The following is a 118,915-nucleotide window of genomic DNA, read 5'->3' on the forward strand; positions in this document are numbered from 1 at the left end:
TATAGACACACCACATCCACTCAACATATGTTGTGTTTTACAGTACTGCCCTGTTATGCTTGCACTTTGTATGGATATGGGCGGGAGATAAATCGATCTGTTGCTATTTCATGGTTTAAGTGCATTTAGCTAGAAGAAAAAAATGTGATTAATTAAGTTGAAAAGGACATCTTCCATATTTAAATTTACTTTATTTTAAAGTTGTGAATTGCAGAAGTTGCTTTCCTCATTATCTCAAGCATAATGCATAGACTTCAAGTATTCTTTACGGAAGATAATCTTTTGAGTCAGGTCGGACCATTATAAGCAATAAAGTTTTCCATATAAGAATTTAAAACAACTGCATACAAAAAAATTGAACTCGAAATTTTTTATTAAACTGAAACAACCTTATATCAATTAATTTACATGCTTGTTAGTAGCAATGCATATCTGATAGAGCATGCCATGGATTGATATCACCTATTTATCATGGACCCATATTAATTGGTGATATAACTAAAATAATGTATATAAGCATGAAGTAGTTTTCAAACTTATGAGTTAATTTTTGGGATTGAAATAAATGTTAATCTAAATTTTAAGATGATATATTAGAGTTTATTTTAAGGATTCTTGTTCAGCCTATTAAGTCAACCCTTATATTCACGATAGTTTTTCGCTTTATGTAAAACCTACCTCTTTCTCTAAGCCATGTTCAGTGCTTTGGAAAGTGAAAAAATGTCTTAGAAAGTGTAAAATGAAAAACGCTATGCATTCTCAAACACACATTTATAAGTTATGCAAATTTGACACTCAAAATGTTCATTCCTTAACTTGAGAAGATTTGTTAGAAATCTTACATTGACTAATAATATAATTAAAAATTAAAATAATATATATAAGTATAACATACGGTCTTATATATCTAATTAAAACAAAATATATAATCTCCACTAGCCAAAATAATATATATAGAGAGAGAGAAAATAATCTCATTTCATAAACTAGTTTTTGAAAATAAGTTAAACTCGTACTCAAATTCTAAGAAATGACCATATCTTTTAACACAAAAATGACACACTAATCAGCCTAAAGTTTTCTAATTAAAATTCATATATAACTAATTTTAAAGTAATTATTATAAAAATTAACCATCATATTATACATGACAATTCATGATTGGATGATAATATAAGAGTCTTTTGTTAGCATTGTCCATCCATTCAAAGTAAATTCATAAGATAAACTATGGTAAGTAACTAATTTAACTGCAGTCATGAAAATCTACAAATTTCACTACAGCTGATAGATTTATTATTTGGATGTGTACTCTTCGTAGCTATTAAGGAGGCAGCTGAGCAAGTGAGCAGGTGGTAATAATCACAATCCTCTCTATATTCAAGCCAGTTACATACACTTAATTAGTACATGTGACAACGGGTATAGTCGGAGAGGTACAATAATAATGCAAAAAATTGATGCAGCACACTGCCACATCCCTCACATGTAGTGTTGGAGATCAGTTTAAGTGTTTGTCCTAGCTGGTGACCGGCTGCTGCAACAAGCATGTGCATTCTAAGCTGCCCAAAACAAATGAAGATTTTGGTTGGTTATGTCTCCACAATTGGTGCAGTACATAGTTTTACTCACAGCTCCAGCTTTAGGAGGTTAATTAAAGGTGGACCAGTTTAATTTATAAGGGAAGGAACACACAAAATTATATGTAGGTGATATGTACTGTGTGACTGTGTCCACTGTCCATCTAAAACTGAGTAACAATATGCAATTAATATACAAATAACTGAAGCATGTAATGAAAGAAAACATGTCAAGATTGATGAAGATTTTAAGGGAAGACAAAAAATTATATGTAAGTGGTATAGGTACTGCATGTGTGTGTGACTATGTCTATCTTTTTTTGGTCTAGATAACAGGTATTCTTCATTGAAAGCAATTTTGTTTGAACTAAGTAAGATTACTATAGATAACAAAATTCTCTTTCTAAATATTTAACACAGCTGCATATCCAGACTTGAATCAAAGACCTCTGATTAAACTTGAACAATCTCACGTCAGTTAATGTACATGTTTGATGGTTTACTATGTCCATCTAAAACTGAGTAATATTACATACAATTAATATACAAATAACTGAAGAGCGTGTAATGAAAGAAAACATGTCAAGATTGAAGCTTTGATGATGAAGCTCTTCCATGCAAGGGGCCTCACAGTCACAGGGTCAGTAATATATATGCTGTTTTCTTAAGCATTAAACTCTATTCCCATTTACCCTTTTGTCTGTGGTTGTATATTAATATGAAATTAAACAAGTCAACGTCTGATATGTTCCCTGCTGCTGCTGAAGACCCATATCATTGAATATGATTTGGTTTTGGCCTGATAGCTGCTCTCAGTGCCAATAATTGTTTCTCATCACAGTAGTAAACTGCTCCAACAGCCTAAGAATGATACATACGAATAAAACAATGAAAATGATAGCGTTATGGACAACATTATTTTTTTACATGTGAAGTCTTTCGGATTTAAATAATTTAGGTGTATTAAATTGTTTTTGCTTGGGACAAACTAATCACAACATCACACCATAGGGGCATAATAGGGCAATGTGCAATGATCATTGGAAATAGGCTGGAAGTACCTGTGTTGTAAATACTTCGACATTCGAGAATAATTAAGAAATTAAGAATGTGGGTAAAGAAAAATAAACATGTTTGAGGTAAAAAAATTTACTAATAGAGTTAGGGTCTTCTAAAGTTGTAGGTTAGGTTTATGTTAATGGACTTGTGTTAATTCCTGCTTGTGAAAATTTGTTTCAAGTATAAACATGGACAGTTAATTACCACCAATAAACTGCGGATCTTCATGTTTTAAGGTAATCTTTCAGAATAGCATTTTGTTGACAAAATGAAAGACTAATCACTTGATAAGAAAAGAGATTGCCAGAATTACGGGAAAAGTAACGAGAATGCAAACTGATTGGACGTAAACTAATTAGAAAAAACATGTGTTCTAGAAAAAACATCTGAGAGGGTGGATTGTGGCATAATCTATGCATTGTGACTATCAATCATAATAATTAGTTTTCAATTTCTTTAATTATTTAGCCGTGTAAATCTGTTATTTCCAATTCTGATTTGTTGATAATTATTAGGAGATTGGTAGCTTGATTCACTATATATTAGGGCTGTTCACTTGTATATATATCACTGTAAATTAATATCAAATTCATCAATAAAAGTTACAAACTTATTCCTCTATATGGTATCAGCCTAAACGATCCACCCATTCCCTATTTCTTCAATTAAGGACGTCGTTCCCCACCCTTGCCTCCCATGGCCGACAACAACTCCTTCATTCCCAACCCCCATGAGCCATCCAAACCCCTTGCTTGCATCACTTTCACCAATGTCACCAAACTTCTTCCCAACAATTATCCTAATTGGAAACAACAAGTTGAAGCTCTCCTTGATGGCTATGATCTCCTCCAATATCCAGATGGATCTTTTCCTGCGCCGTCGGAAATGACCCCCACCACTGCATCACTTCCGGTAACAACTCAGAATCCTGCTTACCAAACCTGGCGTCGACAGGACCGCCTTATATATGGTGCTCTCCTCACCATTCTCTCTAATGAAGTGGCCTCCCTGGTGTCTCACACCAAGACCTCGCATGATCTTTGGATCCTTCTCAAAAACACCTATGCCAAAGCATCTCACAAACCTTTTCTTGGCCGCTGTCAGTGGTGCAACATCAAAGGTCATGTTCTCTCTCAGTGCAAAACCTTCCAACAGCAGCATCCTAGTGTCCCACCGCCACCTCGTAACTCTCCGGCTCACACTGGACAAGTTTAGGTCAATACTGCAACTGCCGGCCCATCGCAACATGATTTTCTGTTTGACAGTGGAGCGACACATCATGTAACCAATGATCTCGATAATCTGGTGCTTCATCATCCGTACACTGGTCCTGACTCACTGTTTATGGGTAATGGTTCAGGTTTAAACATCACTCATTCTGGAACACTTTTACTTAATGATTTATCCTTGTCTAATGCTCTGTGTGTTCCTTCCATGAAACAAAAAATAATCTCTGTCTCTAAACTTACCCAACAAACCAACTCTGCTGTTGTTTTCCTGCCAAACTCTTTTTATGTGAAGGACTTGCAGACGGGTCACACAACCCATAAAGGCTCATGTGTGGATGGACTCTATCTCTGGCCCGCCACCTCACCCTCCATCCACACGGTTCGAACAGAATCCTCTGCATCATGGCATCATAGGCTTGGGCACCCTTCATCTTCTATTTTCAAATTTGTTCAGAAACATATTTCCTTAGGCTCAAATAAATTTCCGCAATCCGATTGTCACTCGTGTCAAATTAACAAAAGTCATAAACTTTCATTCCATGAATCCACTCTTCAATCTTGTTATCCATTAGAAATAATTTTCTCTAATGTCTGGACTTCTCCTATTTTATCAATTGATGGTCTTCGCTATTATTGCATGTTTGTTGATCATTTTACTCGTTATATTTGGCTATATCCAATGAAACGAAAATCTGATGTGCAAACTATATTTCCCAAATTTAAATCGTTAGTTGAAAATTTCTATCATCACAAAATAAAAATTCTTTACACAGACAATGGTGGCGAATATATTGGTCTTCGCCCTTTTTTACTAAATCATGGTATAAGTCATCATACAACGCCACCTCATACACCTGAACATAATGAAATTTCAGAACGCCGGAATCGTCACATTGCTGAAACCGGTCTCTCTCTTCTCCATCACTCGGGCTTGCCCCTCACCTATTGGCCTCACGCCATGACCACCGCCGCTTATCTCATAAATCGCCTCCCAACTCCAATTCTTGGGTACCAATCACCCTATTCTAAATTGCTTAACATTAGTCCGGATTATCATAAGTTAAAGTGTTTTGGATGTTTGTGTTTTCCCTGGACTAAACCATATGCTAACCATAAACTTGCACCAAAGTCTGCTATGTGTGTTTTTGTAGGTTACTCGGCTGATCAACATGCATATTTGTGTCTCGATCCCACAACAGGAAGGATCTACACCTCTCGGCATGTGAAGTTCGTTGAATCTGAATTCCCGTTCAACTCCCTAGTAACTCATGCTAGTCCAAGTCCGGAGCAACAAACAGGCCCACTTCAACTCTCCATCTTACAACCCATGAACCCACCAGAAGATTCATCTCCTGCCCCTTCCTCCCCATCCATCACCAACTCCCCATATATGGCCCAGTCCTCCACCGAACCCACAAACCCCACTCAATCTCCTCCTCCAACCTCACAATCATCCTCGCAACTCTCTGCTCCACCACCCCAAACCATTGTCCACCCAAATGGAGGTGGGATCATCACTCGGTCTAAAAACAACATTATCGAACCCATCCAAAAGCTTAATCTCCATGTCCAAGCCTCCTCTCCCATTGAACCCAACACCATCACCCAGGCCCTTCGCGACCCTGATTGGCGCTCAGCCATGCAAGCCGAATTTGATGCCTTACACCACAACAACACTTGGGATCTTGTCAGTCGGTCCTCTGATCAAAATTTGGTTGGCTGTAAATGGGTATTTCGAATCAAACGAAATCCAGACGGATCAATTGATCGTTACAAGGCTCGGTTAGTCGCCAAAGGGTTTCACCAACGCTCTGGTTGGGACTATACAGAAACTTTTAGCCCCGTTGTTAAACCGGTGACCATTCGCATTGTCCTAACTCTTGCAGTTCGTCAAGGGTGGCCCATACGTCAGCTTGATGTCAACAATGCATTTCTTCAAGGGACACTTAAGGAGGAAGTCTTCATGATACAACCACCTGGTTTTGTCAACAAAAACTTTCCTGATCATGTTTGTCGCCTCAAAAAGGCACTCTATGGGCTGAAGCAAGCACCCCGCGCTTGGTATACGGAGCTTCGCGTATTTCTGCTCTCCCTTGGTTTTGTCAATTCCACTGCAGATGCATCTCTTTTCATCTACCAAAAACCAGAGGTTACACTTTACTTATTAGTATATGTTGATGATATAATTATCACTGGAAATTCATCTGCAGAGTTGTCCAAACTCATTGCCACACTTGCTGCTCGGTTTTCGTTAAAAGATCTTGGATGTCTCAGTTATTTCTTGGGTGTCGAAGTAATTCCTTCCGCTGCAGGAATGTTTCTTTCACAAAGGAAATATGTCATTGATTTGCTACATAAATCAGGCATGACAAATACAAAACCAGCATCCACTCCTTTGTCAGCGAGTGTTCAATTACTTAAAGATTGTGGTGATCTCCTACCCTCTCCAAAGGAGTACCGCACACTGGTTGGAAGCCTTCAATACTTGAGTCTTACACGTCCAGATATCGCCTTCAGCACTAACAAACTCGCACAGTTCATGCAAAATCCAAGAACGGCGCATTGGTCTGCACTCAAACGAGTGCTCCGATATTTGGCGGGTTCTTGTGACAAAGGAGTCTTCATCTCAGCGACTGCTCCTTTGACCTTTCATGCCTACTCGGATGCTGATTGGGCTGGTGACAAGGATGATTATGTTTCAACCACTGGTTACTTGTTGTATCTCGGTAACACTCCCATCTCCTAGAGCTCCCGCAAACAACGTTCTGTTGCTCGATCATCAACTGAAGCAGAATACAAAGCCTTGGCTGACACGGCTAGTGAACTATTATGGGTTCTTTCCTTGTTCACAGAACTTGGTCACATGCCCACTGCCAATCCAGTCATATACTGTGACAATCTTGGTGCCACAAATCTCAGTGCTAATCCTGTCTTCCACTCTCGGATGAAACATATAGCCTTAGCCTACCACTTTGTCCGAGAACATGTTCAACATGGCAAGTTTCGAGTGTCTTTTGTGTCTACCGATGATCAACTTGCTGATATTCTAACAAAGTCTCTGCTTCGCCCTCGGTTCGAATCGTTACTGTCCAAGTTGCATCTCTCATCCAGATTATACAACTTGCGGGAGGATATCAATCATAATAATTAGTTTTCAATTCCTTTAATTATTTAGCCGTGCAAATCTGTTATTTCCAATTCTGATTTGTTGATAATTATTAGGAGATTGGTAGCTTGATTCACTACATATTAGGGTTGTTCACTTGTATATATATCACTGTAAATTAATATCAAATTCATCAATAAAAGTTACAAACTTATTCCTCTATAGTGACTTCATCTTGTACCACGAGTACAGCCAATCATAGACTTAGGGGTGACGGTCCCCCGATTGCGGCGATCGCAGTAGCAAGCAGTTATTGTGATGCGGATCGTCCGTTGCCATGTGAAAATAAGATATGTTTGTGGCTTAAATATAAGATTGGTGTCCGTAGGTTAACGTTTTTCACTTTTGGTTTTGCTTGTTTTAGTTTTAGGATAAAGAAAACATATAACAGAAAAGTATCAAAGAAGGCAACTTGAGAGTCTATTTGGGAACTGCAGGAGCTTATTTTTTATTGAATTAAACTCATGTTTAAATACATTAAAATAACTGAATAAAAGATAATATTTCTTGATTTTAAGAGTTGCTACTAATAATTAGAAGCTCCTTCAATTGTGCTTTCTTGTCTCATGAGTTTTCTTAATTAGCTCTTGAGCTTGTAAAACACTGAATACTTCTGCCAAGAAATTAGTTATCAAATCTTTCACGAAGAGTAACTAGAATTTCCTGGACAATTCTAGAGTCTTTGAAGTCCTGGCCTAACAATCTAATTCGATTTGCAATGTTGAGAAGTCAATCAGAATATGTACTCCTTCACTATTTCAGACTCCTTCATCTTTTGCATTTCAAATTTTCTAATCAAGTTGAGAGCTTTCATTCCTTTGATCCTCTCATCTTCTTTATATTCTTTATTGAGAAAATCTCAGATCTCTTTAGCTGACTTCATCATCATGATTCTGGTGAAAACTTCGTATGATAAAGCATTGAACAAACACGTTTTGGCCTTTGCTTTTTCGGAATTTTAATTTAAGAAATTGTAGAAATCACATAATTCGCGGTATCTCTCTACCCAGATCTGTAAGTGTAATGGATTAGGCCTCCCTTAAAAAAAAGGATTCATTTTTTGTCCTAAATGTGTAGAGCTGAAAAATTCGACCATGAAAAATAAAATTCAAATTTTAGTCTCTAAAAGTGGAACAAAAATGCGACAAATTCATTCATCCGTTAACTTCCGTCCATTATCGTTAATGAAAGAGTATGTGTGACACAAAGGGATGAAAATGTCACAAAAATTATTGTCAACGCTGCTAAATAGATTGGACTAAAATGTTAATAAGTTACCATTAGACCAAAATGTCAACAATTTTTCATTGGACCAAAATGTTAGTAATTTTTTTAGACCAAAAATCAATACGTTTTCATTGGACCAAAATGTTAGTAAATTACCATTGGACCAAAATGACACTAATTTTTCATTGGACCAAGATGTCAGTATTTTTTTTGATCAAAATATCAATATGTTTCTATTGGACTAATTTGTCATACCTCAAATTTCGTTTCATTTAATGGTATAATATAATTTAATTTTCATCTTTCCCTTTTTTATCGTTACAAGCATAATATTACAATAAACACTTCAAAAAATAAAGAAGTAAACATAAGTTAGAACAAATATAATAATAAGCATAATCTGTTTGTTGTTATGAAATTTCTAATGTGACAATACTTTATCCAAAATATGATACTCAAACAAAAATGCATAACTATTAAGTTAATCCTTTCACAAAAAAATGAGACCCAATTTGATTTTATCACTACCTAATGTTGTCACAATAGAAAATTTTCAAAATAAACATTCTACCAATATACAAAAATAAACATTATAACAGTATACCAATCATTACAAATTTATTCAAATTATAATAATTAGCAAAAATCTACTATAAACAAAAGACAAATATATTTCATATTTCACTTCTTTAAATCTTGGCGGCTAGGCAACCCTGATGTGGGTATGAAGCTCATGTAATTCGATTCGTTCATCCTATAAGATGGTACATCTGAGAATATAATTTGAATTGGTGGTGAAGGCCTAATTGGACATGGTCTAAACATACTTGAATGTGGTATAGGTATGAAACTTGTTTCCTACAACAATTATAAATAGGACTAGTTATGCATAACATAATTTAATAATAACTAATCAGTTATATGTGAAAATCACTCACAACATTAGGAGTTTGACCACTTTGAGTGGTAGTTGGAGTTGGATCAGAGCTCGAACACTTTCAACATTAGGAGCTGGAGTACTTTCAAAATTAGTTGGAGGTTGTTTCACTTGTGAAGCAGATTGAGAACAATTAATCTCATCCTACAACTATGTAACATCTAACATAAATAACTTGTAAACAACAATAAAAATAATTAATTAAATTTTAAGAAATATGTTACCGTTGTTGTTGTAGTTGCATTTGAGTTACAATGTTTGTTAAAATAATTATGCTTATTAATCAATATTATACTTATTATTATATTTGTTTTAACTTATATTTATTTTCCTATTTTTTAAGTATTTGTTGTAATATTATGCTTGTCATGATAAAAAAAGGAAGAAGATGAAAATTAAATTATATTTTATCCATAAATGAAACGAAATTTGAGGTCTGACAACTTAATTCAATGGAAACGTACTAACATTTTGGTCCAATGAAAAAATGATTAACATTTTGATATTATGAATATTTTGGTTCAACGGTAACTTACTGACTCACACTTTGGTCCAATGATAACTTCTTGACATTTCGGTCCAATGATAATTTCCTGACATTTTGGTCCAATCTATTCCGCGGCAATCATTTGTCTCTCTATTACACATAAGCTCTTTCGTTAACAGATAAAAGTTAACGAAGGAATGAATTTGTCTCTTTTTTTTTTTTTACTTTTGGAAACTAAAATTTAAATTTTCATCTTTTAAGATCAAATTTATCGGTGCTCTACATATTTAGTAACAAAAATAACTATTTAACAAAAAAAAAAATTTGCACTCTACCACAATACTCATGCAATTTGTTATCACAAAGCAAAATTCACTAGTAGCACCATTACTTTAACGTCTAGGAGGTAAGAAACAAATAAGACATGTTGGTGTACTCTATATAATCTATTATCATCTCCAATTTGTTTGCTCTATGATTACCAATAATTTTGACAGTATAATCGCTCTGGTATCGATTGACGATGAACAATATTTTCCTATTTGTGGTTGCTTCTTGGTACAGCACGCAATGGCAGAGCCATTCCGGTAGAGCCTTAATTAGCATGCATAGTGAAGCTACTGTTATGCGATGATGGAACAATTATTTTTGAAAATTTTAAACTTGATATATTATATATAATTCGTTGACCTCCTCCAAAAAAAAGTTTAAATGATTAACAACGATCAGACTTAAGAAATTGTATGACGATCAATAGACAATTTGGTTAGTATTTACTAGCGATTACATTGATGAAATGTTCTGGATTTTAAAATCACACTTAATTAGTTTGACAACATATATTTTATGAATTGATATCAACTTTAAAAATCACAAATCTACAAATATCATTTACGAATTGGTATAATTCAAGCTTTGTTATAATTTAAAATAAGAGTGTATGCTTCAGAATTTAGTGAAAATTATTTTAACAATACTTAAAAACTTTCATTCAATACCAAATTTATAATCAAATAAGTTAAGATTATCATTTATTTTCATAACTATTTTTAAATTAATATAAATACCCAAATAAATAACTATTTTTGAATTCAAAAAAAAATTCAAGAACCTATTTACAAAATTCTTTTTTTGGTGTGCGTGTTATAAGGATATCTTTTGATCGATAGTGAAAGATTAATTTTTTTCAAGACATAAAGATTATCAAAATAAATTTTGTCCCACATAACTAGACATCCCGATAATATGCTTAAGAAACACGATTATTTACTGATTGCGGTAAACCTTGTTGGTTTTTACAAAAACCATTAAAACTCTTTGTTAAAGAACATTGTTAGCACAAAAATAATAAGATACATGTAAGAAACGATATATATATATATATATATATATATATATATATATATATATATATATATATATATATATATATATATATATATATATATATATACTTTATAATAAGTTTATATTTAACAATTTATTTCAAACAAGTAAAGTTGTATTTAAATTATTTTAAAATTTTAATTTAAATATATTTTTTGTATGTACTTCTTACCGTGTTTCTTTCATTCTTAATTGATATTGTACAGCTTTTATTTTAGTATGATACAAATATTTATCATTTTAGTTATTTAAATATTATTATATTTTGTTATAAAAAAATTATCTCTATATATCGTAATTGATGTATAGCCTTGTTAATTAAATTTTATAACATTTTTTTTATCAAATCAATTAATATAAACAATTACCTTTTATTTAAATATTAATATCTTTTATATAAATTTTTTCATTCCAAATAAACATAAATATTATTGTTTTTCACTTTTTACTATAAACACTTTGATCCCCATATGTTATGGTTTCTGTATAATTTTTATATTTCTATATTAATAATATTACATATAAATAATAATATTTATAAGAAAATTTAAATGTTTTAAATTAAAAAATATCTCTTATATGTTTATTATCATCTTTAATAGGCTTTTATTTTTTAACCCTAGCAATTTTTTAACTATTTGAAAATAATTAACATACAAAAAATTTAAATCAATTTAAAAATAGATTTAAATTGAAATTATAGTTATAAAAATTTATATTAAAATTAGAATAATAATGATGATGAATTAAAAATCATCAAAAACATGTGGAAAAAAATTAGAGTCCAAATTTATATAAACACGCAAGAATTAATTTTAACATGCGATCCTGTAATTGAATCTATATTAATTAGGTAAAAACAATTTCCAAATTTTACTAAATAAAAAACTTCAATAAATTTGGATAAGCAGACACTTCAATAAAAAAATCAAGTCAATAATCACTTGCTTATATGCATATAATTAAATAGTATTTTATCATTTGCAAAAAAGAGAAAAAAAACTGTTATCAATATAATTATTTGCTTAGAAATTAAATAATATATTTTTTTACTCCAATAATATAATTTTTTTTTTATTTTCCACAAATAGTGAAAAAGAATCTCTTCTTCAAGTAGATGAGCACGGGTGATATAACTCTTTACTTATGAATTATATTTGAAAAGTAAGTGATATCTATTTATACCACACACCATGAGTTATGGACAAAAATTATCTTAAAACATGATATAAAGTAATTTAGTTTATTGTCATGAAAATCCGTATGGTAAGGATGCTTCATCACAATTTGTTTCTTCAAGCATATAAAATAATAAATGAAGCTGTCAAATGACTTGTTCTGAACCCGTATAATTATAAGAATAAGAGAAAATTTTGTTACACTAAATTTTATATAGATATAAAATTGCTTTCTAATTATCAACATTTACCTTTTTATGTTTAAAATTCACTTCAAAATTTTAAAAATATGAACCCTCTTCGATGGTTGATCATTCCCCTTTCAGGCTTTCACTATTAGTTTAGCGAAGAGAAATAACAATATCATTCCATTGCAGCACTGTTTACTCCATTGAGCCTCCTTAAATTTCCCATATCAGCTTTTCATTATTTTTCCAATTTTCCCCTCATGCCACTTGTCTTTGTTATTATTTACAACATCTCTTATTTGCGTGCTTATTGGAAACAAAAATTTATAAAACTATATTGAATTAAGCAAATAATTAAACCGTAAATTTATTGTAACATGTCAGAAACCAACATAAAAAATATTGATAATTAACGATGTTGAAGTTATTTGTTTGGAGGGTCTTTTATTGTTAGTTTGTTTATTTTTATTAAAGGAAGGATTTGAATTTACCACATTTTCTCTCTTTTTTTCTTCTTTTATCATTATGTCAATCTTGCTTGGGGTAATATATGATAGAAGTATCAAACCTAAAATGGACATGCTATCATTTTTTATTTTTTATTTCTGAAAACGGATATGCTATCCAAATTCCAAATATAAGGTTAAAAAAATGGCATAGTTGGGAAACAAAGATAAAAGTGTGGATAGAAAGATGTAATTTATAATAATAATAATTAAAAGATAACTGCAATACACAAAATACAATAAATATGAGTTGAGTTTAAAATAATAAGTGAATAAAGATTCATATATATATATATATATATATATATATATATATATATATATATATATATATATATATATATATAAAATAAAAAGCAAAAATAACAACAATACATTCCAACATTGACTGTAATAGCATGAAGGAGAGACAAAGAAGAGATCAAATACAAAATTAAATCAAAAAGAGAAAAGAAGAATGCTAAGATACTTGGACTAGTCCTTCTGAAAAGGAAAACGGAGTGATGAATCCTTCTGTTTTTTTCTTTTTGTGTGTGTAAAGAGTGGAATTTTAAAAAGAAAAAAACAGAAGGAGACTGAAGGAAAAAAATTAAAAAGGAGAATGAATACGTAAACAAATCCATAAAAAGGAAAGAAGAAAAACTCCGTCATTTTTATTGATTTCCTTGGTATATCAACAAGCAAGCATATGTCCACTACTAAATCGTATGGATCATCTGAGGTAGTGTTATTTCATCTTAATCAAAAATCTCGATTTGAATTTTAATTATACATATTAAATATTTTGAAGGAAAATTTTATCGCCTAATAATTCTATTTGTCTCAGACTGCTCCAACGAACTAAAGGATACATGTGCTCTAATCTAAATAAAAAAAAGTAAACATGTGTTCAGAAAATGATTTTACAAACAAAATTATTGATTAGACATGATTATAAAGTTGTAGCCTATCCTATCTTATTTATTTATATTATTTTAAAAATAAAAATATTTACGAAGAATTGGAGGAAAAAAAAAACTAGTTTGTTGGAGTGATGGAGTCTTATGCCCATGTATCACGTTAGCTAACTATTAGAACTTAGGAATAATGAATCAGCAAAAGGGTGGTGATGACACTGATTTGGTTGGGACTGTACTACTCACTAAGTTAATCTTTGATATTGTTTGCCGTACAAAGTGATGACGGGTAAGACTCTGAACTTGAGCCATTCCAAAACGGTGGTTTTGATCTGGTTCATCTCCGCTTTCTGCTTCTTCACCTTGTTCAAAATGGCCCTCTACAACTCATCACAAACTCCTTCATCAACGTCTTTAGGTAAAATTGTATTAGTTATTATTGTTGGAAATAAGGCTTTTTATGTTTAGGAAAAATGTTTAGGAATATTGGAGACTTTGAATAGAAACTTGATAGGAAGAAGAATTCTTTATGGAGGAGAGAACTTTGTATTTTTGCTTGATACAAATGTGTAGGATTACATCTCTATTTATACTACTCTAAGGAGAACTCTAGACACACTAATTCTAGAGAGTTCTCAACTCTAGAGATCAAAGAGTATTCTAGAGAATATTACAACCATAAGAAATATCTAGACACTCCAAACACTACAAGAATTCTCTAGAAACATGACCCATAATTACTTAAGCCTAAAATAACTAAGTCCAAGGAACCAAATAATTAATTTAGGCCCAAATCAAGTTTATATTTCAACATCCCCCCTTAAACTTGATTTGTGACTCCAAGCATACTCCTTAGCTTCACGAAAGTTTCCAACTTGAGTGGCTTGGTGAAAATGTCAGCAGCTTGATCTTGAGACATCACATACTTCAACTTTACCTCCTTCTTCTCAATGCATTCTCTTATGAAGTGGTAACGGGTGTCGATGTGCTTACTTCTTTCATGAAAGACTGGATTCTTTGCCAAAACGAGTGATGATTTATTGTCAACACATATTTCCATAGGTTCTTCTTGTGGCATTTTTAACTCTTTCAACAAATTCCTAAGCCAAATTGCATGACAAACGCATGATGTGGCAGCGACATACTCGGCTTCACAAGTTGATAGTGTGACTATTGGTTGCTTCTTTGACATCCAAGTGAAAGCAGTATCTCCCATAAAGAACACAAAACCAGTAGTGTTCTTTCTATCATCCAAGTCTCAACTCCAATCGCTATCACTATAGCCAACAATGTTATAATTGTCAGAAGAGTAATAGTACAAGCCAAAGTTTGTTGTACCTTTGATGTATCAAAGGATTCTCTTTGCCGCCTTGAAGTGAGTTGTGGTTGGAGCTTCCATGTAGCAACTTACTACTCCTACAGCATAGAGAATATTCGGCCTTATACATGTCAAGTAACGTAAACTTCCAACCAAACTTTTGTAAAGAGTTGGATCCACATTCTCTCTTTTTTCATGCTTGCTCAACTTGCTGCCACATTCCATCGGGGTGCCAACTGGATTGGCGTCATCCATCTTGAACTTCTTAAGGACTTCTTTGGCATAGTCTTCTTGGGTGATGAAAATTCCTTTGTCTTCTTGTTTTACTTCGATGCCGAGATAATATGCCATGAGCCCCATATCCGTCATCTCAAATTCATTTGACATATCTTTTTTGAACTCTTCGAACATGCTTGGATTGTTCCCTGTAAAGATCAAGTCATCTACATACAAACACACAATCAAAATATCTCCACTTTGCGCTTTGATATAAAGTGCATGCTCATATGGACACTTGATGAAGTTCTTGTCTTGAAAGTACTTGTCGATTCGAACATTCCAAGCTCTCGGTGCTTGCTTGAGACCGTACAACGCCTTCTTCAACTTCAAGACTTTTTCTTCTTTCCCTTTTACTTCATAGCCCAGTGGTTGCTCAATATAAACTTCTTCTTTGAGAAAACCATTCAAGAAGGCTGACTTCACATCCATTTGATAGATCTTCCATTTATTTTGGGCTGCCAAAGAAATGATCAGTCTAATAGTTTCAAGACGAGCAACAGGAGCAAATACCTCATCATAGTCAATTCCTTGTCTTTGACTATAGCCTTTAGCCACTAATCTTGCTTTGTATCTCTCCACATCTCCTTTAGCATTCTTTTTTGCCTTGTACACTCATCTTACTCCGATTGCTTTGTGTCCTCTTGGAAGTGTAGTAAGTTCCCACGTATCATTCTTCGTGATTGACTTGATTTCTTCGTCCATGGCGTCTTTCCACTTTATGTTTTCTGCCGCTTCTTGATAGCTTAGAGGCTCACAATTACCAAAAAGACAAAAGAGGTTAATGTCATTTAGATTTTTGGTTACCTCATAAATCTCTTCAATGCTCCTTAGTGGCGGTGTCCTCTCACTTGAACTTGTTTAATCCAGCCTTGGTGTCGGTGAGGCAGGTGGTGTAATATGTTCCTCTATGATTGGTTGTTCAATTTCATCATCTTCTTCAAAATAAGGAAGAAAATCATACTTATCTTCTTGAACACTCCAATCCTAAAAATCTTCTTCGTCGAACTCCACGTCGCGACTTATGACGATCTTTCTACTATTTGGATTATAGAGCTTGTACCCCTTGGATCTTGAGTCGTAACCCACAAACATGTACTTCTCACTCTTATCATCGAGCTTTGTCCTCTTTTTTTCTGGAACATGGGTATAGGCAATGCTTCCAAACACTTTGAGGTGAGAGATCCTGGGCTTCCTTCCACTCCATGCTTCTTGTGGTGTCTTCTCATGCACGCTTCTTGTTGGGAAATGATTTGTTAGGTAAACTGCACATGCCACTGCTTCAGCCCAAAACTCCTTCGGCATCTTCTTGCTCTTGAGCATGCTTCGCACCATGTTAAGTATGATCCGGTTCTTTCTCTCTGCTACTCCATTTTGTTGTGGCGATATTGACACTATCAGTGGGCGACGAATTCCATGGTCTTCACCATATTTGTTGAACTTATTTGAAGTGAACTCTCCTCCTCGATCAGATCTCATGGCCTTGATGGAAAGACCACTTTCTTTCTCCATGAGGGCTTTGAACTTCTAAAAGTTTTCAAACACTTCTAATTTCTCCTTCAAGAAATAAACCCAGGTTTTTCTGGAATAATCATCAATAAAGAGGAGAAAGTACTTATTCTTACCAAATGAATTAGGTTTGATTGGTCCACAGACAACGGTGTGTATGAGCTCTAGCGGCTTTGTTGCTCTTGTTGTTGATTCCTTTGGAAAACTTTTACGAAATTGCTTCCCAATTAGACATCCTTCGCAAAGTTGGTCTGGGTGGTTGATGCTAGGCAAGCCTCTCACCATCTCCTTCTTCGCTAAACGTTCTAGACCGTCGAAGTTGAGGTGCCCGAATCGTAGATGCCATAGCCACGAAGAGTCGGTATAGCAAGCCTTGAGACACTTTACCACATCATTTTGAATGTTCAAGAGGAACATTCTATTCTTTGACATAGGCACCTTAGCAATCAAGTTATGTCTACAATCTCTTAAGAAAAGACTATGTTCTTTCAAATGGATGTCATAGCCTTTCTCTAATAATTGTCCCAAGCTCAAAATATTATTCTTCATATTAGGCACATGGTAGACATTGGATATGAATTGATGACTCCCATTCTTCAAACGTATGAGAATTTTACCTTTTCCTTTGACTGGTATCTTTGAGTCGTCTCCAAATGAGACATCACCAGTTGCCGCTTCATTGATCTCCATGAACATGCTTTGATCGCCGCACATGTGGTTGCTTGCGCCGGTGTTGAGGTACCACTTATTTCTTTTCTCTTCAAATTTGTTTTGGCACGCGAGTAGCAAAGTTTCTTCTTCTCCGCCTTTTTCTTCTACAAAGTTAGTTTTCTCTTCAACCTTCTTCGAGAATCTACACTCGGATGCGTAGTGACCAATCTTGTTGCAATTGAAGCACTTGATTTGTGATTTGTCATACCTCGACCATGAGTTTCCTCTTCCACGACCTCTTGTTACTTGTGGATTCCAACTTCTTTCTCCATTGTTGAATTTGTTGGAGTGGTTGTTGTAACCACCTCTTCCTTCTCCTCCATGTCCTCGTCCACGTCCACGATCTTGGCCGCGACCTCGTCCTCTTTGGCTCTTGTAATTTGCATAGTTTGCTTCCTTTACGTTGAGTTGTAGTAGTTGCTCCGTAGCCTCCTTTTGTTTAATTTTTCTCTTTTGTTTTTCTTCGTATGCTTGTAAGGAACCCATGAGTTGCTCAATAGTCATGGTCTTTAAATCCTTGTTTTCTTCAATGTTGGTAACAATGAAGTCAAAACTTGGATTTAAAGTTCGAAGTATTTTTTCAATGACCTTCACCTCATCAACATCTTCACCATTTCTTTTAAGTTGATTGACTACGGCCAATACTCGAGAAAAATAATCAGAAATTGACTCGGACTCCTCCATAAACAAACGCTCAAAGTCACCTCTAAGAGTTTGAAGATGAATCTTTTTTACCTGCTCAACTCCTTTGTTGCAAGTTTGAAGCTTATCCCATGCTTCTTTGGCCGTCATTGCGTTGGATATCTTCTCAAATGTATCTTCATCCACCGATTGATAAATGAGAAAGAGAGCTTTCTTGTCTCTCTTTCTTGACTCCTTCAACGTCTCCTTTACACCTTGGCTTAACGAGGCTTCATCTTGCTCCTCAAAGCCATTCTCTATGATATCCCACACATCTTGAGCTCCTAGTAGCGCCTTCATCTTGATACTCCAATTATCATAGTTGTTCTTGTGAGCATCGGCATTTGGAAAGGAAAACCTCCATTCGCCATCTTTTGAGGATCTTGAAGCTCTGATACCACTTTGTTGGAAATAAGGCTTTTTATGTTTAGGAAAAGTGTTTAGAAATATTGGAGACTTTGAATAGAAACTTGATAGGAAGGAGAATTCTTTATGGAGGAGAGAACTTTGTATTTTTGCTTGATACAAATGTGTAGGATTACATCTCTATTTATACTACTCTAAGGAGAACTCTAGACACACTAATTCTAGAGAGTTCTCAACTCTAGAGATCCAAAGAGTATTCTAGAGAATATTAAAACCATAAGAAATATCTAGACACTCCAAACACTACAAGAATTCTCTAGAAACATGACCCATAATTACTTAAGCCCAAAATAATTAAGTCCAAGGAACCAAATAATTAATTTAGGCCCAAATCAAGTTTATATTTCAACAATTATCTCCCTTTTATTACCAATCAATTTTCAAACTTTTGTTTACACCAGGTTCAGTTCGGTTGGTTTGTTATGTTCTGTTTATGCTTGTGTCTGTGTTTCCATTTATGGTAGATTTTACTTTTGTGACAATTGTCTAGAGTGTCTTCAATTTGGGTCATTAAATGTTTGTCAAATTGCCAATTATTTGGCCTTCCCAAGACAAGGTTTAACTTTTAGAGTGTGTTCTTATGCTTAACGTGATAATTCCGTGTAAAGATGGTATCTTGGAAGTGGGTTTTATTCAAAATTTGATTTGAGGGGATATATATGCGAGTTTCTTGCTAAATTTAGAAGGGTCTATCTCAGATTCTCCAAATTCAAACACGGGGCAAAGATCAAAGTTGTATGATAAGATGGGGAGAGATCTGGATGAGCATGGAGCTGCTTTCCTGAAACATGGTGAAACCTCTCAGTCATTGTCTCTTTCCGATATATTCACACTGAAGGATGGATCTGTAACACCTGCTCTGAAGGTGACATGTTAACAACAGTTTAGGCTGTGCTTCATGGAATTGTTTGGGCAGCAACTGATGACTATTTTCCATGTGCAGCCAGCAAATCCTCCTGTGCGGGCTAATGTATTGTATTTGAGCACTGAATTCTCTGTACCTATCGCGTAAGCATTAATAATTTGACTCCTGGATTTTATTGATGATCATTTTATGCACCTATGCTTAGCTGAAGACATAATTCTTCTGAATTTGGCCATGGTTTTGAATTGGATGATAATGCTTAGATAGTCATTTAAAAATTGTTTTTTCTTTACATGATATAGGCTGCATCGTCTAATTGTTGCTGGTAAATTCTTTTATTTTGATGTATTGAAAACTTGCATGTCACAAACAAACCATTCATAGGATTTATAATATAGCACTCTTGGTCATGATGTTGATAAGATTTAGTGTTTCCTGGGAATTTGAAAGTTGTATTGTATCTTAAGCCAAGAAATATCTTTCTGAACCCATACGTGTATGTGTCATCTTACTTTTAAAACGGGGTTATGCCAGAGATTCATGCTCCCAGTTAGCATAAGAGGAAATGGAGATTTGAAATAAGTTTTGTCAAAATTATTGCATAAAATTTCGGGATCAATTCATACCTCATGTATTATCATTGTATGGTATAGGCCTCTTTCGGTAAGCTAATCCAAGAGCAAGGTTTATCTGTTTAACCTTACAATACTGGTTCTTTTCTTTCTAACATTTTTACGGCAAGGTTTTATATGTATTGGTGTACAACTGTAGATTCTCTTACGGATGAATGTGTCTTTTTTAAAATACTTACTAATTTTGCTGGAAGTGACCATTTCTTGTTTAAGGTGCAAATCTCCTAATATGGTTCTATTTAGGGAAAAAATGATCACTTGAGTGGTTGGAAGAATCAAGGAGTGTATCAGTTTGAAACTCAATAAGTAAATTGTTATAGAGATCAATGCTTTAAAATTGATTCAGACTAAAACTTCACCAGGTTAAAGTTTGAGTATATCCAATTTTTTTCTTTTGCTCTCCTGGAAAGTGGAACATTGCATACCACATTTGTTAATTATAATTGTAGAAAGGATGATAATTTATCTTCAGTTTCACGTATCCTTCTTTACTTTTATCTTTATATTCTTTGATTTAATTCTTTTATTACTTCATGTCAAACAATTTGGTATTCATATAACACATGCACGGTTTGTATGACACAGGGAGGCTGTCAAAAATGTTTTTAATCCATACTTTGATAAAGGTAAGGTATTGTTGGATCAACGTCTAGCTTGACAGTGATAACAAAATTCTGATTTGTTCACTGGTCTATATCTTTGCACTTTAAACATGCCTGTGCTGCTTCAACCTTCTCTTCATCTTGTTTTATTTATTGGAATTCTTACATGTGTGTCAATTAGCAATCTGGTTTCAGAACTCTAGTCTGTACCATTTTAGCATGTTCCATGCCTCCCATCATATTGTACCTGTACCTGCCACCAAAGAAGAGGTATACTTCAATTGTGCATGTCTCAGTTTCTTCTTGGCAATTTCCTGACTAAGCTCATTGGAATCTTTTGTGTCAGATAGAAGCTGAAGCATCTTCTGTGGAAGTTGTTGCAGCAACACTCTGCCCTTTGAAAATTGTTTTGGATAGGGTTTTGACTTCAACTGGGGTGCTCCTGGGTTGCTGGCAGGTTGTTTCCCGTAATCTAAAGGATTTGTTTCATTAACCTTGACACATGTATTATAGACTGGATAGTATTAATGAGCATTATCCAATTTCTTGATGCTAGTCCCCTACCCCTACCCCATCTCTCTCTCTCTCATACACCAAAAAAAGGCGGTGCAATATATTGAGTTCTGTTAAGTGAAGTGAAATTTTAGAATGGTAAAGCTTGTCCAACATAGAAAATTGTTAGCTTTTGACCTCAAGTGGTTCAGTCTTCTAAATTTTCTATGTTACAACAAAAGTGAAGATATCTATAACATTCTTAGGTTCATACTTGTATGGTTCATTCAGTGTTTGAAGATATCTATAGCATGGGTCACTTGATTAATCAAATTTCAAAGGTTAATGTTCATGTGAATTTAAAATTCGTGCATACGTATGGGTCACTTGATTAAGGGAACTTCAAAGGTTGATGTTTATGCAAATTTAAAACCTGTGCATACGCTGAATCACTTGATTAAGGAAACTTCAAAGGTTGATGTTCATGTAAACAATTATTTCAAATCATAAAATTAACAAACTATATTAAGATGAATCTCATGAGACTCAAATATAATAAAGAAAATAAATGTTTAAAACTAAAAGGGTTAAAAAGTAAAAAGAAAGTGTAGCTAAATTGAGAATTGAAATTTCAAATAAGTCAAATAGTTTTTTTTATAAACATATGGCAGCATGTCAATTATAATACAAATTACTCCATATTTATATTTGTCAACTCACATAACAATAAGTTGATTGTTAATTTATATTTAAACACTTGAATTTCAAGCACTTCAACAATGACCACAATATTTTCTCTAATTACATGCAATAACAGGGAAAAATTATCAATTTCAAATCCATGTTCATGTTCTATTAGCTGCAATATCTTACCAACTTAAATTTAAAAGACAATGCAAAAGAATAGGACTCATCACCATCCCTATGACATTTTTCTCATTTCCATTCACTTCACCACCAAAAAAATTCAAGCGAAAAATGAGAGGAAAACTAACGTCTTCAAATCCCGTGGTTGACCTGACCTACTCATGGTGGAGAGAAGGGATCACAGAAGCGAACGAAGAAATATGATAATTGCATGTCTGCAATTGTAAAGAAGAAAATGAAACACAAATTAATAAAAATGAAAAAAGAAGACATAAATCCATAGCACAATAGCATGAAATTTGAAGTTGAAGTACCTTGTACCTTCTATCAAAATAATAATAATAATAATAATAATAATAATAAACATGCATAAAACAAAGCACAAAGAAAGAATCTTGCAAGCAAGAAAATCAGAAAGGGGAAAAAACCGAAAAAAAATCAGTAAAAAAGAAAAAATATGAAACAAACATAATAATAATAATAATAATAATAATAATAATAATAATAATAATAATAATAATAATATAAAAATAATAATAACAATAATAATTATAACAATAATAACAATAATAATATAAATGTTTTTTTAGCATAACTTGTTATCTTCTCTTCCAATCTTTTTTTCTTGGCTTTTTATCTCTCTAGGAATTGTCGAAACCTCTTGCAAAACCAAATAATAGAACAAATAACAAAAAATAATTTTAACATTTATAATATAAATGTTTACAACAAACAAAAATCAGACAATTGCAGATAGATCTGGCTTAATAATAATTAGATTCTAATCCAACTAAAGATAAAAGTTAAGAAAGGAAAAAACAAAAATCAATTACCTTCTTCCTAGATTTTACATAGGTATTCAACATTTAACTCAGCCAAATTTTTGTACTCAAGCAAAAAGGTAGCAGAGAATCATGTGTATTTTCTCAGCATTATCACAACCAATTGTAAAGAAAAAATTTCAAATGACCAGGGAATGAAGGGCGGGGAATAAAAAGGGAATAACAATGATTTAAAATTTCAAGTTAGATGTTACAACTTCACACCATCTTGCAATGAAGATGAAATATATGTAATCAAAATTTATATAACTATCAAACAGCCATTAGAGGGATAATCTAATAAAAAAAATTCATGGACCTACAGCGAATATGCAAAATCATGAAAGCATATGTAGATAGCAAGGAATAGTAGATAACCATCAAAGCAGTGATAGTCACCTATTTTATACACGGCAAGTCCATGAACTTAAAATTCAAACCTAAAGTAATTTTGGACAAATAAAAAAATCATATCACAGCCTCTCTTCTAGAATAAATCACATAATCAGAATGTTATTCATATAGCATAAATGTCATATCATAGCACAAACACTCAATTTCCAATCCTTCCATAACATATAGTTGCATTGATTTCAGTTTCATATCCACTATAGCAGCCCAATGATTTAATGAATAATACTTTTAGTCCTTTTAAAATAGACTATCTCCTGGTGGGATAAGACTGTTATTGTTAGATTACCTCAAACAACTTCACTACACTAAGGTTGACTTATATGTGGGTATTTTGGAGGGATACATTAATACGCCTAGGGGATGCGTAAGACATCTAATCTTATTAAAAATATATAGGAAGATTCAAAAGTATAGACAACATGAGTTTTCAAAATCCTCCAGTTGCCGACCAAAGCATTAGGAATATACTATTCATTTGTAAACCATTGAAACAAACTCATTGTCATATAGGTAACTCGATCTTAACTTATGTCTCTTTTATAATTATTTTTAAAATTTAATTTGATTTTTTTATTTTATATTTTAGTTATTTTAATTATTTATCTTATATAGATTTACTTTTGTTGTTTATTTTTCATTCAATTTAATCTTCTGATTCATTCTAATCATTTAAGAATTAATTTTTTTTATAGAAATAAAGTCAAGAGGAAGGGAAAAAATTGAATAATTTTTTTAAAATGGTAGTCCCAATCAATGATACTTGTTAATCACCCACGTTCCATTATAAAAGATTATAAAAGTAAATTTATTGTCAGTAAAGTACATAGCAATATAGCCAAATGCATGATACTGAAGGATGTTTACTGAATTACAATATTCTCTCTCACTGAATTACAGTATTCTTTCTCCACCTGTGGGAACTGCTTTCCTCATCCACAAAAAGTCTTTTATATATACACCTTAAGAATAGGGGTGCGTGAGTCTCAAGGAAATGAGTGAATTCTTGCTCTCTTGGAAATATCAGCCGGGTACCTAGCCGAATGAATGGAACAGGAAGTGTTAAAAGGCAAGCAACAAAAGTGTATGCCAGGACCAAATAAGGGATCGATATCTTGTAAGTTTAGGAATAGAAACATTACTTATCTATGTTTCATCATTTAAATAACCACTATATTAAGATGAATCTCATGGGATGATTCACAATTGCACATATAAAATATAAAAATAACATGATTAGCCAAAGACAAAGAACTTCACAATTGCACAACCCAAGACCCTCTCTGGACATGCAAATATCTTGATTGGACAAAGAAGGATCGCAATTAAATTTGTAAAAAAGGAGAATACTAACTAACCAATGGTCTGCAATGGCTGGAAATGCAGAAGCAAGATATATGAGAATAGCACGACTGAAATCGTAAAGAAGAAAATGAAGTCAAGAAATTCCAAAGGATAAATTCTTTATTTTCTATCGTACGCCTTCTTTGCTGGGCTGGGCCATATAGCTAATAGAATACTTATTCAGCTGTACAAATGAAACAGTGTGAATGATATTAACAAAAAGAAAGATAAAGGAAAGATAATAATGCCCGATAATCTATAGCAGCGGCAATTCAATTAGAATACAATTGAATTGGAATTTCCCTGGACATGTGCTTTGTGTCTCATTTGAACTAAAGAATTGCTATGATTCTATTCCTCCATTCTCTTGTTCTCCAAAAGAGGGACAACGGGCGAGTATGATTCCGAGTCATCATAGACTTCACACTCTTCCTTTGCTTGCTCTTGGCTTTTCCCCCAAATAACAGCATAAAAACCAATAACCGCTATGGCTGCTCCAAGCACACTGTATATAAACAAAACCATACTTACATAATTGTATTCCTTCCAAGATTAAAGTATTTTTAAGTTGCATTCACACACACGCAAACAAAAGGTCCCCCTTTCATAATTGTAGTCCTTAGACTAAAGTATTTTTTAAATTGCATTCATTCACACGAAAACAAAATGCTCCCATTAATAAAATCATAAGTCCATAAGTGGACACACCTCCAATTTTTCTTATGATTGAGACATGAAAGAAACGTATACCTTCCAAGATAGATAGAGTCACCAAGAAAGGCAATTCCCATGATGACCGCAAAGATGATTCCAATTGGCTTAAACATTGCAACATAGAGAGGGCCCTTCTTGCTCATGACCCATATATGAACAATACTTCGAAGGGATACCCAAAAATTGCCTACATTAAGAAGCAGATCAAGTTAATCGAAATTCAGAGCAAGAAATAGAAGACTCATGCTGATATAGGAAATAGTATCACCATTTATTCTTACTTGCAATGCAATAGCTATCAAATTCACATCAAATCCTAATCTCAAAGCTTTTGGATCCGTTACCGAAATCAGTCAAGGTGGGATAGATAGCATAGCAACTAATGTACCGCGAGTGAGCACTATCACAAGCTCTGCAGGGTAATTTCTGATTATCCATGTCTACAAACATCAAAGAAAGTAAAAGTGTTTTTGTTATGGGGGAAACAAAATGGATGGGGCAGTGTTTTTGTTATGGTCTTGGCTGAAATATTTAGAGAAGGATTTTACCACTCACTATAATCAGTGGTATTCAAATCTTAGGTCTAGATTTTGCATTAGTAGCAGATATCACTGTAGGTCAAATATATGTACAGTTTTTTGTGTGGTTACATTCTGCTCTGGATCAACAATTGGCTGATTTGTATGTAGCAGAAATGTAATCTGAAGCTTGTACCTATTAGTACCTCTGGTATATTGCAAATTTAAAAAAAAAACTTGTGGAATGGCTTAAGAAATGACCCGTGCGTCCATGCTTTGCTATCACTTGGCCACCTCGTACCATTTTGCTTCCTTTTGTTTTAAACATAACTGACACAATGTCACTTCCTTCACTAACCTGAAGCCAAGCTAAATTATGGAGAAGGGAGGAAAAATAATCACTCAAAATGTTTCAAAAAAACAATGACCAATATGGAACATTCATGAAATGAATGCTAGTGAAAGAGATGTCATATAACTCAACAATAGAGAAAGTGAAGTTACTAGAAAAGGTGTATAGCATTCCTTTCTTAAGTTGGACCTTCTGAGAGAAACTATCCAATGGATGTGTTCTGTTGTGAGCAACAATGAATCTACTGCTTGCATTCGATATTCGCTCCTTGATTGCTCCTTTTCCAAATACCGTCCAACCCTCTATGTTGTGATCAAATCCTGGATGGTTCTGCCAAACACTGGTTGTTTTCAAAGCAATGGCAACACCAGTAAGCTTGTGTATTAACTGCTGACAGAAACTACCAAATACATATAAACTATCAAAATAACATGAGTAGCCAAAGTCAAAGAACTTCATAATTGCACAACCCAAGACTCTTTCTGTACATTCAAATATCTTGATTCCACAAAGAAAGATTGCAATTAAATTTTTAAAAAGGGAGAATACTAACTAACCAATGGTCTACATTAAATTTCAAACATAAGTAATAATATTTTTTTCAGCCAATTTTGCTAACCGGCAAGTTTGATTTGTGATTTTAACGGGCTGGCCCGCAGAACACTATAATTTGAAAGAAAAATGGGAATTGAGAATTAACTAATGAATAAGCATTTAAAATTTATACTTGAAAGTTAAGACATTATATAAGACTTTCATATTTAGTCACTGTATTTAGTTGAGAATGTTTTTGGTAGTATTTTGGTGAGACTTTTAACATTAAAATCACCAAAATGGCCCCCAAAATAAATCTTAAACAATGCAGTATTGTGGGAGTAAACAGGGGTTTTCAATCACTAATCAAAGTTGTGCCCGCTGATACCACAAAGCAAATAGCCGTGAATGTGGCTGCAATCCACAGCACCCCAGGCAATGGATGGGCTTCAATGGAGGGGCCCACAGCCGCAACACAACAGTGTAGCACCACTATAGACAGCTCTGCTTATAATCCAGGCCACAAACTTGGCAATTAACCTTAACAGACATCAGAAAAATAACAATAGCAAAATTATCAATTTTGTGCACAACTAAGATGCACACTTGAATTTAGACCCTAAATATAGCTTCAAATAAAAGAATTAAGGCAACAAATCAAATATAATGGAAACAAAATTCTGACCTACACAACACTCAATCAATAGATCTTGGGCATCTCTTGCAACACGTACATCCGGGGGTAACATCTCTTTAATAATTTTTGACATTGTTGCTGCCAAAAAATTAGAGATTTTGTAAGCAATAGAACAGTGATGCATTACCAAGAAAGAGAGAACATTGAGATTCACTACCAAGTACAATAAGAATTAAAGTAACCAAACATCGCAATGCATAATTAATTAGGAGCATTATATCAATTAAACCTATTAAAAAAAACATCAACCGGTCTTCTGATGATTAATGTTAAGAAGAGATTGTTTTGATATGACCACAATTCACTTTAAAGCTTTATAAATTGATAACAAAATAAGCACATGCAATTGTCCGTACAGCTAAGGTACGGATCAAACCAAGAAATGTGCATGATTTAGAAGAAAAAAAGGCAAAATAAAGCAAGTCAAAGAAATTTATTTTCGGGCTGTGCCTCATCATGAGTTGTTCCTTTTGGGGCTGTGCCTCGTCATGAGTTGTCTCACTGCTTTCTCTTCTTCCCCATTTTTTGCTAGAAAATCTGCCATACCCAAGAACCAAAATCATATAACAAAAATGATACTGAAATTATATGCATAATAAACTTACGTTTGCGCTTCAGCAGTTTAAGTTTCAATCTCTTCTTCAATTGAATTTTTCCCTGATGATCTACTGGTATCTTTGGTATCCCCTCCTTTATAATAACTGCTTGTTATAGTCTTGAATCGCTCGTGTCCAGCTCCATCCCACTAAACAAAACACAACAAATGACTCCAAGCTTGGCATGCATGTGGCCATAATCATGAATATGATCAAGTGAAATGATGATTTCGCTTCAAAAATATTAATTGAAAATACATTATTTTCATTAAGCAATATTTAAATACATTCTATAATCTAATTATGAAACATAGAAAAATCAAATGCAATTCAATTTCAACACAATAAAGTAATCATAAACAATCAATTACAGACTTATATACCTTGTATTAGATTCATGTATACCATTACCATATCTTGCACTTATTTAGTTATATACTTCCGGTAAAATGTAAAATAAGGCGCTATTTATCGGTTCAATTTGGATGTTCATGACTTCATGGCCAGAAACGACACGAAAATAATTATATAATAGTAAATTACTGGGATTGAATATAATAATAAACCAAATCATCGGAGGGATAACATTTGGAAAGTCCTAACACTGCTATATGATCGTTGACAATGCCACACTACTAGAAAAGAGATTTTCTACGTCACTGTTTTTACGTCGGTTATACGAAAACCGATGTAGTAAATAAAGCGGTGACATTTTTGTAAATAATTATAGCTTTTTAAAGACGGGTACTTTAAAACCGGCTTAAAAAATGCTTTACGAGAGCGGTTTTAAAAAACCGTCTTTGAAAACTTGTGTTTTCCAATTTGTATGCTAACGTGGCACGTTATAACTGGATAAGCTTTGACAACCCTCTATCTTACTTTTTCTTGTATCGTGACTCTTCGTTGCCATCATAGAGAGCGGGGCAGAGAGAAGAAACACTCTCTGGCCTCTCATCTTCAAGCTTCGATGGAGATGAGCGTTGCAAGGCTAAAGAAGGACGAGATCCAGAGGCTGAAGAAGGAGATCAATTAGCTCCGACGTCCGGCGACAGAGCTGCATGACTCAGAGACAAGCGCGACGCTGAAGAACCTCCTCGAAGAGGGAGAAAGAATGGTGACATTCCTAGAGACGAGCGCGCCAGCACCACCATCACCATCGCTGATGTTATTCAAACCCTAACCCTCCTCACCCTCACCCTCAACCCGTTTTGCTCGTCTTTTCCTGTGGGACCGCCTTCAACGACGTCGTCGAGGAGCTCAAGAATTTCACCACCCGCATCGCTCACGTTCTCCCCATTTCTGACGATGGAGGAAGCACTGCTGAGATTGTTCGTGTGTTGTCAGTACTGCGTTATGTTAAATTAATAATTATGATTACTAGTGTTTCTACATTTGGGAATTTTTGTGGAACCAAATTTCGGGGGCGAGGAATTAGGGATTTCGATTGATTGGGTGTGTGCGTGCGTTGCAGGTGGTCCTGCTGTTGGAGACATACATTCCAGGTTTTCGACCGCCACTATGGTGCCTTCCACGCCACCAACCACGTTGCGGTCGAAGAAGTTAAAGTTTTTTTAACTCTCTTCTTCTCTTTTTCTAATCCTTTCACTTCACTCATCTCTTTTTTCCCCTTTTCCCTATTTTCATCATCCTATGCATTTTTCTCCGATTCCGATTCATGCATTTTCCCACTGCTTTAGGACCATCCTTCAATACGACGTCGTATCTTCTTCCTAGGGTTTCTCTGAACCAATTCCTATGGCCATCAGAGGCGTCGATTTCAAGTGGTTAGTTAGTTCTCTTTTTCTATCGTATGAGCTTGATTTCAAGATCGCCTTCTTTTTTTCATTACAGTTTTGATTGAATGTAACTCATTCCTTGCAGGTACGATGACTTTTTCTTGTTAATGCTCGCCACCAGTGTGTATCCTTTCTCAATTCAGCTTCTGAATTTTCCTAATTTTGATGTCATTCTACATTTTCACTTGCCTCATCATTCCTTCCTTCTCTAGCCACTTTCTAATTTAATCTTAGTCAGTTCTATGAGAAACATTGAAAAAATAAATAAGAAATGTGTGTTCTTTAACCTCACTACTCGTAGAGTTATTGTGGCAATCAATTGGAAGCGGTATCATTCTTGAACGTATCCCCTGCATATATGGATTGTGGCGGGGTTTCCTTTCCTTATTTTAATTATTCCATTCAATATCACTATCTATTTCTATTTTTTCATATATGATAAGGTAGCCTCGTAAATGATCCCTCTCCTTTTCTTTCATTTGTGTTTAGGTCAACTACACCATTGTGTTTACTTTCCGGGTATTGATGTTTATTGATAACGGGCTTTCTACAAGAATGGGTTTGTAAGGCCTCCCATCCATGTTTTAATATAAATATTTTGGTTTTCTTCAATTTACATGCACTAATTTAATTGAAATTAGAGTATGATGGATAAGGTTTGGGTTCTCACCATTCTTGTATGTTTCTCGGTATGTTGAATTGAAGTTTAGCCATATTTATGAAGCACGGATACTTCTCCCTGTTCAAAATGTCACTGTGTGTCCGACATTTTTGTGATATGTAGCAGATGAAGTCAAATGATGTTTTAATTCATCAAGTCTCGGTACTAATTCAATTGCGCTTTTATGCCCCCTCCCCCTTTGTATGCTTCTAGAGATTTTGGTTGGCAACAGAGATATGCCTGTTTCTGTGGAAGAGTAGTTGTCCTTTCAATCCTTGTGTTGCTTCTTTATCCATTTCTTTGGGCTTGGACTGTAATTGGTACCCTGTGGTTCAGCAGTGCCAAGAATTGTGTATGTTTTATTCCTGTTTTACCTTTTAGTGTACTCTTGTTAACAAGCTTTTGATGCATAATGCAATTAATTACTTGCAGTTGCCTGAAGTGGTTAAAAAATGGGGCTTTCTCATCTGGTTACTTTTTAGCTATTGTGGACTCTTTTGCATTGCTTGCTTGTCTCTGGGTAAGCACTACTAGAAAAAGCCCAATTTACGACGCGCATTCTACATCGATTGTGCGAGCCCGTAGTAGTTTCTTGCACGGTGGCATTTTTGTAATATTAGCTTCTTCATCAACGACGGTGCTACAAAAGCACGTCGTTGAATAGTCCTTTCCCGTTTTTCCACTGCATTTTTTGGGAAGCACCGTCGTTGACTATCCCATCATTTAGTCACATGAAATTAAGCTTTCCCTCCCTGAACTTGGTGTGCTCACTCAGTTCTGAACTTCGCGCGCGTCACAACCTTCCCTTCTTGAGCTCAAGGTGTTCCTGGTAGCTACCTTCGACGCCGCCTCGCCCCTGACGTCGAACATCTTCGGCCGCCGTCACTTACCGTGATCATGTAGGTAGGTGAGTCTCTGATTTCCCTAATTTTATTGTTACATATATGTTGAAAACCCTCCATTAGGGTACGCTTCCTGAAATGTCAAAGATTTCCTTCAAGGCCTTCATGGTCTTTAGTAGTTCTATGGCAGTTTTCGACCTTTTTGGAACATTAGGGTTTACTGAAATCGCAAACATTATGATATTTCACAGCATCTCTTGTCAAGTATAACTTAGGTTGTTGAGAGCAGTTGTGGTTCTCTGAATCAATTTTGAAATTCAACTTAATTAGCATCTCTTGTCAAGTATAACTTAATTAGCTTCTCTAACTTAACTCACTCCTGGGGAATATATGTGTAGTAGCTTCTGGATTCAAAGCTAAATTATGAAATTTAAGATGTTTGCTAGTAACAACTTTCTTACAGGAGTTTGGGAAGTTTATTGGGCAGTGTCAGTGGGAAGAAAGGTCAAGATGAATGAATGAATGGAGAGAAGAATTTTGAGATTTTGAGACTAAAATTTAAGCAAAACGGAAAGGGGTCCACCTTGGGTAGTTATTGGCAAACACAAGGTTGATGCACTTAAGTTAACAATGGATTTGATCTTTAAAATAGAACATGAACACTTCGAAGGCATGCTATGCTTGCTTTTGTCCCAGAAGTTGAAGAATTGAAAGCTTGTGTGATGAGACAATCGATCAGTACTTGACTATAACCCTTAAATTTTAGCTAATTCAAATTCCTCCCAATGACAGCTTTAAGCATTACGCATCCAAACTAGACATTGTTGATATTTGGGTTTGGATTTGTTGAAATATAAACTTGATTTGGGCCCAAATTAATTATTTGGTTCCTTGGACTTAGTTATTTTGGGCTTAAGTAATTATGGGTCATGTTTCTAGAGAATTCTTGTAGTGTTTGGAGTGTCTAGATATTTCTTATGGTTTTAATATTCTCTAGAATACTCTTTGGATCTCTAGAGTTGAGAACTCTCTAGAATTAGTATGTCTAGAGTTCTCCTTAGAGTAGTATAAATAGAGATGTAATCCTACACATTTGTATCAAGCAAAAATACAAAGTTCTCTCCTCCATAAAGAATTCTCCTTCCTATCAAGTTTCTATTCAAAGTCTCCAATATTCCTAAACACTTTTCCTAAACATAAAAAGCCTTATTTCCAACAAATTGGTATCAGAGCTTCAAGATCCTCAAAAGATGGCGAATGGAGGTTTTCCTCTCCAAATGCCGATGCTCACAAAGAACAATTATGATAATTGGAGTATCAAGATGAAGGCGCAACTAGGAGCTCAAGATGTGTGGGATATCGTAGAGAATAGCTTCGAGGAGCAAGATGAAGCCTCGCTAAGCCAAGGTGTAAAGGAGACGTTGAAGGAGTCAAGAAAGAGAGACAAGAAAGCTCTCTTTCTCATTTATCAATCGGTGGATGAAGATACATTTGAGAAGATATCCAACGCAACGACGACCAAAGAAGCATGGGATAAGCTTCAAACTTGCAACAAAGGAGTTGAGCAGGTAAAAAAGATTCGTCTTCAAACTCTTAGAGGTGACTTTGAGCGTTTGTTTATGGAGGAGTCCGAGTCAATTTCTGATTATTTTTCTCGAGTATTGGCCGTAGTCAATCAACTTAAAAGAAATGGTGAAGATGTTGATGAGGTGAAGGTCATGGAAAAAATACTTCGAACTTTAAATCCAAGTTTTGACTTCATTTTTACCAACATTGAAGAAAACAAGGATTTAAAGACCATGACTATTGAACAACTCATGGGTTCCTTACAAGCATACGAAGAAAAACAAAAGAGAAAAATTAAACAAAAGGAGGCTACGGAGCAACTACTACAACTCAACGTAAAGGAAGCAAACTATGCAAATTACAAGAGCCAAAGAGGACGAGGTCGCGGCCAAGATCGTGGACGTGGATGAGGACATGGAGGAGAAGGAAGAGGTGGTTACAACAACCACTCCAACAAATTCAACAATGGAGAAAGAAGTTGGAATCCACAAGTAACAAGAGGTCGTGGAAGAGGAAATTCATGGTCGAGGTATGACAAATCACAAATCAAGTGTTTCAATTGCAACAAGATTGGTCACTATGCATCCGAGTGTAGATTCTCGAAGAAGGTTGAAGAGAAAGCTAACTTCGTAGAAGAAAAAGGCGGAGAAGAAGAAACTTTGATACTCGCGTGCCAAAACAAATTTGAAGAGAAAAGAAACAAGTGGTACCTCGACACCGGCGCAAGCAACCACATGTGCAGCGATAAAAGCATGTTCGTGGAGATCAATGAAGCGGCAACTGGCGATGTCTCATTTGGAGACGACTCAAAGATACCAGTCAAAGGCAAAGGCTTGCTATACCGACTCTTCGTGGCTATGGCATCTACAGTTCGGGCACCTCAACTTCGACGGTCTAGAACGTTTAACGAAGAAGGAGATGGTGAGAGGCTTGCCTAGCATCAACCACCCAGACCAACTTTGCGAAGGATGTCTAATTGGGAAGCAATTTCGTAAAATTTTTCCAAAGGAATCAACAACAAGAGCAACAAAGCCGCTAGAGCTCATACACACCGATGTCTGTGGACCAATCAAACCCAATTCATTTGGTAAGAATAAGTACTTTCTCCTCTTTATTGATTATTATTCCAGAAAAACCTGGGTTTATTTCTTGAAGGAGAAATCAGAAGTGTTTGAAAACTTTAAGAAGTTCAAAGCCCTCGTGGAGAAAGAAAGTGGTCTTTCCATCAAGGCCATGAGATCTGATCGAGGAGGAGAGTTCACTTCAAATAAGTTCAACAAATATTGTGAAGACCATGGAATCCGTCGCCCACTGACAGTGCCAAGATCACCACAACAAAATGGAGTAGCAGAGAGAAAGAACCGGACCATACTTAACATGGTGCGAAGCATGCTCAAGAGCAAGAAGATGCCGAAGGAGTTTTGGGCTGAAGCAGTGGCATGTGCAGTTTACCTAACAAACCGTTCTCCAACAAGAAGCGTGCATGAGAAGACACCACAAGAAGCATGGAGTGGAAGGAAGCCCGAGATCTCTCACCTCAAAGTGTTTGGAAGCATTGCCTATACCCATGTTCCAGACGAAAAGAGGACAAAGCTTGATGATAAAAGTGAGAAGTACGTGTTTGTGGGTTACGACTCAAGATCCAAGGGGTACAAGCTCTATAATCCAAATAGTAGAAAGATCGTCATAAGTCGCGACGTGGAATTCGACGAAGAAGATTGTTGGGATTGGAATGTTCAAGAAGATAAGTATGATTTTCTTCCTTATTTTGAAGAAGATGATGAAATTGAACAACCAATCATAGAGGAACATATTACACCACCTGCCTCACCGACACCAAGGCTGGATGAAACAAGTTCAAGTGAGAGGACACCGCGACTAAGGAGCATTGAAGAGATTTATGAGGTAACCAAAAACCTAAATGACATTAACCTCTTTTGTCTTTTTGGTGATTGTGAGCCTCTAAGCTATCAAGAAGCGGCGGAAAACATAAAGTGGAAAGACGCCATGGACGAAGAAATCAAGTCAATCACGAAGAATGATACGTGGGAACTTACTACACTTCCACGAGGACACAAAGCAATCGGAGTAAGATGGGTGTACAAGGCAAAGAAGAATGCTAAAGGAGATGTGGAGAGATACAAAGCAAGATTGGTGGCTAAAGGCTATAGTCAAAGACAAGGAATTGACTATGATGAGGTATTTGCTCCTGTTGCTCGTCTTGAAACTATTAGACTGATCATTTCTTTGGCAGCCCAAAATAAATGGAAGATCTATCAAATGGATGTGAAGTCAGCCTTCTTGAATGGTTTTCTCGAAGAAGAAGTCTATATTGAGCAACCACCGGGCTATGAAGTAAAAGGGCAAGAAGAAAAAGTCTTGAAGTTGAAGAAGGCGTTGTACGGTCTCAAGCAAGCACCGAGAGCTTGGAATGTTCGAATCGACAAGTACTTTCTAGACAAGAATTTCATCAAGTGTCCATATGAGCATGCACTCTATATCAAAGCGCAAAGTGGAGATATTTTGATTATGTGTTTGTATGTAGATGACTTGATCTTTACAGGGAACAATCCAAGCATGTTCGAAGAGTTCAAGAAAGATATGTCAAATGAATTTGAGATGACGGATATGGGGCTCATGGCATATTATCTCGGCATCGAAGTAAAACAAGAAGACAAAGGAATTTTCATCACCCAAGAAGGCTATGCCAAAGAAGTCCTTAAGAAGTTCAAGATGGATGACGCCAATCCAGTTGGCACCCCGATGGAATGTGGCAGCAAGTTGAGCAAGCATGAAAAAGGAGAGAATGTGGATCCAACTCTTTACAAAAGTTTGGTTGGAAGTTTACGTTACTTGACATGTACAAGGCCGGATATTCTCTATGTTGTAGGAGTAGTAAGTCGCTACATGGAAGCTCCAACCACAACTCACTTCAAGGCGGCAAAGAGAATCCTTCGATACATCAAAGGTACAACAAACTTTGGCTTGCACTATTACTCTTCTGACAATTATGACATTGTTGGCTATAGTGATAGCGATTGGAGTGGAGACTTGGATGATAGAAAGAGCACTACTGGTTTTGTGTTCTTTATGGGAGATACTGCTTTCACTTGGATGTCAAAGAAGCAACCAATAGTTACACTATCAACTTGTGAAGCCGAGTATGTCGCGGCCACATCATACGTTTGTCATGCAATTTGGCTAAGGAACTTGTTGAAAGAGTTAAAAATGACACAAGAAGAACCTATGGAAATATGTGTTGACAATAAATCAGCACTCGCTTTGGCAAAGAATCCAGTCTTTCATGAAAAAAGTAAGCACATCGACACCCGTTACCACTTCATAAGAGAATGCATTGAGAAGAAGGAGGTAAAGTTGAAGTATGTGATGTCTCAAGATCAAGCTGCCGACATTTTCACAAAGCCACTTAAGTTGGAAACTTTCGTGAAGCTAAGGAGTATGCTTGGAGTCACAAATCAAGTTTAAGGGGGGATGTTGAAATATAAACTTGATTTGGGCCCAAATTAATTATTTGGTTCCTTGGACTTAGTTATTTTGGGCTTAAGTAATTATGGGTCATGTTTCTAGAGAATTCTTGTAGTGTTTGGAGTGTCTAGATATTTCTTATGGTTTTAATATTCTCTAGAATACTCTTTGGATCTCTAGAGTTGAGAACTCTCTAGAATTAGTGTGTCTAGAGTTCTCCTTAGAGTAGTATAAATAGAGATGTAATCCTACACATTTGTATCAAGCAAAAATACAAAGTTCTCTCCTCCATAAAGAATTCTCCTTCCTATCAAGTTTCTATTCAAAGTCTCCAATATTCCTAAACACTTTTCCTAAACATAAAAAGCCTTATTTCCAACAGGATTTCCCTTTTTTCTCTTGCTTCATTAATTCTACAAGCTCCCTAAAAGCTGCATAAAGAACAGATAACGTTAGTTATTAAGTTGACTGAAATAATTAATGAGGCAGTAAGCTTTTATCTCATACTGTAATCAAAATCATGGGGTCCTGGGGATGCCTCTGGGTGGTATTGAAGAGACATTATTCTTTGAGCAGGGAACGCGAGGCCAACACAACTTCCATCATTAAGATTCCTATGAGTAACCTCCACTCCTTCTGGCAGTGTGGCAGGGTCAACCGCATAGTTGTGGTTCTGCCAATGAATATACAAAGCCATGCCAGACAATAACAACAACAACCCAGTCTTATATAATAACTATGTTGCCTTCTACTTCATGCCAAAACAAATTCAGTGACATTGACTTCATGCAATAATAGCAGACTATCTTGGTCAACAGGGACATGAGCTTAGTTAATGCATAAATTGTTTTAACACCAAAACAAGCATTATTCTACTGAATACTTCTTTTATTTTAAGAAAGTGAGGACAAAGTAGCAACCCTTGTTAGCAAAAACATCCATCTAAAACTAATAATGCTCATTTCTCTTCTCTAGCATACCTAAAAGATTCATGGATTTTACACAAGATATGGTGGAGAAGGAACACTACAAAATTTATCAAAGAATTTTGAGATTTTGAGAGTAAAATTTAAGCAAAACGGAAAGGGGTCCACCTTGCATTTACCTCATGTAGCCTTTTTCTGTCATGGCAAGGCTGTTGGAAGTTGTTTAGCAGTATACAGAAAATCCCTTCACACACACTCACAGGGAAAACAGGAGTGGAACTTTTTATGTATTATATATATTTTTTAATTTTTCCATGTTGGGAAAAACTATTTATGCACTAAGTGGAAGCAAGAGCTAATTACTTTTTCAGAGTTTCTTCAGCGGATAAAGTCTGATAGCTGTTCTCCTGGTGGTCCTACATATCTTGCTCAGCATCCATTATTTGATCAGGTATTTACAATTTAGATTTATGTTGTCTCCAAATCAACTTTTTTCATTTTTAGTGTGCAAGTGCAGGACTTGTACTGCTTTCATTTAAGAATAAAAATATTCCTTTGTAGACATGTTTGCAAATAATAATATTGATGAAGTTATTTGGCATTGTTCTTAGTTGTATATGCATTCTTTAGTTTTATCTTGAGCAGTTCAATTAGATGTAGACTTTACATGTCAGGTACTATTATGATATTTGGTTTTTGTTCTATTCAAGGGTGTCTGGAGTTTCACTTGCTAAAATAAAGCTACAAATGGCAAAAAGAACATTTTGATTTCAAATACATTCTTTTATTCTTGGAAATTGCTTCCATTGACAATGTGTGTATGTGTTTCAATTACATGAAAATAATTAAATTTACATTTTTATATATTTCAAATACATGTAAGCATTTTTACACATATTAGGTGTAATTTGAGGACCGGGAAGGAAGGGATTAGCTACTCTAAAAAAGATAAAATATCATTATATTTAATTCCCTCCTCCACTTGATATTTCATATTTGATTGTTTATTATATAAAAATGGTCGTGGATTTGATTGATCCTCCATTGGCAAGTTATTCACTTTTATTTAAGTACTGCTATATGTCCTTGTTGAGGCTTGTGTTGTGGTATGCTTTGACATAGCAAATGGGGTAACCTCCCTTCCGACTTAACTTCTTTGTTCACATTTTTTTTTAAATCTTGTCAGTATAAGGTTTAGTGTTTAAAGAAAGTGGAATTTTAACATTAACTTTTTTAAATGTTTATTTCTTTTTGTTTATTAATCAACCAATCACACACATATATTTCACATTCACTGATGTAGACTTGTAGCCTTTTCTTTTTTAATGTTAATTAATATCCCGGTGAGGCTTGGTTGTTGTTGTAATGTTAATTATTATATTTTTTTTTAACATTTTAAACACTTTGTTTTCTAGTTATTTCAAGTTTTCTCGTATTAGTAGCGATTCTAGCGAATGGTATTGAATACTTAGTATGACTCCTTGTTCACTACTTCACTCCTATGTTATTATGTGATTCCTTCTTACCTGTTTCCTTCATTTCTGCTATTTGATAAAGTTTTGAAATTCATCCTTTTCTATTTAGCCGTGTTTAATTTTACAGGCAATAGATTCCTCAAGTTCACGTAGTTCCACTGTTTTGGTCTAGTTTCCCCCTTTTCCTTGTATAGAATTAAGTGATATCAATTGTGTGCTTTTTATACTTGGGAGTTTCATCCTTGACTAATGAATTGCTTTTATTAATTTATAAAAGAAGGTATAGAGGTTTTCATTATTTTTTTCTTAGCAGCAGAAAATGGTTCTTATAAATTAGTTTGGCCTTTGATCCAATGTGAAAACCATGCTGCTTATCTACCATTGCTCGTGAGTATTTGGCTGTACGAACTATAAGTTGTCTCCCATACAAGGATTTAATATTAAATGCAGTTGGAGAGAATTTTGGCACAGAAGCCGAGGGTTGGAAAATCCCAATCCCTTTGAAGGAATATGTTGAAAGTACTTTCTATCAGTACCAACGTGAGGCCATAACAGTAAGTTTTTACCTCAGAAGTTCAATAAAGCAACAAAAACTTATTCATCAACTGACTTTCAGGTTTATTAATTATCTTTTTGCCTTTTTTTTTGCAATCCAGTGTTCTTTCTGATTGTATCCTTGTTAGATGCTGATATATTGTTTGGAAAGGATAAATATAGGATTCTGGAATTTAATTAAGATGACATATTTTCAAGTTTGGATTTGAAATTTAGTCATAATTAAAATTCAGGATGTAGTACTTAAGTTAAGGATGCTATAATTAAAATTCAGGATGTAGTACTTAAGTTAAAGGCTTAGATTCTACAATTTCAATCTCATCTCAATCAATTATACCAAAAAAATCATTTCTTTTTGTTTTGATATAGGAGTTAAAAAAAATGTAAGAGCAAGTGACCTCTAAAGCCAACAACCTAAAATCAAAATTAAAATGAACAGTAACACAAAAACCTTTAAAAGCTTACCAATCTCTTCCCATCTTCGTGTGTGCTTTCTTTATCATTTTGTTTTATGAAACTCTCGGTGCTTAATTGAAAGAGAAAATACCTTTTTGTTGATGAACCTGTTAGAAAGATCTTTTGAAAAAAAGTAAAAGCTATTTTACATTTGGATGCAATTTTCAAAAAATACTTTTTAATGCTTGAATAGCTTCTCCTTTCTCAATATTAGTTTTTGTAAGGTCTTTCCAGAAGCATAAAAGTTTAGCTATTTTTTGCTTTTTTAGTTTAAAGCTCTTCCAAGCATGCTCAATTATAAGAAAAATCTCCACTGCAACATATGCCATAGTAACTTATTAAGTCAAACAACTAAGGAGAGAAAAAAGGACCAAAAAATCTTTATAAGAAAGTAAAGATCGATCAAAAGTTTTTATTCTTTTACAACACATAAAGCTCATCTAGCATTATTTATTCAACAGTAACATGTTATTTCTGTTGCAGGCTGATCTATCATCAAAAGCTTTTGTCTTGATACAGGTTGGCCTCTATTTCTGGCTTTGCTTCTGCTGTAAAATTTGTTTAATGTTTTACATACTTGCCTTTTCTTTTAGGTAATATTTGATGTTATGTTTATCAGTGTATGCTGAATTATTTTGTACAAAGACTTCTTTTTTATAGTTGGGAATTGGGAGAAATTTATTACAAAGAACTGTCGATTTCAAGCTTTCATTCTGCCAGTTTTTTCTCTGATTTTAGGCAAAATTAGTTGTGATATTCTTTTTTAGCTTCAAAAAGCCTGACCATTATTTTTTTAAAAATTCTGTAAGAAACAGACTAACTAGTTAAACTGGTTGAATTGTGAACTGGTTCAGTTCCTGATTTCTTGTAATGAATATAGTTTATCCTTTGCTATTTTGTGTTTCTTATCATGCAAAGCTTGAAAGCTAGGCAATTGAGTTAGAGTTTGTAATTTTTTACTACACAAAAACAGGTTATAATGTCCATTTATATCATGTCAGTAGGTCCTTTCCAGATTTTTTTGCTGAAGCATTATCCCTTTGCTAGATATCTATGAGACATATATCTGGGTTGTTATCAATGTATAGTAGTTTTTTTAATATATATATATATATATATAATTGTAATTGAGCCTAACCAACTCCCTTTCAGGGGGCCCCAGGGACTGGGAAGACTCAGACCATACTTGGGATTCTAAGTACCATTTTGCATGCTACTCCTACAAGAATGCATTCAAAGTAAGTATAATATTTTTATATATTTTTGTAGTCTTCTATGTCTAAAAACTTCGTACCCCATTGCCCAGAGGCTCTTCGCTATGCGAAGGTATGGGGGAGGGATGTTGTACGCAGCCTTACCCTTGCATATGCAAAGAGGCTGTTTCCGGATTCGAACCCATGACCTACAAGTCACCAAGGCACAACTTTACCGCTGCACCAGGGCTCGCCCTCTTGTAGTCTTCTATGTCTAAAAATTCTATTTTTGGTTTTGATTGTTGTCTTGAGCAAAGCATTATAAGAGTGTGCCTGGTAAAGGTGAGATTTTGAAGCATTTTTTGCTTCTACCAAGCAATTTATGGTCACATTTTTGCCTAATGTTTCTCTTTGCTCATACATATGTTTATTGATATTTGTTTCTTGGGAGCAGGACCTATGAGCTAAGGTAGGGACCACAATTACCTATTGAGGAGAAGTAAGATTTGCTTTGAGAATATCTAGGCTTCACTTATTCTAGACAACCTCATGTCATGGATGTTGGTTATTTCCTGTGATTCTGATATGATATTTCTTAAAAACACATCCAACTATATGCACATATACATAACTGGATAATTGCATATTTCACAGCCTTTTTCTATCTTGTATTCTTGCCAGAGGAAAGATGTAGTTTGCCTATCAACTATGAATTTTAATGTTTTTATTACCATGGCATTTCTTGGATATTATTATTTTCATTTAAGAATAAATATATTCCTTTGTAGACATGTTTGCAAATAATAATATTGATGAAGTTATGTGGCAGTTCTTTGTTGTATATGCATTCTTTAGTTTTATCTTGAGCAGTGCAATTAGATGTAGACTTTACATGTCAGGTACTATTATGATATTTGGTTTTTGGTCTATTCAAGGGTGCCTGGAGTTTCACTTGCTAAAATCAGGCTACAAATGGCAAAAAGAACATATTGATTTCAAATACATTCTTTTATTCTTGGCAGTTGCTTCCATTGACAATGTGTGTATGTGTTTCAATTACATGAAAATAATTAAATTTACATTTTTATATATTTCAAATACATGTAAGCATTTTTACACATATTAGGTGTAATTTGAGGACCGGGAAGGAAGGGATTAGCTACTCTAAAAGAGATAAACTATCATTATATTTAATTCCCTCACAACCACATTGTTCGTAAAACAAAGTTGGATTAATCACTAGCACTCACAACCACATTGTTTGTAAAACATAGTTGGATTAATCACTAGCACTCACAACCACATTGTTTGTAAAACTTTAAATTGAATCTCATATAGCACAGGTGGTGTCAATTTGGATCCTTCAAATTTTTGGATGAATTAATTTATTTTTAATTTGCATACAAGATAAAATAAAACCAAACATCTTCAAACTTCAGACTCCAACTTGTGACAGTATAAGAAGCAGCATTATTGCATTTACCATATTGCTTATTTAGGAATAAAGAAATACTTGAAGTGACCACTACTGTAGCTTTTGATAAGTATGAACTGTATAAAGATCTCAGGGAAGGGTAGTTAAGAGGTCATGTGTAATTGATTGACAGCTGAATGAATATTCTATACTCTGTGTTGATGGGATCTGAAAACAGCAAGTGGTGAATTTCAGGTTTTAGTGTTTTCCTTTTATCAGCTGTACCTCCCTAAATTTCCATCTGCTATATTTCATTGATACTCCATGCACACAATCAAATAGCTTTTTGTGATTTCCATAGACTCAAAATAAATGGGACAGCCTTATATTGTTATCGAACGTCCGTAGCTTACTGCTAATATGTTTGGATCTATGACCATTTGTTTTATGTTTGTAGGTACTAGGATCTGACAAACAGAGGAGTTGAATCTACAGTGTTGTCTTTGCGTTGCCATAACTGTTATCCCAGTCTTAGGTGTTATTTACCATTGTCAAGTGAGGTATGTCTATGTATGACTGTCAACAATGATAATTGAATGCTTCTTTATATATGACATGATGTATTATATAACTAAATTATGAGCATTGTGAGTGAACCTTAGTTTCCCGTTTGCGATTCTGTACATCGATTAATACGGATAGTTTGTATTAATCGATGTATTGAATCTTGAATTGTCCGTTTGGACAGTTTGGGAAGAATCATTTTTTATAGTAGATTATTACATACAGGTTAATTTTCTTTTCTTAAATTTGTCAACATTTCGGTATGCTTCATTTCCCTTTGTTCTCCGAGTGCATACTTGAATGTGGTGGATAACAATAGATCACCGCTTTCATCTCGTGTACTTGGGGACTTAGGCGAAATGTTGCCGAAATTTTGACAAATTTAGAAAAGACAATTAACTTGTAGTATTGAATCTACTATAAAAAAAATTCTTCCTGAATGGGATGAGGCCACACCTTTACTTAGAAAAGTGAGGTTTACATGCATGTTACATAACTTATGAAAGTGGTGCAGTAGACGGAAAACATGGATCGAAGTTGGATGAGAGCATCACGCATCACTGATGAGTATGGGACTGGGGTGGAGCAGTTTCTCCAATTTACCGAAATGCATGCTCCCTCGTTGCATGGCAAATACTTTTGTCATGTGTGAAATGTGCAAATGGTAGACACCAATCATTAAATGAAATAAGAACACATCTAATATGTCACGGCATGATTCCAACTTACACATAGTGGACATGGCATGGGGTGTGACACCCTCTACCCCACACATATATGTACTAATAATAAAAGAAATAATTAAAAAAATTAAACTTAATTCAAGTTTTTAAAACATATTTAAATACAAGCCTTTCAAGAGGGTAGCAAGCTCACATTCACCTTTCAAACATCATCATAAAACTTTTCTAAATAAATAATAAATTCACTTTGGCTTAAACAAGGTTGTCTATAAAACCCTATACCCCAATGCCACATCCTATCAGAGTGTTGTGTCCTAATGTCCTTCAGCACATGGTTCCTTAAAGCAATTCACCTAGTCATCTGCTCCCCCGAACACAAAGTTCAAGATCATCACAGGATCCAAAACACAAACAACACACGAGGAGTAAGTTATCACATTCCTAACTAATAGAGAAACAAGACAACTAGATATACATATCATATAAACCAAATAAAACTTAGTTACACGTAATTCCATCACTTTGTTATTCAAAGTTCACTTTTCAATCATCAATCACATTACACAAGAATCACACGCTCTAATCAAGACATAATAACACATCAATTTCATAATAACCAATTAGCAAGCGCATGAGATAGTTATGCTAAGACTCAAGCCTATATGCAATGTGGTACCATGTCAGTGAAAAACCACCCTGGGGCGCTTAGGAGTACATAACAAGACACACCACACAATGGGTTTGTCAGGTCATTCTCACTAAGTAAGATCATAGGGAGACCAGTCAGGGTCACGATGTTTTGCGAGAATGCTCCAACCATATGGCATCAGCATAGGCTTAAAGGAACACTCAAACCCGGTGACCCCCAAGGCCTACACTCCGAAGAGTCCGTCAAGGCCTCTTCCTCCTGATTCAGGTCCAACCCCTAAAATCATTTTAGCGCACAGACACTGCTCGTGAATTATACAATACCCATGACCTCACACTCGTGTGTTAAACACGTACAACATATTGCGCTACAATTTAACACTGGTTCCTAAATAGGAAACCTAAACTTTCTCTTTAACACTGGTTCCTAAATAGGAAACCTACACTTTCTCTTTAACACTGCGCATTTACACATTTCTCAAGATAACACTGGTCGAGTTATTGTACAATTCACAGCTTACAACACAAATAATGTCACATCAAGAGTTAATCACACACTTATTTACAACCAAAACTCATTCACAATTTCACATCTCATAATGTCACAATCCACCATCACATGTTTTCACGTATCTCACAATTCAACACATGTTCTACTTTACACTTTTACTCAATCTCAATAACAATATTATAATCTCAAGGCAACATATTATTCCATAATTCATCACATATTTTATTTATAAACACTGCTCATGAATTATACAATACCACGACCTCACACTCATGTTTCAAACATGTTTAACACAATTGCGCTACAATTTAACATTGGTTCCTAACTAGGAACCTACACTTTCTTTTTAACATTGCACATAAACACTGGTCGGGTTATTGTATAATTCATAGCTCACAATATAATTAATGTAACATCAAGTGTTAAACACATCCACTTATTCACAATCAAATATCATGTCCACACTTTAACATCACATCAATCATCTCATAACATTCCTAATGATATTCATAAGGTACAACACACACATGTTCATCAAATTTAACCATAATATTCTCAAACTCCAATACTTAATAATTTTTGGAATCATACTATAACACTCTACAATATTATTTACATAAATTATTAATATAAATAACTACCTCTATATATATAAGCTAGCATACATCATATTGAATCACAAATATCAAAGTAAGCTTTCAATGCACAAATTCTAAATAATTATATGAACACTTTGGTCAATTTCAATTATGATATTAATTTTTTAAATTATATATAAAAACCTAAAAAAAACAAGAAAAAGAGAAAATACAAAATCAATATATCTCTCTAAATTTTTCCTTACTTTATTTCATCAATTCATATTAATTAGAAAAATGTTCGATTTGTAGGGTTCACGCTCAACACAATAGCATATCAATTTCACAACAATTGGTCTGTCAAACATATACAATTCATTGTAATAATTATAAGGATAAAATGAAAATTGCAAAAACACCCCAAAACTCATTCCAATTGATATCTCTAAGGATCCCTACACATGTTCTCACTAATCCCCAATTGTGAATAACTCATCCCTTACCTCTGAGCGGACTCACGTGTCTTCATCCAGCAATAGCAGCATCTCTAGCGATTCCCTGAAATCTCTTCAGTTATTCCTCCGACTGCTCCGATAGAATTCCCAAACGTCAGAGAGACGGAGAAAAGATTGAAACCTCCACTTGTACTGTCTTCATGCGATTCCTTTTTCTCCCTTCACGAATATTATCTCGCCAATCCCAACGGTGGAAGTGTGCGCAATTGAATTTCGAACAACATATCCAAATTTAATGAAAATCCAACGGTTAACAAAACCGGGATCATATTTTTACCGAGACTATTCTGGGTTTATGCAGGAAATTAAAAGGCTACAATGCGAAGGGTTTTCCTATAAGCTCAGACATGATATTGAAATTCCCAACGGTGAGATTTCTCGGAATTGGGTTTTGAACCTGGTGTTTAAATTTCACGATGATCCAATGGTGAATGAGTCTGAGATCGTCGTATTTCGGAGACAAGTTTAGTGAGCTGCGGGAAAAAGAAATGGTTTTGAGAGGAGAAGGGGAAAAACGAAAATGAGAGACAGAGGAGGTTGAGGAGCCAGTCTAAAAAACCTAGCATGTTGCTATTTATAGCTAGGGGCATTTACGACCTATTATTTACTCTAATTATTTATTTTTATTATTTTTACTAAAAAAACTTTTTAAATTTATTTATGAAAAAAAATGGGAAGTTAGATGGGGAATTGCCAGACAATCCAACAGTCTCTGACACTGAGGCAGTCAATGTAGATACGGGTTGTCGTATAGAAGAATTGATTCGCGACCTAGGGCAGGATGGTTTTCGGCAAGCACATGCTCCTTTGTATGACAAAATAGAGAATGATTCAAAGACTCCTTTGTATTCTGGGTGCACAACATTCACAAGGTTATCTGCGGTGTTAGCTTTGGTCAACTTGAAGGCACCATTTGGCTGGAGTGACAAGAGCTTTACTGAATTGCTAGTGTTATTGAAAAAATTACTTCCTGAAGATAACACGTTGCCAAAGAGTCAATACGAGGCGAAGAAGATCTTATGTCCAGTTGGAATGGAGTATCAGAAAATTAATGCATGCCCAACATGTGGTGTATCCCGCTACAAGGTCAACAACCATGAAGACAGTGATGTTGCAACCGCAGAGAACAATCGTCCAGCAAAGGTTTGTTGGTATCTTCCAATAATACCAAGGTTTAGGCGATTCTTTGCCAATGGACATGATGCAAAACAGTTGATGTGGCATGTTGAAGGCAGAAAAATTGATGGATTGCTACGACATCCTGCTGATAGTCCGCAATGGAAGGCATTCGATTCTTTGTATCCTGATTTTGGGAATGACGGGAGAAATCTAAGGCTTGGTTTGGCCTCCGATGGAGTGAATCCTTTTGGTAACTTAAGCAGCAGTCACAGTTTATGACTTGTTTTGCTGATGATTTACAACCTTCCTCCTTGGTTGTGCATGAAGCGGAAGTATATAACGCTTTGCATGATGATAGCGGGACCAAGACAACCCGGTAATGATATTGATGTGTATCTAACTCTGTTGATTGAAGACCTGAGAACAATGTGGGAACACGGGGTAGATGTTTGGGACGGCAATTTGTAGGAGACGTTTAGGTTGTGTGCAATGGTGTTTTGTACCATAAATGACTTTCCAGCATATGGAAATTTAAGTGATTACAGTGTGAAGGGCCATCACGCATGTCCTATTTGTGAGAAAAATATAAGTTTTGTCCAACTTAAACATGGAAAGAAAACAATATACACACGGCATCGAAGATTTCTGAACCAATTCCATCCATATCGACGACTGAAGAAAGCTTTCAATGGATCTGTAGAAAATGAAACTGCGCTGAAACCGTTAGATGGAAAAGAAGTCCATGATCGTGACAAGGATATCATAACTATCTTTGGGGAGACTAAAAAAAAGGCACCACTGAGACACACATTTGGAAGAAAAGGTCCATTTTCTTTGAGCTTCCTTACTGGTCTGATCTTGACATTAGACATTGTATAGACGTGATGCATGTGGAGAAAAATGTTTGTGATAGTTTAATTGGCACCCTTCTTAACATTAAAGGCAAGACAAAGGATGGTTTGAAGTGTCGTCAAGACTTGGTTGACATGGGTATATGAGAGCAGTTGCATCCAATACCAAAAGGTTCACGAACGTACCTACCCCCAGCATGTCACACAATGTCAACAAAGGAAAAAAAGAGTTTCTGTCATTGTCTGCGAAATGTCAAAGTCCCATAAGGATACTCTTCAAATATCAAGAGCCTTGTATCCATGGATGATCTTAAATTGGTTGGCTTGAAATCTCATGATTGTCATGTATTAATGCAACAACTATTGCCAGTAGCGATTCGGGGAATCTTGCCTGACAAAGTGCGGGTTGCCATAACTCGTCTATGTTTTCTTTTTAATGCTATATGTAGCAAAGTGATTGACCCTGCAAGATTGGATGAATTGCAGAATGAGGCTGTCATTGTCCTTTTTCAAATAGAGATGTACTTTCCTCCATCATTTTTCGACATAATGGTTCACTTAATTGTTCATCTAGTCAGGGAGATCCAGTTGTGTGGTCCTATATTTTTACGCTGGATGTATCCAATTGAACGGTACATGAAGGTGTTAAAGGGGTATACCAAGAATCAACACCGACCAGAGGCTTCGATTGTTGAAAGGTATGTTGCTGAAGAGTGTATTGAGTTTTGCTCTCAATACATTGAAGCTAAATCTGTCGGGGTACCTGAAACTCGTCATGTTAGGACACCGGGGGGTAAGGGTACACGAGGATACAATGTTGTCACAATGACTCGCCAGGAGGTCTCACAAGCGCATCTATATATATTGAATAATACAGCAGAGGTCATTCCATACATAGAAGCCCACAAAAAAGAAGTGGCCGCACGAAACCCAAAATTAAACATGATGAGGGTTTTGCCGGAGCACAACAAAACTTTCATGAACTGGTTTAGACACACAATATTTGTTGATCAGACTGCTTCCAAAACATTATGATTGTTGGCTCTTGGGTCAAATCTAAATGTTCCAACTTGGAAAGGGTATGACATCAACAATTATTCCTTCTACACCAAGTCCCAAGATGACAGAAGCTCGATGCAAAATAGTGGTGTCACTGTTGATGTCGACTCCGATCACTTTTGCAATGCAGCAGACAAGAATCCGATTCGAGCCTCCATGCATTACTATGGAGTCATTGAACAAATCTGGGAGGTTGATTACACTGAATTTAGAGTGCCAGTGTTTAAGTGTAAGTGGGTCAACGCCAATGTCGGTGTCCGGCATGATGAAATTGGATTTACCTTAGTTGACCTCAACAAGGTGGCATACCTGGACGAACCCTTCATTTTGGCACAACAAGCAAGACAGGTTTTTTATGTGGAAGATCCTTGCGATTCTAGATATTTTGTGGTTCTACAGGGAAGACCAAGTGGTTTAAATGACGCACATGATCCAACGATGCTTGACATTTGTGAGACACCACCTTTTTCGACAGCTATGCCTAATATCAATGATTCGCACTACGTTGACGATGTACACGCCAATCGTAACGATCATGATGAAGGACTATGGGAGAACATTGCAACATGACGAATTTCCATGCATGACATGTAATAACCTTATGCCTTTTGTGTTTTGTTATTTGTTAATGTTCATATTTCCTTTTAATTCAGTTTATAAAATTAGTACGTCGTTGCTTTTAACATAGTTGTTTTTCTTTGATAGGTTCATGGGTACACCACCAACTTCCCCCCCACAATCAAATATTCAGTCTGAAGCAAAGTCTAGGAATACTAGAAAATCAACACGGCTACGGAGGTTGACAGTACGATCATTAGATCATCCAAGACCAACTGTACAGGTGGATGCCGCAACTGGCCGAGGATCGGGCCCACACAAAGAGAAATTCCACAATTATCTTGGGGTGGTGGCCCGAGAGAAAATTCCCATAGTACATAATAGCTGGAAAGATGTTCCGGACAAGCTAAAGGACTGCCCCCATGTACTTTCTCGTGGAGGGTATGATTTACTTGAAAAGAAGTTGATGGATGATAAAATCAAAAAGAGACAACATGAAGCAATGCTGACTGAGTCTACAGTAGACATGGACGAGCCCCCATCTCCAATTAAAAGACATGTGAAGTGGGTGTTGGCACGCACAAAGCAATTTGGGCAGATGACATCTGAGGCGGCACGAGAAATCTCTGATAAAATTGTGAGTTGCCTGTTGAATTTCTGTTACAAATAATTGAATTTTGGAATAATTGTTTGTTATCCCTAAAAGGTCATTGACTTTTTAATTTTTGAATAATTATATGTTTATTTTGTGTTTCATGAAGGCCTCATTGGAAGAACAATCATCACAGGGTACGTTTGTCCCGAATGGTCGTCAAGACATACTTAATACAGCCATTGGGCGACCGGATCATGGAGGGCGTGTTCGTGCAGCGGGTTCTGGGGTGACAATAACTCAATACTTTGGGAAGGCAGCACGTGGCTCTGGTAGCTCATATAGATCCTTCAACCAACAACAGTTGGATGAAATAATAGTAACCATAAAGGAACAAAACGAACGCAGGCTAGAGACATTTAAACATGTGTTGAAGGAACAAATCATACTTGAGATTTCGCAAAGGGGATCGACTGTCGCAGCTCCTATTCAGCCAGATATACAGCTATTAGGTGCAAGAGTTAGCACAAAGGGGAGCAATGCAGAGGCTGTTGTCAACCCATCTCCGCCAGATCATGTTGGTCCTGTCAAGCCGACTATGGGGTTGTATGTCCATAGGGAACTTTGTACAAAGTTGGTGGCATTAGGAAAAACATATGATGGAGGCTCTACCATACACGGTGTGGCTTATGCAGATGATGTCGTCAGGGTTAGTGTTGACTTGGTTATTAATGGTGAAGCTGAAGTCCCATTTCTGACATCAGACATTAAGTATGTCAGCCAGTCGCTAGACACATTCATTGCATGGCCAACATCACTTGTAAAACTAGTCTCAAATGAGGTCATTTTCTTTTCATGTTTTTCAATTCTGTACATAACTACCTATGTAAAAAGTAGTTACTAACCTTACATTAATTATTGGTTTCGTTAAATATTTAGCGTACAAGTTGTACTCCAAATAAAAACAATGATGTTCCTGTAGAGGACCCGTTGCGCGAGTTGATTAAGAGCCTAGTTGACATTTATGAGAAGCCTGTAGAGTTCGTGTGGGATCCTGCTAGATTTGGAATTCCAAATGGAGCTACATCGTTGTTCGTTACATGTGCTGATGTCAACAAAATCATATCAGGCGTACAATGTTTGAACATAACTATACTACAGTTGTGGACCATGTAAGTCAAAATCATGCCATTCACGATTAATTCCATATTTTTGCACTATATACATTATGTTAACTGAGTTTTTCATATGTTCAAAATAGCCATATGGAAGACTGGACTAATACCTTGGGTCTTGGATCAATTTATGGATTCCTTGAGCCGCAATCTATACTGAATGCAAAGGATAAACGACAAGAATGTCAATAATACATTGAAAAATGGGTTGCGGAATCGCAAAAACAATTCTATCTGGGAGCTTATTTGAATTTGTCAGTAAAATATATTTATGCTTTCTTTGTAAATGATGTTTGTGTCATTGGTACATGACTGTTGTGTCAAATGTAGGGGCCATTGGCAGCTCGTTGTTTTGTGTCCAGCAGAGAACCGTGTTGTGTGGTTTTGTTCTTTGCGTAGAAAGCCAGATGTTCATATAAAATCTGCAATTAACAAGTATGGTAACCTTCTGAATGTTTTGTTGTGTAATGTTTCTTATAGAACAAGGGTACAACATTATTATTGCCGATATTACCTTAAGAATTTTATGTTTCTATGCAGTGCATTTAAGACATTAAATTCAACTTCTGAGGGGAAATCTGATCAAACTACACCAAGGTGGCTAGAAATTAAGGTTATTCATACAATTAAAAATTGTTTTGTACTGATTTCCATTTATTAACCCTCTAAATGATGTGTCCCATTCAATGTAGAGTCACGTTCAAAGCGGAGGCTATGAGTGTGGTTATTATGTCATGCAATGGATGTGGAACATAATCGGCGGGGAGGTGAAGACTGATTGGGCGATGGTAAATTTTGTATCCCCAAAAGCATGACACCAAATAAATATTTTTTATTCATATTTTTACCAAATAAATTTGTAATTACTTGTATTTTATAATGTGTAGTGGTTCGGTGATGGCACGGCACACGACATCGAGATTATCACATCATTACGGAAGAAATGGGCTGAATATTTTTAAAAACTTAGAAGCATCCAATGTAAAAAGCTTTAGTTCACATGCAAACAACCACTTTTGTGTTTCTCATGTATTTCTTTAAGTGTTACAAACAATTTAGATGTTGTAGTGACTTTTATGTCTGTATAACACTTAATAGTTGTTTAATGCAATTTCGTATGCACCGAAATAATCAGACAATTTCTTGTTTTGGCATTTGGTTTTTGCATTGGTACGCAAATTATTTGTTGTGCAACCAAGCTGGAAATTATTTGCAGGTGTTTTGACAGGTGTGAATCCATAGCTACAAATGATTGCAACTATACTGTTCTCAACTTTAAGGGCCCCTAAGAAGGTAAATCGTAATCATTTAAGTTTTTCATTGAAATTTGACATGCATGGTGCCTAACTGTGTTTTTTCATTGTTAATCGACTGTGCTATGTGTATAACTCACACGCATTTCAAAAACCTTACAACATTTTAGTCAACACAACGACTCTATCACAAACCTCTATGATGATGTAGTTGATGAGCTTGCAGCTTCCATCCCAGTCGTTGACCTGTCTCTCCTCACTTCACATGACCCTCAAATTCACACCAAAGTTCTGTACCAACTTGGCAAGGCCTGCGCAGAATGGGGTTTCTTCATGGTAAGTAACTTTCTCTTTCAAAATATTTTTGTTCCCTATAGAAAGTACTAATGGGATTCACTTTGGAGGTATAAGGTGGGTTCGATGGTTAAGGGAGAAGGGGAGAGTGGAGAGGTCTTGGGTTCAATGTCTTCTGCTAACAAAAAACAACATTCTAACAAACACTAACATTTGGCGATAAAAAAAAAGTACTAATGCAATTCACTTTCAACTGTCTCTCACTTGCTGGTAAGCTCACAAATCATGAGATTCCGGAGAAGCTGGTGGAGGATGTGAAGAAAAAGTCTCGTGAGTTTCATGATTTTTCGGTGGAGGAAAAGGAGTTTAGTGACAAAGTCCCTTTTACACCCATCAGGTATGCCAATATGGGAACATGGATATTTACTAGCTATATCTTCCGTCTTTGGGGGGTTATGACCGTGAGAGGTTTTCCTTTCTTGTTTTTTTATTAAGAGGTAAGCAGTTAGGTAATTCGATATTTTGACTTTCAATTGTATGAAAATGGACTAGAGGCATCGTTTGCTTAAAATAAAATAAGGACACTTGGCACGTAGTCATGGATAGTGATAGAATAATAGAACACTAGAAGCATGATTCATGATTAGTTGAAGAATATGACAACAACTAGAAGAAATACTATTAGAGATGTGTTAGTTTTTTTCAAAGCGTGAGACATGGATTATAAAATATTATTAGTAAATTCTCAAGGTTCTGTTTGAGTGTGTGAAGCAAAGGAAGTGTGATGAGTTTGGAGGCAGACCTCACTAAATTTTTAAATAGATATTTATAATTTACAAAAAAAGAAAAACCTTCTGTAAAACCTAACAACAGTTAATATGAATAGTTTGATGACATGTTCCTTATATACACAGGTCTTTCAAGAAGTGCCAAATATGGGTTAGCAATAGGAGTGGGAATACCTGGACTCTTGTGTCTAATTGGGATTTCTTGTTGTATCTGCGGCAAGCTAACCAATCGTCCACATAGCGTGGATTCAATAAGATGTTCCTTATATACACAGGTGAAATTGTGCAGATGAAATTGTGCACAGGCCTTTATATACACCTTATATTTTAATTCATCCTTTTTGCCTAATCACCTCTATTTTTCTTTTTCCTTCCTTTTCATTTGTTAACTCATTATGAATCTAACTAATTTTAAAGTGAATGGTTTAATATTACATCTCAAAGTCTCTCTTACATGCAAGAGTATTGTGAAACTGATGGCAGTAAGGGATCAAATTTTAGATGACTTGCTGATCAATTTTGAAACAAAAAGTCAAACTTATAGTTTCAACAACATACAACCTCACTAGAAGGACATTTAAATCAATTAATTTTAATTTTAAAATTAAAAGAAAAATTCTCAATTCTTTTACAAATGGCAGGAAGAAGGTAGTGGTGCAGGCCAACAAAAACTACTTGATAATTCAAGGTCAAGGGTATCTGAATACAACCATAGAATGGAACAACACCGCAAATTCCACCGGCTATACTTCCTATAGCTACTCCTTTTTCATCTTTGCTTCTAAGTTCACTGCTTACAACATCAGCTTTAAGGTGATATTAAGCATGCATGCAATTCAATTGGTTACTTTGTTCAATTTCACGTTCTTGCATACGTTGTGAACATTATTAACATGTATATATATGTTGTAACTTATGATTTTTACGATTTATTTTCTGAAAAGAACATGGCTCCTCCACCGCCACCAAGAGTTGTTGGGGCACAAGCAGTGGCACTGAGGGTTACCATGATCAAGCTGCTTTCTATGGGTGTGGGTTTTATGGTGCGCAGGACACACTCAATGATGATAGTGGAAGACATTATTTTAAAGAATGCTTCATCCAAGGATCCATTGATTTCATATTAGGAAATGCTAAATCACTTTATGAGGTAAAAATAAATAAAATAATATAAATAAATAATTGCCTTCCCTTTAAAGTATGTCTTGTCTACCGCAATTCGTCACCACATACACAAATTAACATATCACTCTTAATTATATGCATCCTCTGCGATATTACGGCTTTAATTAAATTTTAGTTGCCCCATCATAAGTGAAAGATTAGGAGAAACGTTTTTTTTTTTTTGTGAATAAAGATTAGGTGAAACTAGTAATGCTCAGATGAGGGATTTAACTGAATGACAAGTTATTATATGAAGGTATATAAATGGCATTCATTTGACAAAGTGAATTGAAGTAAATGCCATTCTAGCATTACATACTTAAATTAAATTTACTTTATTCATTTTTCCATTCAATTATTATAATTTTGTCATTTTAAACGACTGAAATCCTTAATTTGACTCACATAATTTAAATTATGTAATTAGATCAAAAACATTATTTTTTGTTTGTTTTATACACACACAAACACACTCTTTGCATTTTGCAGTATGCAATTAATATGATATCATTAGGAGAAAACTTGATATATAATTGGAAAACACACAATTTAAGTTGTGACACGTGCAGGATTGTACCATAAAGTGTGTGGCAAAAGAAGAGAAGGATGAGATTAGCGGATCGATCACCGCTCAAGGGAGGCAATCGATGAATGAGGAAAGCGGATTTTCCTTTGTGAATTGTAGAATTGTTGGAAGTGGAAGTGGAAGTGGGAGGGAGTGGCTTGGAAGAGCTTGGGGAGCCTATGCCACTGTGTTCTTCTCAAGAACATACATGTCTGATGTCGTAGCTCCTGATGGATGGAACGATTTGAGAGATCCCTTTAGAGACCAGTTTGTATCCCTTCTCCTCCTTGTCATTTTTATCTTTTAACTGATCAATTTCAACACATTATATTTTTACATCCAATAATCTTATTGAATGAACATGTTACTTCCTCTGAAAGACCTGTGTATATAAGGAACATGTCATCAATTAGACACAATTAGACCTGTGCACAATTTCATCTGCACAATTAGACCTGTGTATATAAGGAACATGTCATCAATTAGACCTGTGCACGGATTCAATAAGATGTTCCTTATATACACATTATATTTTACCTATTTTTATCTTTTAACTGATCTATTTGGATTGCAGATGAAATTATGCTGATATTACTTCCTCTGGTCTTGATTATAAGGCATAGTTTAGAAGGAATTGATAGTCTTTTGTATAAGGCATTTTAGAATTCCTATGAAGCATTGAATCTTTTTTCCATTACTTGTCGTTATTAAATATTCTTAAGTATTTGTACTTTTTATTGATAGTGGCTCATAACACTCACACACTTTAATGTTTTCACATCTAACATAACAAGTTAATGATTATTAAAAAGGGTATAATTGGTACATTAGCAACATTTTATAAAAAAATTGATAAAATCAACTGAATTAATTACTTTATTTGTCTGTGTAATTTATTTCCAAAGTGCCTTATAATAAGGACCATAGGGAGTAACTCTTATGGAAGAATTATAAATTATGTTGTCACCATCTTTTCTCATTTTCTTTCTGCTTTAGAAGCACAGATGTGTGCTATGAGTGTTTAATAACTGTGTCTTGCAAGTTACAGCCCTTGCATGCCTTGATGGTATATTATTGTATTTGATTGCTTGTCAATGTTATAACATTGGGAGTGTGATTTCTAACCCTCTATTTGTTTGGGTAGAAAGGGAGGGGAAGGAAGTAAGGAGGGAGATTGGATAGGATAGAAATATCAAATTTCCAAAAATTTTTTGAGAGGAGAAATAGGAAGGAGGAAATTATTTTTGTGGTGCTCTATCACCACTATGCTGATGGTGGCCAAAATCTTGTGAATACCCTGTCAAAGTTCATAACTATCATACCTCACTTGTCTCCTCTCCTACCTTGCAACTACTACTTGACCCCCCATGCACCCTCATGAGACCATTATGGACCCTCTGGTCTCTCTCTTGCAACCCATTTAAAGATTATTTTTTTTATTCCTCTTCTTATTTTCAGATTTTTTTTATTCAGTTCTGAACTGTTGCTCCCTAGGTAGTCTGGAGTGACCAGGCTGAATGAATTTATGTTGTTGAAGGGAATATCAGATAGTATCATAGTCATATGCCTTTATTCCCAAGTTACATAGAAAAAGGGATGCAAGTGAAAATTACTTGTAAAGAAGGAAATGGAATGAATTAGGCTATGACTTGGGATTTTTTGATAAAAGTACACCTGACTATGTCATATGGATTTTTTTATTTTCCATTATCTTCTGTTAATGTGTATTCTTTTTATTTTTTTTAAGAATTGTTATGTGTATTCTGTATTATTAATGTACTTGCATTTAGCAATTTGATGTTTGTAGCCTCTCTATTTGCTGCTTCTTTTATGAAAAATCAGATTGAGTATTGTTGCTTTACTGTTGAATACTGAGCAGTATTATTTTAGGCTTGAAGATGATTTATGGTTTCTCTATTATTTTGAATTTTGTGAGTTAGACATACCATGCTGGAATTTGTTTCATATGTTTTCTATCATAAGAGGTGCTCAAATTTCTCCATTTTAGTTATTTGTACTTAATTATCAATTTATCATGTAACCATGCACTATTCTCTTATTTTGTCATTAGAATACTTGAACTTCCAAGTGTGCCATCTTATTTGTGATATATTGTATACTATAGGTCTGGACCCTTTTTTATTTTCTGTCATTGGGTATTCAGTATTGTTTGTTACTTTGGTCATCAATCATTGTGATTTGATGCGTTTTATGTGAATCCTATCTGAATCTTATCAATTAGTTATATGTTAGTCTTATGTCATCTGCTTTCATTTATTATGCAGCACCTTTGGCTGTCCATTCGATGAAGGATGCCACTTCCTGCATTATGTTCCTGGTGGCTTCAAAGTTGGTAGCAATCCTGTTAATGATCAATGTTGGTAGCAATCTTGTTAATGACTGGTATGTGTGAAGTAACTTTATTATTAGTAATATATAGTTAATAAATTTCAAATATTCATTAAAAAAATAACTAATTTTTAATTGCAGGTTGACCCCCATTCAACATCGGTGCTGACGTCAGCACCGATGTTGAAATACTAACTTACAAAGACGTTCCTGGAGATCCAACGATGTAGAAAGCGCAGTTTCAACATCGGTGCTGACGTCAGCACCGATGTTGAAATAATAACATACAAAGACATTCCTGGATTTCCAGCGATGTAGAAAGCACGATTTCAACATCGGGGCTGACGTCATCACCGATGTTGAAATACTAACATACAAAGACGTTCTTGGAATTCCACCGATGTAGATTTTTGCGGTTTCAACATCGGGCACGTCCGAACAAACGATGTTGAATGAATGCATTCAACATCGTGCCTGAAAGCACCACCGATTTTGATCCGAAGCTTTCAACATCGGTCATTATGCTGGCACCAATTTAGAATATTATGGATTTTTACATCGGGCAGTTGACGAACGTTGTTGAAACGTTAGCCTATCAACGATTGTACATTCTACATCGTCTATGCACCGTCTTTGAATGTGGGTTTCCACCGATGTAGAATTCGCGCTTTCCACTAGTGAAGGTTAGTAGTGGTCTATTGCTACCTTTTTTTCTTCATATTTTTGGTGATATGCTTTTGTAACTATTCATCAACCACTTTCTTGTCTGGATTAGCACCGCACATAAACGTTATACAGTAACAATGAAATTTTAATTTAGGAACATAAAATGTTATTATTGAAGAACATAAAAATTGTTATGTTTTCTCTTAACCTCATTTTACCGAGATTTTGGATGTCTGTGTAATTCTATTACAAGTTATCAAACATGACAAAACAACACATTTTGGAGGAGCTGAAGCATACCATGTGTGGTTAATAAAAACACGTGTCCTGCCTTTAATATCACTTTAGTTAAGTTTTTTCATAATCAAAACTGTTTTACTGGCCTTATTCATCCAATTACTAAACCAGCAAAACATCACAATTCATCAGTAATCACAGTGCTCTAGTTTTATTTCTTTTATCATGTGAAGTAGATTTTATTTCCATAATTATTACATGAACAAAAGATTTTGTGTTCTATTTTTTTTTCACACAAAAATGTTACAGTATTATGTAAAATAATTTTAAAACTGTTTTTTTTTAAAGAAAAAGAAAAAAATATGTTTGGTGATACTGTTTTTAAATCAGCTTACGTAGTTAAAAAATAAGAATTAGAAATATTAAAAAATTGTCTTTATATAAGATATTTGTCTTTATATAAAAGATGTTGGTACCAAAGCACTATAATTTAGCAATGGAAATGAGATTTAGAGAAAGGGACTAACCTCTATTCTCTATGATGTGAGAAAGTATATTTTTATTTTTTTATTAGGAAAACACAAATATTTAACATCCAAATATATCTTCAATAAGTCCAAATTAATTATAGAATTAATTTTGGGGAAAATTAATTTTGGAGAAAGATTTCCTCCTATGAAAGATATGTGTGGGGAAAATTAATTATAGAATTTCACAATACTTTAATATAAGTCCAAATTAGGTGAGATATATTCACTTTCTATTAAATTAAAATATACTTCTTTAACAAAAAATTTTTTGCATATTTTCTAAAATATCATATATTTTAATTTGAAATCCTATTTTATATGTAATATAATATGGAAGGCTAGTCCAGCTTGTTTTTATTACGCATACTATTTGTTCAGGTTAAATGAATGTTACCAGATTTTGGAGAGAACATGCACGGCGAGTTTCTTGAAATTCTTCGCAATTTATTGGACTCATGCACATTGTCAGGACCACAGGTTCATGTTTCTGCTATTTTCTGGAACATGCCCACTTATAGTTAGATGACATTCTGCTATTTTCTGCTATTGGTTATTCTAAATCTAATTACTCAATAGGAAATCTAGAGTTAATTGGTCCCTATTGCCCACTTATAGTTATCTCTTTTGTCTAGATGCCATTGTTTTTGTTTTTTCTTTTAGTTTTATATTAATATTAATTATTAGTTTTTAGTAGTGAGTTTTAAACTCACTACTTTCTCACTATCTCTTCCCTTTATTAATCTAACCTTTAAAATCTTGTCTACAAGTCAGTGTAGTTTCCTAGGTTTTCTTTTTTTACTAGTTATTATCTTCCCACTAAATTTAATTCTATAAAGTCTTATTTTGGGGAAATGACTATATAATAAATTATAAATTCTCTCCTAATTATTTTTTTAACAATAATATCATTTATTATTATTTACCCTTATAAAAATTACAGAAAATTGTTTTATTGGTTTTTGATTCAGTGTATGTCTAATGATTTTACTAGAAAATTATTAAGGGTAATTGACAAAAAGAAATATACAGGATGATTCAGCTTTCAAATTAATTTAGATAAGTTTGTGTTTTCTGTAATATTCAAGTCCTCAAATGAATGTTTTATGTGAGATCATCAAATTTTGTTAAGTTGAAAATATTTATCATCACACAAATCATCTGTTTCTTCTTCTTTCCTATTTTTTAATTAAAATTTTTTTAACAAAAAATGATAATAAGAAAGAATTTTGTTACTTATCATTTTTTTAAATGATGTACCTCTAAATAAGCTTCACCTCAATTACGGTAAAAAATGACTGTCGGCATGACAAGTAAATATTTTACTCTTACATTTTGAGTTGTGTTGGTCTTATTTCATTTCATTTTGCTTGTAAATTGCATGTGCTTGCTTACTAAGTATCCACCTTGATAACCATTATGTATTGAAACCTTGAGAAACACTAGCTCAAGGAATGTAGTATCTATCTTATTTTTCATTTCAATGGAGAAAGTTCATTTTTTCTAATATTTTTTTTATTTTTTTTAAAAAAAATACATTCTAAGATGGTTTTAAAAGAAAATCGTTTTAGAATGTCTATATTCTAAGACGGTTTTCTCATAAAACCGTCTTAGAATCCTCAATATTTTTATTTTTTAAAAAAAAATACATTCTAAGACGGTTCTCAAGAGAACCATCTTAGAATGTCTATATTCTAAGACGGTTTTCTCATAAAACCGTCTTAGAATCTTTAATATTTTTATTTTTTTAAAAAAAATACATTCTAAGACGGTTCTAAGAGAATGTAGACATTCTAAGACGGTCTTTTGAAAAACCGTCTTAGAAAGGTTGCACATCCTAAGACGATTCTCAGGAAGATAACCGTCTTAGAATGTATAACTTTTTTAAGACGGTAATTTAAGAACTGTCGTAAAAAATTTTGACTTTTTATGACACTGGTTACAACGATGGTTCAAAACCATCGTTAAAAGTGCTTTAAAACCGATGTAAAATCCTCTTTTTATAATAGTGCCACTACCTAAGCACCGTCCCAGACGTTGAGTGACCAACAATAAAATAAAGGAAAAAGTGTTCCATTCCATGCATGATCATGCTTTCTAGGCATTATAAATGAAGTAGTCGGTAAAAGACATTGATTCGTGTCAGTGAAGTGTGAATACTCACAATCTGCAGCTTGACGGTTTTCCCTTCCATCTCCACGGTTCTGATTTTTTGAAAATAAAATAAAATGAGTGTTGGGCCATAAATAGAAATAACAAAAGAGAAGAAGAGTGATAATTACGAAATCAACTCCAATAATACTTACGTAGCTGTCGACCTAGGAGTCATCCTAAAACGAAATGAAGAAACAAAGGAAGTGAACCAAAAGAGAGATTAGGAGAAGCAAATAAAGTGATGACTCACAGCGAATCTGAGAAGCAAGAAGGATTTTCCAATGGAAGAGTCACCGATTAGGAGAAGCTTGATCAGGTAATCACTGAAACCAAACCAAACCCCAAATTAAACTCGAAGGCTAAATTTTATAGTTTAAAGACAAGCCCAGAAAAGGAAACTCGGTTGAGTGCAGGAACGACGACGAGATAAAGCATGGCTACCCAACCCATCCTCAAAGCCAAACCAAAATCGTAAAAAGAAAAAATAGAATGAAGATGAGAAGAGAAGCAAAAACAGACAATGCTCAGGCTTTGTGTAAAGAAGAGATGAAGAGAGAGGAAATATCTCAACGTGGCAGAAAAAAGGCAACACAGCAGGCAGGTGGCACAAAATAAAGCAACAGGTGGCACAAAATCAAAGCAAAGCTGGAGGGCTATAAAATGACCAAAAAACCAAGAAAATGGATAGATGTCAACACCTCAGCCATGGGCATTTTAGTATATTCATCATACTTCAATTTTAGTATATAGATATTGATGATTAGATGGAAACAACAAATCTTTATCTGTTAATTGTTATGCTTTTAAGCCAAACCTTTCCTCTAGTTTTTTTTTTGTGCTTTTCTAATAACTTGTGATTATCAAGTTTCATATTTGCTTTGTTAATTTCAAAGCATAGCCAATTGTTGAAACTATCAACCTGTGCATCAATCAGTATATTGAAAAAACTTGAAATCAGTAACCAAAAAAAACGGGAAACTACTCCCATAACTCTTTATGTTGAATTGTGTCAGTATTAAAATTTCTCACTACATTCACAAACCTTGTCTGAACAATTGTGCATATTTTGTAGGTCATCACGGGGACAGATCCCATAACCATTCGTGCTAACTTGAAGAATGCACTTCCACATGCATCGGAGAAGCAACTTGTAAGCATAATTTGAAATACTCAGTTTCGCTATAATGCCTATGCAAGTACTGTATATATATACTATGGGTTGAGCCAGGACTACATTGTGAAGTTTCAGATGTAATTAGAACAATTTATTATCCACATATGAATTTGGATGCTTTGGGAATTAAAACTGAGGTCCAGGCTTTCATGAGTCTGAAATCTTAAAATTAATTTGAGATGTCCTCTTTAGAATTCTATTATTGTACAAGTTAATAACAGTTTCCTCTGTGGACTCCAATCCTATGTTTCTGTAAAGTTATTCTGGTAATTTGAAACAATTTATGCCACTAAAATTGTGTTACTTTGTGATGCTTGATGATCTGTGTTAATTTCATCTTCAGTATGATGCTGCAATTCTCCACCTGTCATTTGCAAGGCTTTTGGGTCTACCTAAAGCATTATCACCTTCGATAATATGTTCTACAGTATTTATTAAAATTTATTAGTGCTAGTTGTTAAGTGACATAATCGTTTATTTTAGGATTGCACTTAGTTCCTGACTTGGATATCAGCACGATTGTCCATTACCTATAGCTAAGAAGTAACAATTGTTAACTTGTTATTGCTTTAGAAGAAGCCTACAAAATACAAGTTGATATCAATTTATTTCACTCTACATGCAAACATTATTGTAGTCTAAAAAGTTTTAGAATTTATTTGTGATATGACGCCAGCGTATTTTCTTTTGTTGGCAATACATTTGGAGCATGGTAAAGTGTCAAGTGATATGGACAAAAAACTAAGTTTAATTTATATGCTCTATCAGTGCAAAAATATTTATATTGATAACCAATTAGAAATCACAGTAGTTGATAATACGGTAGTATGATATTTAAGATAGTTTTACAAAAGTGAATCAACTCACCATGCATGTTAATTTGTAATGAATAAATGACCTATTTGATCTTTTATCTTACTTTTTTATTTAATTTGGTCATTTATCTTTTAAAAAGTTCAATTTGATCTTTTATCTTAATATTTTTGTTCAGTTTAATCCTTTATCTTTTAAAAAGTTTATTTTGATCATTTATCTTTTTTTTGTTCAATCTAGTCATTTGATCCATTCAAGATTGACGTCATTAATCATTTAAGAATGATTTTTTTTTTGTTGATAAAAATGAAGTGGAAGGATAGGGGAGAAAACCGAACTAAAAAAAATCATTTTTAAATGATTAACGAAATCAATCTTAAATAGATTGAAAGATCAAATTGAACAAAAAATAAGATAAAATATAAGATAACAGACCAATTAAACTTTTAAAAAAAATGAAAGATTAAACTTAACCAAAAAAATAAGATAAATGATCAAATTAAAATTTTTAAAAGATAAAGGACCTGGATAAAAAAAAATAAGATAAAGAATCAAATAGGTTATTTAACCATGTGTAATTATATGATAGTGTAAAATGCCTTTAGGTCATTATATAGATTATTTTCTTAAAAAATTAATAAGGAATGAATATGAGGGCAGATAGGATACCAAAGAATGACTTCTTGTAATGTGTAGGAACAGCTTAGAATGTCAGATGGTGTCCATTTTTTCCACGACCTAGTTTATCGACTTAACAGTCAGATTCATGGATTCAAGGTTTGTGCTTATTTGTTATTTAATGGGATAGTTATAATTGGAATTACAGTTAAGAAGTTTGAAATCTGAAAGGTTCGTTAGCAGTTGGTATTGGAATTGCTTTACCTAATGTTTAAACCAAGGACCTGATTTGTTATTGACATTGTCCCTGTTTGTACCGGCTCCTCTCATGCTATTATCTTTCACCTGGTACATGGCACTACCTCTCTATACATACACTTCTTATTCACCAAATACATCTACCAAGGACCTGATAACTCCTCTCACATGTCATGTTCTCACTAGATATCGGGTCTGTTTATCCACTTTTTTTCATTTTCTTTTCTTATTTTCTTCTCTTACAAGTGGTTATGGAGAAGTTTAACAGGCCCTCAGTCTCTGATAGGAGGCTATCAAGTGAAAGGGTCATTACTCATTTGTATGAGAGGGTAAGAAGAGTATATGTGGACGATAAATGAATGTTTATGATTAAAAAATATTTAATGATTACATGATCACTTAAAAAATTACATAATTATCTCTTAATCTTAACCTTTCATGATTATGGAAATGATTCGCTCAAAAATTCTTTCACTTGACATGCTCCCGACCCATATATATAGTATTAAATATGAGAACTTTTTTATATGAGAGCTATATATTTAGGTCATATATGAATGATCAAATTTAAGTGCTAGTGGTAACAAAACTATTTTAAAAAGTTCTCTTGTATTTTTTTCTATCAATCTTAACTATTTAAATATAATCTAATTATCTATATTTATAATTCTCATTCCATTTCTTAGAATAAGAATTCTGATTTGATATGATCTTTATAAAAGCATCCCTAACATTTATTTACATATATCCAAGCGGTGGTGTCAGAGCTCTTGTACGTTGAGGAATATGATGTGCTAGCCCTTGCTCTAAATGGAAGAATGAACACTCGCAAATTCAGACTTGGGTGCTCAAAAGAATGAAGTTGTCTTACACGAATATTAAATTTAGTGGCTGCAAGAATATGCACTAATGTGTAAAAGAACCATTAGTATGCAGAAGACTACATGATTTTTTGTTTCTTTTACTGAATTAAAAGTGAGTCCAAATGATATCATAGGTGAGGTTATACTAATGTGTATGATCATTGATTCATAGAATTATATTTTATACGGTTAATGGACTTCAATTTTTTTCCTTTCTTTTCTTTGCTGCTAAGTGCTAACTGCCACGAGGGTTTTGCTTTAGATACCAGCCCAATTGCTGATACGCCCAACAAAAAAGATAAAATGGCAAAAATATCCTTCACCTATGTTTTAAATGTGTTTTTGTTTCCTCTCCCGCTCATTTACTTAAGCAGCATAGGGCCTCCTCTCTCTGATTTGTTTGTCTTCTTCACGATTTCGTTGTCGCCACCATTAATGCCACTAGTGACCGATGCCACCACGCCATTCGTGTTTCCTTGACAGAGATCCATCATGTCAAGGTACGTCTCCTTTCCTCTCACTCTCGCTGTCGAACTTGCAGGGATGGGGGGATCCGTATATTTATTTTAATTTATTTTTTTCAATTTGAGATAAAAAAATTATTTTATAATTATTTAAAAATTATAAATAAATTAATATTTTTGTTTTAATTTTTTTTTGTAATAGATAAATATTGTTGTAATTTTTTGTGTTATTTTATTTAATTAATTATATTTATTTTTTGAAGTTAATTTTTATTAAGAACTTAAGTAATTTGTTTATTTTAAAATAAATGTATATATATTATTGTGTTTAAAGTATTTTTAAACAGTATAAGTAAATTAGTATTTCTTATACTTGATATTTTAAAAAGTGTTTTATAAATGTTACACATTTTAAAAGAGTTTTATAAATTTATTAGTATATATTTGACAATTTAGTTAGTTTAATAACAAAATGTAAATTTTTAAATTACAATTTATATATATATATATATATATATATATATATATATATATATATATGACTGTTGATATAGTCATATGTATATTATTGCAGTCATAGTATTAAATATGTATATAAATAGTGTTTGGAAGTATAAAATTAAAATATTTTCATTAGTAAAAAAAATTAAAGTTATTGTCATAGTAATTTCTTGAAAAATGAAATAGTGATTTGTTAGAAATAAAAACCAAAATTGTAGTTATATTTTGGTCATTAATTTAACTTTACTAGAATTAGTGTTGTGTACTTTATATATTTGAAAAAAAAATTGTATGCATTTATGAATATATTAAAGTAATAAAAAAGTTATTCAAAAAATAATAAAAAATTTATTTATAAATTATTAAATATTAATTGATTGAAGTATTGTTTGAACGCTTACATAAATTGTTTTAACTGTTTCAATGTGCAGATTATGATTAGAACCAGAGGTTTGGGTCGAACTTTAGGCAAGGTTATAGGAAGAGCCTTAGGGAGAGAAGTCAGTGGTGATGCAGATGAAGCCCCCCAACAGCGAATGCTCCCAGCATCTACACATAGACAATGGGAAGCTGTAACTGTTGTTGAAGATGTTCAGCATGTGGATCATGCAGATGACGAGGTCCATGAATAGCCTGAAGAAGCAGTTGTTGATTATGTAGTTACTGATGCTAAGGGTTTTCCAAGCAGACCCCACAACACATCAGTTTTGATAGACTATGTTTATCATGTGGCAGCAAAAGTTTGGAATGGAGAGGTATTTATATTTTTAAATAAATAATACTTTCATAACTATTTGTTATTATTGCTTAAATGAGTTAAATTATGATTTTCAGGAACATCTTGAGCTGAAGTTATCCTCCCATGGAAGGAAGGTTGAGAAATTTGGCAGGCCTGCTCGAGAGATCAAAGGCTTAGTGGCTGCCACAGGATTAAGTCCTCTGATCGCATGTTCACTGGACACGAGTGATCAAGGACTTATGTCCGCTTTCGTGGAGAGGTGACATAAGGAAACTAGTAGTTTCCATCTGCTAGTAGGAGAGGTGACTATCACCTTGGATGATGTAGCATCACTGTTGCATCTGCCTATTACAGGCGCGTTCCATAGCTTTGAGCCTCTTTATGTGGACGATGTCGTGTTTCTCTTAGTCGAATTCTTTGATGCCATGGGGCATATGTGTGACTATCTTGGCAGTGAGACGTATATCGGAGCAAATGTGACACAGCACAGTGGACTGTAACAACTCAAGCGTATTTGTTGCATCTACTTGGTTACACACTCTTTGCTAACAAGAGTGTCACACACGTGCACGTGGTATTCTTGGACGCATTTCATGACCTGACGCAAAGTGGAAGTTATGCATGGAGAGTTGTTGCACTAGCGCATATGTATGACAATTTGAATGATGCGTCAAAGAGCACAGTCCAGCAACTTGCAGGATATATCACACTATTACAGGTAATTTAATTTTTTTTAATTTAATTTTAGTTGGTTACTTTATTTGATAATTGTGTTGAATTTATTTGTTTTTAAAATATGTGCAATGTTGGATCTACGAGCATTTTCCTATTGTTGGTTCTGCTATTGTTGCTGAGGATTATGATGAGAGGAAACCATGTTCCTACCGTTGGAAGTCTGGGAAGGCATTCCCAGTATCGACGTACCGTAAGCGTTTGAATAGATTGATGTCTGATGTTGTGTGTTGGATACTGTACGGGGAGCACCGTGCATTCAGAGAGTTTGAGGTTATCTCTTTATTTTTCGGTCATATCAGATGGGGTCCATCTACTGTCATACACCGATCGAAGAGGGTAGTATGACAATTTAGGTATGTGCAGATCATTCCTCCATACTTTGTTGCTCCTTCTCTATGTATAGAAGACATTGATGATAGATGGATTCGATTTTCTGAATACATTACACCGGTGGGTCAGATATGTGTATCGCCTAGACAGTGTTCTACATGATATCTCATCCCTTCATGAGTCCGGCACAACCTGGGGATCCTCCTAAACATCCGCTCGTGCAGCACCATGACACATTTGTTGAACCAGATGTTGCTCAGCACCCGGTAGCGGCAACGGCTATGGACAAAGCACCTGAAGATGCACATGCTGATGTAGACCAGCCTCGACATGCAGTGGTAAACAAAATTATCAATTGTGACTGTTACTCAATGTATGTGAACATGCATTAACCCTAAACTTTTTTATGGTTTTTTGATAATTTACTAGGAGGCTTGCCAAGCAATAGTTGAAAGGTTGGAAAGGCTGCTCAACCTAAGGATAGTGACCGAGGGAACAGAAGCATACACTGTCACCGAAGATTGCCTGGGCATCGCAAGAGGTGTCACTACGTAACGAAATGTCTACGTTCGATCCAGACGTAGGCAACGTATGGAAGACGCATGAAGATTGTTGCGATTATTTAGGTTTCATATGATTTATGTTTCATATGATTTATGTATCATATATGAGAATACAATGTTAATTATTTAATGTTATTTGATAAGTTTTTTAAATAATTTAGTTTAAGTCGTATTTGAATTTAAAAGTAATCACCAATTTGCATTATTATGTTAAACCTTTAGTCACCGTAATTAGGCAAACCAACCCAATTATCCAAGTAACACTAATTAATTACGTCACAGTAAACCTTGATCAGTGGATTCACTTTGGGATAAACAGACAAAGACATACTCCCAATAAATACCGTCTTAAAATTTAGTGAAACACGCATATATTATCGTATTACATGACAACCGCTTAAGTAACTAAATGTTCAATCTTCACCTAAATCAACAAATTATGTTTTCAACCTTGACAAATTTGTATACTACTGCATTCTACTCATATGTAGTGTGGGTCACTGCTTTGTCTGATGATGACAATGTGTAGATCATAACAACGCTAGTGGCGGTAACGGACAACGTTCTCTTAAGAATACATGTTGCATAAGGACATACACATTCAAAATGTCAGAACATATTTTTTTTACAAAAATTACACAAACATGATGATCATGTATTTACCTAAACAAAATTATAATCATACACATGACCGATACATATGACGCGATGCACAGAAGAATCTGTTGGTGGTTGACTTCTATGAAGGAAAAATCTCATCCTTTGTTGGAGTGAAAGAGAAAAAAAGGATCACATTATACCTTGATGCAATGACATATCCCATGTCGATTATATTCATTCACTTATCCATGGTAACTTGCATGTAACAGCCAACAAATTGAATTTATTTAAAGCAAATTAAATTGACAAGTAGAAAATGCTTTAATTCCTCAAATCTGTCTATGCCACCAACCAAGTTAATATACTCATCAGACCATTTTGTAAGTTCTTTAAGCAAATGGTTGTGCACCAGTGACCATGAATCTTCACCCATACCTAATAAGGCAGCAATTGCACGATATCCACAATTACCATCAGTTTTGACATCAACAATATTTACAATGGAATCATGAATGCATGGATGAAATTGATCCAACATCGGCATGTTCCTTATTTGAATTGGTTGCTTAGATGATGATGCACTACGTTTGACTAAAGAATTACTACTCTGCACAAAATGTAATGCATTAACATTCTCCCAATAAGACGGATCACGCTTTGTTGATCTTTGTTGTTTGGTCATCGGTTTCTTCTAAGCACCTTTTGTTTTCACCTTTTCTGGAGGAGCACACATAGAGTTTAGATCAGGGTAAGAAATTTCCCAAAGCTTAATCTTCAAAGTAACTTTGCCACAAACATCAAACTCTTTAAATCGCTTGGATATAGTTTCCATCTCTTCGGTTATGCTCACTTGGGGCTCAAATAATCCTTGGTCTAAAAAACTTAACCTCTGCCAAAACATATGGATTGTCTCAAGTAGTATGACACCAAGAACATATTTAGATAGCTCACATGCACATGGAAGACCGTGACTAGGTCTCATCACACATCCACAAGAGAAGAGTTTTTGTCAACATAATGTACACACTCAAACTCAGCAACAATCTGATTTAAAGCATACCTTGATATCATGCCAAGTAATCTCTTGTATAAGGTAACTTTAAAAACATATGCAACTACATGTGTACTTGTCTCAAAAGATATCTTAATTTCAGGGTGTTGCAGTGTGATCATGTTGTTTATGGCTTCCGAAATACTACATAGGTCTCTGAGGCTATTTTGTAGTAGTCTCTTTAAGGCCCAATGAGTAGACTCAACCCTGCATATGAAATACACAACCAGGTAAAGAAACATAATATTTTTTTAATCCATTCAATCGTAAACCATGACAACTACAAAAATTTACAATTTTCGTACCTGTTAGTTGTTGTGTTTCTCAAGTGCATCACCTTATTCGTTCAGACTTTAACAAATCTTTCTTTGTGAGGAATCAACCATGTTTGGTTGACATAGTCAACAAACATTGGCCATAGTGAGCAAGTAATTTCAAACTTCTTAAGACACTCATCAAATTGTTACTCAGAAGGACAATCCACCAAACTCCCCCAGGCTTCCATGACATAATCTCATGCATTTTTTTTACCAACCAGTGTTTTACACTTTGCCTTCACATTCTTATCAATATGAAACCGACACAAGAAATTGTTAGCCTCAGGAAATACAGTTTTCACTGCACTCATCAATGCTAGATCTCTGTCGGTAACAATAACTCCAGGGAGTGCTTCACGTTTGAGGAAAAAACCTTGAAACCATTGTAGACCCCAAACAACATGATTCAGACATTCTCCCTCCAAATAGGCAAAAGCAATAGAGAATGTCATCTCTATTGGGGTCACACCAACAATATCAAGTAATGACAGCCTGTACCTGTTTGTTTTGTAGGTATTGTCTATCAAAAATACCAAATTACAAGCATTGCCTAATTTGACCGCATCATAATGACTCCAAAATATGTCACGTACAACATCTTCATCCTTCAATCTATGCCAATGAATATATTGATCTCGTTTAAGAAGCTTCATTAGTTGTTGTATTTCATTATTACTGTCTCTTATGGAAGAACGGTAAGCATTTCTTGCATTGTATATTTGCTTGATTGTTGTATAACTATTGTCATTGTGCTCCTTCAACATTAGAAGAATATTTACATTTTCTACTGTCAGTATATGTTCTTACCAAATCCTTCTTCTTGGTCTATACTGACCACTCCTTTCACAACCAATTAAAACAAATGAGGTCCTTCCTCTAATACCATTATTTGTGTCTGACCTCATAATCACCGCCACAAATCCAATTTCATAAGCAACAAATTGAGCCCAATGCAGAACATCATCACGGGTAGCAAACACTTAGAATGCAATCCATACAAGTTTAGTCTTCAAGGAACATTCATTTAATTACTTTAATGACAATAAATCATATTAATACCCAAGAAGTGTTGAACGCATCAGAACAATCAACATGTTCTTCATTCACACCACCTTCGTCTTCCTTTTGGTCATTCATATAAACTTCTTCAGACATTATACTATCATACATCCATTGATATTCATCCATCTTAAGAAAACATTCAAAAATTTCAATGACAAACAAAAAAAACCCTAAGCAAATAAACTCGAACCGCCTAAACCCAACCCGATTTTGATGGAAAGTACCTGCTTTGATCGGTTATGGACACTGGTACGAGTATGTTTAAGCAGAGATGGAGATGGATATCAAATTATACTTGTACCTACCACTATTATATTTTTTATATTTTTTTCACAATATATATATATATATATATATATATATATATATATATATATATATATATATATATATATATATATATATATAAGATTTTATTGTTATAATTTTTGAAAGTATAAATCAATTAGTTTAATAGTTAAATAATTAAATAAAAACTTAAAAATATTCATTTAACTAAAAATATAATTGATTTCTTAATTTTTTAACTTTAATGTTATTCATTATATTTATATATTGTTTGAATTAAAATATAATTAAAAACTTAACATATGATTTATTGAAATATATATATATATATATATATATAAATAAATTAAAATTATAAAAAGAGTGTAATAGGTTTTCCACATGTATACCAAAAAATACGGGTATGGGGATATTGGTTTGAATGTATTCAAACTTAACTCCAGGATAAAATGTAACCGATTTAAATTTGTGAGTACAAAAAATAGATAAAAAAATTTCCGTGACAAATTTTGAACGTTTAATTTCATATTTATGTAGACAAAAAACATATTTATCTTTTTAAATCAAAATTGTCAATACATATGATTTGTTATTGTCAAATATTTAAAGGACATTTAAAGAATTGGTATAGATTTTTAAAATATATATATAATTTTCTTAAACCTCGTATAAAACATATATAGTTTACTCAATTATTAATAATTATCTTTAAAATCATATAATCTAATTTCTGATTGGTTAATGATTTTAAACCATACATAATTACTAAACTATTTCGTATCAGTTATTATGTCTAAATTCTAGTTGTACTTTTGAAACCGACCCTATCTAGCAAGTAATCCCTAACAATAAAATTCAGTACATGACGACCAGGGTATACCGAACTAGCACTTCCATAAAATCAAAGAAAATTGTAAATCTTTCTAAAAAAAAGTATTTTTTATTAATTTTCTTATTATTAGACAAAAAAAATGTTTTAAGATATTAAAATATACTTATTTTTTCAGAAAATATTGAAAAATTCCTTAAAAAAAAGGTAAAAAGATAAAAATTCCCCTAAATAAAATCAATTCTGTGATTGCCAATCCAACGGTGAGATTGGATTCACCGGAAGCAGATAAATTCTCTCGTTTTCACTTGATTGCTTCGTTCTCTCACAGACAACTTGTGTCAAATCCTAAGTACACTCTCCAACCAACAACAACACGGCCTTAGTTTCATTCACTGACAAACTCCTTTTAAGAGAGAAGGATCGAAAATGGGAGCTGGAAGTTTCCTCAAGGTGGTTCTAAAAAATTTTGATGTTCTCGCTGGGTATGTGTTTTATTTTTTCTACTTTTCTAACTAAGCACTTTCCTTTCTTCAAAACACACACAAAACAAAAAAGCACTTTCCTTTTGTTGCTTTTACGTACCCCCTGTGAAACACACTACTCTCTAACTTGGAAATTATTTCTAGAATGAATTTTGATTACGTGCACAGGGCTTCACAATCGTACCCCAATGACTAAATTAACCATATTTTTCATGTTCAGTGTGTTTTTTCTTTGTGTATTAACTGATGATACCTTTGGCTTTTGGGTTTCTCTTGCAGGCCTTTGCTTAGTCTTGCCTATCCTCTGTAAGTGCACACAGTACATGTTAACAACTTTTTTTAAAAAAAGATTAACTGTGTTTTTAGTTCTGCAAAATTTTCTGAAGTTTGGTTTTAGTTCCTGATTATTAGAACCAATAGTTTTCGTCCATGTATTTTTTAAAATATTCAAATTTTAGTCTCTAAAATTAACATTTTTTTTCTCTGTACAGATACCAAAGTTTGAGTATTTCAAAAAAAATATAGGGACTAAAGCTAAAATTTGGAAATTTGCTAGGGGCTAAAAACACCAAAAAATCCCTTTTTTTTTAATTTCTGTTTGTTTTTATTTTGCTGGTTCTTGTTATGTGTTAAGCTATTGTTGGAGAATGAATAGATTGATTCATGGTTTGTGATTTCTTTGAATAATGCTTCAGATATGCCTCGGTTAGGGCAATTGAGAGCAAGTCTCCTGTTGATGACCAGCAATGGCTCACTTATTGGGTTCTCTACTCCTTGATCACCCTCTTTGAACTTACTTTTGCCAAAGTTATTGAATGGTAATTTTGCCTTTACCCTTGAATCTCTTTATGGTCTTTCTTGTGTGATTTACCTGATTTGAGTGCTCAATATATTTGATGAGAAACCTGCGATTTTGACCCGGAGTGGTTATTATTAAGAAAGAAGTGTTTGTCACAACTTACTAGTTAACTGCCATGGTAGATAAGTTTACCAGCAATGCAATTCATACTAACTTTTGTGGTGTTATTCTAGTCTTCAATCAAATCTAACGATCTACAATCTGTTCTATTTTACATGGAACACGGAGATAAAGACGTAAATGAAATTGAATGTTGAGTTTGATTTTGCTTTGAGTGTTCTGATTATTTTAGCTGCAAAAATCTATGCCTTATCTTGTGCATTGTAATAGTCTTAGAAAATGCAGTAATAACTAATAAATGCATAATTGTATACATTTTTTTACAGACTATAATTGTAAACATTTAAAGGGATTACTGTTATACTGATATGCAATATAATAACAATGAAAGTATACTTATACTATTAGGTAGTTAAATTCCTGTGAACTGTGTGACACTTTATCTGCATTATACAAACCTTGTATAATAGAGGAGTGCGCAACACATTCTCTTACTTTTTTTTTATCTCAACATACTCTCTCTAATTGATTGAAATTCATGTGGATCTCAATATTTTGGGAATAAAATCTGCCATATGAGAAATGAGACCCACATATTTAATGAGATCCACATGAATTTCGCCCAATAGGAGAGTGTATTAGAGAGAGTGTTGGAGAGTGTGTTCCTAACGTCATATGGAAAATGGGACCCACATTTCTATTGTGTTTACATTGTCATGATTATATGTAGAGAGATGATTAGGCTGGGGGCAAGTACTAAACTACTTGTGGTTAAATTGTCTGAATCTATTTTACAGGATTCCCATCTGGCCATATGCAAAGCTGATCCTTACCAGCTGGTTGGTCATTCCTTACTTCAGCGGCGCGGCCTACGTTTATGAGCACTATGTGAGACCTTTCTTTGTCAATCCTCAGAACGTTAACATCTGGTATGTCCCTAGCAAAAAGGACTCCTCGGGCAAGCCAGAGGACGTTCTCACTGCCGCGGAGAAGTACATTGAAGAGCATGGAACTGAAGCATTTGAGAATCTGCTTAGCAAGGTGTCTCCTAATTCCATATGTACAATTTGGTTACCAAATATTTATTCTATCTTTTGTTTTGTTTTTTTATCAACTATGCTATTTTTGTATCTCACCTTTTGTACTAATGGTGCTCATCATTCTGCAGGCTGGTAAATCTAGGAAAAGTGGCAGGCATGCAAATTGAAGCTATTGAATGCAATATATTAGCCTAGCTTGTGTCATGTTTGGGATAAAGGGGTGCATGTACATGTGTTGGCTTAACTTTTGTTAAGTTGTGTAACTATATCAGTCTTAGTCATCTATGTTTTGGCTCAAGGCTATACAACTATGGTATGTGCCAAACTGTAGTAAATAGAATTATAGAATATAGATAATAGATAATGGAGTACAATACAAATCAGTTTGTTGACTTTTTTTTTGTTGTTGTTGTCGTCACACTACTCCCTACCTCAACCACCCCACCCCCTCTCTCCCCCAACAAAATAGTCAAATAGGTTTTGGTCCATACTACGTACTAACTCTTAACACAGTTTGTTTATGGGTTTACTATTTTTTAGTTCTCTAATTTTTTTTTTGGCTGGTTTTAATCGTTGGATAGGGATTAAAAATAAAAATGAAAAAAATATAATGAGACTAAAAGTAAGGATGAAAAAAAAAGTTAAGGAACGATAATCAATCAAAAAAATTTTAAGAATTAAAAATAAAAATTCTAAAATGTTTAACAATTAAAAAGATAATAAATTTTTTATCTATAGAAAATTATGTTTAGTTCAAAATATACAACATGAAAAGAGATTAATCACTTATCTTTTCCCTCGGAGTGAATTGTTCAAATTTAAATTCATTAAAATAAAAATTTGTGCTTAAACTAATTCATACTCAATAGCATTAGGCACGAGAAGATTTTATCATTTGTGTCAATCATTTTTTATAAATAAGTCTTCAATTTCAATAACAAGAATTTTGTCCCTTTAATTTTTTGTTATAGAACAATAGGTACATTCTGTTTTTTTTTTACATTAGGTACATAATTAATACAATAGTTAACAAAGAAGATGATTAAAACATAAAAATTTAATAGATATGCACTCAGTAAAAGGTTTACACTTTGAGACGATTAGAAATTAAGTTGATATAACTTTTAACATAATTATTAAAAGTTCATTTCCATAAAATTCTATTTGAATCATTTTTTAAAGAAGATAAATCCAAAATAAATTGAGTTTTTTGGTGTGGTAAAATAAATTATGTTAAACACTATAACAATAATTTTTTTCTTTTTCTCCCCCATCATTTCCTTTTTATTTATTTCCTTTCCAACTTTCAAGCATACGCTGGTTTGTTTGATTGGGTTGGCATAGGCCTATTTGTCGCAGTTCTATTCAATGTTGCTTTGTATCTTGAGCTAGTATTGTTGTTCTTTTATCTCTATTGACAAAATAATGTAAATTGTATCAAAAAAAATAGTTTAAAATTCTTATCCTAAATAATAGAAAAAATAGCATAATGATTAATAATTAATATTAATACAATTAAATGGTAAACCAACGCTTTATATTATTCAACACCTTGAAGTGTTTACCCAGTCTTTCATATTTGCATCAATTTTCTAGTAACATTGGATGGTGGCATCGAATATTTTCTTGAAAAAATAGAAGACAACTTAAGAAGTCACGAGCACAAACATTACTTACAATTTCGGATTGTCTCTTTTGTAAGAGATGCACATCAAGAACAGAATTATAATCACCCATGAATCCTCAATTACAATATAAGTTGTAATAATTCAGTTTAATTATTTTCTTTTAATTGGTAAGAATCAAATCAAACACATATCCAAAGAGATTTACAACAACTCACACATCAACTAATTGAACTAAACACCTTGATCAGGTAACATCCTCCTCACCAATTTCTTTGAGAAAAAAAAAAAATCAATCACCCTAACCGTCTTAAATGGCACACAGCAATTGCCAATCTCTTGCATTTGCTATTCCTTTTAAATGTAAAGTGAATCCATTTCATCCAAAATTATAGATAGTATACATCAAAACACGTACGATAAATTGCATTGTGACTGGTAATCTATAGCATATTTGATTCCGGTTAAATTTGAAAGAAAGAAGAAAAAAAAACGCTCATTTTTGAAAAGCTCTTAAATCAAAAGCTAAACCGAACAACTCATGCATCAAATTTAAAAAAAAAAGTGAATCAAAAATTGGACAAAGCAAAACAATGGAGTCATTTTGAATCAAACATTTTAGACATAAGTATTCCCAAGGCTTGGCAGCTAATTTCATAAGCGGAGAGGATCCAACATATACGAAAAACATTGGTTGAAGTAGAACGCATCCATTTCAAAACAAAGTTCATTATAAAGTTCTTTTGAATCGATATAAAGGACAATGAGATGAACTTTATTTATTGGAAACATCAACCAGAATATCTGATTATCGATCCAGGCTTACAAGAAGAAAACAAAAGATCCATACAACTACAGCTAAGTCATTATGGTAATTCATGGCCACGGCAGATTACCAGCAGTCTCAGTCATCACAGATGGAACTAAGCTTGTTTAACAAGGACCAGCCAGGATCTATTTGTAAGACTAATCAGGCTTCAGTTTCTACTTCAGCTTCTGCTTCAGCTTCAGCTTCATCTTCATTGCCATTGATGACTTCATTAAGGTACTCCTGAGCTTCATCTAGTGCTGATCCTTTTGCATCAGCAGCATACAAAATCTTCTTAATTGCTAGAGACATCTGCATTAAAAAAAAACATAATAAATTATTTGATTTTTTTTTAACTCCATCGTAAATAAATGCTCAATTTTCTTTTTAAAACTCCCGAATATTCAAATACTTTGTGATCAACTACAATCTTGATCTATTTTGGATTACTAACTTAGATTTAGGAATAGATTGTTTGTAAATATAAAAAGAAATGTAAGCAGTTTCCAACACCAATACATACACTGTCATCCAGCTGAATCATACCAAATCAAACAAACATATACACCTTAGGAAAGGTGGAGTATAGAGGGATTACAATGCAAGTCAAGTTAGACGTAGAAAGCAAAAAATACTATAGTTCCAAACCCTACAAAGAATCATTCTTATTTGACTAAAATATAGAAATTTAAAACACAAAGGAGACAATACCTCCTAACAATCCAGACTACACACTAAAAAATATAATTCTCTACCAGCAAGGTCTAATACAACCATAACTCTTTCCTAACAATCTATAACAGATTCCCACCAATGATAACAACCTTCTAACCGTACTAATCAACACTTCTGATTATTTGGGCCTCATCATTAGCTCGCCCATCCCTCCTCCTAACGACCCTTTTAATTAGGGTTCTACTATCACAAAAGAAATACCTGTCAATGCCAAAACCAGACTTATTTTAAGTAAACACTTCCACATTGCTTCTTTCCCCAATTTCCAGTCAAAAGGTATTAGGAAATTTAGATAAAAGAAAATCATTGAATAGATCACGACAATAGAATATGATATTTTATGCTAAAGCACAATAATAGTTAGAAATGATTAAAAGCAAACTGAAAAGAAATAGAACTCTCAAATCCATTGTGAATAAAAAAATAACTAAAGTGCAATGCAAGCCTTCATTAGAATTCTTACAGGATCGTTCTCTAGTTCTGAAGCCTGACAGAGAATTTCTATATCCCTTAGTTTTGCAAAGTAAAAGTCTCTTTCTTTTTCCAAGTGATCCACTGAGAGTTTAAGATCAGAAACCTGAGAAACAGAAAACAGAAAATGTATGCAAACAATGAAAAAACTAAAGGTAAATAACTAATACGTGGCTATATTATATGCCATCAGGTGCAAGTATCGGGAAAATCAACAATGTCTACATACATGTAGCATTTTCCTTGATATAGAATTCTATTATAAGTTAAAAGGCTTCTTTGGCTATTTAATATGCATCAAGTTATGCTTCAATGCTTATAGGTTTATCTTGTATGCCATTTCTATAGCCACCGCAGATCGCAGGCACAGCAAACACTGTGAACCTAATCTTCATAACCATACCTGCTTGGACAAAGCTTGTATCTCTGCTGAAGAATTAACCCCGTCAGCTCCTCCACTTGACCTCAATTGCTTGGACCCTACACTCAAAGTCAAACCAAAAAAGGAAAACAGAACAGAAAAGGATGAAGGGGGGAAAAGATTATGATGGAAAAACCATCATGAAAGAAATGCAAAACAATTTAGTATCAAAGACACCAATAAGCAAACTAAAGGTTTCATTCGTACTCAGTGAGTCGCCTGAACCAGAATGATTCATAGTATTTGTTTGCAGTGATTTTGAGCTCTTTAGACCCTTAACATTCCGGTCCTTTCCACCCTTAACCCTACGCTCCACAGGATTGTAGTTCCTATAAAAAAAAAAGGGGAAAGGATTCGATAAATATACTCACAATAACATTATAAGCATTGCCAGCATGGCTTAATATTGCATATCCAAGTATTGGTAAAAATATGCATTTGTTTAATTAAATTTGAATGTTGATCTATTCTAGAAAAGACCAACAGTGAATGGCAAAATACCACACAATTATTAATAATATAAGGACTATAAAATAAACATACTAACTTGAAAAGTTTAAATGTAAAACTAAAAATCTAAAATCAAAACCACATTTCAAACCTTTTTCGGTTTTCCTCTCCCACAAACTTTTAATTTTGAAATGTATAATAAGTCAGTTCCATATGATAGATCAGAATGAACCCCTTTGAAAAGTACACCTCTGGAATTTAAAGAACACCAACTACCATGTCTATCCTTATAAATAAAAGAGGTATATGGTCAAAAGCCCAGTCCCAAAACTTTCAACTTCTTTTTAATACTAAAGTCTGAACATCTCATTCTATTTGGGACATTGTGGTTATGCATTTACACAAGCAGGTGGCTTATTGTAGACCAAACTTCATATCTAGAATCTAGTAAAATGAGATCAGGTTTACCGTAGTATTATCTTAGACATACAGATGAGCCATACTCACCTAAACAGCAAATGGCTTCACCTTCCAATAACTTCTATAATGCAACTACATTCACACACACACGAAAAAAAAAAAAAAAAAACTTTAACATGATTGCAAACTCTTTTTACATGTTTTGGAATCACTTTCTCATGTTTTAAATTTTTTTATTCTATTTGGATTTTCCCAAATGAACTCGCTGAGTGTATAAATCTTCAGGAGTAGTCACTGTGTCAACTGGAACAGCTTTCTTTTGAGAAACTAAAACAAAAATAGGGTTTTTACTTTTTTATTACATGGCATTTTATTATATCATAGAATAGGTCGACACTATAGTATTTAAACTCCATATGCATTGGAAACATCACAAGAAATGATAGAATTATGTATTTCTACAAGTTAATATAGAAACAGAGATCATCAAAACTGTTTAAAAGATTGGAAGGAACTCAGAAAGCATACTCGTTCATAATGCCACCATTTACAGAATCACAGTAGCGTTTCAGCCATTGTAGGAACTCCAGGTTGTCCAAGGGTCGGCCTTTAACAAGCCTGCCAACTTCGATATGCTGCCACATGGAAGTCAAGTTAGCCCAATAAATGCAAACATCAACTATTGATTGTGCCAAAGTATATATGAGTTTTCAATCTCAAGCTATAATCTGAAATATATTCACTATTAAATCAAGAGGAACATTCACAACCAGGCATAAAACCTATGCAACCAATGAAACTGGGATTGCATAGCCTGAGAAAATGAGGAAGCTGGGATTGAGCAATAAACTCAGAATGCACACCACAAAAATTGCAGTACACCAGCAATGCAAGCATAAGGGTGTAAATTGAGGCAGAGGAAGGGGAGAGGGGCAAAAAAAAGTAAACTAATGTGGAATTGGATCGGAATCAAACCATCAAATTTACCACTCATTAGAACCTCTAGGCCTTGATAACATACTATTTACCCATACACTAAAATTTACTGGTGGTAAGCATTCCATTGAAGTTTAAAATCTTAAAGATATGTTGATTTGATACAACAACAAAATTTATGAGAAGTCATCCCACTGTTATTTCTTGCTTTCATATTTACTAAAGCAAAACTCTCTTCCAAGTCTTCAGCTTAACATTGTGATGAGAAGAACATATACCTTTTCAATTTTCAGCTTGTTGAACACATCCTGTAGAACTTTGTAGTTCTGGATCATATCATACTCGGTCTTTGCATCAAAATTCACCTAGAACAAACTCCCAAGTTTAAAAAACTATTCTTCGTAGAGAGAAAATATCAGAGAAACATAAAAGAAGTTAAAGCAAAGTCATTTTGCCACCTTGTGCATTGGAACAACCCCTGGATATGTCATGTCCATCATCTGGCATTGTACAGCACCAGATGCAGCCTGGCCAAGAGCATAAGGAATAAGAAGGAAAAGACAATCAACATAGATTTTCATCATACATAATAGGCTCAATTAACTTTAGCATTTGCTAATCATCTTTTCTGTCAATATTTTGCCCTGTATCTAGTAATGAAAGAAAAATTTTCCCCCCAATTTTTTCCTTAACAAAACAAAAAAAAAGAGGGAGTGATCGAATGAAAAAGGAAAATAAATCAGACAAGCATGATGCAAAAACAATGTTAGTTCCATGGGATGTTCAAAATTGAACAAACCATTAACACTAGCCATTGGCAAAAATAATTATCAACATCTTGAAACTTCTACCAAGTGTGCATGCATATACAAGAAGTGTACAGATTTAGACAATTTGTTGTAAATTAAGGGAAAAAAAGGATTAAATTTAAAAATAAAAATAAAAAAGATAAAGGGCCAACATATCAAGCAATAATCATCTAAATTAGTATCATCATTGAATAACTTCGCTCAAAACCCACAATGTGAACACGAAAACTCCAAGAAACAGATCAAACAAAAGCTAGTGGTGCACAAATCAACTGATTCACATTCAATCAACATTCCCCGATACCGGCATAATCCTTAAAAGCTTATTTATTCAACCACATTCAGCAGAACCTTCAAAGAAAACTCCAGCAAAAGCCTTGCTAGCAAGTTTTTCAAAAGAAAATTCACAGCAAAACCAGATTCTAATTCTTCAAGGACCCAAACATCAACAAAAACGCACATAGAGATAACATTCTCTCTAACCAAGATTGGAAATTAAAAAGCCATTATGTATGAACAAAACCAAAAAAAAAAGTTATTATAAAAAAAACCCACAAGATTACAAAAAAGAAAAAACCGGCATTCAGATAATGACATAAAAAACACAAAAACAAAATGAAGGAAGAAAGAAACCCCATTTCTCAAAAAAAAAAACAGAAAAGAAAAGATAAGTTTTCTTCTTTTTTTATTTCATTGAATGATGGAAAGAACCAAAAGGGTTACCTCCTCAATGCGAGAGAGGTTAAGTTGAAGGCGATTGTTGATCCAACTGAGAATTTCGTTTCTGCCGACAAAGTAAGCGCTATCCATAATCCCTATACTCGTCGCCATTTCTCTTCCACAAACAATGAACCACAACAACAACAACAACAACAATCCCAGTGGAAAAAAAAAAAACAATAAGTACCCTTCTGGATAAAGGGATCAAGATTCTGGGGGCGAAATCTCAGGGTGGGGTTCCACGTTTAAAGCAAAGTTCCGATTTTTATTTTTTGAGGGAAAAAATAGAAAAACCGAAGAAAGGGAATTGAATGAATTAATGAACGAACGAACGGTGAAGGATTGATTTGATTTGATTCTTCTGCTTTCAAAGCAAAACAGAAACCGAAACAAACAGGACAATGGGCACGACCAAACCGTACCAAATGAGAGAGAGAGGTTCTTTCTCATACACACTCTCTTCCTTCCGACACATATAACGTTTGCTAAATGCTAATGCTCTGGCCACTGGGAGTGGGAAAACCCGTTTCTTAAAATATTAATTTAATTTCCGGATGAATTGTTTTAATTAATTGGTCTGTTATTTAATAACGCCGTTCCGAATTGTTGTTGCCAAATGGAATAATAATGATAACGTTCTGTTCTGTCATTCATTCCTAATCATTTTATAAATATTAAATTATTAATTTGGTTTTACATTTATTTTTCTATTATTAAAAAGTTTATATTCTACCAATATATATTAATTCAAGTAACACTCAACTTGATCTTTTTTAATAATTTTCTGATTAAAAGTTTTGTAAATAAAAAAATGTGTTTAACTTTTGATAAAGTTCATGCTAATAAAAAAAATTTAGATTACTCACAATATTTTTTCTTATTTAAAGTTTACAACAATATTTATTATAAGAGTACTAGTACAAATGTAATTTTTTTAAAACATTAAGGGGTTAGTGTAAAATAAAAAATAAAGATACAGTAGCAGTCAAACAATTAAGGCAGATTACTAAATTAAACTTTGAACAAATCATACTTTTACTAGTTTTTTTAAATTTCACATAATATTGCTTTTTTATTTATACACTAATTTCTTAATTGACTAAATTTGAGTTGTCACTATATTGAATTTTTTAATTATAGAAAGACCTAAATTAAATTAATAAAAGGGTCAAATTAATAATTTACCTTTTTATACGTTAGTGGAAGAATATATATTAAGCTATTTTAAGGAAAAGGGGCTGAGGATGTGGGGTCCTTTGGATGTGTTGTCTTATTCCGCATGGGGTAATAAAGAAGTTGCGGGCCCTCACCGATAAAGTCTTTAATTGGATAAATGTTTAATCCAAAGGACAGTGAGAATTGTTAATTACGTAGTATAAGATTAGTTGCACTTAAGTGCTATTCTAAGCATTCTTTGTACGTATAAGGTAAACGGACTTTTCTAAACGTTTGTAACCTACCACAGAAAGAAGCCCTCTAAATCTTAAGTATTCTAATAATATAAATATAAACATAAACTAATGTGATTTCCTTGTTTCTTCGTTTATTGTTTAGCTTAAGTAAAGTGAATAGTATTACAATGATGGTTAATAACAAAATTTGTTAATACATTTCTTTCCGATTGATAATTCAAAACACCAACCTCCTATAAACATTGCCAAACTCATTCCAATTTTTATGAAGTACAAATTCTTAGGCTGCTCAATTTAAAATTGCATGATACTCATTGAAATCTTAGAGCCCAAAATCAATTTGTATTCCATAATTTTTTGTGTAAATATTTATTAGTGCGCTTAGTTGCTCATTCAAAAAGGTGGATGTGTATTACCTAGGCACATATAATACTTGCTTTATCATCGTATATGTTGGTAAATAACATTATTTTTTAGATATATAATTATGGGTTTGATTCGTAATCCTAATTTATGTATATAAAAAAATATTTATTAAAAGAAATCAATTTCTTATATAAATCTCAATAACTTAAGGGATTAATTTTTAATTTTTTATCAACAGATATCTTAGTTAAAAAAATATAATACTTACTTTTTAGTTATTTCTATTCATTGCATATACATTTCTTAAGCTAAACTAGACATGTACTATGTCACCTTACCAAAAAAAATCAATTTAGTTAATTAAAGTACTATCTTAGAGATAAGTTTCAAATTTCATATTTTTTATATATAATGACAGTAGTAAATAGTTAAAAAAAATCTTATACCAACAAGCCAAATCTCTTGGTACTTTAGTGAGTTTAAATTTCAGATTTGAAGCTAAAACTAAGGCTACTTTTATTACGTCCAAGCAAAAAATGTATTCAGTTATTCCAATACTATCATTAGAGGTGAAAGACAGATTCGAAGGAATATAATTTGTCCCCTATACCCTTATTTGACCAGCTAGAGCATAACCTTTTTCACAAAGTCCAGTAAAACATGAGCAGCAGGTCAGTGTCTTATAGCATCTCCGACTAAGTTATCCACAAAGTTTCACTTTAATTTTTTAATAATATTTCACATTTTTTTATAATATTATGTCTCATTTTTTATTTTAAATAACTCAATCAAATTTTTACTCCAACTAAATAATTTACTTAAATTTTCAAATGGACTCCAAAATATATCTAATTTTTATATTTTAGTACTCATGTTAATGTTAAGTTAATATATTTAAACGACAATTGGTAAATAATAAATAAATATATAAATACATTTTAATTAAATAAAATTTAAATTTTAAAATTAAAATACATAAAATATAATGCAAATTAAAATTAATAATAATAATAATAGAGTTCCCAAATACATAAAGAAATTAAAAATAAAATAATAATAATAATAAGTATACTACTTGAATTTGTTAAACCTCCGTACTCGACGGTCAGTCGAGTAGACAACTCGAATTCAGAGAATCTAGTGGATTTGATTGAGGTAAGAAAAAAATTCTATCTTCTACTGAAAGATAAAGATATCCCATAAAATCAAATATTATCTATTATTATAGGAAAGTTAAGATAAAATCATATTTTCCATATTTTACATTATCTTAGAAAGAAAATAGAGATCTTATTATCCAACTTCACCTCTATAAAAGAGAATCGTCAAAATTTTGATAAACCAACTCTTAATCCAACCTATATTCTAATACCTTATACTTTTATGCCTCTAATTTGAGCATGAGAGTGTCTTTGTAGATACACCCCACCACTACTTGGGGAGAAGCTTACGGAGGAATGTCGTCATGAGAAGATTCTATCAAATTTAGTAAGAACATTTGGCATACACCTAGAGCCGGAGGAAAACTTCTATTTCGACCACTACATCATCAATGGTTGAGAATGACAATGACACTAAATCGTCCTTCAAGGAAATCGACCACGTGAGCAGGAATCCACCATAAAGGGGATACATGTCGTGGGTGTCTCTGAAAAGGGGAACCCAACAAACATGGTAATTCCCTTCTGTCAAGAGCTTGATGATCACTCGTTGATCATCTCCCTACAAAGAGAGATGCACTCCTTGAAGCAAAGAAATGCCCAAGAGATGGAAGATCTTCGAAAGGAGAACGTCACTCTTAGAGAACAATATATGAAAATTCAAGAGGGCCAAGACGCAAACTCGGTTGTGACAACGACAACTCATCAGACTCATCCAACTAGGACAGATGCGGTTGATACAACATGGTGAGAAGGAACCTCCTCCATCACGCAACCAGTCTAGAGAGTAGCAAACATTGGCACTCAACTACATCCTTTCATCGATGGGATTATGAAGGCACAACTCTTCCCTAGATGGAAGTCGTTGAACATCGATCGTTACAATGGGCTCTCGAACCCAGACGAACACGTGGACACATTTGTCACACAGACGAATCTGTTTATGAATGATGACCAATCATGTGTCAAGTGTTTCAACCACGTTGAAGGGTGCAACACTCCATTGGTATACTCGATTGCTGAAAACTTTGTTGACGCGACGCTTATTGTGTGTTTTGGAGCTTAATACGCGACAAGCGGACCAATCACCGGACGGTTGTCGCACTTGCCAACATTAGGCAAGAAGAAGATGAACCGCTTCACGAAAACATGGAGAAGTTCCCATCAGTCTTAGTTCAAATTTAGAACTTGAGCCTTGAAGTTGTGCTCACTTCAATGATTATGGCATTGAAATTGGGTCCATTCTCGGACACCCTACCTGCAACATTACACGAGTTGAGAGTAAGGGTTGCCAAATTCATTCAAATGGAAGAAATGACTAGGTTCAAAGAGAAAGTGCGTAGAGAATCCTCAATGAAGCCATTAGACTAGGAGGTGAAGATCAAAAGCAATTGTAGTTAAGGAAAATCCAAAACTGACAAACTGTCCTAGTCCAAATTTAGCCACTACACTCTACTAACGGAGAGTCGAGGCCAAGTACTAAAGGGAGCTTGTAGTACCAAGTTAATCCAATTGTCGGCTTCCACCAAGAGCTAACAAGTCCAAGTGCTGTCAATATTATCGAGTAGCTAGTCATAACACTAAAGATTGCACTACCTTAAAGGATAAAATAGAAAAATTAACATAAAAAAGCATATGTAGAAGTTTGTCAAAGACCCATCACGTGAAAAGGTGTGAGATAGAATCTGAGAACACAATAGGTCTTGTGAGGCAACGAAAACATAGCGTCAGGGCGAGAATCCCCCACCTGAAAACTCAGCTTTTAGGTGTAATCAACCCAATAGTTGGAGGATTCGCAGGGAGAGGAAGTTCAAACTTAGCACGCAAGTGCTATGTTCGCAACCTTAAGTCTGTTAACTTGGTCCTAGTCGAAAAGAGGCCCATAAGGATACTACCCCCCATCACTTTCATGGATGAGGATTTCGAGGGGATCAACAGAAGTCACAATGATCCCATGGTGGTCAAGATAGAGGTCGCTAACTTCTTAGTATGCAAAGTTCTACTTGATAATAGGAGCTCGATCGATGTCCTATATTGGTTGGCCTTTAAACAACTAGGCTTACCAAAAAGCCAAATTGAGCCATTCTCGAAGAAATTCATAGGTTTCGCAGGAGAGACAATGGATACAATACGATATATGCACTTGCTAACTACTTTTGAAGATGAAGAGGGGTCAAAGTCCATCATGATCAAGTACCTCTTAGTCGACACCTTGACTTTTTATAATATATTGATATGAGATCCTTAACTAAATGAGTTAGGGGTCATTATTTTGACTCCCTATCTAGCGACGAAGTTCCCAAGTGAGGATGGAAAAATTATCACTGACAGAGCTGATCAGATGATCGCAAGGGAATGTTATGTTGCAAGCCTCATGATTGCTAAAGGGAAGAAAATGGCATAACCCAAAGTACAACTGGTAGCATGCACCTTTCTCAACAGCAACTTGGGAGAAGTTGAACTCGATCCAAGAAAAGCATAGCTAAGAATGGATCTCAGTGAAGAAGTGAAGTCCTTCCAACTTGACAAAAAGTCGTCTTAATGCACTAAACTCAAATTCCAAATGAGTAGCGAAATAAAAAAAAATTCATAACCTAAGTACAGACAAAGAATGTCAATCTCTTTGCATGATCAGCATCAGACATGCCCGAAATCGACCCCGAGTTTCACTGTCACAAACTAGCAATTTGTCAAGAGGCTAGACCATCACACAAAGAAAGAGGAAGCTCGAGCTTGAAAGGGGAAATGTTGTGGATAGAGAAGCAAAGAAACTCCTAAGTGCGTTATTCATCAGAGAAGTATAATACACCACATCGTTAGCTAACGTGGTAATGGTAAAAAAGTATAATGGGAAGAAGAGGATATGAACCGACTACACAAACCTAAGCAAAGCCTACCCTAAAGACTCGTATATCCTTCTGAGTATAGATTGCCTAGTTGATAGAGCATCCAGATTCCTCATCCTCAGTTTCTTAGATGCATATTTTGAGTATAATCAAATCCTAATGTTTAAGCAGAATAGGGAGAAAATTGGGTTCATGACTGATACGACTAATTATTGTTATTTGATGATGCCATTAAGTTTTAAGAATGATAGAGCAACTTACTAGAGGCTAATGAACAAGATATTCGTGAACCAGCTCGAAAAGAATTTAGAAGTCTTTGTAGATGACATGGTGGTCAAAAGCACAAACATCACCTCTCATGCAAAAGACTTGGCATAAATAAGAAAGTACAACATGAAGCTAAACCCAAAAAAATGCATATTTAGGGTACAAGGGGGAAATTCCTTGGCTTCATGCTTACCCACAAAGGGATTAAGGACAACCTGGAGAATTGTGTGACCATTATTGAAATAAGAAGTTCGAACACTGAAAGAAATCCAAATACTCATTGAATGATTAGAAGCATTTTCCAGATTTTTGTCGGGAGCAACTGACACAACCAAACCTTTCTTCAAACTACTAAAAAAGAAAGAGGGAACAAAGTGGAATGAGGAATGTGAAGCCCATTTTCAAAAACTCAAAGAGTTCCTCAGTTCACCACCCATCCTCTCCAAGCCTTGACTGGGTAAGGATCTAATCCTATACTTAGCAGTATCAAAACATGCTATAAGTTCTATAGTCGTAGTAGAGGAAGAAAAAAAGTCAAAACCATGTTTACTATGTCATCCGAGTCCTCAAAGAAGCAAAGAATTGGTATCAAATGATTGAGAAGTTAGCCTTAGCTCGAGTCATTGCTACTAGAAGACTAAGACCATACTTTCAAAGTCATCTGATAATGGTTTGAACTGATCACCATGTCCGAACAATCCTGAAGAAACCAGAACTCACAGGTTGAATGATAGCTTGGTTTATTGAGCTATTAGAATTTAGGATCAAGTATAAGCCAATGTGGCCAATGAGAGCTCAATGCCTAGCGGACTTCGTTGTCGAATTGGCAACCACTACAAAAACATAATTGTTATGGTGGAAGCTATATGTAGACGATTCATCAAATGAAAATGGTAGTGGGGGGTAGAGTCATTTTAGAAAGCCTAGATGAAGTAATCCTTGAGGAATCCCTATTGTTTGAGTTCAAAACAACAAGCAATCAAGCTGAGTACGAAGCCCTCCTAGTCGGCCTGAGATTAGCAAGAGAAGTAGGAGCTAAGCATTTGAAGTGTTGGAGTGACTCCAAACTTGTCATTGGTCAGCTAAATGGAGGCTATCAAACTAAGGATCCTTAGATGAAAAGATAGTACCAAATGGCTATCTGGTTTAAAGAGGCCTTCACCAAGTTTGAGCTTCGACACATTGTAAGAGAAAATAATGAGAGAGTCAACTTACTATCGAAACTCGCCAGTACAAAGAAGAAATGTCAATATAGAATAATTATTCAGGAAACAATCGTGGAACCAAGCCTGGACAAGGCAATAATGAGTGTAATTCCCGTTGACCAAGAATGAATGATTTAGATTTACTTCTTGGAAAAAGGCTCACTTTTGGAAAATCCAATAACGACAAGAAAAGTTAAGAAAATCCAGTAGCAACTAGAAAATCCGTTGACGTCGGCATCTCTTTGTCAACCTTGATGTGGTCGGTGTTGATGGTAGAGACATCAGGGACAAAGTCCATGCAGCGCTTGCGCTCCTCCTCCTAAAGCTTGTGGGAGACATAAGGCCCTTCTGGATCTGCGTCGAGAACTCGATGATTATGTTCCGCATCCATCAACCACCTCCATATTTGACCTCCTAGGGACTCCTTCAACTAACACCATCATGGGCAACAACCATTGTCGTCATCACTCCATGCCACATTGGACCTCATGCCTTTGTACAAACATTAACTCCCTAAAAGCACTCTACACCTCCTTCCTCATCCATGACCCCCCTACTACAACATCCTCTTCTTCGTCATTTTCAAATCCTACACCAAATTGTGCTAAAGGAAGTAGCCGACGATGGGAGAGATGTGCTAGATCCAAATGAAACGTTACCGAAGGCCCTCAAATAACACCATATGCTTGACTTTGCTGTAGTGGCCCAAAGAGAAAGTTTTAATATTTTTTAAGGTATTATTGTTCAAAAGATTTGATTTTTTTCTTCCTTTGTGCACTCTTTGTATGAACATGAAGAGTAATACTGGTATGAATTTGATGAGCAATATGTTGTTGTTGTTGTTGGTATGAATCTGATGTGTAATATTGGTATGAATATGATGAGTAAAATTTAAAAATGGGTTTATAAAAAGGTTGAATATGAGAACTTCTGTTTGTGCAATCATGGTATGAATCTAATGAGTAATATTGTTTTTTGTTTTTGCTGATGATGCCATTGTTCATGGAGTCGTCATTGAAAAAGTGTTATGTTGTTGATGATGGAGACAATGTGCAATGAGGAAGACAAGGGTATTTTTGTTCTAAAAATTCATTAAATAAGCATGTGCATAACATGTCATGGATTTCAATTAACAGAAGCAACATCGTTATGGTGTAAGGGGTGCATCTGTAATGGAAACACATAAATTAAGGGAGGTTTGTGTAGGGGTTCAATAACGAGGGATGCGAGTATAATAAGTCCTAAACATAGGGGACCAATGTAATTTGCTCAAATAAATATTATAATATTAACTTTTATAGCATGAGCCCCACAAAATCAGAAGAGGACATATTCACTACTTAACAACTCAAAGTCAAAATGGGTCCCATAATGGTTTCTCTCCAACGACTCCAACTACACTCTTGCGGACGTTTAAGCTCCACGTTACAAGAGAAATTTAGCATTGAGCTGCTCTTAGATTGCCCCCAATTGAGTTCTTATTAAATTCATGACTTAATTATATTTTTTATCTCCAACTTTTTTACTTTCGATAAACTTTACCACTAATAAATTAATTTAACGTATTTTACTTCCAATTTTTAAAAAATTTATGAATTTTATCCTCTATCATTTTATTGTTAACATAATCACATTTTTTTATCCTAAGTTTTTTATTTTTTTGGTAAATTTTATCCCAAAATTTTGTGCTTGTTAATTGATAAATGATTGGGATAAAATTCGTAAGTTTTTAAAAAATTTAGGATAAAATGTATCAAATTAAAAAGTTGGGATAAAATTCTAAATTAATTTAGTTTTTAAACAAACGTCAATTCTAGTTTATCAAAACCACAAAAACAAATGTAAAATAAATATAAATACATGTAAAGTGTAAACAATAATTACGTTATTGTAATATCTTTATAAAATCACAATTAAACTTTATACAGGTGAAGTAACTAGGGATGGAAATGAGCTGAGCCGCTTGTCTAGGGCCTATGGCTCGGCCTATCTAAGGCTCGACTCAACTTGGCTTGTTTACTATAAAGGTCTAACTCAAGCTTTTTAAAAAACTTTTTTAGATAAAAAGGTCAAAGTCAAATTATAAAAAAGACTTGTTAAGCTTGACAAGTCGGCTTGTTTAAGTAGTAGTAGTAGTAATAATAATAATAATAATAATAATAATAATAATAATAATAATAATATAACTATTATCTATATCATTTTTATGGCATTATGAATGACAGGATGAAATGACATAAAGTGCTTAGAAAGTTCACTTGCATGTGAAAATTTTTTTTAAAAAAAAAACTTAAGTTAGAAGGATAATGTAACCAGATTAATACTTTCAAAGAAAAAAATGTTTTGTAAAGACATTTTCAGACAATTTAAATATTTTTATTTGGCTATATTAGTATAAATCATCTCTAATCCATATATTTTTTAATATCATGTTCTTTTTTTTTTCATTTTCTTTTGATATACTTTGGGTTTTAATAACTTGAATTCAATATGATTTTGTTTATCAATTATTTTTGGATTTATACATTACTTATACAAAATTTTATAAGTTTCCTTTTTTGGTTAGTATTTCACTAGGTTTTAAAATAATTAATTGGTTAAAGATGTCTTTAAGTAGACTTTTAAATAGGCTCGTAGGCCAAGTCAGACTTTTATGTAAGTCAAATCGAATCTTAAAAAAAAAAAAGTCTATGACAAGTAATAAGTCAAACTCAAGCCTTGCCTATTTAACTCAAGCCGAGCTCAAGTCTAGTAAAGCTTGGTTTGATTTGACTCATTTTCATCCCTAGAAGTGACACGCAAAGTGAAATGTTGAAGTAAAATAGAAAATATCTATTCTTTTCTGATTTAATACGTATTTGTGAATTGAAGGAAAAATAATCACAGATTAGTGGATTACAAGGAACTTGTAAAAGTAGATCGAAGACGCCAAGGTTTTGCATGAAACCACCCCTGATTATCTTGTACTACATTTTTTGTCGTGAGACAACCATTTGTTAAGAAAAATAATTTCATCATTAGTATTTTAGTTTCTACACTAAGAATAAATGTTTATTTTATTTAATTAAAATTTATAATTTATAATAAATAAATATAATTTTACTTTGCTACATATTTCTTTTATTACTAATTGTAAGATTCTTTTAATTAATTTATGTTCTTTAAAAAAATAATTAATTAATTTAATTATGTTAAATCTACCAATTATTTATACCATTAGATATAAATATTTTTTTGAAAAAAATCTTATAATTATAAACCAAGGAATACACTATTTACTTTTTATGCTATGACCACGGAGGTTTATTTGATTATGTCATATGATGTTGATATTCTGTTAAAAGTCCAGAGAAACATGAGCAAGAGGCCATAGAAAATATTTATAATTTACTTTGCTAGATACACTATTTACTTTTGATATTTTGTATCCGTTTAGTTAGGTTATGTGTAGTAAAAATAACTGAAAGTTTAAAAATTAATTTATTAAATTATAAATATTTAATAAAATTAGTTTTTTAAGTAATTAAAAAGTATAAAATAATAAAAAATAATAAAATCATTATTTATTAAAAAAAGGTAATTATAAAATTTGATAAATATATAAGAATAAAAAATGAAAAATATAAAAAGTTAGAAGTTAGAACCTAATGTTTTAAAAAATACTACAAATTAATAAATAATTTATTTATCAAAGAGTTAAATAAACTTTTCAATTAATAAATAAAATTAAAAACTAATTAAAATTTTTTAGCCAAGATATGCGTGTGTAGCTCTAGAGTTTACATTTTCATGACGCAACGTGATCAACTTGTTTTTTTTTTTTTTTAAAAAAAAGATTCATGGTAAAAAGAGATAATTAAGTGACCATGAGTTTTATTGAAAAGGTGGGAAATATTATAAAATATATTATATTTTATAGATGTGAAGTGTAGGTTCTAGTAATTGATATGAGTAAATATATAAAAAAAAGTATTGATTTTATTTTTTAATTTAGAAATTATTATTGATTTTATTGTTTGATATATTCTATAGGTGTAATACAGTTTAAGAAATGAATAATATCCGACGAGATAATAAGGATTTTTGTTGTAAATAATATTTAAGTGTCTCATAAATATTTTTAGGGTTAAATAGTTAAATTCGTTTCTAAAAGTGAGATAAATTGATCCTTGAAAGATGAAAAATACAAATTTAATGTTCAAATGAGTAAATAGTGCAACAAATTAGTGAAGCGGTTAAATTTGTGAGATAATTTTATCATTAAATCGTAATGTTCAAGGATCAATGTGATAATAAGTTATATTTTTTATGATCAATTTAATATTATGTTGTAAAGTTTAAGAATCAATTTATCATTAAATTGTTTACCATACTAATTTGTCACTTTTTGCAAATTCAAAAATTAAATTTAAATTTTTCATCTTTTAGAAATCAAATATTTTTTTAACATTACTAGTTACCTTGCCTGGTTAAGTGTTAAGTCATTAAAACCCAAATCATTTAAACTTTATCATGGAAAAAAATAGTAAAGGAAAACTTTCTCTATTAGTTCCTACAAGGTAGCCACCTACACATTATTAGTCTTTCAAACTACTAAAATTTAAGTTAAATTATTCATTTGATCCTTATATTTTTACGATTTTTACCTTTTTAGTTCCTATAGTTTGAAAGTAATTTTGAAAGCGATCTTTTTAGTTTCTATACTTTATTTTAATTCCCTTTTAGTCCTTACCATCAAAATATGAGTAATATTATCGCAAATAATTCGTAACTAATTTATCACAAGATAATTTGTAATAAAAAAATAGTTAATAATTTATAATTAATTTGTAACTAATTATTTTTATATTTTTTGTGTAATAAGGACTAAAAGGTAATTAAAATATAAATTATAAGGATTAAAAAGATCACTTTCAAACTATATGGACTAAAAAAAAATTAAAATACAAACTATAAGGACTAAAAAGAACATTTTAAACTATAGGGACTAAAAGAGAATTAAAATGTAAACTATAGGAACTAAAAAAATTACTTTCAAACTATAAGAACTAGAAAGATAATTATCGTGAAACTATAGGAACCAAATGAGTAATTTAACCTAAAATTTATATAATACATTGGATTATAAGACAAGTCTATAAATTTAAGTATTTTTTTGTCATTATAATATCTAAATATACGTTGATAATGTACTACTTTGTTTAAGTTTATTTTTTAAAATATTTTTTTAAATCAAATAAATAATTTTATGATTTTCTGATATGTTTGTCTATACTACTTTTACTTGCAATAAACAATTTATTTTAATTTTTTAATAAGTAAATTTTATTTATTTCATAAAAAAGCACTTATAAAAAATTCTTATTTTAAATTATTTTTTTAAGTTTAAACAAATTGGTCCACTAACACTTTTGTTACACATTTTCTTTTCAATTTTAAATTAATCTATTTTTTTAAGGAAAAATTAAATTTAACGTGATTATCATTTTTTTTCTCATTCTACATTTATGCTTTACATGTAACAACACATTATCATCACCCAACAAAAATTGCTATAAAGTGGAGAGATAAAAAGAGATTTTTATGTTTTTCTAAAATTAAGTATTAATTTAACAATGGAAATATTATTTCATTGACAAAATACGCAACGAAAATATGATTCCAAATAACACAATGGAGTCATGGGGTGAAAAAAATTGTGAAAAAAATTACATACTAGAATCATGATTCGATTGCAGTTTTTGGAGGTGAAAAAAATTACACAATAAAAATGCAATTTTATTGTATATTTATACAACAAAATCATATTTTTATTTTGCTTTATTTTTTTCACTCTCATATAAGTAATGAAATCATGATTTTGTTGTATTTCAATCAAAATGACATTTTGGAGATACTATTAAGAGACACCCACGTGAGTTGTGCCAATAACAAAAGTGGAAGTGCTAATAGCAACTCCCTTTCAGTTTTTGTGGTGGATGAGGAGCTCGGGGTTGGGCCCGGACCCGTCCCTGAAGCTCAACTACACACACATGGCAGACACTAAGAACTAGGGTTTTCATTTAAAAAGGGCAAAACAAAAGGATGCAAAAAAGATCCAGTTGTCGGAGGCGCAGAGTAGAGCAGCAGAGAAGAGAGAAAACGGCACTGCAGCCGTAGAAGGAAAACCGACCATGGTGCACGTCTCCTTTTACAGGAACTGTACGTTTTCTTACGACGCCGTTTTAAAAACCCTAACCCTTGCATCGCCTTTTTAAAAACCCTTACCCTAACACGGCAATTTTTCTGTCTATGCTTTGCTTTGTTTTCTGATTTTCTCAGATGGTAAGACGTTTAAGAAGCCCCGCCGTCCGTACGAGAAGGAGCGTCTAGACGCGGAGCTGAAGCTGGTGGGGGAGTACGGGCTGCGGTGCAAGAGGGAGCTGTGGAGGGTGCAGTACGCGCTCAGCCGCATCCGCAACAACGCGCGGAATCTCCTTACCCTCGACGAGAAGAACCCGCGCCGGATCTTCGAGGGCGAGGCTCTTCTCCGCAGAATGTTCCGCTACGGACTCCTCGACGAGACTCAGAACAAGCTCGATTACGTCCTCGCCCTCACCGTCGAGAATTTCCTCGAGCGCCGCCTTCAGACGCTCGTCTTCAAATCCGGGATGGCCAAGTCCATTCACCACGCCAGGGTTCTCATCAAGCAGAGACATATCAGGTTCGTTAAAAAAAAATGCCCTCTTGTCTTCATGTGAATTGTGCATGTCATTGTCGGTTATAGGAATTTGTGAGTTAATTGTATTGTGGACTAATTATCATAAAATGTTTATTGAAGTTTCACGTTATGTTTGTATTGCAATCGTATGAACTGTGTATCTCATTGTTAGTTATGTTTGTTTGAGTTGATTGTGTTGGGGACTAATTGGAAAGTGTTACTGTTTAGTGAAATTTGATATTTTCAGGGATAATATGAGGCTGCTGTACTTAAGAATTGGATTGAGGGTTTTCTTTTTATTCTTGCTTTTTTTGAATCGGATGCTCTTCTTTGTGATGAAGTCCCATTTGAGTGATTAGGGTACTGTCTGTTTGTGTAAGCAGCGTAATTAAGTGGCTTATTGAATAAGTGTCTATTATGTAAGCATTTGTGAATAAGGTTTTGTTTTTGGATAAATTTCTTCACTAGTAATTGTAGAACAAGGGAAGAAAAAACAAAATGAATTGACCTTTCAAAGATTAAAATCAGCATTATGTACCTCAGCTTTTGGGAAAGTTGGATGACAGAAATTTTATAATTTTTGCAATGCATGCTTTTTTGACTTACAGGAGAAGTGTATAGTTTGCTGTACCGTATTTTTTTTGAGTTATCTATGAAGAAATTTATGCAAACAGGGCCTAGGTTGTTTTCATAATTAAGTTGTAAGATCTTCTCATAAAAGGGTTTATTGAAATAAGCTGAAATCTACTTATTAATATATCATAAGCTGTTTTCATAAGCTCCCTGAAACACTTACTAAACAAGTCTTTTATGTCATAAGATTAACCAGAATAAGATCAAGCAAATAAGCAAATAAGGAAAATTTCAATTTTGTAGGGCTAATACATCCTGTGTTTTGCAAGGACCGAATGAGGATTTATCAGCCTTCTTTTTTGAAATTTAAATTCTATTCACTTCAAGATGAAGTTCCATGTGTGTGATGACAGCTACTTTTTGGAGAATGACCTTTTTGATTTGTGATTTGTGATTGGCAGGGTTGGGAGGCAAGTGGTGAACATCCCATCTTTCTTGGTGAGGGTTGACTCACAGAAGCACATTGACTTCTCACTTACAAGTCCCCTTGGTGGCGGACGCCCTGGAAGAGTGAAGAGAAGAAACCAAAGGGCTGCTGCTAAGAAGGCCGCAGGTGGAGACGGAGACGAGGAAGACGAGGATTAGACTGTTCATTATGTCTTTCTCTAGTGCTATTAGATCTTATGCCACCTTTTACTTTGCCTACCTAATCGATTTTGGTTGTTATACATTTTCATCCTTTGGTTCCCTTGTTTGAGAAAATATTAAGTGGTGACATATTATGTTTTTGTGAATTTGGATATTTTAAAGTATCAAGATTTTCCATTAAATAATTTTTGATGATCATTGATTGGTTTCCTCTGTCATAAACTTTTAACGGACTTGGTAGTTTCTGAGCATCATTGCCACCTGGTTTATAAAAGATGATGTTGAAGTATGAACGAATCAATTTCTATAGTGAAATATTTAGTGATAGGAATAAGAAAGGTTGGTGTGGCTAAACTTGAAGTTTCTAGTCCGTTAAAAGTTGTCAATTTGTGTTATAGAGCTGTCAATTTGAATAATTACTATGCATGATGGGATATATAATTGTCAAATCAAATGCTAAAATATTCCATTATCAAAAGCTCAGCATGGCCTGCATATCTTCCATGAAATGCTTCTTTGATTCATTTGCAGCGCATGATCATTGGGCTTTGTTAGGTGCATCGGACATATTACTTGGGCAACCAACATTAAAACAAAATTTCAAAAATGTCCTTGAGTATTTTTTACTTTTATGGATTACGTAATTCGAATGACTTATACGGATTACATAATTTATGATTGATACGGATTATATAATCTGTATAACTCATATGGATCATGTAATTCGTATGAGTTAACTTATGGATTACATGATTCGTAATTTTTTTTAAATTAAAAAATGTTTTCTTAATTTATTAATAAATTAATTTTTTTAATACTAAATATTTTTTTATAAAAAATATACGAATTAAATAATTCGTATGAGTTATATCAAAATTAATTGTTACAAAATTTATTATTTAAATTTACATGTGCATTAAATATACATTAGAAATTTTAGTGTATATAACATTATTTATTTTATAATATAATTGGTCTATTAGTTGAGTTGGTTAGAGCGTCGTGCTAATATCCTGAAAGTGACAGGTCACTTACGGATTAGTTGATCAGTAAGGCTTACGGATTAGGCTTATACGGATTAACTGATCCGTATGGAGGTTTACGGATAAGCTGATATGTATCCCTTTTATGAAAGGGCAAAATGGAAAAATTGTAAAATTGCTGGGTGTTCACTGGGTGTACGTAGCAATGCCCATGATCATCCGTATAATAGATTAAGGTAGTAGCTTCCATTTTTTGGAGACTGAAAAATAATGAATAGTCAATTTGTTTGTTTTTTGAATTTAAAAGTTAGGTTGAGTAAAATTTGTGTTGCTGACTTATATGGGTTCATTTAAACTATTATCACGAGTTCCTTCCCCGTTTTCACTATCCATTCATCTTCTAAGTTACATCAAGGACCTACATCTGTCTCACAGGTCAGTCCAAGCAAAAGACAAAATAGATTCAATGGAAAGAACTTGTTAAAACTCATAGAACTTTAGCTGTAGATTCCAAGCAAAAGACAAAATAGATTCATTGGAAAGAACTTGATAAAACTTATAGAACTTTAGCTGTAGATTCAACCCTACAACTTGAGGGAGGTATTCTGTATCTTGGCTTCCCTTTTGGTTTTGAACCTGCATCACCATTTTCTTTCCATTTAACCTGCCCACTTGGCTAGTGCCTAGACAATCATTTTAGGCTTACCAATAAAATGAACTAAATTGAGTTTGCTTGTTTCGGTTCAACACACTAAGGTACATTTGGTTTAGGAAAGAAGTGGAAGAAAAGAAAAAGACATGGAGATAAAGGAACAAAAATTGAGGTGATTTTTCTGTTCCTTGGTAAGAAAGAAAATTAAACAATAGAAAGTTAATTTCTTTTCTTTTCTTTTAATTGGTTGGATAGAAATGTAAAATTTTTAAGGGTTTCATAAATTAACAATGATAAGAAACAAACGGGATCTTAAAACCTATGATTCTCACATATAAATAAAAAATACGTACCTTTCTTCATAGCGAGGCTTCTCTCCGGTGTACTTTGATTTCTTAGAAGAGGAGAGAAACAAGATTTCACTATCATGACTATTCTTTTTATCTCTCTACGTTTGTGATGGTCAGAGGTTAGAGAAAACACTTTTCTGTCAGGAAAGAGACATTGTTTCACATTAGTAGGTATTAACCTTTTTTATAACCATTACTCCCATCAAGTAGCAGTTGTCTATATAAATTTCTCCTATTTAACTCAATTACAATTTAGTCCCTAATTATTAATTATTTATTTATTAGTCCCTACATAAGTCACATGCCTCTCACATGAGACATTAGTTCTAACATTCTCCCACTTGGCTCATGTGACATTACTAAATATTATGGACTAAATAAATAAATAGATTAAACTAACATAATGTGCATTAAAATGACTAAATCGTTCTATACATTGGGTACATCATAATTCATGACTAAGAATATGAATCAATTCGAGTCATGGCGGTTGTACATCACTTAATCGACATAGTCCCTTCTATGTACTACAAATTAGTCTTCTCCTTAATATGAGCATTAGTTATGAGTACATAATTGGTCTCACATAATGTCTTTATTCAAGATAAAACCTGCTAACATTACTTTAATACAAATATACATGCAAACATAGAGAAATACATGCAAACATAGAGAACATGTAATGAGAAACATATCATAAATGAGCTCAGAGTGTCACTAAAATGCATAAGGTAAATTACACTTAATGATCATTAATAAAAATAATGTTCTATTGACACTCTTTGTTTCTGAACTTCTTCCTTAATGACAAAGTAATTCAATTCCATATGCTTAGCATCCTTAGAGTACTTGTCGTTCTTAGAAAAAAATACTACTGCGAAGTTATCACAATACATTTTCAGCGGCCTAGTAATACTGTTGACAATTCCAAGTCCTGAAATAAAGTTTCACAACCAATTAGCCTGAATTGTAGTCTCAAAACATGCTACAAATTCAGCTTTCATGGTAGATGCAACAACAACTACTGCATACGAAATTGCTTCCATTTGTTTTCGTTCCAGATCATTTAGGACATTGTGCAAGACAAAATTTGCATCCTTTCTAAATTGGAAAAGATAATGCTGAACACCTTTCCATCATGAATCTCTTTAGTACTTTATTGATATATACTTTTTGAGAAAAGGTAATGTTGAACACCTTTCCATCATGAATATTTTTATCCCTATCAAAGTTGTTAGAGAGAAACTTCTTAGTTTTATGAAGAACACCAAGATCATTAGTTGCAAGCAAGATATCATCAACATACAAAATTAGAAAAATAACCTTACTCCTACTAACCTTCAGATATATGCATTGATTAACTGTATTTTTCTTAAATCCAAAGGAAATAATGATATCATTAAACTTCAAATACCATTGGCGGGAACCTTGCTTAAGACTGTATATTGATTTCTTTAATTTGCACACCATGTGTTCATTTCCTTCAACTGAAAACCCCATTGGTTAGTCCATATAAACATTCTCCTCTAAATCTCCATTAAGAAAGACAATTTTCACATTCATATGATGTAACTCCAAGTCTTAATGGGCTACTAATGTCATGATAATCCTAAAAGAATCATTTCGTGAGACCGGTGAAAACGTCTCTCAATGTCATCTTTCTAAGTAAAATCCCTTAGCAACAAGTCTAGCCTTGTAACATTCAAGGTTTCCATGAGAATCACGTTTAGTCTTAAAGACCCATTTGCAACCAACTTTCTTACAACCTTTGGAAATTCTACAAGGTCCAAAGCACCATTATGTTTCATGAAATTTATTTCTTTTTTCATGGCATTTAACCACTTTTCAGAATTATCATAGCTTACAGCTTGTAAAACAAAACCAGATCATTATCATTAATGCTTAAGTCTGTTTTTGTTTCATGTAGGTATACCACATAGTCATTCGAAATAGCTAGTCTCCTTTCTCTTTAAGACCTCCTTAATGCTACTTCTTGTAGTTCTTCCACAATAGGTTCATTATGTATCATGTACTCATTATTGTGTTTCTCCTCTTCATTATTTTTGGAACAACAACTAAAGAAGCAATCACCTTACTGCTAGAGGCACAAACTAAAGGGACTTGCACTCTAACTTTTTTAATTTCCACATCTTGTGGAACTGTACTCCCACTAATTTCACCATTTTCAATGAACCTTGCATTCCTAGTTTCGATAATTCTCATACTATGATTAGGACAATAAAACATATACCCCTTTGACTTTTTTGAATAACCAATGAAATATCCACTGATTGTTCTTGCATCCAATTTTCTTTCTTCCATATTATAAATCCTTATTCCTGCCTGACAACCCCAAACATGCAGGTGCCTTATACTAGGTGTCCTATTCGTCCACAGTTCAAAAGGTGTCTTTGGAACTGCCTTACTAGGAACCCTATTCAACAAATACATGACAGTTTTCAAGGCATACATCCACAAAGATACGGGTAAAGTTGAATTGCTTAACATACTCCTAACCATATCCATTAAAGTTCTATTACGCCTTTCTGATACACCATTTTGTTGTGGTGTACGAGGCATTGTATATCGCGCACAAATCTCACATTTCTAAAGAAGTTTAGCAAATGGACCTGGGTGTTGCCCAATTTCATCATATCTTTTGTAATATTCACCATCTCTATCAGATCTAATAACTTTCACCTTTCTGTCTAATTGTTTTTCTACTTCATTTAAGTAAATTTATAAGGCATCCACTGCCTAAGATTTCTCATTCAGTAAGTAGACATAACCGTAACCTGAATAGTCTTCAATAAAGGTGATAAAGTATCTTTCCTTTTCGAAAGAATTAACATCGAAAGAATTAACATCAAAAGGCATCCATTGTGTAGCTCATTTCATTGTATGTTTTGTTTATTTTCCCTTAATATGATCCACACAAATATTAAGATCCGTAAAATCTAGATCAGGAACAATTTCATTTTTTATTAATTTTTTCATCCTTTCTCTAGAAATGTGTTAGGCCACAAGAAAGCAGATCGTTCATCCACTAAACTATGTTTAGTGCCAACATTATGATGTAGAGTTAAAATGGTTTCAACATACAAACAATCTAATTTTAATTTATATAAACCATCACAAAAAATATCAGTATCAATGAGATGATTATGCTTAAATAAGCTGAAACATCCATTACCAAAATTAAAAGAGTATCTAATAACATTAAGTTTATATAATGAAACTAAATTCCTAGATAAACTAGGTACATAAAAAGTTTCTAGTAAATCTAAATGATGTCCAATGTCGAGTTTGAAACGATAAGTCCCGAATGCTTCCACTGGAGTTTTCACTCTATTCCCCATGAAGACGAACATCTCATTTGGGCTTATGACTTGAATTGTAAAGAATCCCTGCATAGTGTTAGAAACATTAGTCGTACATCCAGAATCAAGCCACCATGTATTATGGGGAACTTCAATTAAGCTTAATTCAAAACATACATGTGCATTAAGTTCACCTTTCTTTTCGAACCAAGACTTGCGCTTTAGGCAATCCTTCTAGAAGTATCCAGATTTCTCACAAAATTGGCAATTATTGCCCATCGATACCTTCTTCTAGATTTGCAAAGAGTCGTCATTGATCTTTAATGGCCCTTTGCATTTATCATGCTTCTTTATAAATTTCTTTTCAGCTCCTTGACTCCCTTGGTGGCTTACATAATGGACTGAGTGGCTTCCTTGATTCTTAAGCCCCGTTTCTTCAAAAACTAACATAATGTGTAGTTCATGCACATTCTATTTATCTTTCATAGTATTATAGCTCATTTGGAACAAGGAAGTTCTCATTCATAGTCATTCCCAAGGTCTTAAGTCTTGCTGCAATGTTTGTCATCTTAATGACATGTTCATGCATAGTATGTGAACCATCAAACTTCATGGCGGTCAATGTACTCATTAATGTCCCAGCAAAAGACTTATCATCTATTTGAGAGCGCTCTCCCACTAATCTCATAAACTCTTTAGCATTATCAGTCTTAGGGAGAGTTGTCTTAATACAGTCTGCAACAGTCATTCTCATGAACATTAGACTGAGTCTGTTAGATATTTTCCAAGCTTTATAATGGACTTTCTCTTCATAATAAAATTCACATAACTGTTTTGAGACATAAAACAGATGTCATACATGTGATTCATTCAAACAACGGTCAATGTATATTAATGCTCTCCTTTGGATGATACACCAATACATAACATACAAACATGATGATACTAATAAAATTCTTAACATTATTTAGCAATTAAATATACATCAATTAGTAGTACCTATTTCCTTTGGGTATATAAATAAAACTAATGATACACACAAATCGCCTACAATTATATTCATTAATTATAAGAACAACTAATCAACCTTTGGGTGATCCATAAATGCCTTATAACAATGAATTTCAATGTACCCATAAACCAATAATCATATAATTTAGCATCCATTATTCTATGAGTAATTAAAATAATCATTAATTTGGAATTAACTAACCTTATAGATTTGACCACTTTGGTGACTAACAAATCTATCATACATTTAATTCCAATCAAATATATGGCTTGCACATACTTATTGCTATTAACAATTCATAGCCATTTTATTAATTTCATTTTAGGCCATAAAATAATATTCACATTTATTTGCCTTTTGCATTCAAACACGTTCAAACAAATATGTAGCATATACATATTTACTGCTATTGAAAATTTCAAAGCATTCACGAAAATTTAATTTCAAGACGTAAACTTTCAATCCTTTAATGAAATTCAACAATTATATTTGAAAAAAATGAGCATGTGGGATTGAGAATAACAAAAAGGGGGTTTGAATAGAAATTCCATGAATTCCTAAACCTAACTTGCTTCGGCTTTCTTTCCGTTACCGTAAAATGCAATGCTGCCAGACCCGCTTTTCAAAGAATATATTGTAGCAAAAACATGTACAGATAAATCATAATGGGTTTCATATGTGCAACTAGAATTAAATTTGAGAGACAATTTTAACAATCATAAAATTTCATATTTGAAGTAGAAAAAAAATCCTTAAATTTCATAATTAGGATTTATGTATAATTGGGAGAAAATAAATCATGGAGAATCATAAATTTTATAACGAATGCTCTGATATCACATGTTGAAATTTTAAGGGTTTCCTAGATTAACAATTATAGAAAACAAATAGGATCTTAAAACTTAATCCTTTATTATATTTCTTGTAATAAATGTGATTTTTGGAATATGGATAAATAAATCATGGAAAAATCTAAGCGGCTCTTTATTAAATCCAAGCGATCTCTTTGTAGGCGCTTGCCCCGATCTAATCGGGGGACCGAATTGATTATAAGAACATGAGTTTAATTAGTCGATTTATCAGTGAACAAGGAAAAATATTATCCAAACGCATAAATAGATTGACCTTAAAACAATAACGATTATAATAAATAATGCGTACCTTTCTCAATAGTGAAACTTCTCTTTGGTGTATTTTGATTTCTTGGAAGAGGAGAGAAATAAGATTTCACTACCATGACTATTCTTTCTGTTTCTATACGTTTGTGATGACTAGATATCACAGAGAGCACTTTCATCTCAGGAAGGGAACCTTGTTTCACATTATTTGGTATTAACTTTTTTTATAACCACTACTCCCATCAAGTAACAATTACCTTTGTAAACTTCTCCTGTTTAACTCAATTACAATTTAGTCCCTAATTATTAATTATTTATTTATCAGTCTTTACATAAGTCACATGCTTCTCACACGAGACATTAATTCTAACAAGAAAGAGAAAAGAAAAAAAATATTTTTTATTTATTTATAAAATGAAAAATATTCCTGATATTAAACGTAATATAAAAAATAAGGATAATTTGATCATTATACACTTTAAACCATTCACTCCTTTCATTTTCTCTTCGTTTACAAATTTTTATTTATGTGTTTTTATGTAATTGTTTTTTTAAAAAAAACATATAATTTAGTCTTTATATTATATGTGTTTGATATTCTGAATTTGGTTCTTATACCTAAAAACTTATTGAAGTCTTTATAAGTGTTTTTTCTCTAAAAAAAGTTCTTATACATGCAAACATTACTGATTTAGACATTTAGTCTATGTCATCACATGTTGACCATCATTTTACACATTTTTAATTTGATTCTTATATATGTAATACATTCTCAGTTCAATCCATATATTTAACACTAATACATTTTTAATTTAATTTTTATATGTGTAATATATTTTTAATTTGATCCCTTACATGTTGAGACCAAATTAAGAATGTCTTACACACATATAGACTAAATTAAGAATATGTTACGAGTATTTGACCAAAATTAAAAATACATCAGGAAATTAAGATGACAATAACCAAATTGGTAACATTTAAAAAAGAAGAAAAATGCACATCCTTTTTTAATAGTTGAGTTATGTTCATGACCTTTGTATATATTTCTTTTATGTTTAGGGATGAAAAAGCTTAGGTGTTTGTTTTTTTATTTGTTCCAATTCATTTATTCCTCTCGATTTGTGATTTTCAATTGCTTATGCTCTGTGTGGGTACTACACATTGTTAGCTCCTTCAACTGGGTTGTATCACTTTGCTATGCATTGCATGAGGTTTACATTGTTCTTTTGGGGAAAAAGATCTATGAAATCTTTACAGCAGTATTTGAGCCAACAAATCTTATTATTTTTTTAAACTAGAAATCGTGTATCAACCTCATCAATCGTTACCATTACTTTTGGAATAAAATTGATGAAATTACTGAATTATACATTGGAAAGTAGGGTAGCAGCAATTGCTAATGGCGTCGTCATTTAGGACATCAATGTTTTCATGAATTTTCTGGTTGTTAGTTTTCTTCAATTAAGTGAAGTTGTCTAAAGGTATTTAAATCGTCCTTCACATTTTTTTTCTTCGATAAGAGGTGATGTCTAATAGAATAGATGGTACATGCACTACTAGAAAAGCACTTTTCTACGACACAAGTTTTACGACGGTTGTATAAAAACCGATGTCGTAAGAAAAGCAGTGGCATTTTTGTAAATATTTGAAAAATTTTAAAGACGGGTTTGATAAACTCATCTTTGAAAATGCATTACGACATCGGTTCTTGTAGAACCGATGTAGAATGAAAACCGCATGCTGGCCTTATTTTAATCACTTCCTTAGCAAATTAAAACCCTAAAGTTCTAATGCGAACCAGCCAACACCGTTTCTCTATTCACCAGAGGGAGGTAGCTCAATCCCTTTCCCTCTCCTTCTCCCTCCCTATCCCCGTCTGTAATGGAATCATCGCTCCGTAACCACCTTCCTCTCTCTTTCTCTCTCTCTCAATCCAAGCTTTTCATTTATAATTATTTCTTTTTCTTCCGTTAGGGAGCAGAAGCACGAAGCAGAGCAAAAGAAGCTGGAAGAGCTCTGCAAACAGATCTAGGAGGAGAGAGAGCGCACCGAGTTTCGTCTTCTTCAGGAGAAAGCTAGCCTCGTTTCGTAATTTCCCCTTTCCCATTCAATTTTATTTTTTTAGGGTTTTCAATTTGTACTGTAGTGTAAGTGAATTTGGAAAGATGCTTTTGGTTCATTTAAATTCCATTTGCTCGAACTGATGTTACGGTAAATTGCTTTTCTTTTTTACATCGTGAACGAGAATGAGAGAGGAATGGCGTGGCGACGTTGGCGTCACAGAGAAGGAAGAAGAAGAAGTGACGTTGATGAAGAAGAAGAGTAAGAGAAATGAGAGGGTTGGTGCCGCAAAGAAGGAATATGAAGAAGAATAAGAGAACGAAGAGGGAGCGGTGGTGCTCCACTGTGCATGGTTGTGAAGCATCATCGGTAACAACTACTTTTCCCTTTTTTTCCCTTTTCTTTTTGTCTTTTGTTGTTGTTGTTGTTATTTATTGTGCATCTTTTGATTTGTGTTTAATTTTAAATGTTAATGTAGTGCTATTAGGTTTCATTTGCTATTTTGGGTAGACAATACTTTTGATGTGTTCACAGGTACTCATGGTAGAGCAATTAAACCATAACATAAAACCAGTACATAGGGGTAGCAAATAACACACTACAAAGCAATTAATTGCAAAGCCTTGGAATGCTATATTGCAACACGATCAAAGAAATCATAATTTTTTTGGTTTGTTTGGTCTTTTATGTTACATTATTTGAATTGGAAATTTGGTTTTGCTTAATTTGAAACCTAATTATTATGACAACTATTCCAAAATCTTTTATCCTTCATTTCATTTTCTCTGTCAAAACTTTAATTTAATCAACCTTTTTGTTCCTTTTGTTTTAAGACCGTCTTCATTAGATTGATTTGGGTTTTGGTTATCAATTTCAACTCTTGAGGTTGTTTTGGTGCATCATTAGCAATTTGGAGGCTTTCTATAACTCTCACATGACCCAAAGGTAATAGTATTTGGTCTTTGAATTTATATTGGTATAGATTGCACGACCCAATTGTTGTGCGCGATTAATATATGTATTATTGGTTGTTATTTCTCCATGTTTGATTTTGAATGTAACAATTGTTTTCCATAAATTATAATGTATGGTGTTGGATCTTCTATAATAAATTCTAAGAATTTAAACAAAAAATAGAAATTGAAATGTAAATGGAAGTGTAGAAGAATCAAAATTGTGCAAGCACATGGGGATAATAAGGTTGAAGAGGATAATTAAAAATTTTGCACTTATAATTGAGACCTTTGACAGTAGTACACAATAGGTCAAATGCATATAAATGCATCAATTTTTGTATATGCATATAAATAAAAAGAAAATTGTATTAGATCTTTCTAATCAAATGGTTTATGATATTTATAGCCATGCATCATTCAATTCTAATTTTTTGTAAAGGAATTATAAATTCTCAATTTAATGTGGCCATGAGGTTCATTCATGTAAAAATAATTTATATTCAATTGATATAACTAACGACCATTCTTTTGAATTTAATGTGAAACATGTACAAGTTATTATCATGTCTTGGAGTTATAATTTCAAGGGTATCTTTAATGAATAAAATGTAGCAGTATAATTTTTCTTGCACAAGATATATAATAAATAATATATGCCAAATCCATTATTTAATCTTTAATTATACCTTTTACTATATTCATTTTTAGCTTCATTTTACTAACGTCACCCGCTGCATGAGTGCCATTATATATGGCCTTGTGATTGTGAGTCGTAATGTTGACCAAGTCTTTCATTTTCATGTACCCTGGTTTAGTGTATTCATGTGATGAAATTTCTGATTGTGTGGGAGTACTTGCTTCTGAAGACATATAATCCTGTTTTCTTCCTTTTGGCTTATATCCTAACTGTGGGCATTGCATATTTGAACTTCCCAACTTTTTTTTTATCATTGTTGAATTTCTTTGATTTTTCTCCTCAAATGTGGTCTCTTTACTCAAATCTTATTCCCCTTGCTCCTTAAATAGCTTTCAAACTGAGAATAAGATGGAAAGCAGAATTGATTTGCTAATAAAGGAAAATTTATTGAAGAGACACAAAAGCAGTAGTCTGCACAGCTGGAGTAAAATAGTTGAAATATGATTTTCAATATAGCAAAAAAAATTGTGCCCCTGGATAGGTGCTGTTAGACAAATTGTGATATATACTGTTCTTTCGTAGGGTTCTGCTGCTAATATTAAAGTAAATTGCAATTGTATGGGTATATTATTGGCTTGTTTGGGAGCTGGGGAAGAAGCAAGAATTTTATGTTGAAAAATTATTTGATTTATTTTAATTGATGTTCAAGTTTACTTAATTTTTCAAAATTTTAGATGTCTAAAGAGGTGGTAACGATATTTAGTCTTTAATTATACCTTTTACTATATTCATTTCTTTCGCCATTAGGGAGAAAATGTTTCATATTGCTAAAGTTAATTCTTTATCTACAAATTGTTGATTTGACTCTTCCTTTTGATAAGTTACTATATCTTTAGGATTGGTTGCTCTCTACCTATTTGTTTCTTAGAGCAAAGTGGACTTAAAAGGTCATTATTAATTGTTTCAGAACTTCTTATATCTTAGAATGAACGAACTATAGAAATACATCACTTGGATTATGTCGAGTGTTTGTAGCAGAGATGTCTATTCTCCTTAGCTTGGAATTTGAATCTTTCAATAGTATCATTGAATTAAGTCTAATTGATGTTGTCAGGATGAATCTTATTGAATTTGAACACTTGATTAGTTCATGATATATGTTAACTCCGTGTTGAAGTTGTAAGAAAAGTTTTTATTTTTTTTAAAAAAGAACTACAGTCTAAGACGGTTCTTCAGATGGTTATCTGAAGACGTCTACATTCTAAGATGATTCTCAGAAAGATAACCGTTTTAGAATGTATAACTTTTCTAAGATGATTTTTCAAGAACCGTCGTAGAAAATTTTAAACTTTCTACGACATTGGTTACAAAGACGATTCATAACCATCTTTAAAAGTAACCTAGAATCGATGTAAAATCATCTTTTTGTAGTAGTGATGAAAATGGATTATAAGATGTGATATTACGTTAGATTTTATCTTAAAATTAATTTATATAAATTACTTAATAGTTATTAAAATACATTCAAAAATTGAGACAGATGATATAAGAATTTTGAATACTAACAAAATAAATAAAATAAAATGGCAATTTAATTGAATAGTTACTTCTTAGAAAAATAAAATAATATCTTTTCAACATTTTTTTTCTTTCACTTTTTAAATGTTGGATGCTTGAAAAATATAAAGACTAAAATGGAGCATGTAAAAATTGAGATTCACCTTATATTAGCATTCTAATTTCATATTAGTATTTTTTAAACTCATTTACCTTTCGTTGAATGTTTTAAAAATATAGGGATCAAAATCAACCAATTAAAAATTGGAAGATCAAAATTGCCCAAACACTATACTACAAGGGTTTAAATAAGTAATTTTTTTGAATGAAAACCATTTCATTCCACACTTAATTTTAACTAAAATTAGTTTTACAAAATCAAGGTTAATTAAAATCAGGTTCATAAACACTCATGCGGTTTTTTAAGTTATATTGAAGAATACTCCAAAACAAAATGTAAAAAAGATTGAATAATTTTTTAGATAAATTTTGTAATTTTTCCTTTTCTGCCATTTTCTTTCATTTAATTTTTCTCATCAAATAAACAATGGGTAAATCAAACAATCAAGGGATGTAATGTAACACTGTATTATTAATTGTACAGCTGCACTGCCGCAACTCAAAGTGATTGGGACACAAATTGCCAATTGTACAATACATAAACTTCTTCCTTCCATTAAAAAAAACTAAGCCGAATCCTTGACCCTGAGACACTTGATTTTGAAATCGCAATTCTAAAAACGCGGTTGGTTTCTTTATTTCTCAACTTACACCCAAATAATTAATAAAAAACCACGGATTTTAAAAGTTTATAAATAAATAGCCTTACCTCTTTAAGTGTATTCTGCCGCGTTAAAAAGCTCTAAAAAAGTATTTAATATTAATAACTTATCAAGAATTTTTTAATATCAACTACTTTTTTTTTAAAGAATAATATCAACTACTTAAAAATCAGTTTAAACGTGATTGTTAAATAATTATTATAATTTTTTAACAAGTTATAATAATATAAAAAATTCATAATTAAATATCAATATTAAAATACACTATTAATATATTTTAATTAATTTTTAAAATGCTTATTATTTATTAATGATATTTGTATGTGCTAGCGCGCCATCATTTTTATCTATATTAATTAAAAGCTTAAATTTATTTTTAATACATGTAGCCCATTTTGATTTTACTATGTAAACTTCACATATTTAACTCTTAATTAAAAACAATGCATATTAACATACCTTGTTGACTAAGCAATTTTATGTCCCAGTAATTTTTTTTCCAACTAATTAATGTCTTTAGAACATTAAAGAGTTAAAAAAAATTATTTGTCCTAAAAATCAGAGAAAAACATAAAAAAAAGTAATAAAAAAACATAATCTTACGCTTTGTAATAAAAAAATTATTCTTTTTAGTTTCTTAATAAAAATTATTGGTTAGCATTTTTCCCCTCTCAAATAAACAAAATAAGAAACTCCCATTCCCAAACCCTAGCAAGTTCCAATTCCAACCACAAACTAAAAGAGGAAAAGAGCATAACATGGATTCTTTGAAGATGTTCAAAGGTTATGGCAAAGTAGAACACGAGCAACACCACCTTGAAGATCATTGTAACCCCAAACCCAAACCTAAATTCTCAAAACCCTTCATCGCCACAATTTCCATCTTCGCAATACTCTTCCTCACTCTCACCTTCGCCTTTGCCCTAGCATCCATCCTCCACCACACCAAGTCACAACAACAACTTCTGATCAACTTGGTCGAGTCGATCCGATTCGTTTGCAATGTCACGCGCTTCCCCAGTGCGTGCCTCCCTGCCATCCCACCCTCTGCCAACATCGCTAACCGTAAGCGATCCTCTCCCTCTCACTTTGTGCATCGCTCTAAGCGCTCCAGAGCCTCAATTCCATGCTCGAAACAAAGAATTCACGTGCGCTCGCCAACTGTAGGATTCATCTAGACGACGTGCTAGGTCGACTTAGCGACTCGCTGTTGGCCTGGGCGGCACTCACGGAGGTGACAATCTCCGACGTCCAGACCTGGGCGAGCATGGCGATGACGGACCAGGAGACGTGCCTTGACGGGCTGGAAGAGGTGGGTGATGTGGCAACGATGGAAGAGATGAAGAAAATAATGAAGAGGGCGAATGAGTACACTAGTAACAGTTTGGCTATTGTCGCTAATATTCACAACTTGTTACAACGATTCTACATGGCACTCCACTGAAGTTGAAGTTTTTGAATCGTTGTGTTATTTTTTATATGAATTTTGTGTGTATTATGGAGGTTGTGAATATGTGATTCTTAATTAATTGTATAATATGTATGTGGCTATACGAAAAATGTTGTATTGACCATTTTAATTAATTTCTCTAGCACGATATCCATGCTTCCTCCACACGGGTGATTCGGTTGCATTCATATGTTTTATAGACAAGTAAATAATGTAATACATATTCAATTTTGTTGCTTCTAAGTGTGACACCCTCTACCCCTCACATATATACTAATAGAGGAATAAAAATTTAAATATTAATTAAAAGTATTTTTAAATACAAGCCTTTCAAAGGGGTAAAAGACTCACATTTTCTTCCTTCTAAATCATATTCAAATTTGTCCAAATAAATAATAAAGTCATCTCGGCTCAAACAAGGTTGTCTAAGCTTCATACAATTGATATAGAACCTATATCCTAATGTCACATCCTATCAGAGTGTTGTGTTCCCATATCCTCTAGCATGAGGTTCTTCATAGTCATCCACCTATTCATCTGCTCCCCCGAATACAAAGTTCAAAATCATCACAGGATCCAAACACAAACAACACGCAGGGAGTGAGTTATCACATTCCTAACTATTGGAGAGAAACAAGATAACATGTAGGTATAAATATCATATAAACAAAATACAACTTACTTAAGCATCACTCACGTTATTTCACCACTTTGTCGCATAACATTACCTCGCAACACCACACATTTCATTTATTTTCACAACATTCACGTACTCAAGGATCAAAACACAATATCATCAAGTCAATCAATATCGATTAATACACAAGCGTTATGCAACATATACACTAAGACTCAATCCTATATGCAATATGGTACCATGTCAGTGAAAAACCACGTCGGGCGCCTAGGAGTACATGACAAGACAAATCACACACTAGTAAGTCAGGTCACTCTCACTAGGTAAGATCATAGGGAGACCAGTCAGGGTCACGGTGTTTTGCGAGAATGCTCCAACCACATGGGATCAACATAGGCTTAAAGGAACACTTAAACCGGGTGACCCCCAAGGCCTACACTCCGAAGAGTCTGTCAGGGCCTCTCCCTCCTGATTCAGGTCCAACCCAGAAAACATTTTAGCACACAGACTCTATCTATGAACTGTACAAAACACACGACTCCTCAATTGTTCTCAAAATAGTTTTAACTCATTGCTCTTTACGGGTCTTAGCATTAACTCGTCGCCCTTAAAGAGACTTAACATTAACTCATCGCCCTTAAAGGATCTTAGCATTAACTCGTCGCCCTTGAAGGGTCTTAGCATTAACTCGTCGCCCTTAAAGGGACTTATAGTCGTGCGATTGTACAATCCATAGTGTACAACTCAATGCATACAACATCTCAATGCACACAACATCTCAATCACGTGCATACTTAGTTTATCACATACACTCGATCTCTATCACAATGGTATAATCTCAAAATAGCATGTTATCACACCTCATGAATCATATTCACTTCACCTATGAACTATGCAATACGCACAACTACTCAATTATTTTCAAAATCATTTTAACTCGTCGCAGTTGTGATTAAACTCGTCGGGTTCCCACAATGGACCCCATCACAATACTCATCGCGCAAAACTCGTCGCCTTTAAAGGGTCTTACAGTTGTGTGATTACACAATTCATAGCTCACAACACAATACACATCTCAATATACATGTATTCCATCATTCATCACATGTTCAATTCACCACATACTCAAAATTTGAATCATCATTTCATATCCACAATATAACAATTTATACAAAAGATTATCACAACCTAGGGACTAAAACCCCTAAAATAATATTACACAATAATATCAAAATCATAGGTCAAAATATACAAATACCAAGAGCACAATTTGTCAAGCAATTCTCATCAGAACAACAATATTTTATTTATAATAATAAAGGAAAAATTGCAATTTAATAAACATCCCAAAATAAAACCCCAATTTAATCCTTTAAGGATCCCTACACATGTTCTCACTAACCCCCAATTGTGAATAACTCATCCCTTACCTCTAAGCGGGCTCACGTGTCTTCCGACAGTGATAGAGACATCTCTAACAATTTCCTGAGATTCATCTGATTGCTTTGATAGGATTTCCAAACGTTAGAGAGAATGAGAAGGGATTGAAGCATCCATTTGTATTATTTTCATGAGATTCCTTTTTCTCCCTCCACGAATATTATCTCGCAAATCCCAACGGTGAAAGTGTGTACAATTGAATTTAGAACAACATATGCACATTTCATGAAAATCCAACCGTTAATGAAACCGAAATCGTAGTTTTACTGAGACTATTTTGGATTTCTACGGGAAAAGAGAAAGCTACGGTGCGAAGTGTATTTCTCTTAGCTCTGACAAGATTTTTCAATTCTCAACGGTGAGAATGCTCGGAAATGGGTTACGAACGTGGTGCTCAAATTGGACGACGATCCAGTGGTGAATGAGTCCGAGATCGTCGTTTTTCTGAGACAAGTCGGGTGGGCTGCGGGAAAAGAAAGGGTTTTGGGGGAAGAGAAGGGGAAAAACGAAAATGAGGAAAAAAAAGAGGCACCCGTCAGTGTGAAAACTGACCTAACGCTATTTATAGCTAGGTTTAATCTATTTATTTATTTATTATTTTATAAAAACAAACTCTATTTTATTCTCTATCAAACAAATAAATAAAATATCATTTTTATTTTCTCTCAAATCATTATTTTAGTACACTTCTCTTTATTTATTCAATTATAAAAACCTTATCATAAAAATCTATTTATTTACAAATAAAAACTCCTTTTAAATTAGTCTACATAAAATGGGGTGTTACACTAAGGAGGGAGTCACATCGGGGGTGGAGGATCAAGTTAATTAGAATTTTTGTTGATAGAAATTAGAAATACAAGGTTACTTGTTATACAAGCAATTTTACCAGAATGCACAGTGAAGAACAATAAAGAGTATTAAACCAGAATGTGACCCACAAAGAGAATTGGTTCGGTATTTTAAGTGGACAACAACAGAAGAATGCAAGTATGTCTTTGAATGTGAATGGTAGGCTTCACTAAATTGCAGTTTGGTGCTAAATAAATGGGTGATGAATATTCGTACCTACATGACACAATATGCAAAGTCTCTTGTTATGTATGAAGGAATTCACTACTAGAAAAAATATTTTTTACGACATTGATTCAACATCAGTTGATAAAAAAACTGTCTTAAAAAGAAACGTGGTGACATTTTTTTTGTAAATAAATATAATCATTCTATAACAATTATGTGAAAATCGTCTTAAAAACTACTATTCTAAGATGGTGTGCAAAATCATCTTAGAATGATTGTCATTCTACGACGGTTTTTCGAAAACAATCTTAAAAGGCTGTCATTTTAAGACGATTTTACAAAACCATCTTAAAAGATTTTATGTTGTTTTCAAGACTCTTTGTATTCTTATTATCCCTCTCACTCTCTGTACTCAAGGCCACAAACTTCCTCGTCACCCACTCGCTTGCTCCGCTGTCTTTCCATCGCACAAGGTACTCCAAATTCTCACCTCTTCCTCTCTATTCAAGAATCTCCTACACCTCTGCGTACTCAAATAGCGTCCCTTCCAAAACCCTAATCACTCCTTTGAATCCTACACCGAAAAGGAGCACGATGCGGCCATCGGCATCCACAACGTAGATGTCGCGACCGTTGTTAGCTCCGAGCCAAGTCACGCGATGAAGAGGTACTCCATTCCAGTGGCGCCGTCTAAGGCTCTGCTTTGGATGATGCGTTTGACTTTGTCGTAGGACTCATCTTCGATGTCTTCGGAAGCTGTTGCTGCTTCTTGCTGTTGTTGGTTTTGGAAAACAACATTGATGGCACGGAAGCGCGTGGGTTTATGGCGAATGGTGGGAAATGATTGATGGTAGGGAGGGAAGAGGTTTTTGGGATTTGGAGAGAGTTTAGTTAAGAGGTGTTTAGGTTAGACTTTGGCACATGCGATGCCAAATTTGCCATCATTGACAAAGATGAGACAATTCAAGCTGAGGCTAAGAGAGAGTACCCTTTCTACTTGGTAAGGAGTATTATTTTATTTTCCTTTTTTAATTTTCAATAACAAATTATATGGAATTTTCAGTGAAATAAAATATGTGTGCAATTAGTAATTTAATTCTACTACTGCTATTAGTTTAGTAGGTTGAGGTTTTTGTTTCTCTTGTCTTAGAAAGAGTGGAGAATCATGATTGGGTATGTCCGTGGAAGGAGACATTGTTTTCTCTGCTTCAAGATATCCCACTTCACCTCTGCAAACATGTTGTCTCCATTTCTATTGATGGGACCTCTGTAACTACTATCATTGTCGATAAGTGGATCGATTTTTTGTTGTAAATTTTAATATTTCTGTTAATTAAATATTAAGATTATTGTGTATTTGAATTCTGAAGTAGGAATATGAATTTGATGTTGCAGTGCCACGAGAGAACTGTTGTGGAGACCTTTACTTCATATTGTGTTTTTCACATCTAGGAGGTTTATGTGTTTGTGTTGCAATTTTGACCTTTGTTTTATGTTTTGTCGCAGATTGGCTATGATCCTGAGGTGGGCTTATATCTTTCATGGCTAGTCTCTCAACTCATATCCTGAGGCCATTGCTCCTGGGACTCCAATTGCTTGTTTAAAGGAGGAAATTGGAAATAAATATGATATGTTTTGCTTTCTTAATACATTGTTTGCAATTGTAATGAGAATCTGTATACTTGAAATTACAGATTTTCAATACTTGAGAGTAACCAAGTTTGAGAGTAACCAAAGCTGCAAAAGCATGCTAACCAATTTGAAGGTCACTTTAAAAATAGGAACCAACTTGAAACTGTTCCCCTTTTCCTCCAGACATCAAACCATGTAATTGGGTTCATTGAGTTTTAAAATTGGATTTTCTCTTTTCCTTTTGCTATTTCAGTGAATATAGGATTGCCCAATTTATATAGTTGAGAATTTATAACCAAGTGACTATTCTTATATTTATGTTTTCTAGATCTGGGTGGAACTTATTGCAAATAATAAATGCTTTACTTCCCAATTAACTTATTGACAGTTGATTTTATTAAAAGACATATATAAGAGAACATTTACTACACCCTATGAAACATTTAGTTACTTGAAAAATAAGTATTAAATGTTGTTTGTATTAATATATATGGATTCTTGACTTTGTTATTAATATATTTGTCCAGAAATGGGGATTATCCAATAACACTTAAGTACATTATTGCATAAAAGAGGTTTTTCAACAGGTTCTTGAAGAAGATGGAAGTTTGTGAGCCAGTCAAATATGAAAATAGTGTTGTTTATAAAAATTCAAACACACACACACACACACACACACACACATAACTGTTATTTCTTACTCATACGGGAACACTACTTTCTCTACAAACAGGTTGAGGTTAGTTTCACTTTGTTAAAGTGTAAATTCACCAATTAAACTAATACTCAAACTCAAAGGAAAAAGCAAAGGGAGTGTACCTCAATTGACTGAACAATATGTGAATTGTTTTAAGTTTTGTAATACCAATCTTCAATTCATATATATAAAAAAAGACTCAAAGGAAAAGAAGTAAATAAAAGCACTACTTAGAACTTAATTGAAATCCTCTTCACTTTGATTTTAAGACATGGCATAATTACTTAGTACCTGTTACCATTACATTTCATGATCAAAACCAAACTTTTAAGTATGAAATATAGTGATGAATGCACTGTTCATTGGCGATTCATGAGTAGATAAACTTTAACCATATAATTGCATGAATGTAGGGGTTCTTTAATTTTGCTAGAAGATTTTGCAATTGATTACCACTTCGAGTGGTCTTATGCCTTTAGAGATTTAGATCAATGGAAAGAGTTACAATTGACTGAAATATAATGTAATGGTTATAGATTGACTTTTTTTTATGTGTTTCATTACATTCGGTTTAATTTTGCTAGAAGATTTTGCAATTGATTTTGTAGGATTGACGATTTTGTGATGGCAAACTTAGATCCTTGTTAGTTTAAAAATAAAAGATCATGATTATTATATCTTTCTCATTTAAGCAGGAGCAAGAAGAACCATCAGTCATGTAGCTAATTTTTCCTTTATTACAACAAATAATTGCATTGAATTTATTTACCATCATTTTTTTCATTAAAGGTTTTTGTTTGGTTGCTATGCTTTTGATTGATTAATTAGATTTTATGACATAGGTTGTGAATTTTGAGTATGTTGATGAGGCCAAGGCTACAACAGAGGAGGCAACACAAAAAAGAGCAATGGAGACACTTAATAGTTCAGAAAAGACACATTTCTAGGAGGTGTTGTTAAGA

General features: G+C 33.5%; 6 protein-coding genes, 1 non-coding gene and 1 pseudogene across 9 annotated transcripts; 6 read left to right on the forward strand and 2 right to left on the reverse strand.

Moving 5' to 3' along the window:
- Window positions 1–14,121: 14,121 nt before the first annotated feature.
- On the forward strand, window positions 14,122–65,148 carry LOC100789685 (uncharacterized). Its single transcript, XM_026128256.2, has 10 exons — window positions 14,122–14,257; window positions 19,459–19,625; window positions 19,704–19,768; window positions 20,843–20,883; window positions 21,041–21,129; window positions 21,206–21,316; window positions 62,498–62,575; window positions 62,943–63,026; window positions 64,109–64,193; window positions 65,042–65,148. The coding sequence occupies exons 1-10, from the start codon at window positions 14,122–14,124 to the stop codon at window positions 65,146–65,148; spliced, it is 963 nt and encodes a 320-aa protein (XP_025984041.1).
- On the reverse strand, window positions 24,904–26,055 carry LOC102668993 (uncharacterized). Its single transcript, XR_003266819.2, has 3 exons — window positions 25,790–26,055; window positions 25,545–25,695; window positions 24,904–25,299 (listed from the first exon to the last, which is right to left on the reverse strand). It is a non-coding gene; the product is annotated as an uncharacterized protein (transcript).
- LOC106798429 (uncharacterized) lies at window positions 38,617–52,543 on the forward strand. 3 transcript variants are annotated; one of them, XM_041014692.1, is made up of 13 exons: window positions 38,617–39,511; window positions 40,452–40,487; window positions 41,121–41,206; window positions 41,616–41,660; window positions 43,033–43,135; window positions 49,809–50,298; window positions 50,423–51,094; window positions 51,193–51,425; window positions 51,515–51,682; window positions 51,759–51,863; window positions 51,969–52,025; window positions 52,121–52,216; window positions 52,316–52,543. In XM_041014692.1, exons 6-9 carry the CDS (start codon window positions 49,813–49,815, stop codon window positions 51,618–51,620), a joined length of 1,497 nt encoding a protein of 498 aa, XP_040870626.1. In that variant the 5' UTR covers window positions 38,617–39,511; window positions 40,452–40,487; window positions 41,121–41,206; window positions 41,616–41,660; window positions 43,033–43,135; window positions 49,809–49,812; the 3' UTR covers window positions 51,621–51,682; window positions 51,759–51,863; window positions 51,969–52,025; window positions 52,121–52,216; window positions 52,316–52,543. The 3 variants fall into 3 exon arrangements, with proteins under 3 accessions (XP_040870626.1, XP_040870627.1, XP_040870625.1); XM_041014693.1 differs by lacking the exons at window positions 38,617–39,511; window positions 40,452–40,487; window positions 41,121–41,206 and adding an exon at window positions 41,358–41,503; XM_041014691.1 differs by lacking the exons at window positions 38,617–39,511; window positions 40,452–40,487; window positions 41,121–41,206; window positions 41,616–41,660; window positions 43,033–43,135 and adding an exon at window positions 49,575–49,693.
- On the forward strand, window positions 54,218–58,133 carry LOC113001468 (probable pectinesterase 15; annotated as a pseudogene).
- Window positions 65,149–72,901: 7,753 nt separating the features above from the next.
- Window positions 72,902–75,471, forward strand: LOC100811647 (HVA22-like protein a). Its single transcript, XM_014774759.3, has 5 exons — window positions 72,902–73,115; window positions 73,395–73,421; window positions 73,811–73,933; window positions 74,832–75,075; window positions 75,203–75,471. The coding sequence occupies exons 1-5, from the start codon at window positions 73,060–73,062 to the stop codon at window positions 75,239–75,241; spliced, it is 489 nt and encodes a 162-aa protein (XP_014630245.1). The 5' UTR covers window positions 72,902–73,059; the 3' UTR covers window positions 75,242–75,471.
- Window positions 75,472–77,453: 1,982 nt separating this feature from the next.
- LOC100809691 (microtubule-associated protein RP/EB family member 1B) lies at window positions 77,454–83,020 on the reverse strand. The gene is made up of 8 exons (XM_006578516.4): window positions 82,473–83,020; window positions 81,399–81,467; window positions 81,219–81,305; window positions 80,533–80,639; window positions 79,342–79,463; window positions 79,117–79,193; window positions 78,706–78,819; window positions 77,454–77,819 (listed from the first exon to the last, which is right to left on the reverse strand). The coding sequence occupies exons 1-8, from the start codon at window positions 82,578–82,580 to the stop codon at window positions 77,670–77,672; spliced, it is 834 nt and encodes a 277-aa protein (XP_006578579.1). The 5' UTR covers window positions 82,581–83,020; the 3' UTR covers window positions 77,454–77,669.
- Window positions 83,021–95,689: 12,669 nt separating this feature from the next.
- LOC100810569 (40S ribosomal protein S9-2) lies at window positions 95,690–97,828 on the forward strand. The gene is made up of 3 exons (XM_003522982.4): window positions 95,690–95,926; window positions 96,047–96,428; window positions 97,460–97,828. The coding sequence occupies exons 1-3, from the start codon at window positions 95,899–95,901 to the stop codon at window positions 97,641–97,643; spliced, it is 594 nt and encodes a 197-aa protein (XP_003523030.1). The 5' UTR covers window positions 95,690–95,898; the 3' UTR covers window positions 97,644–97,828.
- A 14,007-nt stretch (window positions 97,829–111,835) lies between these two features.
- On the forward strand, window positions 111,836–112,255 carry LOC102667881 (pectinesterase 1). The gene has a single exon (XM_006579212.1). The coding sequence runs from the start codon at window positions 111,836–111,838 to the stop codon at window positions 112,253–112,255; it is 420 nt and encodes a 139-aa protein (XP_006579275.1).
- Window positions 112,256–118,915: the final 6,660 nt, after the last annotated feature.

Source organism: Glycine max, chromosome 4 (assembly GCF_000004515.6).
Source record: "Glycine max cultivar Williams 82 chromosome 4, Glycine_max_v4.0, whole genome shotgun sequence".
NCBI lineage: Eukaryota > Viridiplantae > Streptophyta > Magnoliopsida > Fabales > Fabaceae > Glycine > Glycine max.

What these genes read in the sequence shown, in the direction of transcription:
- LOC100809691 (XM_006578516.4), bottom strand. Translation starts at nt 82,580, where the DNA reads ATGGCGACGAGTATAGGGATTATGGATAGCGCTTACTTTGTCGGCAGA. An exon ending in ACCTCTCTCGCATTGAGGAG is followed by an intron (nt 81,468 to 82,472) that starts GTAACCCTTTTG and finishes GCTCTTGGCCAG; the next exon opens with GCTGCATCTGGTGCTGTACA. An exon ending in TGGTTCAGGCGACTCACTGA is followed by an intron (nt 79,194 to 79,341) that starts GTACGAATGAAA and finishes CTTTGAGTGTAG; the next exon opens with GGTCCAAGCAATTGAGGTCA.
- LOC102667881 (XM_006579212.1), top strand. Translation starts at nt 111,836, where the DNA reads ATGGATTCTTTGAAGATGTTCAAAGGTTATGGCAAAGTAGAACACGAG.
- LOC106798429 (XM_041014691.1), top strand. An exon ending in GAGAAATCTCTGATAAAATT is followed by an intron (nt 50,299 to 50,422) that starts GTGAGTTGCCTG and finishes TGTTTCATGAAG; the next exon opens with GCCTCATTGGAAGAACAATC. An exon ending in TAAAACTAGTCTCAAATGAG is followed by an intron (nt 51,095 to 51,192) that starts GTCATTTTCTTT and finishes TTAAATATTTAG; the next exon opens with CGTACAAGTTGTACTCCAAA.
- LOC100789685 (XM_026128256.2), top strand. Translation starts at nt 14,122, where the DNA reads ATGACGGGTAAGACTCTGAACTTGAGCCATTCCAAAACGGTGGTTTTG. An exon ending in CTGTAACACCTGCTCTGAAG is followed by an intron (nt 19,626 to 19,703) that starts GTGACATGTTAA and finishes TTCCATGTGCAG; the next exon opens with CCAGCAAATCCTCCTGTGCG. An exon ending in TGCTCCTGGGTTGCTGGCAG is followed by an intron (nt 21,317 to 62,497) that starts GTTGTTTCCCGT and finishes CATATTTTGTAG; the next exon opens with GTCATCACGGGGACAGATCC.
- LOC100810569 (XM_003522982.4), top strand. Translation starts at nt 95,899, where the DNA reads ATGGTGCACGTCTCCTTTTACAGGAACT. An exon ending in CGTCTCCTTTTACAGGAACT is followed by an intron (nt 95,927 to 96,046) that starts GTACGTTTTCTT and finishes TGATTTTCTCAG; the next exon opens with ATGGTAAGACGTTTAAGAAG. An exon ending in ATCAAGCAGAGACATATCAG is followed by an intron (nt 96,429 to 97,459) that starts GTTCGTTAAAAA and finishes TGTGATTGGCAG; the next exon opens with GGTTGGGAGGCAAGTGGTGA.
- LOC100811647 (XM_014774759.3), top strand. Translation starts at nt 73,060, where the DNA reads ATGGGAGCTGGAAGTTTCCTCAAGGTGGTTCTAAAAAATTTTGATGTT. An exon ending in CTTAGTCTTGCCTATCCTCT is followed by an intron (nt 73,422 to 73,810) that starts GTAAGTGCACAC and finishes ATAATGCTTCAG; the next exon opens with ATATGCCTCGGTTAGGGCAA. An exon ending in TTTGCCAAAGTTATTGAATG is followed by an intron (nt 73,934 to 74,831) that starts GTAATTTTGCCT and finishes TCTATTTTACAG; the next exon opens with GATTCCCATCTGGCCATATG.